The 122,220-nt window shown below is 46.2% G+C and overlaps 24 non-coding genes across 24 annotated transcripts; all 24 read left to right on the top strand.

Moving 5' to 3' along the window:
* Positions 1-34,091: 34,091 nt before the first annotated feature.
* trnag-ucc (transfer RNA glycine (anticodon UCC)) lies at positions 34,092-34,163 on the top strand. The gene has a single exon. It is a non-coding gene; the product is annotated as a tRNA-Gly (tRNA).
* Positions 34,164-37,774: 3,611 nt separating this feature from the next.
* Positions 37,775-37,846, top strand: trnag-ucc (transfer RNA glycine (anticodon UCC)). The gene has a single exon. It is a non-coding gene; the product is annotated as a tRNA-Gly (tRNA).
* Positions 37,847-41,467: 3,621 nt separating this feature from the next.
* On the top strand, positions 41,468-41,539 carry trnag-ucc (transfer RNA glycine (anticodon UCC)). Its single transcript has one exon. It is a non-coding gene; the product is annotated as a tRNA-Gly (tRNA).
* A 3,607-nt stretch (positions 41,540-45,146) lies between these two features.
* trnag-ucc (transfer RNA glycine (anticodon UCC)) lies at positions 45,147-45,218 on the top strand. Its single transcript has one exon. It is a non-coding gene; the product is annotated as a tRNA-Gly (tRNA).
* Positions 45,219-48,825: 3,607 nt separating this feature from the next.
* On the top strand, positions 48,826-48,897 carry trnag-ucc (transfer RNA glycine (anticodon UCC)). Its single transcript has one exon. It is a non-coding gene; the product is annotated as a tRNA-Gly (tRNA).
* Positions 48,898-52,508: 3,611 nt separating this feature from the next.
* Positions 52,509-52,580, top strand: trnag-ucc (transfer RNA glycine (anticodon UCC)). The gene has a single exon. It is a non-coding gene; the product is annotated as a tRNA-Gly (tRNA).
* A 3,613-nt stretch (positions 52,581-56,193) lies between these two features.
* trnag-ucc (transfer RNA glycine (anticodon UCC)) lies at positions 56,194-56,265 on the top strand. The gene has a single exon. It is a non-coding gene; the product is annotated as a tRNA-Gly (tRNA).
* A 3,608-nt stretch (positions 56,266-59,873) lies between these two features.
* Positions 59,874-59,945, top strand: trnag-ucc (transfer RNA glycine (anticodon UCC)). Its single transcript has one exon. It is a non-coding gene; the product is annotated as a tRNA-Gly (tRNA).
* Positions 59,946-63,548: 3,603 nt separating this feature from the next.
* Positions 63,549-63,620, top strand: trnag-ucc (transfer RNA glycine (anticodon UCC)). Its single transcript has one exon. It is a non-coding gene; the product is annotated as a tRNA-Gly (tRNA).
* Positions 63,621-67,244: 3,624 nt separating this feature from the next.
* trnag-ucc (transfer RNA glycine (anticodon UCC)) lies at positions 67,245-67,316 on the top strand. Its single transcript has one exon. It is a non-coding gene; the product is annotated as a tRNA-Gly (tRNA).
* A 3,600-nt stretch (positions 67,317-70,916) lies between these two features.
* trnag-ucc (transfer RNA glycine (anticodon UCC)) lies at positions 70,917-70,988 on the top strand. Its single transcript has one exon. It is a non-coding gene; the product is annotated as a tRNA-Gly (tRNA).
* A 3,604-nt stretch (positions 70,989-74,592) lies between these two features.
* On the top strand, positions 74,593-74,664 carry trnag-ucc (transfer RNA glycine (anticodon UCC)). Its single transcript has one exon. It is a non-coding gene; the product is annotated as a tRNA-Gly (tRNA).
* Positions 74,665-78,291: 3,627 nt separating this feature from the next.
* On the top strand, positions 78,292-78,364 carry trnag-ucc (transfer RNA glycine (anticodon UCC)). Its single transcript has one exon. It is a non-coding gene; the product is annotated as a tRNA-Gly (tRNA).
* A 3,601-nt stretch (positions 78,365-81,965) lies between these two features.
* Positions 81,966-82,037, top strand: trnag-ucc (transfer RNA glycine (anticodon UCC)). Its single transcript has one exon. It is a non-coding gene; the product is annotated as a tRNA-Gly (tRNA).
* A 3,622-nt stretch (positions 82,038-85,659) lies between these two features.
* trnag-ucc (transfer RNA glycine (anticodon UCC)) lies at positions 85,660-85,731 on the top strand. Its single transcript has one exon. It is a non-coding gene; the product is annotated as a tRNA-Gly (tRNA).
* A 3,622-nt stretch (positions 85,732-89,353) lies between these two features.
* trnag-ucc (transfer RNA glycine (anticodon UCC)) lies at positions 89,354-89,425 on the top strand. Its single transcript has one exon. It is a non-coding gene; the product is annotated as a tRNA-Gly (tRNA).
* A 3,622-nt stretch (positions 89,426-93,047) lies between these two features.
* On the top strand, positions 93,048-93,119 carry trnag-ucc (transfer RNA glycine (anticodon UCC)). The gene has a single exon. It is a non-coding gene; the product is annotated as a tRNA-Gly (tRNA).
* Positions 93,120-96,741: 3,622 nt separating this feature from the next.
* On the top strand, positions 96,742-96,813 carry trnag-ucc (transfer RNA glycine (anticodon UCC)). The gene has a single exon. It is a non-coding gene; the product is annotated as a tRNA-Gly (tRNA).
* A 3,622-nt stretch (positions 96,814-100,435) lies between these two features.
* On the top strand, positions 100,436-100,507 carry trnag-ucc (transfer RNA glycine (anticodon UCC)). Its single transcript has one exon. It is a non-coding gene; the product is annotated as a tRNA-Gly (tRNA).
* Positions 100,508-104,123: 3,616 nt separating this feature from the next.
* trnag-ucc (transfer RNA glycine (anticodon UCC)) lies at positions 104,124-104,195 on the top strand. Its single transcript has one exon. It is a non-coding gene; the product is annotated as a tRNA-Gly (tRNA).
* A 3,616-nt stretch (positions 104,196-107,811) lies between these two features.
* On the top strand, positions 107,812-107,883 carry trnag-ucc (transfer RNA glycine (anticodon UCC)). Its single transcript has one exon. It is a non-coding gene; the product is annotated as a tRNA-Gly (tRNA).
* Positions 107,884-111,500: 3,617 nt separating this feature from the next.
* On the top strand, positions 111,501-111,572 carry trnag-ucc (transfer RNA glycine (anticodon UCC)). Its single transcript has one exon. It is a non-coding gene; the product is annotated as a tRNA-Gly (tRNA).
* A 3,620-nt stretch (positions 111,573-115,192) lies between these two features.
* Positions 115,193-115,264, top strand: trnag-ucc (transfer RNA glycine (anticodon UCC)). Its single transcript has one exon. It is a non-coding gene; the product is annotated as a tRNA-Gly (tRNA).
* Positions 115,265-118,885: 3,621 nt separating this feature from the next.
* On the top strand, positions 118,886-118,957 carry trnag-ucc (transfer RNA glycine (anticodon UCC)). The gene has a single exon. It is a non-coding gene; the product is annotated as a tRNA-Gly (tRNA).
* The last annotated feature ends 3,263 nt before the right edge of the window (positions 118,958-122,220 follow it).

Consider the following 122,220-nt stretch of genomic DNA (forward strand, 5'->3'; position numbering starts at 1 on the left):
CCTCAAGCCATAAGACCATATGACATAGGAGCAAACATTAGGCCATTTGGCCCATTGAGTCTGCTTCCGCCATTCAATCGTGGCTCATAAGTTTCTTAATTCCATTTTCCCACCTGTCTCTCTGTAACCATTGATCCTCATTGCAATCTATCTCTGTCTTAAATATATTCAGTGACCTGGCCTCCACAGCCTTCTGTGGCAATGTATTCTATATATTCACCATTCTCCGACTGAAGAAGTGTTTCATCATCTCCATTCTAAAGGGTCTTCTTTCACTCTAAAACTGTGCCCACGAGTTATAGTCACTCCTGCCAATGGAAACATTTTCCCAACATTAATTCTGTCCAGGCTGTTTAGTATTCTGTAAAATCCAATTACATTCCTCCTCATCCTTCTTAAATCATAGAGTATAGATCCAGAGACGTCAAACATTCCGTATATGTTAAAATTTGTATTCCTGGGATCATCCAGCTGTGGGGCCCAAAATTGCTCACAATATTCTAAATGTGGCCTGACCAGAATCTTATAATACCTCAGAAGTGCATTCCTGCTTTTATATTAGGGTCCCCCCGAAATAAATGGCAACATAGATGGCAAGGTGGCTCAGTGGTTAGCACTGCTGCCTCACAGCGCCAGGGACGTGGGATAGATTCCAGCTTTAGACAAGTGTCTGTGTGGAGTTTGCACATTCTCCCCGTGTCTGCGTGGGTTTCCTCCCACAGGTTAGGTAAGTTGGCCATGCTAAATTGCCCACAGTGTTTAGGGGTGTGTAGGTTAGGTGCATTAGTCAGGGGAAACATAAAGTAATTAGGATAGGGGAATGGGTTTGGGTGGGATAGTCTTTAGTTGGTGTGGAATTGTTGGGCCGAATGGCCTGTTTCCACACTGTAGGGATTTGATGATTCTATAAACATTGTGTTTGCCTTCCTAACTACTGACTCAATTGCAAGTTTACCTAATGTGAATCCTGAACTAGTACTCTCAAGTCCCTTTGCACTTCAGACTTTTAAACTTTCTCCCATTTAAAAAATAGTTTATGCCTCTATTCTTCCAATCTAAATATGTGGAGTGAGAAACAAAATGAATCAAACTTCCGCCCTGATGATACCAGTTTTGCTATCCCAGATATTAGAAGAACTGAAAATAAAAGTCAGGCAATCAGTAGAATAAATTTTTCTATCACTGACAATGAATGTCACTCTGTTGAACTCTTCATATGTTTAATATGTAGTAGCTTGGAGATCATGAGGACTGCCAATGCTGGAAAGTCACAGTCAAAAAAGTGGGAGCTGGGAAAAGCACAGCAGGTTAAGTAGCATTAGAGAAGCAGGTGAGTCGACGTTTCAGGAGTCACCTAACGAAAAGGGTAAATAGGACGGTCAACAGGATATTAAACTAGAAAGTGAGTGGGGGGCGGGAGGAGGGGGAGGTTAAACTCCAAGAAGTATAATGGCTAATTGGAAACAAAACAGCAGGTTAATATCTGTGGTGTTGGATTCAACTGGATGGAAAAGTATGAAAAAAATGAAAGAGTGTGGTGGCTTGGTGCTGGCTCACAGTGCCAGGCATCCGGGATCGATTCCAGCCTCGGGTGACTATCTGTGTGGAGTTTGCACATTCTCCGCATATCTGCGTGGGTTTCCTCCAGGTGCTCCGGTTTCCTACCAAAAATATGCAGGTCAGGTGAATTGGCCATGCTAAGTTGCCCATACTGTTCAGGGATTTGTAGGTGAGGTGCGTTAGTCAGGGGTAAACATAGGATAATAGGGTAGGGGAATGTTTCTGGGTGGGTTATTCTTTGGAGGATTGGTATAGACTTGTTGGGCTGAAGGGCCTTTTTCCCCATTGTATGGATTTATGATTCTATGAAAGGAGAACTCTGTAGAGTTTATTCAAGCCTCCAGAAGATAAAATAGGACAGAGTGTTTGGAAAGAATTGAGAATCTAATCTCAAGCTCATCGGATAAAGGAATGACATTGAGACTAGTCATGGAAAATACAGGGCTGAAGTTGTTGTATTTGAATGCACGCAGTATATGAAATAAGGTAAATGAAATTGTGGAGCAGATCAGAATTGGCAGGTATGATATGGTGGGCACTACAGACACATGACTATAAGGGGATCAGGACTGGGAGCTTAAATTCCAAGGATATACATCCTATGAAAAGAGAGGCAGGTCGGCAGAAGGGATGGGGTTGCCTTATGAGTGAGAAATGAATTTAAATCAATAGCGTTATGGACCAGACCAAAGCCCCTCAAAACATATCAGGAAAGTAGCCTAGACCATAACTTTGCTTGTTTTAAGCAGGTGTAAGATGGATATTCCAGAAGTGATACAGCTGGTCAAACCACATAGTTTAAAAAAAAGAATTTATTTTCAGACTACCAAATGAAACATGAGCAAGAGAACAGAATAGAGAATAACTTAATCTATCTGAAAACCAAAGCGACTCTATTGCAACTTAATGCTGTTCCAATTCGTTGCAACATCGCCATAAACATCCCTTTGGCAAAAATGGTAAAATCAAACACAGGTTCTTACAGAAGAGATGTCAGAGAGAGAGAGAGAGACAGTCCGCCAAGAAAGCTCTGTTGAATCCGGAAATCTTTATCCCCAGCAGCTTTCTTTAACTAGCAGCTTCAAAGTAAACCAAACAAAAAAAAACTGAGCTGGGAGAATTGGCCACTCCCCTTTCATTATACAACTGTTTTTAAAAAAACCTGAAGGCCTTCTCTGATTGTTGACTTCAGCAGTATCTGTTAGCCATTATTAAAATAGCCAATTCAGACATATTGGCATCTCTGCCTTTATGACCCCTCTCAAAAAAAAGGGGCAACACCATTACAATAGCAAGAAACAGTGGAAGGTCAGATGATGGAGAATCTGTGTGGGTAGAGTTGAGGAACCACAAAAGGTAAAAAAAAAATGGGAATTATGTACAGGCCTCCAAACAGTAGTCAGGATATGGGGCACAAGATACACCAGGAGACAGAAAAGGCGTGTAAGAAAGGCAAGGTTACAATGATCATGGGGGAGTTTCAACATGCAGTTGGACTGGGAAAATCAGGATGGTAATGGATTGCAAGAAAAGGAATTTGTGGAATGTCTACGAGATGGCTTTTTGGAGCAGTTTGTGATGGATCCCAATAGGGAACAGGCAATTCTAGATTTAGTGTTGTGCAATGAGGCAGATTTGATAAGGAAGCTTCAGATGAAGAAATCCTTAGAAGGTTGTGATCACAATATGATAAAATTTACTCCGCTATTTGAGAGGGAGAAGCTGGAATCAGATGTAATGGTGTTATGGTTGAATAAAGGTAACTACGGAGGCATGAGGGAGGAGCTGGCCAGAATTGGAGAGGATCCTTGCAGGAAGCATTGGAACAGAAATGGCAGGAGTTTCTGGAGTAATTCAGGAGACACAGCAAAAATTAATCCCTCGGAAAAAGAAGCATTCTAAAGGGAGGATGGGGTAACTATGGCTGACAAGAGAAGTTAGGGACAGCATAAAAGCAAAACAAAAGCATATAATGTGGCGAAGGGCAGTGGGAAGCCACGGAATTGGAAAGCTTACATAGATCAACAGAGGACAACTAAAAATGAAGGAGGGAGAAGATTATATGTGAGAGTGAGCTAATATAAAAAGAAGATTGCAAGAATTACTTTAGAGAAATTTAAAGAGCAAAAGAGGCACAAGTGGATATTGGGCCACTGGAAAGTAATGCTGAAATAATAGTAATGGGGAACAAAGAAATGGTGGAGGAATTGAACTAGTACTTTGCATAAGTCTTCACGGTGGAAGACTCTGAGAAAGTGAGGACGGCAGACGCTGGAGATCAAAGTCGAGAGTGTGGAGCTGTAAAAGCACAGGTCAGGCAGCATCCAAGGAACAGGAGAATTGACATTTCGGGTTTAAGTCCTTCATCAGGAATGAGGATTGTGGGCTGGGGGTGATGAGAGATAAATGGGCAGGGAGGCATTGGGGCTGGGGGAAAGGTAGCTGAGAATGTGCTAGGTAGATGAAGGTGGATTTTAGGTGATAGGTCGGAGAGAGGAATGGAGCAGACAGATGGGAAAGGCAATGGACAGGTCAAGAGGGCGGTGCCAAGTTGGAGGCTTGGGACTGGGATAAAGTGGGGGGAGGGGGAATGTGGAAACTGGTGAAATCCACATTAATTCCATGTGGTTGCAGGATCCCAAGGCAGAAGATAAGGCATTCTTCCTCCAGGCAATGGGAGATTAGGATTTGGTGATGGAGGCAGCCCAGGACCTGCATGTCCTTGATGGAGTGGGAGGGGGAGTTAAAATGTTCAGCCATGGGGTGGTGGGGTTGGTTGGTGCAGGTATCCCAGAGGTGTCCTCTGAAGCGATCTGCAAGTTGGTGTCCTGTCTCCCTGATGTAGAGGACACCACATCAGGTGCAACAGATACAGTATGTGACATTTATGGAAGTACAGGTAAATTTCTTTTAGATGTGGAAGGATCCTTTGGGGCCGAAGATGGAGGTGAGGTGGGAGGTGTGGGCGCAGGTTTTGCACTTCTTGTGGTGGCGGGGGAAGGTGCTGGTGGGAAGGGTGTGTGCTGCTGGGGGAGGTGTGGATCTGACAAGGGAGTCGGTTAAAGACACGAGTAACATCCCAAAGATTCAAGGGAGTTGGGGAGCAGAGCTGAATATCATGGCTATCACCAAGGAGAAAGTGCTAGAAAAACTTAAATGTCTGATGGTGGAAAAATCACATGGACCAGATGGACTCCACCCCAGGATTTTCAAGGAGAGAGCTTTTTTTTATTCATTTGTTGGACTTGGGCATCGATGCTGGCCAGCATTGATAGCCCATCCCTATTTGCCCTTGAGAAGGTGGTGGTGAGCTGCCTTCTTGAACCGCTGCAGTCCATTTGCAGTGGGTTAACCCACAATGCCAGTAGGGAGGGAATTCCAGGATTTTGATGTAACAACTGTAAAGCAACTGCAGTATATTTCCAAATCCAGGTGGTGAGTGGCTTGGAGGGGAACTTGTGGTGGTGTTCCCAAGTATCTGCTGCCCTTGTCCTTTTAGGTGGAAGTTGTCATAGGTTTGGAAAATGCTAAGGATCTTTGATGAATTTCTGCAGTGCATCTTGTAGATAGTACACACTGCTGCTACTGAGCATCGGTCGTGGAGGGATCAAATGTTTGTAATGCGGTGACAATGAAGTGGGTTGCTTTGTCATGGGTGGTGTTAAACTTCTTGAGTGTTGTTGGAGCTGCATCCATCCAGGCAAGTGGGGAATATTTGATCACACTCCTGACTTGTGTCTTGTAGATGATGGTCAGACTTTGGGGTGTCAGGAGGTGAGTCACCCGCCACATTACCTCTAGTCTCTGACATGCTTTTGTCGCCACTGTGTTTATGTGGTGAGTCCAATTGAGTTTCTGGTCAATGGTAACCCAAGGTGGCGATTCAGTGATGCTAATACCGTTGAATGTCGAGGGGTGATGGTCATTGTCTGGCATTTGTGTGGCGCGAATGCTACTTGCCACTTTTTGGATCAAGCCTGGAAATTGTCCAGATCTTGTTGCTTTTGAGCACGGACTGCTTCGGTGTCTGAGAAGTCACAAATGGTGCTGAACACTGTTCAATCATTGGTGAACATCCCCACTTCTGACCTTCTGACAGAGGGAATGTCATTCATGAAGCAGCTGAAGATTGTTGGACCTAGGACATTACCCCGAGGCACTCCTGCAGAGATGCCCTGGAGCTGAGATGACTGACCCTCCACAACCACAACCTTCTTCCTTTGTGCCAAGTATGACTCTAACCACTGGAGTGTTGCCCCCGATACCCATTGATTACAGTTTTGCCAGGGCTCCTTGATGTCATACTCGGTCAAATGTGGCCTTGATGTCAAGGGCTGTCACTCTCACATTCTCTCTGGAATTCAGCTCTTTTGTCCATGTTCGAACCAAGGATGTAATGAGATTAGGAGCTGAGTGACCCTGGTGGAACCCAAACTGGGAATCACTGAGCAGATGCTGCTTGATAGCACTGTTGATGACCCCTTCCATCACTTTACTGATGATGGAGAGTAGACTGACTGGGCAGTAATTGGCCGTGTTGGATTTGTCCTGCGTTTTGTGTACAGACATACCTAAGCAATTTTCCACATTGTAGGGTAGATGCCAGTGTTGTAACTGTACTGGAAGAGCTTGGCTAAGGGAGTGGCAAGTTCTGGAGCACAGGTCCTCAGCACTGTTGCTGGAATGTTATCAGGGCCCATTGCCTTTGCAGTATCCAGTGCCTCCACCTGTTTCTTGATATCACATGGAGTGAATCAACTTCGCTGGAGACTGGTATCTGTGATGCTGGGGACCACTGGAAGGTTGTTGCGAATCATCAGCCTTATCTTTTGCCCTGATGTGCTAGGCTCCTCCATCATTGAGGATGGGCATATTTGTTGAGTCTCCTCCTCCAGTGAGTTGTTTAATTGTTCACCACCATTCACAACTGGATGTGGAAGAACTGCAGAGCTTAGATCTAATTCGTTGGTCGTGGGATCACTTAGCTCTATCACTTGCTGTTTATGCCGTTTGGCACACAAGTAGTCCTGTTGGTATTTTCACTAGGTCGACACGTCATTTTTAGGTATGGCTGATGCTGCTGCTGGCATGCCCTCCTGCACTCTCTGTTGAACCATGGTTGATCCCCTGGCTTGATGGTAATAGTTGAGTGGAGGATATACCAGGCCATGAGGTTATAGATTGAGCTGGTGTACAATTCTGCTGCTGTTGATGGCCCATAGCACCTCATGGATGCCCAGTCTTGAGCTGCTGAATTGGTTCGAAGTTTGTCCCATTTAGCATGGTGATCGTGCCAAGCAACACGGTCGAGGTTATTCTCAATGTGAAGGCGGGATTTAGTCTCCACAAGGACAGTGGGCACTTGTACCTATACTGTCATGGACAGATGCTTCTGCAGCTGGCAGATTAGTAAGGATTTTTTTCCCTCTTGTTGGTTCTTTCACCACCTGCTGCAGACCCAATCTAGCAGTCATATCCTTTAGGACCCAACCAGTTTGATCGGTAATGCTGCTGCCAAGCCCCTCTTGGTGGTGGACATTGAAATCCCCCACCCAGAGTACATTTTGCATCCTTGCCACCCTCAGTGCTTCCTCCATTTGTTGTTCATCATGGAGCAGTACTGGTTTATCTGCTGAAGGAGGGCGGGACGTGGTAACCAGTAAGAGGTTTGCTTGCCCATGTTTAACCTGAAGCCAAGAGACATCATGGGGTTTGGAGTCGATGTCAAGGACTCCCAGGGCAACTCCTCCCGATTGTATCCTCCTGTGTCGCCACTGCTGCTGGGTCTGTCCTGCTGGTGGTGTCTGGGGTATTATCTGTAATGTATGATTCTGTAAGAATGACTATGTTAAGCTTTGAGACAGCTCTTCCAATTTTGGCACTAGCCCCCAGATGTTGGTAAGGAGGACTTTGCGTCGTCAACAGGACTGCTTGTGTTTTTGCCATTTCTTTTCCTGTTCCAAGGTTGATGCTAGGTGGTCCATCCAGTTTCATTTCTTTGTTGTGACTTTCTAGTGATTGATACAACTAAGTGGATTGCTAGACTCTCAACTGCACTCTGAAAGCATCAGTCTGTGACATTTCAGGGGGCAGTTGAGAGTCAACCACATGGCTGTGGGTCTGGAGTCACATGTAGGCCAGACCAGACAAGGATGGTGAATTTCCTTCCCTGAAGGACATTACTGAACCAGATGGGTTTTTCCAACAATTGACAATGGTTTCATGGTCATCATTTTTAAAAAAATTGAATTCAAATTCCCCATGTGTTGATGCAGTATTCAAACCCAGGTGCCCAGAACATTATTCTGGGTTTCTGGGATTAATAGTCAATAGTCAAATGGCCACTAGGCCATTGCTTACCCTTGATCATAGTGCTATCAAAGATCCTTATGTTGAGGATCACACCTCTGCTCACTGTTAAAGTGAGTCACCAAAGGATTTGAACCTAGGTAAGAATAAACTGGGAGATTCAGGATTGAAGCAATTGTTTGTAGTTATGAAGAATCAGGATTGTAAAATACAGACACTTGAATATCAGACTTTCTGAAAATGTTTATAATAATTGTTGTTCGAAATGACTACATTAATCATAAGTGGAATTGGTAGGTGTTTTTAATAAACATTACAGTTTTAGTGTCAGTAATAAGGTTATGATTACAACTGCACATTATTTGTGTCATCAGTAGCGTTAATATTAAGCACTGTGCATTTTTAATAGTTCCTGCAATCACTTTTTTGACAAACACCAGGGGTTTCCTCTGATTCCTGTTACTTCTCGCTCTGATTCCCAGGCTGAATGCTGTCAGGCTCTCAGTTTTCTGTGTCAAGGACTTCACCTCTGCCCTCGGAACTAACCAATCGCTGATGAATCTGAACCCGATGAATAATGTACTGGCGGATTCAGGAATGAAACTGGGGTCTGCAGTTCTGAGGAACATGGCTTGTAAAATACAGAAACTGGGGTCATCTGTGAAGTGGTGTTTTAAAAATGCTGTATATCATTATTATTATGCATAATACTGTCATCAATAAACACTTTTTTAAAAAACTCTGACTCCTGATATTTTTCTCTCTGAACCCCAGACGATGGGGTGTCAGTCTCTCAGATTCTAGTATTGATAATCTTGCCTCCAATTTCAGCACATACTGGTCACTAATAGTTCTGAACCTGGCATCATATACTGTCACAGACAAATCTGTCCCCACAAGCTGTCAGCTGATAATGGTCTGAGGAGTATGCAACAGATCTGAAAAGTTTTGGGTTAGTTTACGTAATAAATAAAATTGGATTAAGTCAAGGTTATGGTCAATGCTATGAAGTATTAGCATAATAACTCCAGTTTTCCTGTATTTTACTCTTGTTCACTCAGTTTATTATTTTAATCTGTTTCAGACTGCAGGAGAATCTGTTCAGTCCATCTAGAAAGAGAGGCTCAGTGTTGCAACAGGAACCAGACCTAGGTTGTGTGTGACAGTATGAGCATTTCACTTTATAAGCTGCTCTCACCATGTGAATGTTGTTGCCTTATTTCCTGCCCCTTCCCTTTAAGCAGCTGCACTCCAGATTGAAATCCTGCTGGTTATTTCTGGGAAGGAGCCAGGGTGATGCTGAGTCTGGCTGCAGTGGCATGCTGATAGTTGCAGTCGATATTCCGGGGTTCATGCTCATGCTTGATGTTCCTTCCAGGAAGGGAACCGGATTGGAGACAGGATCTGTAGGTGGACCCACCATCAGAAAGGGCCCACCAGCAAATACCCGGAGTTACTCAGAGATCGAGAGAGAGCAGCCTTGTTGGCAGGTTTCTGAGATTTATGTAGCCAGGATGGATCAGCAGACCGAAAGAAGAAATGGGGCATGTGCCGAATGGGCGTGCTGCTCCTTGGTATGAAGGAGCATTGGCACTGTTTAATGACTTGGTTTTATGCAAGGGAAATCATGTCTCATAAACTTGATTGAGATTTTTCAGAAAATAATCAAGAAGATTAATGAGAGACAGTGTGGTAGACATTGTTTACTTTGACTTTAATAAAGCTTTTGACAAGGATCCGCATGGTAGACTAATTAGTAAAGTTGGATCATATGGGATTCAGGGTGAATTTGCCAAACGGATACAAAATTGGCTTCACAACAGGAGACCGAGGGTGATAGTGGAGAGTTGTTTTTTCGGACTGGAGGCCAGTTACCAGCAGTGTTTCACAGGAATCGGTACTGGGTCCACTTTTGTTTGTCATTTAAATAAATGATTGTGATGAGAATATAGAAGGCATGATTAGTACGTTTGCACGTGACAGTGGACACTGAGAAAGGTTATCCAAGGCTACAAAGAAATCTTAATCAAATGGGTCAATGCACTGTGGACTGGCAGACAGTTTAATTTGGATAAATGCATTTTGGTAAAACAAACATGGTCAGGAATTACACAATTAAAAGTAGGGTCTTAGGTAATCTTGTAGAACAGAGAGACCTAGGGATTCAAGCACATAACGTTTTGAAGTTTGCGTCCCATAGAGACAAGGTGGTTAAGCACCCTGTTTAGCACGCTTGGCTTCATTGCTCCTTTGAGTATAGGAGTTGGGATGTCATGTTAAGGTTATACAGGATGTTGGTGAGGCATCTTCTGGAGTACTGTGTCCATTTCTGGTTCCCTTGTAATAGGAAGAATATTATTAAACTTGGGACGATACAGAAAAGATGCACCAGGTTGTCGCTGGAATGGAGGGTTTGAGTTATATGGATAGGCTGCGACTTTTTCGACTGGATTGAGGGGTGACCTTACAAAGAGGTCTATAAAATCATGAGCGGTATAGATTGGGTGCCTTTTCCCTAGGGTGGGAATTTCAAAGACATGAGAGGCACGCTTTTAAGCTGAGAGGAGAAAGAGTTTTTTTAAAAAAGTTGCCTCTCATGTCTTTTTTTAGAGTGTTTCATTTGTGGAATGAACTTCCAGAGGAAGTGGTACATGCGGGACAGTTACAACATGTAAAAGACATTTGGGTAAGTACATGAATAATGAATGTTTAGAGGGATATGGGCCAAGCATATGGAATGTGGGACCAGTTTAGTTTAGAAACATGGTTAGCATGAACTAGTTGGGCTGAAGGGTCTGTTCCCTTGTTGAATGACTTTATGATTCCTCTGCCTATGGTTCTTGCATTAGCAAGGGAACCAGACTGGCATCATTGTGAAAATTAACATCTTGTACTTAGCAGACTTAATTTTGAAACAGATCGACCTGAGGATGCAAACCTGAGGAAGCAGGGACCAGTGAATAGATCTCATGTTTGCTGTACTCCTGTGGTATTGTGCAGTGACATGCACCTAGAAATGTTTCTGAACAGGATGTAATTTGTAATATAATGAATGATTTCTGATGCCATCAGAATAACTGAGCCATCGGTTTTTTCTCACTCATTTTGTTATTTTCTTCACAATTAATTGTGTTGTTTAAATCACAGTTATCCAGCAACTTTAACTTTTAAAATTAATTGTTGATATACTCAATATGTAATTTATTACAATTTCATAGAAACCCTACAGCATGGAAGCAGGCCATTCGGCCTATGGATTCCACACCAACCTTCTGAACAGAATCCCACCCATCCCTGTAATGCCTCATTTTCCATGGCTAATCCACCAAGCCGATGCATCCCTGGTCACCGTGGACAATTTAACATGGCCAATCCACCCAGCCTGCACATCTTTGGACTGTGGGAGGAAACCTACTTAGACATGGGGAGCATGTGCAAAGTCCATGCAGATAGTCACCGGAAGCAAGAATCGAATCCAGGTTCCTGGTGCTGTGAGGCAGCAGTGCTCACTACTGAGCCACTGTGCTATCCATGCTCATTATGTTCGTGTGTTAATTAAATATTGCCAGTTGACAAGATGTTGTCTGACTTGTTTAAAACATTTGACAAGAAAGATTAAACAGATTTGTATAGAAGCTTGTGGGGATTTGAATTGAGGATGGGTAAAGCTTACGTATATAATGCAGTTTTGATTTTTCACAAGATGATTCAACAGAACAATCTTAGACATTATTCACTTTTAGGTTGGGAGGAAAAGCACACAAAGTTCCATAGTGATGGTGTATCGTGAAGAGGTAAAGGTTAAATTAAGAAGGCGTCAAGTACAAGAACTGGCAAATCATGTTGCAGCAATATAAAACCCTTGTTTTATATATTCCAGATTTGGAGTATTGTGTGCATTTTTTACAGTCACTCTACCAGAAGGATGTGGAAGCTTTGGAAGGAGTGCAGAGAAGGTTCACAGGATGTTGCCTGGTCTCAAGGGCATTGGCTATGACAAAAGGTTAAAAAGACTAGGATTGTTTGCACTGGAAGGACGGTGGCGAAGAAGAGATCTGATCAAGGTCTACAAAATTATGAGAGGCATAAGTAGAGGCTTTTCCTCGGGTTGAAGTTTCAAGGTGAGAGGGGGAAATGTTTAAGGAAGATGTGCGAGGGAAGCCTTTCACGCCGAGAGTGGTAGGAGCCAGAAGAGGTGGTGGAAGCAGGGACATTGGCAACATTTAAAAAGCATCTGGATAGTCACATGAATAGGGAGGGAATAGAGGGATATAGACAGAATAAGGGTAGAAGGTTTGTTTGTTAGCTTAGTTAGGGCATGATGATTGGCGCAGGCTTGGAGGGCTGAAAAGCCTGGTCCTGTGCTTTCCTTCTCTTTTGTTCTTTGTTCTAAATCTTCTCCCTTGCCATGTATTTGTTGGAACCTAACAGGATTTATAATACACAGTCCTCTGTTTCAGAAAGAAGTGTCACTGGTGAACCAAAACTAACATTGATATGAAATGTAAATCCATCTGCATGACTGAGCCATGTTACAGATATCAAGGAATGATCAGGTATGTAAGGATAATGTACAAAAAGATCTACAGGATATAGTCTGGACCAAGACTCCAGTTTCAGTCCTGGGAACTGACCCAGTATCTGGTGACACATTAAGTAGGACATGGTTGAACGGCAGGTGCCCAGCTACAAATCTAGGGCTCAGGCTCTCCAGCGAGGAGAAGAATACAGAAATAGAGAACATTTACAGCACAGAAGGAAGCCATTTGGCCCAAAGCATCAGTGCAGATTGGAAAAGGGGTGGAGCCCCTGTCTCACTTTCCAGCTCTTGGTCTGTAGGTTGTGATCTCTCAGGTGTGTATCTGAGGTGTTATATAACTGTGATAAGAATTACCACACTTTCAAATAGTGTTCCTAACACCCACTGCCCTCTGAGTATAACACACCCTGGTAGCATGGTGGCTCAATGGCTCGCACTGCTTCCTCACAGCACCAGGGACCCAGGTTCAATCCTAGGCTCAGGCGACTGTCTGTGTGGAGTTTGCATGTCCTCCCTGTGTCTGTGTGGGTTTCTGCCCACAACCCAAAGATATGCAGACCAGGTGAATTGGCCATGCTAAATTGCCCGTAGTGTTCAGTGAAGTGTAGGTTAGGTGCATTAGAGTGATGGGGAATGGGTTTGAGTGGGATACTATTCAGAGGGTCAGTGGTAGACTTATTGGGACAAAGGGCCTGTTTCCATACTGTCAGGATTCTAATTCTAATTCGTAAAGAATCATCTGTGCCTGTCCTCTAATTTTGTACATTATTGTCCCTGATTATCAACCTCTCTGATAACAGAATAGGTCTTTCCTATAGACTGCAGCCAGACCTGAATAATTATTTACACTTCAGTGTCCTCTATTCACAAGAACACAACTTCAGCCTGTCAACCAAGACAAGGCAAGTAGAGGAGGAGATCTCCAAGCACATCTCATTTACAACTTGTGATGGTACTGTGACTTTAAGATGAATTTATATAGTGAATGGCAGAACCCTTAGGAGTATTGATATGCAGACGGATTTCCGTGTGCAGGTCCATAGATCACTAAAGATGACAATGCAGCTGGATAAGATAGTAATAAAGGCCTATGGCATGCTTGCCTTCATTGGAAGGGGCACTGAATATAAGGACAGGAAAGTTATGCTGCAGCTTTATAGAACTTTAGTTAGGTTGCATTGGAAATTTTGCGTACAGTTCTGGGCACCATACTACCAGAAGGATGTGGATGCTTTGGAAAGAGTACAGAAAAGTTTTACAGGATATTGCTTGGTATGGGGCATTTTAACTATGAAGAAAGGTTGGATAGACTAGAATGCAGGAGGTTGAGAGGCAACCTGACTGAAGTTTATAAGATTGTGAATGGCATGAATAGAGTGCAAAGTACGAGGCTTTTTCACAGGGTGAAGGAGTCAATTTCTAGCGGACACAGGTTCAAGGTATGGGATGAGGGAGGAATTTAAAACAGATATGCGAGGCAAATTGTTCACACAAAGGGTAGTGAGTGCCCGGAACACACTGCCAGAGGAGGTGGTGGAAACAGACACATTAGCAGCATTCAAGAAGCACCTGGATGAAGACATGAATAAGAAGGGAATTGTAGGATACTGATCCTTAAATGAAGACAGTTTTAGTATGGAAGGGCAAAATGTGTTGGTAGGCCGAAGGGCCTGTTCCTGTGCAGACTTGTTCAGTTGGCATTTAGAGTTGCCTAGTGAAGCTGGTGTAGATACAGCTCCCTCTACGCTACAGCAAAAAGCCCAAGGTCTGTCTCTGCTGCTCGATTGTTCTGGTGTTCCTTTCTCCTGGTCTGGAAGAGAAAAATCTGTTGCATTGAATTTGCCCTCGCCTAGGGTGTGTTTATGAGATGCTGCTATATTGGAATAGTCGATGATTAGTAATTAAACATATTATTTTATCAGGTTTTACAATAGAGTTATGCCAATTCTTCTTTTGTATCATTTTATTTAACTGTATTATAACAATAAACATGTTTTGCTTAAAGCCCTATGTGGACCAATTGAATCACATCTGGAATGCAGTACCTTATACTTGCCTTCAAATAAGGTAGAAATTCGGGTCTAGGCTATCTCTTTGATATATTTTGAGGGGGTTTGGTCTGGTTCATAACAAATCGATATTCAGTCCTGAATACTAGGGAGAATGATGGTGCAACAGGGGGTGCAGCCGGAGATGATGCCTCAGTTGAGTTATCACTAGACTATTATCCCAGCTCAGTCTGGCCTGCCGACGGACACAGACATTTATGCTCAGTGTTCCTGGGTTTGGGTGTAAAGTATCCCAGATTCCCACTCAGTATCAGTGCAATGACTATACCTTGAATCCATTTATGGCAAAGATAAATAATACAGGACTTATTCAACTGGAGCAGGTCCCACCATCTGATCGAGCCAAGTACCCACTATCTGTGTCTCAGAGAATTCTCCGCTCAGACTAGTGGGGTCATTACACAAGTGAAGATGCACAAACTGATAGTGAGAATGCTACTGTTCTACATTGGTGATTGGTTCATCAACAAGTCACAAACATTCTGCGTTTCTGGTATCAACAGGAGAATATATAATGGAAATTAAAGTCTATGTACTTGTTACAGATTTGAGCATTAAATAAAATCACTTCTGTGACCTCTAAATAGGAGTTAAAAATCACACAACACTAGGTTATAGTCCAACAGGTTTATTTAGAAGCACTAGGTTGCGGAGAATAAGGTTGTAAGACACAGTTTATAGCAAAAGTTTACAGTGTGATGTAACTGAAATTATATATTGAAAAAGACCCAGACGTTTGTTAAGTCTGTCATCTGTTAGATTGACCATGTTAGTTTCACTTATTTCATATGTAAATTGCAAAACCTTTTTTAAAAAGTTACATTCTCAAGTGCACTTTAACAACTGGTGTCATGTCGGCCCAGATAAGGTCTTGAAGGTGTTAACTCCCTGTCAGGCTGTCTGTGCCACAATGGTCAAACTGATTCTAATCTAAAAAACATATTTACAGAATCTTACATGGATTCACGCAGTGTTTGAGAAAAGTAAAATGTAATTCTACAAGTACAACTTCACCCCACAAACTTATATGTGTATGTGTGCATGTGGTGGGTGGGGTGGGGGGCGGGTTATGAGTGTCTCTGGGAGGGTGTGCGTATCCAAATCACTCTAAACATGAGATTATGAAAGCACTAAACATGCTGAAGAATATAGAGACTGATGAATGCATTTGTTGTTAGCTGTAGTCATGTGCGTTTGTTCCTGTGATTTATGCTTGGGAATGTCTCCGAATTGTTAACACTTTGAACCATCACATACCATTGTTGCCTGCATTTCCCTTTGCTGGGCACTTGCACAAAACACACACACACACAGTCTCATGTGTATTTCCCTTTGTGTGAATATCACCATGACCATAGTGTATTTCTGTCCCACGTCTCTTCAAATACAACAGAGCTCCTAACACTAATGAGAGCCTGATATTTCATTTCTTGAACAAATTTGTGCTGATTTGTCTTATAAACTTGCTTTCTGCTGCTTTAAGTTTGAAGCTGCAGCTTTTTGCCTGGTATGACATCCAGCTTTCTGATTCTTGTTGGAGGAGGATTCATCTGAAGTAAGTGAAGTATTCCATCACTGTGTTGACTTACACCTTGTAGATGTGGGAAAGAGTTTGTGGATTTAAGAGGCAAATACTTACTCACACACAAATATCTGAAGGATTCTATCAAAAATAAGAAATCTACATACTAAAAATTAAAATAAAAAGCCTTATAATAAGATATTGAATCACAGATTAAAAGTAATGTCCCAGAATCCAGCATTTCTATTCTTGAGCATGTTGTTTCACAACAGCAGTGAGGGCAGTATTGTTCAATATGGAGATGTGAGGAAATGATGGTATATTGATATTCTCACCACATCAATACTCTCGAACCCTACATTAATGCTTTGGGGACATGGGTTCAAATCCCACCATGGTAGATGGCATAATATAAATTCAGTAAAAATCTGGAATAAAAAGCAAGTCCAAAATCAACCATGTAAATCATGCTGATTGTCATATAAATCAAACACGTCTGGTTCACTTATTTAGTAATGATTTGGAAATGCCAGTGTTGGACTGGGGTGTATAAAATTAAAAATCACACAACACCAGGTTATAGTCCAACAGGTTTAACTGGAAGCACTAGCTTTCGGAGCACTGCTCCTTCATCAGGTTTATTTCATAGTCATCCTTATCTAGCCTGGCCTACAAGTCACTAAAGACCCACTGCAATGTAGCTGACTCATAACTACCCTATGGGCCTAGTCAGTAACATTTACACTCCCTGTAAAGGAATATAAATCTTATACCTCCTAGCTTCTGGAGTAGAGTCAATGAGGGGCCACTTGTGGTGCAGTGTGAGTGTCCTCCCTCAAAGGCAGAAAACCCAAGTTTAAGTCCTCACTACTCCAAAGCTATGTCATAACATTACATTACCTACAGGGTGGAAACAAGCTATTTGGCCCAACAAGTCCACACCGACCCACCGAAGCACAACCCACCCAGACCCATTCCCCTACATTTACCCCTTCACCTAACACTACGGGCAATTTAGCATGGCCAATTCACCTAACCTGCACATTTTTGGATTGCGGGAGGAAACTGGAGCATCCGGAAGAAACCCACGCAGACACGGGGAGAATGTGCAAACTCCACACAGAGAGTCATCTGAGACGGGTATCGAACCCAGGTCTGCTGGCGCTGTGAGGCAGCAGTGCTAACCACTGTGCCACCCATTTTCTGTGTTCCACCCACTTGATATTTGTGTGTTTGCTGAGGTAGGTGGTAACATTTCTGGTAATGTTTCTTCGTGGTTGGAATATGGGATCTGACTCGAAATGTTTGTTAATGGAATGCCAGGTTGAGTGCCAGACCTTCAGGAATTTCTGTGCATTTCTTTGCCATACGTCAAGGACATTTCTGAAACAAACACCAGACTACTCTGACCCCTAGGTATTATGGTAGCCCACAAATCAGCAATTACGCTACAACAGCTACTGATGAGCATAAAGGATCCCATACCTGCAACTAACAGAATCAACATTATATACAAAATACCATGGAAAGATTGCCACAAAAGGCACACTGGAAAAAAACTAGCCATCAGGATACATGAACACCAACTAGCCACCAAGATATATGATCAACTATCACTTGTGTCCATACACATGGACAAAGAAGGAGACCAATTTGACTGGGACACACGTACCTATCCACGGACAAGCTAAAGACATGCATGGGAATCCCTGGAGGCCTGGCACCAAACCTAGAACTCCATGAACAAACATGTAGAATTATACCCCATACACCAACAACTAAGAAACAAAACCAGATATGAAACAACCCACCTCAGCAAACCGGAAGACATAAATAACAACCAGGACAGAACACCAACGCTTCACGGGAGATGGACTGATTATGTTACCTAATGCGGTGTTGAAAAGTCTGCAAACAAACTTTCCAACAAGCAAGTCAACAACCTCTGATCCAAATCGTTTTGATGAACAGCAGTGGACCCAGCACCGAAACTTGCTGAACACCACTGGTTACCGGCCTCCAGTCTAAAAACAACTCTACAATCTTCCTCTGTTTTCTATTGTCAAGCTAATTTTGTATCCAATTGTATCCCATGTGATCTAACTATACTAATTAGTCTACCATGTAGAACATTATCAAAGGTTTTACTAAAGTCTATGTCAACAACATCTAATGCTCTACCTTTATTAATCCTTTTAATTACGTCCTCAAAAACCTCAATCAAATTGATGGGACACAATTTCCCAATCACAAAACCATACTGACTATCCTTAATCTGTCTTTACCTCTCCAAATGCAATGTATTTTATAATTTTATTTTTATAAATATGATATTTTATAATCTCTTCAACAACTGGCTCGAAGGTAGAAGATAGTGTGCTGACGCATGATTGCCTTCAGATTGGGGGCCTGTGACCAGCAGTGTGCCACAAGGATCGGTGCTGGGTTCATTGCTTTGTGTCATTTATATAAATAATATGGATGTGAAGTGTTGTTAGTCAGTTTGCAGATGACCACAGAATTGGAGGTGTAGTGGACAGCGAAGAAGGTTACCTCAGATTACAACAGGATCTTGACCAGATGGGCCAATGGGCTTAGGAGTGGCAGATGGAGTTTAATTTAGATAAATGTGAGGTGCAGCATTTAGGAAAGGCAAATCAGGGCAGGACTTGTATACTTAACACTAAGGTCCTGGGGAGTGCTGCTGAACAAACAGACCTTGGAGTGAAGGTTCATAGTTCTTTGAAAGTGGAGTCGCAGGTAGATAGGATAGTGAAGGTGGTGTTTGGTCAGAGCATTGAGTAAAGGAGTTGGGAGATCATGTTGTGGCTGTACAGGACCTTGGTTAGGCCACTTTTGGGATACGGTGTGCAATTTTGCTCTTCCTGCTATAAGATGGATGTTGTGAAACTTGAAAGGGTTCTGAAAAGACTTACAAGGATTTTGCTAGGGTTAGAGAGTTTGAGCTATAGGGAAAGGCTGAATGGGTGGGGCAATTTTCATTGGAGTATCTGAGGCTGAGGGGTGACCTTATAGAGGTTTATAAAATCATGCAGGGGCATGGATAGGACAAATAGACAAGGTCTTTTCCCTGAGATGGGGGAGCTCCAGAATTAGAGGGCATAGGTTGAGGGTGAGAGGGGAGATATTTAAAAGGGACCTAAGAGGCAACTTTTCCACATAGAGGGTGGTGCATGTATGGAATATGCTGCCAGAGGAAGTGGTGGAAGCTGGTACGATTACAACATTAAAAGGCACAGGATGAGCACAGGAATAGGAGGCATCTAGATGGATCTGGGCCAAGTGCTGGCAAATAGAACTAGATTAGTTTAGGATATCTGGTCAGCATGGATGAGTTGGACCGAAGGGTCGGTTTCTGTGCTGTACATCTCTATGACTCTAACTCCATGTGGCACCGATGACAGATTCACTGGTCTATAGTTCCCTGGCTTCTCCTTAGAGCCTTTCTTTAAATAAAGGCACATTAATCGACCTGCAGTCCTCTAGTGCCCCATAGATATCTATGGTAGGGGGTCCACAATTTCTTCTCTGTCTATCCACAACGTCCTGGGATACAGTTGATCAGGTCCCAGAGATTTATCCACCTTTATGTGTTTTTAAGATCTCCAGCACCTCCTCTTCTGTAATGTGGATTGTTTTCAAAACATCAATATTTATTCTCAGTTCTCTCGCCTTCATGTTTCTCCACAGTAAAAACTGGCACAAAATTTAGTATGCCTGCCATCATCTGTGGTTCCACACAAAGATAACCTCATCCATCTTTAAGGTGCCTTATTTTTTCCTTAGCTGCTCTTAACATATGTGTTGAATCTCTGGATTATTGTTAACCTTATCTGCCATGGCTATCTCATCTCCTTTTGTCCCCTGATTTCCCTCTTAATAATGGACCTATCTATCTCTCTTGAAATACTCTTCAAAGGATTCACTTGATCCCAGTTGTCTATACCTAACATATGCCTCCTTATACTTGTTCAAACAGAGCCTCAATGAAGGCAGCATTTGGTATACATGCCGTTATTGCATAGTGCATTGAGTATAGACTTTGGGAGGTCATGTTGCAGCTGTACAGGACATTTGTTAGGCCATTATTAAAATACTGTGCGCAATTCTGGCCTCCCTGCTATGAGAAGGATGTTGTGAAATTTGTAAGGGTTTAGGAAAGTTTTACAAGGATGTTGCCAGGATTGGAAGATTTGAGCTATAAGGAGAGGTGGAATACACTGGGGCTATTTTCCCTGGAGGCTGAGGGGTGACCTTACAGAGGTTTATAAAATCATGAGGGGCATGAATAGGGTAAATACACAAGGTACTTTCCTCTGGTTGGGCGAGTCAAAAGCTTGAGGGCACAGGTTTAGTATGAGAGGGGAAAGATTTAAAAGGGGCAGTTTTTTCACGCAGAGTGTGGTGCATGTATGGAATGAGCTGCCTGAGAAATTGTTGGAGGCTAGTACAATTACAACACTTAAAAGGCCTCTGGATGGGTATATGAATAAGAAGGGTTTAGAGGGATATGGGCCAAGTGCTGGTGAATGGGACTAGATTAATTTAGGGTATCTGGTTGGCATAGACGAGTTGGACCGAAGTCTGTGCTATATGTCTCTGCGACTTTATGTCTTCATCCACTGTACTCGCATTTACCAGCTTTACTCTAACAGGAACATAATGGTGTCCAGAAAGAAAATCACTGCCAAGGTGCTGCAGGGATTAAAATCCCAAATTTGTGATGATTTTTGCATCCCCAGGATTAAGAGGCGATTGGTGAAATCTCTCATTTTCTGGAACAGTCTCAGTGGAATGGAATTTTTTTTAGTCACTTGTGGGACATGAGCATCACTAGCTGGCCAGCATTTATCACCAGTGCCCAGTGGCTCTTGAGAAGTTGGTGATGAGCTGCCTTCCTGAATTGCTGTAGTCCATGAGATATAGGTAGACCCCTCAGGGAGGGAATTCCATGATTTTGAACCAGCGACGGTGTAGGAATGGCAATATATTTCCAAGTCAGGATGGCGAGTGTCTTGGAGTGGAACTTGAGGGGTTGGGGTTCCATGTATCTGCTGCCCTTGTCCTTCTAAATGGAAATGGTCATGGATGCTTAGCTATCTACTAATCTGTCTCTTCACCTTCAGGGATCTGTGGGCAAGACCCCTGTTCCTCTGAGTTTCCTAGTGTCCTATCATTCACTGAGTACTCCCCTTGTCTTGTAACACAGGAACAGGAGATCATTCCGTTCCTCAATCCTGTTACACAGGAATAGGAAGGATACCAGTCAGTCCCCCAGCAGATAAGATCAGTGATCTCAGAATAAACCTTGGCTGATGGGAGGGAGATGGAGCAATCTGGGATCATCTTGCTGTGTGTGAAGCCTGCACCCTCACCCCGCATCGCTTATGACAACCCGTGAAAAGAATGAGTTCTGAAGTCAGACAGAATCTTTTGCTTTATTTAGGAATCGAAAGGAACTTGTTGCGATGCCTTTGCCCCATCTCACCTTCGGTCCCAAATTCCCATGCATCGACTGGTACACTCTCCGTGGTTCGCTGAGGATCAGCCCACTGTCTTTTAGCGCAGAGCGGAATCGCTGGACCTACAGAGCACAGAGAGATGGAGATGAGATCAGTTTGTTCGCTGATAGCCCCTTGCTGCCCTCCCTCTCTCTACCCCACAGGGTAGCTGTCCCTTCTCTGCCCAATCCTGAGGCAGTGATTCTTCTCCTACTGTCAAGTCTACCCTCTTCTTCTGTAATACCTCTCCCAGACAACTATCCCTATGGGATTGTGATTCCTACCTCAATCGATGAGCCTAAAAAAATTCTGATTGTTTCCTCCTCCCCCACAAACTTTCTTTCATTATTCCAGGGTTTTGTGATTGCTATTTGGACTGACAAACTCCCATTTTTATCCCAGGTTAAAACTCAGTTTAGAAGATTGCGATACTGCAGACTTGAACTGTTTCCTGAGATGTAAGGGACAAGGAGAAGTTGTTATGAAGGAATTAAAGGCAACATTCCAATTAACCATACCTGGGAGAAAAAGGAGTCAAAGCAACATAAATAACCCGTTTCCAGGGTTAGCAAAGTTAATTGTTTGACAACCAGCTGTCTTGTGACTAATAGGTAATTAATATTCCCTGCATGAGGGATGTACTGAAGTGAAGGGGTTACTGGCACAACATGCAATGTTTTGAATAGAAAGTTGGCATCAAGTGTAACAAGGAACAGAAAAGCTACTCCCAATAAGAAGGCAATCCAAAGACTTGAATACTCCAGAATCAATATTGTGGATGAACAAATCTAAAGGAGCATCAATCATGTCACATCACAAGGCAGAAAATTCTAGAAGATTTCAGATTCAGGATTCCTCAGCAGCAGAACTCTGAAGAACTCTGGCACCAGGAATGCAACACAGCATTCTGATTTTATGACGCTGGCCACAGGACCATCTGTCCTCAAATTCTAGACAGTCCTCAAATTCAATCGATCTCTTGGAACCTGATGTACCTGTCATTGCATTAGAACTGGTCTCAGTACCAGAATCTTGGCTGTTTGCTACGTTTCCCTGAGAATCATCAACCCCACATGTTCCAAAACAGCATACTTATTTGAAATGGGGATAGCCACAGAAGACTCCTGCACCAACTGTCTACCTCTCTTACCTTTCCTGGAGTTAACCAATCTATGTGACTGGATCTGCATCTTTTCCCTCTTCCTATAACTGCCATCCTTCATGTCTCCCTGCTCTTGTAAATTCCTCATTACCTCGAACTGTCTCTCCAACTGTTCCATTCAATTTGAAAGGATTCTTAATCAACGGCATATATTGCAGATATAGTCCTCAGTAACCCTTAAACTCTCCCTGAACTCCTACATCCGACAAGAAGAGCATATCATTCTACTAAAGGCCATTTTTGCTTTTAGTCTACAGACACAGAAAATAGCACTGTCTTATTCCTCTACAAAACACTGCTCCAGGTTAAATTAATACTTGTGGCGTATATTTTAAGTTTAATCAAGAGGCATATCTCAAAAAAACATAATAAAACACCAACTCGACTCACAACTGCAGATTTACTGTAAGGCCATGCTTAAAATATCCACTTACCTGTTTCTGTGCTGTCCCCTCTCCCAAACAGGTTCCTCCAAGATTAGTTGTGAATTTCACTTGTTTGTTTTCCCAGATGTATTCCAATGTCCAGTGATTCACGAATTCAAACAGCAAAGGCATTAACTGTGCAGGTTCACTGCTGTGTCAGTTTCTGCCAATTTCCCGTTTCCATTGCCAGTGGCTGTCAGCTCTTTGTCCCTGAGTTCTGCCTCTGGCCGAGTGAATGTGAAAATTCTTCAGTGAATAGTCCTCTTGTCTCAGACTTCCGAGATTCTGGGTTAGATGGGAGAGCAGAAATCTAACCACTGGTATCTGGGCTGATGTGAGAACTGTTGTACTGGAGTAGCACACTGTTGGAGGGTCAGTGCTGAGGGAGTGCCAGACTGTGTCCCTCTGTGACATCTAACTGGCTGACTGCTGTCTGAAGTCCATATTAAAGATTTCGTGACCTCCTTGGAAGAAGCACTGTGAATGCCAATCTGAATCTTTAAAACTTGTGTCCAGTTGGTGAAAACAGGCAATCAGCCCGATATCACAGTGCTGTTAGTCAGTTCTTGCTGTCTGCACGTTAGTTGCTGTGTTCCCTGAGTAACCGCAGTATCTACCTGACAGTCCATATGATGTTGGAACAGAGGTCAGCCAATTGAATGTACTCTTTTGTCCGATGGGGTCATGGCTGATTTGGCAATTATCAACTCCACTCTCCTGTCTTTCTTTATAATCTTTGATCCCTTCCAGATTAAAAATCTCATCGCAGCCTTCAATATAATTAATGACTCAGCCTCGACCGCCCTCTGTGGTCAAGAGTTCCGCAGATTCACTCCCCTCTGAGAGAAGAAATTCCTCCTCATGCTTCCCTTTTATTCTGAGACTGTGCCTCAAAACTAGAGTCGAAAAGTGTGGCGCTGGAAAAACATGGCAGGTCATGCAGCATCCGAGGAGCAGGAGAGTCGACGTTCCGGGGGTAAGCCCTTTATCAGGAATGTCAAAACTAGATGGAATATTCCATCTCACCAAAATTGCGTGGAAGAAAATGGAAGACAGTTTAACGGCTGGACTCACTACTACTCATAAAAAGGCCAAAGGACTACTTGTTTTCCAAATTGCTAGCTGTAGCGCCATGTTCGCATTCATTGACTTAGAAATAAGGTCACACAGGGCTCATAGAAGCATACAGTATAAGCAAAGGAGGAGGCTGTTTACCCCTTTTAACAATCCATGTGATCATGGCTGATCAGCCAACTAGGTTCCCTGATCCCATTTCATTCCTGTAATCCCAAGGACTTTATCTAACGCCTCAGAAGTATGGGAAGTGATTTTTGGGTCCCTTGCTGATATATTTGTATCATCGATAGCCACGAATGAAGTGCCAGTAGATTGGAGGGTGGCTAATGTGGTGTGATTATTTAAGAAAGGTAGTAAGCAAAAGCCAGGGAACTGATGTCAGTGGTGGGTAAGTTGTTGGAGGGGATTGTGAGGGATAGGATCTATGTGCATTTGGAAAGCCAAGGACTTATTAGGGATAGTCAACATGGTTATGTGCATGAGAAATGGTATCTCACCAACTTAATTGAGTTTTTGATGAAGTGACAAAGACGATTGAAGAAGGCAGGGGAGTGCAGTTGTGGTAAGTGGTGCCTCACAGGATGATTTGCTGCTGATATCTCTCATTTCCTTTGTCATTGATTTTTCTGTCTCTCTACTGCTTGATGCCAGGTTGCGTTTCAGGAAGAGCCAGAGGCACGTCACAGCCTGTGTGGAGGCAGCAAGCAGTCAGGGCGAGGTGGTCATCTCAGCTTCGACCCAAGAGTGGTACATCAAGAAGCACCTATACAGCACCCGGCACGTCACTGCAGCCGAGACTGTGGGCCGTGTGCTAGCTCAACGCTGCCTTGAGGCCGGGATCGGCTACCTCCAATTCCGGGCTATCCCTTGGGAATACCGGGCAGAGTCGGTAAGTCCCGAGAACTTTAAGAGAATGAGGGTCCTGATTAGTTTAGGAGGAAAGATGGGTGACTCACTTAAACAGGATTGTGGCTGATTGCATCCGGCCTCAACTCCACAGTCCTGCCCACTGTCTTGAAACCATTACTGACTAAAAAATTGTCTACCACCTCAAATTTATTCAGTGACTATCACACTCTGGAGAAGCAAATCCCCTTATGAGAACATAGAACATAGAAAAATACAGCGCAGTACAGGCCCTTCGGCCCTCGATGTTGCGCCGACCGAAGCCGACCTAACCTACACTACCCCAATAACCTCCATATGCTTGTTCAATGCCCGCTAAAATGACCATAAAGAGGGAGAGTCCACCACTGCTACTGGCAGGGCATTCCATGAATTCACAACCCGCTGAGTAAAAAATCTACCCCTAACATCTGTCCTATACCTACCACCCCTTAATTTAAAGCTGTGTCCCCTAGTAACAGCTGACTCCATACGCGGAAAAAGGTTCTCACTGTCAACCCTATCTAAACCCCTAATCATCTTGTACACCTCTATCAAATCTCCCCTCAACCTTTTTTTCTCCAATGAGAAAAGTCCCAAGTGCCTCAGCCTTTCCTCATATGATCTTCCTACCATGCCAGCCAACATCCTGGTAAACCTTCTCTGCACTCGTTCCAATGCCTCCACATCCTTCCTATAGTATGGCGACCAAAACTGCACACAATACTCCAGATGAGGCCACACCAGAGTCTTATACAACTGCAACATGACCTCAGGACTCCGGAACTCAATTCCTCTACCAATAAAGCCCAGTACACCATATGCCTTCATCACAGCACTATTTACCTGGGTGGCAACTTTCAAAGATCTGTGTACATGGACACCAAGATCCCTCTGCTCATCCATACTACCAAGTAGTCTACCATTAGCCCAGTAATCCATCATCTTGTTACTCCTACCAAAGTGAATGACTTCACACTTAGCTACATTGAATTCCATTTGCCACCTTACTGCCCAGCTCTGCAACTTATCTATATCGCGCTGTAACCTGCCACATCCTTCTTCGCTGTCCCCAACTCCACAGACTTTTGTGTCATCCGCAAACTTGCTCACCCAGCCTTCAAGCCCCTCCTCCAGGTCATTTATAAAAATGACAAACAGCAATGGTGCCAAAACAGATCCTTCTGGAACACCGCTAGTAACTGCGCTCCAAGATGAACTATACCATCAACTACTACCCTCTGTCTCCTTCCAGCCAGCCAATTCCTAATCCAAGCCTCTAATGCACCCTTAATGCCATATCTCCGTAGTTTTTGCATTAGCCTGCCATGGGATACTTTATCGAACGCCTTGCTAAAATCCATATACACCACATCTACTGCTTTACCCTCGTCCACTTCCTTGGTCACCTTCTCAAAGAATTCAATAAGGTTTGTGAGGCACGACCTGCCCTTCACAAAACCATGCTGACTATCCTTGATCCCATTATTCCTATCCAGATGCTCATTAAATCCTATCCCTTACAATTCTCTCTAAGACTTTGCCCACAACAGAAGTGAGACTCACTGGCCTATAGTTACTCGGGCTATCCCTGCTCCCCTTCTTGAACAAGGGGACCACATTTGCTATCCTCCAGTCTTCTGGCACTATTCCCGTAGACAACGACGACATAAAAATCAAGGCCAATGGATCCACTATCTCCTCCCTAGCTTCCCAGAGGATCCTAGGATAAATGTCATCAGGCCCCGGGGACTTATCTATTTTCATCCTTTCCAGTATTCCCCAGACCTCTTCCCTACGTACCTCAAGGCCATCCATTCTAATCACTTGTGACTCAATATTCACATCGGCAACAATGTCCTGTTCCTGAGTGAATACTGACGAAAAGTTTTGATTCAGTGTCTCACCAATCTCCTCCACCTCCACACACACAACTTCCCACTACTATCCTTGACTGGACCGATACCTACCCTTGTCATCCTTTTATTCCTGACATACGTGTAGAAAGCCTTTGGGTTTTCCCTAATCCTACCAACTAAGGACTTTTCATTACCCCTTCTCGCTGCTCTTAGCTCTGTCTTTAGATCCTTCCTGGCTACCTTATAACTCTCAATCGCCCCAACTGAACCTTCACGCCTCATCTTTATATAGGCCGCCCTCTTCCCTTTCACAAGGGATTCCAATTCCTTATTAAACCACGGCTCCCTCACAAGACCCTTTACTCCCTGCCTGACTGGTACATACTTATCAAGGACACCCATTAGCTGTTCCTTGAACAATCTCCACATATCATTTGTGTTCTTCCCTTGAAGCCTATTTTTCCAATCCACGCATCCTAAGTCATGCCTCACCGCATCATAATTTCCCTGCCCCCAGCTATAACTGTTGGCCTGCAGTGCACACTTATCCCTCTCCATCACTAGAGTAAAAGTCACCGAGTTGTGGTCACTGCCCCCGAAGTGCTCACCTACCTCCAAGTCTAACACCTGGCCTGGTTCATCACCTAGAACCAAATCCAGTATAGCCTCACCTCTTGTTGGCCTGTCTACATATTGTGTCAGGAAACCCTCCTGCACACATTGGACAAACACCGACCCATCTAACGAACTCGAGCTATAGCTTTCCCAGTCAATATCTGGGAAGTTAAAGTCCCCCATAACAACCACCCTGCTACTTTCACTCTTCTCCTGAATCATCCTGGCAATACTTTCCTCTACTTCTCTCGGACTATTAGGAGGCCTGTAGAAAACTCCGAACAGGGTGACCTCACCTTTCCTATTTCTAACCTCCGCCCACACTACCTCAGATGGCAAGTCTTCCTCCATCACCCTTTCTACTGCTGTAATATTATCCTTGACAAGCAATGCCACACCTCCCCCTCTTTTACCCCCATCTCTGACCCTACTAAAACATTTAAACCCTGGAACCTGCAACAGCCATTCCTGTCCCTGTTCTACCCACGTCTCTGTAATGGCCACAACATCGAAGTCCCAGGTACCAACCCTCGTCATGTCTGTTATTAAACGTGCCACATGTTAAGCCTAAAACGATGACCTCTCATATGAACGAGGACCGTAAGGAAGCCACTCAGCTCCTCCAGCTTACTCTGCCGTTCAATAAGGTCATGGCCGATCTGATTTTAACTTTGACTCAATGTTCAAGTGCATCCTCCCAAATCTTTCAGCCTCTTAACCTACATTGCCCCACAAGGGGAAACATCTTCTCTGCGTCTACTTTGTTAATCTCCTTTAGCATCTTACAAACTTCAATTAGATCTTGTGGGTGAATTACCACAAGCTACCTTTAATTTGGCTACTTACTCAGGAATCTCCAAGACAATCCAGTCTTAAAACAGAGGAACCTCTATTATCTGAATGAGTTGGGCGAGCACCTTTTCGTCCGGATCGCAGTGCTCTACCAGACAGTTTGTTTCAATCAATAATTTTGATGAGTCTGCTATTTGAACAAACTAATCTTTGCATTCTGCAAATTGCAGGTTAAACTGAGAAGGACTTAACCCTTAACATCACATAAATATATGAAATCCCTGCATTAAGCAAGGTCCTGAACAGCTTCTACAATCACAAGAGCATTTATCAAGTTTCTGTGAACTCAGTGTCACAGTAGGAAATCAGAAGCACTGCCTTGCGCATGTTTACTTTCTCGGCAATTTATTTCAAGAACTGCCCAGTAAAGTGACGGAAATAAAGCACACGTTTGAAAAGGACTGTGTAACTCATCCTTACGTGAAACCAAAAACTCCACTCATTGTTGCTTGAGGTGATTGTGTTTCTTTGATTTTGCCAGTGTTTTCACTTGTTCTTCAGTACAGGCAATCCAAATTCACCTACCTCTTTGATGTAATATTTTTATTAGACCTTGAGACCTTGTTCGGATAATCCAAAATACGGATAATTGAGGTTAGTCTGTACTTAATCTTTATTGCACGTGGCAGCCAAAATAAGGACCTCCGGTCAGCGAGTTAGGCCTCACAACCCAGCTTGGGTATTACCTGATTCTTGGTGGAATTTAGCTACGATTACGACCTACAATGTCTGTGGAAGCGACCTTCACTAAACAGCTGCCCATGACTAGCCCTTGCTGTGAAGTTAAACATCTCACAACACCAGGTTATAGTCCAACAGATTTAATTGGAAGCTCTAGATTTCAGACAACCTCCTGATGAAGGAGCAGCGCTCAGAAAACTAGTGCTTCCAATTAAACCTGTTGGTCTATAACCTGGTGTTGTGTGATTTTTAACTTTCTCTACCCCAGTCCAACACTGGCATCTCCAAATCATGCCCTCCTGTGAAAACGCCTTACTGCTGACTGACACCTCCCCCTCTTCTACAAAGTAAAAGAGAAACCTGCAAATCTATCAACGGGATCGAACTTCAAATTAATACATATTCCTCGAGAGGGTTCTGCTTCCCGAACTGTTACCCGGAATTCCCTCCTCTCCACAATTACTGCAGCGTGGCCTCAGTCTAATGGTTCCTCTGTTTTTGCCGTTTTTGTTTTCTAAGAAAACTCTTGAGAAGTTTTAGAAACTGAAAGAACTGCAGAATTATGTGGGGCATGGATAGGATAAATAGACAAAGTCTTTTCCCTGGGGTCGGGGAGTCCAGAACTAGAGGGCATAGGTTTAGTGTGAGAGGCGAAAGATATAAAAGCGACCAAAGGGTCAACGCTTTCATCCAGAGGGTGGTACGTGTGTGGAATGAGCTGCCAGAGGAAGTGGCGGAGGCTGGTACAATTGCAACATTTTCCAGGCATTTGGATGGGTATATGAATAGGAAGGGTTTGGAAGGATATGGGCCGGGTGCTGGCAGGTGGGACTAGATTGGGTTGGGATATCTGGTCGGCATGGGCAGGTTGGACCGAAGGGTCTGTTTCCGAGCTGTACATCTCTATCTCGATGACTATGTCTACGCTGTAAATCAGAAACCAAACCCGAAGTCGGTGGTAAAGCTGTATGAAGAGAAATCAGAGTTCACGTTTCGGTCCGGTGAACCTTTCTGAGAACTTGACAAGTTTTAATTGTGTGATCGTTCCAGGGTTGCCCTGGGATTTTCGTGCTATTTCTGTTATTGATTGATTTCAGATGATGAGAAATCCGAAATGCTGCTTTGTGTGTATTAAAAAGTGAGGCGGGGCATCAGGAGACCGATCCACTCAGTAAAACTCGGTCTTTGATGACTTCTCAATTCTAATATTTCACTGCAAAATTTCCAACAAAACAACAACGAAATTTCGAGTCAAGAACTATTATGGCACATCAGCTGATTTCTAGAGCGCTTCTGGCTGTAGCGATGGTGGTATAGTGGTGAGCATAGCTGCCTTCCAAGCAGTTGACCCCGGTTCGATTCCCGACCATCGCCAGCAGTGCGTTTTAACACCACTCCACAACCAAAAGAGCCGATCGATTCAGTGGGAATGAAACACCTCCGTCTGCACATCACATTGAGTCTGCCAGACCTCTGGCGTGCAGACACAACTTTGAAGTTGAGGATGTCCCCAGGAGGATGAAAGAGTCAAGTCGATCACGGTTCAAAGAAAGTAGAGTCATGGCAGAATTCCTTGGTTTTCCATCTTATTTCGAAAGAAATGTTTCCGGATTTCACTCATTTCAACATTACTCTCATTTTGTTTTTTGTGAACTACAGCCTAATATCAAGTGAAATGTGGGTGGACAGTTCACAAATATCCAAACAACGTTATTTCTCATATCGAATCGGTAATGTTATTGTTTTAGGTGCAGGTCAGAAATAGGAGGAGTGGACACCAGCTGCTTTTATATTTCCAGTATGAGAAAATGATTCGATAAAACTCTGAGAGATGATAGAAATGACCACAGAGTGAGTGAAAGTTTAATCCAGGATAAAGTTAAAAATCACACAACACCAGATTACAGTCCAACAGCTTTATTTGGAAGCACTAGTTTTAGGAGTGCTCCGAAAGCTACTTGGACGATAACCTGGTATTGTGTGATTTTGAACTTTGTCCTCCCCAGTCCACCACAGGCTCCTCCACGTCATCATCCGAGATAGTCATCATGGATTTGTTAAGGGAAGGTCGTGACTGATGAAGGTGACTGATTTTCTTTGAAGGATGAAGAATGGATGGAGTGTTTCCGATGTAGATCAACCTGATGATAAGAAGGACCATAAGACGCAGTATTTATAGCAAAAGGATTACAGTTTAATGCAGCTGAAATGATATATTAAACACATTTCGGTTAAGCCTTTCATCTTTTATAATGGGTTTACTAGTTTCCGTTCTTTAATATAAGAACCTCAGAACCTTTTCAAAGTTACGTTGTCGAGATAACTTCAGGTTGTCTAACAAGAGATGCCATCTCAGCTCAGACAATGCATTAAAGGTGTGAGGTTAAAGTCTGTCTGTGTCCCAATCTTGAGTCAGACTGGTTCTAGCCTCCCAGTCGGAGAGCACTTCAGCGCTCTGTGTCTTTCGGTCTCGGACCCCTGGGAGACAATCCTCCAAGGCAGACTATGGGACAGCCAACAATGCAAAGTGGCCAAGCAGAGGCTGATAGTCAAGTTCGGTACCCACGCGGATGACTTTAACTGGGCACTTTGGTCCATGTCACACGACACGTGACAACACTACACTGCATACTATTTCACGGACACTCACAAGTACACGCACACACACAAAAGCACACGCCTACCGACCCACACACACATGCATACCCTCTCTCAAACACAAGCTCTCTCTCATAAACTCACTCAAACACTTCCTCATTCACAGCCACTCACGCAATTTCTCACAAACTGATACCCCAGTACACTCACACACATGCACCTACACACACTCTCACAGACCCGCATATCCCTACATGCACACACACACAGACACACACACACAGCCAGACACACCCACACATGCAACCACACACACACACGCATGCACCCACACACGCAGACACACACCCACACATGCACCCACACACACACACATGCAGCCACACACACACGCATGCACCCACACACGCAGACACACACACACACACACACACACAGTTCCCCCCCCACACACACACTGTTTCCGGTTTCTCCCGACTCTCAGCTGGAGACTATCATTGCCTGCAGACCCGACCTTCATCCCCCCACGACACCATGAAGGGTAACACTTGTTCATGCCCTTACACAGCCGTCTGTGCCCTCCCTTGACCCCGTCCTTTCCATCTTGCCCACCGCCCCTCCATGACGCTCTACCTCCTTCCTGCGCAGGGTTTCTCTGACAATGTCAATTTCACGTCCTTTGTCAATTTCACTTCCTATGTCAATTTCACCACACTACGTTTTCTTTTTCCCCTCACGAACCGGGATCACCCTACGCTGTGCTTGCTGACCCCACCCGCTACGTTTGCCTTGCCAGATAGCGCTTTGTGTTTCGTTGGACCCGCAGGAGTAGCTGCGGACGTTCTGCTTAAACCTGAGCGGATAACACTGTTCTGCTCGGAGACAGGGAGGTCTGCAGATGCTGGAGCCCGAAACATCGATTTCCCTGCTGTGCCTTTCCAGCAACAAACTCTCGACACTGTTCTGCCACGACCCTGTCTCGATTCCACACAATCCCATTCATCATTAAGGCGCCACGGCATCCCAAGGACTTGGGACCCATGGGAACTAAATGATGACAGCGTCCTCAGCACTCTGCACCCCCTGACCTTGGAAAGCCCATCTTGGTTCAGGTTACCTATCTAGGGCAGGGAGGGTTTTGCGTGCACTGCCTTCCCACATCAGTGGACGCGACCTTCACTCAACAGCTGCCCATGACTACCCCTTGCTGTGAAGTTAAACATCACACAATACCAGGTTATAGTCCAACAGATTTAATTGGAAGCTCTAGATTTCGGACAACCACCTGATGAAGGAGCAGCGCTCAGAAAGCTAGTGCTTCCAATTAAACCTGTTGGTCTATAACCTGGTGTTGTGTGATTTTTAACTTTCTATACCCCAGTCCAACACTGGCATCTCCAAATCATGCCCTCCTGTGAAAACCCCTTACTGCTGACTGACACCTCCCCCTCTGCGACAAAGTAAAAGAGAAACCTGCAAATCTATCAACGGGATCGAACTTCAAATTAATACATATTCCTCGAGAGGGTTCTGCTTCCCGAACTGTTACCCGGAATTCCCTCCTCTGCACAATTACTGCAGCGTGGCCTCAGTCTAATGGTTCCTCTGTTTTTGCCGTTTTTGTTTTCTAAGAAAACTCTTGAGAAGTTTTAGAAACTGAAAGAACTGCAGAATTATGTGGGGCATGGATAGGATAAATAGACAAAGTCTTTTCCCTGGGGTCGGGGAGTCCAGAACTAGAGGGCATAGGTTTAGTGTGAGAGGCGAAAGATATAAAAGCGACCAAAGCATCAACGCTTTCATCCAGAGGGTGGTACGTGTGTGGAATGAGCTGCCAGAGGAAGTGGCGGAGGCTGGTACAATTGCAACATTTTCGAGGCATTTGGATGGGTATATGAATAGGAAGGGTTTGGAAGGATATGGGCCGGGTGCTGGCAGGTGGGACTAGATTGGGTTGGGATATCTGGTCGGCATGGGCAGGTTGGACCGAAGGGTCTGTTTCCGAGCTGCACATCTCTATCTCGATGACTATGTCTACGCTGTAAATCAGAAACCAAACCCGAAGTCGGTGGTAAAGCTGTATGAAGAGAAATCAGAGTTCACGTTTCGGTCCGGTGAACCTTTCTGAGAACTTGACAAGTTTTAATTGTGTGATCGTTCCAGGGTTGCCCTGGGATTTTCGTGCTATTTCTGTTATTGATTGATTTCAGATGATGAGAAATCCGAAATGCTGCTTTGTGTGTATTAAAAAGTGAGGCGGGGCATCAGGAGACCGATCCACTCAGTAAAACTCGGTCTTTGATGACTTCTCAATTCTAATATTTCACTGCAAAATTTCCAACAAAACAACAACGAAATTTCGAGTCAAGAACTATTATGGCACATCAGCTGATTTCTAGAGCGCTTCAGCCTGTGGCGATGGTGGTATAGTGGTGAGCATAGCTGCCTTCCAAGCAGTTGACCCGGGTTCGATTCCCGGCCATCGCAAGCAGTGCATTTTAACACCACTCCACAACCAAAAGAGCCGATCGATTCAGTGGGAATGAAACACCTCCGTCTGCACATCACATTGAGTCTGCCAGACCTCTGGAGTGCAGACACAACTTTGAAGTTGAGGATGTCCCCAGGAGGATTAAGGAGTCAAGTCGAACACGGTTCAAAGAAACACGAGTCATGGCAGAATTCCTTAGTTTTCCATCTTATTTCGAAAGAAATGTTTCCGGATTTCACTCATTTCAACATTACTCTCATTTTGTTTTTTGTGAACTACAGCCTAATATCAAGTGAAATGTGGGTGGACAGTTCACAAATATCCAAACAACGTTATTTCTCATATCGAATCGGTAATGTTATTGTTTTAGGTGCAGGTCAGAAATAGGAGGAGTGGACACCAGCTGCTTTTATATTTCCAGTATGAGAAAATGATTCGATAAAACTCTGAGAGATGATAGAAGTGACCACACAGTGAGTGAAAGTTTAATCCAGGATAAAGTTAAAAATCACACAACACCAGATTACAGTCCAACAGCTTTACTTGGAAGCACTAGTTTTAGGAGTGCTCCGAAAGCTACTTGGACGATAACCTGGTATTGTGTGATTTTGAACTTTGTCCTCCCCAGTCCACCACAGGCTCCTCCACGTCATCATCCGAGATCGTCATCATGGATTTGTTAAGGGAAGGTAGTGTCTGATGAAGGTGACTGATTTTCTTTGAAGGATAAAGAATGGATGGAGTGTATCCGATGTAGATCAACCTGATGATAAGAAGGACCATAAGACGCAGTATTTATAGCAAAAGGATTACAGTTTAATGCAGCTGAAATGATATATTAAACACATTTAGGTTAAGCCTTTCATCTTTTATAATGGGTTTACTAGTTTCCGTTCTTTAATATAAGAACCTCAGAACCTTTTCAAAGTTACGTTGTCGAGATAACTTCAGGTTGTCTAACAAGAGATGCCATCTCAGCTCAGACAATGCATTAAAGGTGTGAGGTTAAAGTCTGTCTGTGTCCCAATCTTGAGTCAGACTGGTTCTAGCCTCCCAGTCGGAGAGCACTTCAGCGCTCTGTGCCTTTCGGTCTCGGACCCCTGGGTGACAATCCTCCAAGGCAGACTATGGGACAGCCAACAATGCAAAGTGGCCAAGCAGAGGCTGATAGTCAAGTTCGGTACCCATGGGGATGACTTTAACTGGGCACTTTGGTTCATGTCACACGACACGTGACAACACTGCACTGTATACTATTTCACGGACACTACACAAGTACACGCACACACACAAAAGCACACTCCTACCGACCCACACACACATGCATACCCTCTCTCAAACACAAGCTCTCTCTCATAAACTCACTCAAACACTTCCACATTCACAGCCACTCACGCACATTCTCACAAATTGATACCCCAGTACACTCACACACATGCACCTACACACACTCTCACACACCCGCATATCCCTACATGCATACACACACACACAGACACACACACACACAGCCACACACACCCACACATGCACCCACACACACACACATGCAGCCACACACACACGCATGCACCCACACACGCAGACACACACCCACACACATATACACACACACACACACACAGTCCCTCCCGCCCCCCCCACACACACTGATTCCGGGTTCTCACGACTCTCAGCTGGAGACTATCATTGCCTGCAGACCCGATCTTCATCCCCCCACGACACCATGAAGGGTAACACTTGCTCATGCCCTTACACAGCCGTCTGTGCCCTCCCTTGACCCCGTCCTTTCCATCTTGCCCACCGCCCCTCCATGACGCTCTACCTCCTTCCTGCGCAGGTTTGCTCTGACAATGTCAATTTCACGTCCTTTGTCAATTTCACTTCCTATGTCAATTTCACCGCACTACGTTTTCTTTTTCCCCTCACGAACCGGGATCACCCTACGCTGTGCTTGCTGACCCCACCCCCTACGTTTGCCTTCCCGGATAGCGCTTTGTGTTTCGTTGGAACCGCAGGAGTAGCTGCGGACGTTCTGCTTAAACCTGAGCGGATAACACTGTTCTGCTCGGAGACAGGGAGGTCTGTAGATGCTGGAGCCCGAAAAATCGATTTCCCTGCTGTGCGTTTCCAGCAACACACTCTCGACACTGTTCTGCCACGACCCTGTCTCGGTTGCACACAATCCCATTCATCATTAAGGCGCCACGGCATCCCAAGGACTTGGGACCCATGGGAACTAAATGATGACAGCGGCCTCAGCACTCTGCACCCCCTGACCTTGGAAAGCCCATCTTGGTTCAGGTTACCTATCTAGGGCAGGGAGGGTTTTGCGTGCACTGCCTTCCCACATCAGTGGAAGCGACCTTCACGAAACAGCTGCCCATGACTACCCCTTGCTGTGAAGTTAAACATCACACGACACCAGGTTATAGTCCAACAGATTTAATTGGAAGCTCTAGATTTCGGACAACCACCTGATGAAGGAGCAGCGCTCCGAAAGCTAGTGCTTCCAATTAAACCTGTTGGTCTATAACCTGGTGTTGTGTGATTTTTAACTTTCTATACCCCAGTCCAACACTGGCATCTCCAAATCATGCCCTCCTGTGAAAACCCCTTACTGCTGACTGACACCTCCCCCTCTTCTACAAAGTAAAAGAGAAACCTGCAAATCTATCAACGGGATCGAACTTCAAATTAATACATATTCCTCGAGAGGGTTCTGCTTCCCGAACTGTTACCCGGAATTCCCTCCTCTCCACAATTACTGCAGCGTGGCCTCAGTCTAATGGTTCCTCTGTTTTTGCCGTTTTTGTTTTCTAAGAAAACTCTTGAGAAGTTTTAGAAACTGAAAGAACTGCAGAATTATGTGGGGCATGGATAGGATAAATAGACAAAGTCTTTTCCCTGGGGTCGGGGAGTCCAGAACTAGAGGGCATAGGTTTAGTGTGAGAGGCGAAAGATATAAAAGCGACCAAAGGGTCAACGCTTTCATCCAGAGGGTGGTACGTGTGTGGAATGAGCTGCCAGAGGAAGTGGCGGAGGCTGGTACAATTGCAACATTTTCCAGGCATTTGGATGGGTATATGAATAGGAAGGGTTTGGAAGGATATGGGCCGGGTGCTGGCAGGTGGGACTAGATTGGGTTGGGATATCTGGTCGGCATGGGCAGGTTGGACCGAAGGGTCTGTTTCCGAGCTGCACATCTCTATCTCGATGACTATGTCTACGCTGTAAATCAGAAACCAAACCCGAAGTCGGTGGTAAAGCTGTATGAAGAGAAATCAGAGTTCACGTTTCGGTCCGGTGAACCTTTCTGAGAACTTGACAAGTTTTAATTGTGTGATCGTTCCAGGGTTGCCCTGGGATTTTCGTGCTATTTCTGTTATTGATTGATTTCAGATGATGAGAAATCGGAAATGCTGCTTTGTGTGTATTAAAAAGTGAGGCGGGGCATCAGGAGACCGATCCACTCAGTAAAACTCGGTCTTTGATGACTTCTCAATTCTAATATTTCACTGCAAAATTTCCAACAAAACAACAACGAAATTTCGAGTCAAGAACTATTATGGCACATCAGCTGATTTCTAGAGCGCTTCAGCCTGTAGCGGTGGTGGTATAGTGGTGAGCATAGCTGCCTTCCAAGCAGTTGACCCGGGTTCGATTCCCGGCCATCGCAAGCAGTGCATTTTAACACCACTCCACAACCAAAAGAGCCGATCGATTCAGTGGGAATGAAACAGCTCCGTCTGCACATCACATTGAGTCTGCCAGACCTCTGGAGTGCAGACACAACTTTGAAGTTGAGGATGTCCCCAGGAGGATTAAGGAGTCAAGTCGAACACGGTTCAAAGAAACACGAGTCATGGCAGAATTCCTTGGTTTTCCATCTTATTTCGAAAGAAATGTTTCCGGATTTCACTCATTTCAACATTACTCTCATTTTGTTTTTTGTGAACTACAGCCTAATATCAAGTGAAATGTGGGTGGACAGTTCACAAATATCCAAACAACGTTATTTCTCATATCGAATCGGTGATGTTATTGTTTTAGGTGCAGGTCAGAAATAGGAGGAGTGGACACCAGCTGCTTTTATATTTCCAGTATGAGAAAATGATTCGATAAAACTCTGAGAGATGATAGAAGTGACCACACAGTGAGTGAAAGTTTAATCCAGGATAAAGTTAAAAATCACACAACACCAGATTACAGTCCAACAGCTTTACTTGGAAGCACTAGTTTTAGGAGTGCTCCGAAAGCTACTTGGACGATAACCTGGTATTGTGTGATTTTGAACTTTGTCCTCCCCAGTCCACCACAGGCTCCTCCACGTCATCATCCGATATAGTCATCATGGATTTGTTAAGGGAAGGTAGTGTCTGATGAAGGTGACTGATTTTCTTTGAAGGATAAAGAATGGATGGAGTGTATCCGATGTAGATCAACCTGATGATAAGAAGGACCATAAGACGCAGTATTTATAGCAAAAGGATTACAGTTTAATGCAGCTGAAATGATATATTAAACACATTTAGGTTAAGCCTTTCATCTTTTATAATGGGTTTACTAGTTTCCGTTCTTTAATATAAGAACCTAAGAACCTTTTCAAAGTTACGTTGTCGAGATAACTTCAGGTTGTCTAACAAGAGATGCCATCTCAGCTCAGACAATGCATTAAAGGTGTGAGGTTAAAGTCTGTCTGTGTCCCAATCTTGAGTCAGACTGGTTCTAGCCTCCCAGTCGGAGAGCACTTCAGCGCTCTGTGCCTTTCGGTCTCGGACCCCTGGGTGACAATCCTCCAAGGCAGACTATGGGACAGCCAACAATGCAAAGTGGCCAAGCAGAGGCTGATAGTCAAGTTCGGTACCCATGGGGATGACTTTAACTGGGCACTTTGGTTCATGTCACACGACACGTGACAACACTGCACTGTATACTATTACACGGACACTACACAAGTACACGCACACACACAAAAGCACACTCCTACCGACCCACACACACATGCATACCCTCTCTCAAACACAAGCTCTCTCTCATAAACTCACTCAAACACTTCCACATTCACAGCCACTCACGCACATTCTCACAAATTGATACCCCAGTACACTCACACACATGCACCTACACACACTCTCACACACCCGCATATCCCTACATGCATACACACACACACAGACACACACACACACAGCCACACACACCCACACATGCACCCACACACACACACATGCAGCCACACACACACGCATGCACCCACACACGCAGACACACACACACACACACACATATACACACACACACACACACACACACAGTCCCCCCCGCCCCCCCCACACACACTGATTCCGGGTTCTCACGACTCTCAGCTGGAGACTATCATTGCCTGCAGACCCGACCTTCATCCCCCCACGACACCATGAAGGGTAACACTTGCTCATGCCCTTACACAGCCGTCTGTGCCCTCCCTTGACCCCGTCCTTTCCATCTTGCCCACCGCCCCTCCATGACGCTCTACCTCCTTCCTGCGCAGGTTTGCTCTGACAATGTCAATTTCACGTCCTTTGTCAATTTCACTTCCTATGTCAATTTCACCGCACTACGTTTTCTTTTTCCCCTCACGAACCGGGATCACCCTACGCTGTGCTTGCTGACCCCACCCCCTACGTTTGCCTTCCCGGATAGCGCTTTGTGTTTCGTTGGAACCGCAGGAGTAGCTGCGGACGTTCTGCTTAAACCTGAGCGGATAACACTGTTCTGCTCGGAGAAAGGGAGGTCTGTAGATGCTGGAGCCCGAAACATCGATTTCCCTGCTGTGCGTTTCCAGCAACACACTCTCGACACTGTTCTGCCACGACCCTGTCTCGGTTGCACACAATCCCATTCATCATTAAGGCGCCACGGCATCCCAAGGACTTGGGACCCATGGGAACTAAATGATGACAGCGGCCTCAGCACTCTGCACCCCCTGACCTTGGAAAGCCCATCTTGGTTCAGGTTACCTATCTAGGGCAGGGAGGGTTTTGCGTGCACTGCCTTCCCACATCAGTGGAAGCGACCTTCACTAAACAGCTGCCCATGACTACCCCTTGCTGTGAAGTTAAACATCACACAACACCAGGTTATAGTCCAACAGATTTAATTGGAAGCTCTAGATTGCGGACAACCACCTGATGAAGGAGCAGCGCTCCGAAAGCTAGTGCTTCCAATTAAACCTGTTGGTCTATAACCTGGTGTTGTGTGATTTTTAACTTGCTATACCCCAGTCCAACACTGGCATCTCCAAATCATGCCCTCCTGTGAAAACCCCTTACTGCTGACTGACACCTCCCCCTCTTCTACAAAGTAAAAGAGAAACCTGCAAATCTATCAACGGGATCGAACTTCAAATTAATACATATTCCTCGAGAGGGTTCTGCTTCCCGAACTGTTACCCGGAATTCCCTCCTCTCCACAACTACTGCAGCGTGGCCTCAGTCTAATGGTTCCTCTGTTTTTGCCGTTTTTGTTTTCTAAGAAAACTCTTGAGAAGTTTTAGAAACTGAAAGAACTGCAGAATTACGTGGGGCATGGATAGGATAAATAGACAAAGTCTTTTCCCTGGGGTCGGGGAGTCCAGAACTAGAGGGCATAGGTTTAGTGTGAGAGGCGAAAGATATAAAAGCGACCAAAGGGTCAACGCTTTCATCCAGAGGGTGGTACGTGTGTGGAATGAGCTGCCAGAGGAAGTGGCGGAGGCTGGTACAATTGCAACATTTTCCAGGCATTTGGATGGGTATATGAATAGGAAGGGTTTGGAAGGATATGGGCCGGGTGCTGGCAGGTGGGACTAGATTGGGTTGGGATATCTGGTCGGCATGGGCAGGTTGGACCGAAGGGTCTGTTTCCGAGCTGCACATCTCTATCTCGATGACTATGTCTACGCTGTAAATCAGAAACCAAACCCGAAGTCGGTGGTAAAGCTGTATGAAGAGAAATCAGAGTTCACGTTTCGGTCCGGTGAACCTTTCTGAGAACTTGACAAGTTTTAATTGTGTGATCGTTCCAGGGTTGCCCTGGGATTTTCGTGCTATTTCTGTTATTGATTGATTTCAGATGATGAGAAATCCGAAATGCTGCTTTGTGTGTATTAAAAAGTGAGGCGGGGCATCAGGAGACCGATCCACTCAGTAAAACTCGGTCTTTGATGACTTCTCAATTCTAATATTTCACTGCAAAATTTCCAACAAAACAACAACGAAATTTCGAGTCAAGAACTATTATGGCACATCAGCTGATTTCTAGAGCGCTTCAGCCTGTAGCGATGGTGGTATAGTGGTGAGCATAGCTGCCTTCCAAGCAGTTGACCCGGGTTCGATTCCCGGCCATCGCAAGCAGTGCGTTTTAACACCACTCCACAACCAAAAGAGCCGATCGATTCAGTGGGAATGAAACAGCTCCGTCTGCACATCACATTGAGTCTGCCAGACCTCTGGAGTGCAGACACAACTTTGAAGTTGAGGATGTCCCCAGGAGGATTAAGGAGTCAAGTCGAACACGGTTCAAAGAAACACGAGTCATGGCAGAATTCCTTGGTTTTCCATCTTATTTCGAAAGAAATGTTTCCGGATTTCACTCATTTCAACATTACTCTCATTTTGTTTTTTGTGAACTACAGCCTAATATCAAGTGAAATGTGGGTGGACAGTTCACAAATATCCAAACAACGTTATTTCTCATATCGAATCGGTGATGTTATTGTTTTAGGTGCAGGTCAGAAATAGGAGGAGTGGACACCAGCTGCTTTTATATTTCCAGTATGAGAAAATGATTCGATAAAACTCTGAGAGATGATAGAAGTGACCACACAGTGAGTGAAAGTTTAATCCAGGATAAAGTTAAAAATCACACAACACCAGATTACAGTCCAACAGCTTTACTTGGAAGCACTAGTTTTAGGAGTGCTCCGAAAGCTACTTGGACGATAACCTGGTATTGTGTGATTTTGAACTTTGTCCTCCCCAGTCCACCACAGGCTCCTCCACGTCATCATCCGAGATCGTCATCATGGATTTGTTAAGGGAAGGTAGTGTCTGATGAAGGTGACTGATTTTCTTTGAAGGATAAAGAATGGATGGAGTGTATCCGATGTAGATCAACCTGATGATAAGAAGGACCATAAGACGCAGTATTTATAGCAAAAGGATTACAGTTTAATGCAGCTGAAATGATATATTAAACACATTTAGGTTAAGCCTTTCATCTTTTATAATGGGTTTACTAGTTTCCGTTCTTTAATATAAGAACCTCAGAACCTTTTCAAAGTTACGTTGTCGAGATAACTTCAGGTTGTCTAACAAGAGATGCCATCTCAGCTCAGACAATGCATTAAAGGTGTGAGGTTAAAGTCTGTCTGTGTCCCAATCTTGAGTCAGACTGGTTCTAGCCTCCCAGTCGGAGAGCACTTCAGCGCTCTGTGCCTTTCGGTCTCGGACCCCTGGGTGACAATCCTCCAAGGCAGACTATGGGACAGCCAACAATGCAAAGTGGCCAAGCAGAGGCTGATAGTCAAGTTCGGTACCCATGGGGATGACTTTAACTGGGCACTTTGGTTCATGTCACACGACACGTGACAACACTGCACTGTATACTATTTCACGGACACTACACAAGTACACGTACACACACAAAAGCACACTCCTACCGACCCACACACACATGCATACCCTCTCTCAAACACAAGCTCTCTCTCATAAACTCACTCAAACACTTCCACATTCACAGCCACTCACGCACATTCTCACAAATTGATACCCCAGTACACTCACACACATGCACCTACACACACACACTCACACACCCGCATATCCCTACATGCATACACACACACACAGACACACACACACACAGCCACACACACCCACACATGCACCCACACACACACACATGCAGCCACACACACACGCATGCACCCACACACGCAGACACACACACACACACACATATACACACACACAGTCCCCCCCGCCCCCCCCACACACACTGATTCCGGGTTCTCACGACTCTCAGCTGGAGACTATCATTGCCTGCAGACCCGACCTTCATCCCCCCACGACACCATGAAGGGTAACACTTGCTCATGCCCTTACACAGCCGTCTGTGCCCTCCCTTGACCCCGTCCTTTCCATCTTGCCCACCGCCCCTCCATGACGCTCTACCTCCTTCCTGCGCAGGTTTGCTCTGACAATGTCAATTTCACGTCCTTTGTCAATTTCACTTCCTATGTCAATTTCACCGCACTACGTTTTCTTTTTCCGCTCACGAACCGGGATCACCCTACGCTGTGCTTGCTGACCCCACCCCCTACGTTTGCCTTCCCGGATAGCGCTTTGTGTTTCGTTGGAACCGCAGGAGTAGCTGCGGACGTTCTGCTTAAACCTGAGCGGATAACACTGTTCTGCTCGGAGACAGGGAGGTCTGTAGATGCTGGAGCCCGAAACATCGATTTCCCTGCTGTGCGTTTCCAGCAACACACTCTCGACACTGTTCTGCCACGACCCTGTCTCGGTTGCACACAATCCCATTCATCATTAAGGCGCCACGGCATCCCAAGGACTTGGGACCCATGGGAACTAAATGATGACAGCGGCCTCAGCACTCTGCACCCCCTGACCTTGGAAAGCCCATCTTGGTTCAGGTTACCTATCTAGGGCAGGGAGGGTTTTGCGTGCACTGCCTTCCCACATCAGTGGAAGCGACCTTCACTAAACAGCTGCCCATGACTACCCCTTGCTGTGAAGTTAAACATCACACAACACCAGGTTATAGTCCAACAGATTTAATTGGAAGCTCTAGATTGCGGACAACCACCTGATGAAGGAGCAGCGCTCCGAAAGCTAGTGCTTCCAATTAAACCTGTTGGTCTATAACCTGGTGTTGTGTGATTTTTAACTTGCTATACCCCAGTCCAACACTGGCATCTCCAAATCATGCCCTCCTGTGAAAACCCCTTACTGCTGACTGACACCTCCCCCTCTTCTACAAAGTAAAAGAGAAACCTGCAAATCTATCAACGGGATCGAACTTCAAATTAATACATATTCCTCGAGAGGGTTCTGCTTCCCGAACTGTTACCCGGAATTCCCTCCTCTCCACAACTACTGCAGCGTGGCCTCAGTCTAATGGTTCCTCTGTTTTTGCCGTTTTTGTTTTCTAAGAAAACTCTTGAGAAGTTTTAGAAACTGAAAGAACTGCAGAATTACGTGGGGCATGGATAGGATAAATAGACAAAGTCTTTTCCCTGGGGTCGGGGAGTCCAGAACTAGAGGGCATAGGTTTAGTGTGAGAGGCGAAAGATATAAGAGCGACCAAAGGGTCAACGCTTTCATCCAGAGGGTGGTACGTGTGTGGAATGAGCTGCCAGAGGAAGTGGCGGAGGCTGGTACAATTGCAACATTTTCCAGGCATTTGGATGGGTATATGAATAGGAAGGGTTTGGAAGGATATGGGCCGGGTGCTGGCAGGTGGGACTAGATTGGGTTGGGATATCTGGTCGGCATGGGCAGGTTGGACCGAAGGGTCTGTTTCCGAGCTGCACATCTCTATCTCGATGACTATGTCTACGCTGTAAATCAGAAACCAAACCCGAAGTCGGTGGTAAAGCTGTATGAAGAGAAATCAGAGTTCACGTTTCGGTCCGGTGAACCTTTCTGAGAACTTGACAAGTTTTAATTGTGTGATCGTTCCAGGGTTGCCCTGGGATTTTCGTGCTATTTCTGTTATTGATTGATTTCAGATGATGAGAAATCCGAAATGCTGCTTTGTGTGTATTAAAAAGTGAGGCGGGGCATCAGGAGACCGATCCACTCAGTAAAACTCGGTCTTTGATGACTTCTCAATTCTAATATTTCACTGCAAAATTTCCAACAAAACAACAACGAAATTTCGAGTCAAGAACTATTATGGCACATCAGCTGATTTCTAGAGCGCTTCAGCCTGTAGCGATGGTGGTATAGTGGTGAGCATAGCTGCCTTCCAAGCAGTTGACCCGGGTTCGATTCCCGGCCATCGCAAGCAGTGCATTTTAACACCACTCCACAACCAAAAGAGCCGATCGATTCAGTGGGAATGAAACAGCTCCGTCTGCACATCACATTGAGTCTGCCAGACCTCTGGAGTGCAGACACAACTTTGAAGTTGAGGATGTCCCCAGGAGGATTAAGGAGTCAAGTCGAACACGGTTCAAAGAAACACGAGTCATGGCAGAATTCCTTGGTTTTCCATCTTATTTCGAAAGAAATGTTTCCGGATTTCACTCATTTCAACATTACTCTCATTTTGTTTTTTGTGAACTACAGCCTAATATCAAGTGAAATGTGGGTGGACAGTTCACAAATATCCAAACAACGTTATTTCTCATATCGAATCGGTGATGTTATTGTTTTAGGTGCAGGTCAGAAATAGGAGGAGTGGACACCAGCTGCTTTTATATTTCCAGTATGAGAAAATGATTCGATAAAACTCTGAGAGATGATAGAAGTGACCACACAGTGAGTGAAAGTTTAATCCAGGATAAAGTTAAAAATCACACAACACCAGATTACAGTCCAACAGCTTTACTTGGAAGCACTAGTTTTAGGAGTGCTCCGAAAGCTACTTGGACGATAACCTGGTATTGTGTGATTTTGAACTTTGTCCTCCCCAGTCCACCACAGGCTCCTCCACGTCATCATCCGAGATCGTCATCATGGATTTGTTAAGGGAAGGTAGTGTCTGATGAAGGTGACTGATTTTCTTTGAAGGATAAAGAATGGATGGAGTGTATCCGATGTAGATCAACCTGATGATAAGAAGGACCATAAGACGCAGTATTTATAGCAAAAGGATTACAGTTTAATGCAGCTGAAATGATATATTAAACACATTTAGGTTAAGCCTTTCATCTTTTATAATGGGTTTACTAGTTTCCGTTCTTTAATATAAGAACCTCAGAACCTTTTCAAAGTTACGTTGTCGAGATAACTTCAGGTTGTCTAACAAGAGATGCCATCTCAGCTCAGACAATGCATTAAAGGTGTGAGGTTAAAGTCTGTCTGTGTCCCAATCTTGAGTCAGACTGGTTCTAGCCTCCCAGTCGGAGAGCACTTCAGCGCTCTGTGCCTTTCGGTCTCGGACCCCTGGGTGACAATCCTCCAAGGCAGACTATGGGACAGCCAACAATGCAAAGTGGCCAAGCAGAGGCTGATAGTCAAGTTCGGTACCCATGGGGATGACTTTAACTGGGCACTTTGGTTCATGTCACACGACACGTGACAACACTGCACTGTATACTATTTCACGGACACTACACAAGTACACGTACACACACAAAAGCACACTCCTACCGACCCACACACACATGCATACCCTCTCTCAAACACAAGCTCTCTCTCATAAACTCACTCAAACACTTCCACATTCACAGCCACTCACGCACATTCTCACAAATTGATACCCCAGTACACTCACACACATGCACCTACACACACACACTCACACACCCGCATATCCCTACATGCATACACACACACACAGACACACACACACACAGCCACACACACCCACACATGCACCCACACACACACACATGCAGCCACACACACACGCATGCACCCACACACGCAGACACACACACACACACACATATACACACACACAGTCCCCCCCGCCCCCCCCACACACACTGATTCCGGGTTCTCACGACTCTCAGCTGGAGACTATCATTGCCTGCAGACCCGACCTTCATCCCCCCACGACACCATGAAGGGTAACACTTGCTCATGCCCTTACACAGCCGTCTGTGCCCTCCCTTGACCCCGTCCTTTCCATCTTGCCCACCGCCCCTCCATGACGCTCTACCTCCTTCCTGCGCAGGTTTGCTCTGACAATGTCAATTTCACGTCCTTTGTCAATTTCACTTCCTATGTCAATTTCACCGCACTACGTTTTCTTTTTCCGCTCACGAACCGGGATCACCCTACGCTGTGCTTGCTGACCCCACCCCCTACGTTTGCCTTCCCGGATAGCGCTTTGTGTTTCGTTGGAACCGCAGGAGTAGCTGCGGACGTTCTGCTTAAACCTGAGCGGATAACACTGTTCTGCTCGGAGACAGGGAGGTCTGTAGATGCTGGAGCCCGAAACATCGATTTCCCTGCTGTGCGTTTCCAGCAACACACTCTCGACACTGTTCTGCCACGACCCTGTCTCGGTTGCACACAATCCCATTCATCATTAAGGCGCCACGGCATCCCAAGGACTTGGGACCCATGGGAACTAAATGATGACAGCGGCCTCAGCACTCTGCACCCCCTGACCTTGGAAAGCCCATCTTGGTTCAGGTTACCTATCTAGGGCAGGGAGGGTTTTGCGTGCACTGCCTTCCCACATCAGTGGAAGCGACCTTCACTAAACAGCTGCCCATGACTACCCCTTGCTGTGAAGTTAAACATCACACAACACCAGGTTATAGTCCAACAGATTTAATTGGAAGCTCTAGATTGCGGACAACCACCTGATGAAGGAGCAGCGCTCCGAAAGCTAGTGCTTCCAATTAAACCTGTTGGTCTATAACCTGGTGTTGTGTGATTTTTAACTTGCTATACCCCAGTCCAACACTGGCATCTCCAAATCATGCCCTCCTGTGAAAACCCCTTACTGCTGACTGACACCTCCCCCTCTTCTACAAAGTAAAAGAGAAACCTGCAAATCTATCAACGGGATCGAACTTCAAATTAATACATATTCCTCGAGAGGGTTCTGCTTCCCGAACTGTTACCCGGAATTCCCTCCTCTCCACAATTACTGCAGCGTGGCCTCAGTCTAATGGTTCCTCTGTTTTTGCCGTTTTTGTTTTCTAAGAAAACTCTTGAGAAGTTTTAGAAACTGAAAGAACTGCAGAATTACGTGGGGCATGGATAGGATAAATAGACAAAGTCTTTTCCCTGGGGTCGGGGAGTCCAGAACTAGAGGGCATAGGTTTAGTGTGAGAGGCGAAAGATATAAAAGCGACCAAAGGGTCAACGCTTTCATCCAGAGGGTGGTACGTGTGTGGAATGAGCTGCCAGAGGAAGTGGCGGAGGCTGGTACAATTGCAACATTTTCCAGGCATTTGGATGGGTATATGAATAGGAAGGGTTTGGAAGGATATGGGCCGGGTGCTGGCAGGTGGGACTAGATTGGGTTGGGATATCTGGTCGGCATGGGCAGGTTGGACCGAAGCGTCTGTTTCCGAGCTGCACATCTCTATCTCGATGACTATGTCTACGCTGTAAATCAGAAACCAAACCCGAAGTCGGTGGTAAAGCTGTATGAAGAGAAATCAGAGTTCACGTTTCGGTCCGGTGAACCTTTCTGAGAACTTGACAAGTTTTAATTGTGTGATCGTTCCAGGGTTGCCCTGGGATTTTCGTGCTATTTCTGTTATTGATTGATTTCAGATGATGAGAAATCCGAAATGCTGCTTTGTGTGTATTAAAAAGTGAGGCGGGGCATCAGGAGACCGATCCACTCAGTAAAACTCGGTCTTTGATGACTTCTCAATTCTAATATTTCACTGCAAAATTTCCAACAAAACAACAACGAAATTTCGAGTCAAGAACTATTATGGCACATCAGCTGATTTCTAGAGCGCTTCAGCCTGTAGCGATGGTGGTATAGTGGTGAGCATAGCTGCCTTCCAAGCAGTTGACCCGGGTTCGATTCCCGACCATCGCAAGCAGTGCATTTTAACACCACTCCACAACCAAAAGAGCCGATCGATTCAGTGGGAATGAAACAGCTCCGTCTGCACATCACATTGAGTCTGCCAGACCTCTGGAGTGCAGACACAACTTTGAAGTTGAGGATGTCCCCAGGAGGATTAAGGAGTCAAGTCGAACACGGTTCAAAGAAACACGAGTCATGGCAGAATTCCTTGGTTTTCCATCTTATTTCGAAAGAAATGTTTCCGGATTTCACTCATTTCAACATTACTCTCATTTTGTTTTTTGTGAACTACAGCCTAATATCAAGTGAAATGTGGGTGGACAGTTCACAAATATCCAAACAACGTTATTTCTCATATCGAATCGGTGATGTTATTGTTTTAGGTGCAGGTCAGAAATAGGAGGAGTGGACACCAGCTGCTTTTATATTTCCAGTATGAGAAAATGATTCGATAAAACTCTGAGAGATGATAGAAGTGACCACACAGTGAGTGAAAGTTTAATCCAGGATAAAGTTAAAAATCACACAACACCAGATTACAGTCCAACAGCTTTACTTGGAAGCACTAGTTTTAGGAGTGCTCCGAAAGCTACTTGGACGATAACCTGGTATTGTGTGATTTTGAACTTTGTCCTCCCCAGTCCACCACAGGCTCCTCCACGTCATCATCCGAGATCGTCATCATGGATTTGTTAAGGGAAGGTAGTGTCTGATGAAGGTGACTGATTTTCTTTGAAGGATAAAGAATGGATGGAGTGTATCCGATGTAGATCAACCTGATGATAAGAAGGACCATAAGACGCAGTATTTATAGCAAAAGGATTACAGTTTAATGCAGCTGAAATGATATATTAAACACATTTAGGTTAAGCCTTTCATCTTTTATAATGGGTTTACTAGTTTCCGTTCTTTAATATAAGAACCTCAGAACCTTTTCAAAGTTACGTTGTCGAGATAACTTCAGGTTGTCTAACAAGAGATGCCATCTCAGCTCAGACAATGCATTAAAGGTGTGAGGTTAAAGTCTGTCTGTGTCCCAATCTTGAGTCAGACTGGTTCTAGCCTCCCAGTCGGAGAGCACTTCAGCGCTCTGTGCCTTTCGGTCTCGGACCCCTGGGTGACAATCCTCCAAGGCAGACTATGGGACAGCCAACAATGCAAAGTGGCCAAGCAGAGGCTGATAGTCAAGTTCGGTACCCATGGGGATGACTTTAACTGGGCACTTTGGTTCATGTCACACGACACGTGACAACACTGCACTGTATACTATTTCACGGACACTACACAAGTACACGTACACACACAAAAGCACACTCCTACCGACCCACACACACATGCATACCCTCTCTCAAACACAAGCTCTCTCTCATAAACTCACTCAAACACTTCCACATTCACAGCCACTCACGCACATTCTCACAAATTGATACCCCAGTACACTCACACACATGCACCTACACACACACACTCACACACCCGCATATCCCTACATGCATACACACACACACAGACACACACACACACAGCCACACACACCCACACATGCACCCACACACACACACATGCAGCCACACACACACGCATGCACCCACACACGCAGACACACACACACACACACACACATATACACACACACAGTCCCCCCCGCCCCCCCCACACACACTGATTCCGGGTTCTCACGACTCTCAGCTGGAGACTATCATTGCCTGCAGACCCGACCTTCATCCCCCCACGACACCATGAAGGGTAACACTTGCTCATGCCCTTACACAGCCGTCTGTGCCCTCCCTTGACCCCGTCCTTTCCATCTTGCCCACCGCCCCTCCATGACGCTCTACCTCCTTCCTGCGCAGGTTTGCTCTGACAATGTCAATTTCACGTCCTTTGTCAATTTCACTTCCTATGTCAATTTCACCGCACTACGTTTTCTTTTTCCGCTCACGAACCGGGATCACCCTACGCTGTGCTTGCTGACCCCACCCCCTACGTTTGCCTTCCCGGATAGCGCTTTGTGTTTCGTTGGAACCGCAGGAGTAGCTGCGGACGTTCTGCTTAAACCTGAGCGGATAACACTGTTCTGCTCGGAGACAGGGAGGTCTGTAGATGCTGGAGCCCGAAACATCGATTTCCCTGCTGTGCGTTTCCAGCAACACACTCTCGACACTGTTCTGCCACGACCCTGTCTCGGTTGCACACAATCCCATTCATCATTAAGGCGCCACGGCATCCCAAGGACTTGGGACCCATGGGAACTAAATGATGACAGCGGCCTCAGCACTCTGCACCCCCTGACCTTGGAAAGCCCACCTTGGTTCAGGTTACCTATCTAGGGCAGGGAGGGTTTTGCGTGCACTGCCTTCCCACATCAGTGGAAGCGACCTTCACTAAACAGCTGCCCATGACTACCCCTTGCTGTGAAGTTAAACATCACACAACACCAGGTTATAGTCCAACAGATTTAATTGGAAGCTCTAGATTGCGGACAACCACCTGATGAAGGAGCAGCGCTCCGAAAGCTAGTGCTTCCAATTAAACCTGTTGGTCTATAACCTGGTGTTGTGTGATTTTTAACTTGCTATACCCCAGTCCAACACTGGCATCTCCAAATCATGCCCTCCTGTGAAAACCCCTTACTGCTGACTGACACCTCCCCCTCTTCTACAAAGTAAAAGAGAAACCTGCAAATCTATCAACGGGATCGAACTTCAAATTAATACATATTCCTCGAGAGGGTTCTGCTTCCCGAACTGTTACCCGGAATTCCCTCCTCTCCACAACTACTGCAGCGTGGCCTCAGTCTAATGGTTCCTCTGTTTTTGCCGTTTTTGTTTTCTAAGAAAACTCTTGAGAAGTTTTAGAAACTGAAAGAACTGCAGAATTACGTGGGGCATGGATAGGATAAATAGACAAAGTCTTTTCCCTGGGGTCGGGGAGTCCAGAACTAGAGGGCATAGGTTTAGTGTGAGAGGCGAAAGATATAAGAGCGACCAAAGGGTCAACGCTTTCATCCAGAGGGTGGTACGTGTGTGGAATGAGCTGCCAGAGGAAGTGGCGGAGGCTGGTACAATTGCAACATTTTCCAGGCATTTGGATGGGTATATGAATAGGAAGGGTTTGGAAGGATATGGGCCGGGTGCTGGCAGGTGGGACTAGATTGGGTTGGGATATCTGGTCGGCATGGGCAGGTTGGACCGAAGGGTCTGTTTCCGAGCTGCACATCTCTATCTCGATGACTATGTCTACGCTGTAAATCAGAAACCAAACCCGAAGTCGGTGGTAAAGCTGTATGAAGAGAAATCAGAGTTCACGTTTCGGTCCGGTGAACCTTTCTGAGAACTTGACAAGTTTTAATTGTGTGATCGTTCCAGGGTTGCCCTGGGATTTTCGTGCTATTTCTGTTATTGATTGATTTCAGATGATGAGAAATCCGAAATGCTGCTTTGTGTGTATTAAAAAGTGAGGCGGGGCATCAGGAGACCGATCCACTCAGTAAAACTCGGTCTTTGATGACTTCTCAATTCTAATATTTCACTGCAAAATTTCCAACAAAACAACAACGAAATTTCGAGTCAAGAACTATTATGGCACATCAGCTGATTTCTAGAGCGCTTCAGCCTGTAGCGATGGTGGTATAGTGGTGAGCATAGCTGCCTTCCAAGCAGTTGACCCGGGTTCGATTCCCGGCCATCGCAAGCAGTGCATTTTAACACCACTCCACAACCAAAAGAGCCGATCGATTCAGTGGGAATGAAACAGCTCCGTCTGCACATCACATTGAGTCTGCCAGACCTCTGGAGTGCAGACACAACTTTGAAGTTGAGGATGTCCCCAGGAGGATTAAGGAGTCAAGTCGAACACGGTTCAAAGAAACACGAGTCATGGCAGAATTCCTTGGTTTTCCATCTTATTTCGAAAGAAATGTTTCCGGATTTCACTCATTTCAACATTACTCTCATTTTGTTTTTTGTGAACTACAGCCTAATATCAAGTGAAATGTGGGTGGACAGTTCACAAATATCCAAACAACGTTATTTCTCATATCGAATCGGTGATGTTATTGTTTTAGGTGCAGGTCAGAAATAGGAGGAGTGGACACCAGCTGCTTTTATATTTCCAGTATGAGAAAATGATTCGATAAAACTCTGAGAGATGATAGAAGTGACCACACAGTGAGTGAAAGTTTAATCCAGGATAAAGTTAAAAATCACACAACACCAGATTACAGTCCAACAGCTTTACTTGGAAGCACTAGTTTTAGGAGTGCTCCGAAAGCTACTTGGACGATAACCTGGTATTGTGTGATTTTGAACTTTGTCCTCCCCAGTCCACCACAGGCTCCTCCACGTCATCATCCGAGATCGTCATCATGGATTTGTTAAGGGAAGGTAGTGTCTGATGAAGGTGACTGATTTTCTTTGAAGGATAAAGAATGGATGGAGTGTATCCGATGTAGATCAACCTGATGATAAGAAGGACCATAAGACGCAGTATTTATAGCAAAAGGATTACAGTTTAATGCAGCTGAAATGATATATTAAACACATTTAGGTTAAGCCTTTCATCTTTTATAATGGGTTTACTAGTTTCCGTTCTTTAATATAAGAACCTCAGAACCTTTTCAAAGTTACGTTGTCGAGATAACTTCAGGTTGTCTAACAAGAGATGCCATCTCAGCTCAGACAATGCATTAAAGGTGTGAGGTTAAAGTCTGTCTGTGTCCCAATCTTGAGTCAGACTGGTTCTAGCCTCCCAGTCGGAGAGCACTTCAGCGCTCTGTGCCTTTCGGTCTCGGACCCCTGGGTGACAATCCTCCAAGGCAGACTATGGGACAGCCAACAATGCAAAGTGGCCAAGCAGAGGCTGATAGTCAAGTTCGGTACCCATGGGGATGACTTTAACTGGGCACTTTGGTTCATGTCACACGACACGTGACAACACTGCACTGTATACTATTTCACGGACACTACACAAGTACACGTACACACACAAAAGCACACTCCTACCGACCCACACACACATGCATACCCTCTCTCAAACACAAGCTCTCTCTCATAAACTCACTCAAACACTTCCACATTCACAGCCACTCACGCACATTCTCACAAATTGATACCCCAGTACACTCACACACATGCACCTACACACACACACTCACACACCCGCATATCCCTACATGCATACACACACACACAGACACACACACACACAGCCACACACACCCACACATGCACCCACACACACACACATGCAGCCACACACACACGCATGCACCCACACACGCAGACACACACACACACACACACACACATATACACACACACAGTCCCCCCCGCCCCCCCCACACACACTGATTCCGGGTTCTCACGACTCTCAGCTGGAGACTATCATTGCCTGCAGACCCGACCTTCATCCCCCCACGACACCATGAAGGGTAACACTTGCTCATGCCCTTACACAGCCGTCTGTGCCCTCCCTTGACCCCGTCCTTTCCATCTTGCCCACCGCCCCTCCATGACGCTCTACCTCCTTCCTGCGCAGGTTTGCTCTGACAATGTCAATTTCACGTCCTTTGTCAATTTCACTTCCTATGTCAATTTCACCGCACTACGTTTTCTTTTTCCCCTCACGAACCGGGATCACCCTACGCTGTGCTTGCTGACCCCACCCCCTACGTTTGCCTTCCCGGATAGCGCTTTGTGTTTCGTTGGAACCGCAGGAGTAGCTGCGGACGTTCTGCTTAAACCTGAGCGGATAACACTGTTCTGCTCGGAGACAGGGAGGTCTGTAGATGCTGGAGCCCGAAACATCGATTTCCCTGCTGTGCGTTTCCAGCAACACACTCTCGACACTGTTCTGCCACGACCCTGTCTCGGTTGCACACAATCCCATTCATCATTAAGGCGCCACGGCATCCCAAGGACTTGGGACCCATGGGAACTAAATGATGACAGCGGCCTCAGCACTCTGCACCCCCTGACCTTGGAAAGCCCATCTTGGTTCAGGTTACCTATCTAGGGCAGGGAGGGTTTTGCGTGCACTGCCTTCCCACATCAGTGGAAGCGACCTTCACTAAACAGCTGCCCATGACTACCCCTTGCTGTGAAGTTAAACATCACACAACACCAGGTTATAGTCCAACAGATTTAATTGGAAGCTCTAGATTTCGGACAACCACCTGATGAAGGAGCAGCGCTCCGAAAGCTAGTGCTTCCAATTAAACCTGTTGGTCTATAACCTGGTGTTGTGTGATTTTTAACTTTCTATACCCCAGTCCAACACTGGCATCTCCAAATCATGCCCTCCTGTGAAAACCCCTTACTGCTGACTGACACCTCCCCCTCTTCTACAAAGTAAAAGAGAAACCTGCAAATCTATCAACGGGATCGAACTTCAAATTAATACATATTCCTCGAGAGGGTTCTGCTTCCCGAACTGTTACCCGGAATTCCCTCCTCTCCACAATTACTGCAGCGTGGCCTCAGTCTAATGGTTCCTCTGTTTTTGCCGTTTTTGTTTTCTAAGAAAACTCTTGAGAAGTTTTAGAAACTGAAAGAACTGCAGAATTACGTGGGGCATGGATAGGATAAATAGACAAAGTCTTTTCCCTGGGGTCGGGGAGTCCAGAACTAGAGGGCATAGGTTTAGTGTGAGAGGCGAAAGATATAAAAGCGACCAAAGGGTCAACGCTTTCATCCAGAGGGTGGTACGTGTGTGGAATGAGCTGCCAGAGGAAGTGGCGGAGGCTGGTACAATTGCAACATTTTCCAGGCATTTGGATGGGTATATGAATAGGAAGGGTTTGGAAGGATATGGGCCGGGTGCTGGCAGGTGGGACTAGATTGGGTTGGGATATCTGGTCGGCATGGGCAGGTTGGACCGAAGGGTCTGTTTCCGAGCTGCACATCTCTATCTCGATGACTATGTCTACGCTGTAAATCAGAAACCAAACCCGAAGTCGGTGGTAAAGCTGTATGAAGAGAAATCAGAGTTCACGTTTCGGTCCGGTGAACCTTTCTGAGAACTTGACAAGTTTTAATTGTGTGATCGTTCCAGGGTTGCCCTGGGATTTTCGTGCTATTTCTGTTATTGATTGATTTCAGATGATGAGAAATCCGAAATGCTGCTTTGTGTGTATTAAAAAGTGAGGCGGGGCATCAGGAGACCGATCCACTCAGTAAAACTCGGTCTTTGATGACTTCTCAATTCTAATATTTCACTGCAAAATTTCCAACAAAACAACAACGAAATTTCGAGTCAAGAACTATTATGGCACATCAGCTGATTTCTAGAGCGCTTCAGCCTGTAGCGATGGTGGTATAGTGGTGAGCATAGCTGCCTTCCAAGCAGTTGACCCGGGTTCGATTCCCGGCCATCGCAAGCAGTGCATTTTAACACCACTCCACAACCAAAAGAGCCGATCGATTCAGTGGGAATGAAACACCTCCGTCTGCACATCACATTGAGTCTGCCAGACCTCTGGAGTGCAGACACAACTTTGAAGTTGAGGATGTCCCCAGGAGGATTAAGGAGTCAAGTCGAACACGGTTCAAAGAAACACGAGTCATGGCAGAATTCTTTGGTTTTCCATCTTATTTCGAAAGAAATGTTTCCGGATTTCACTCATTTCAACATTACTCTCATTTTGTTTTTTGTGAACTACAGCCTAATATCAAGTGAAATGTGGGTGGACAGTTCACAAATATCCAAACAACGTTATTTCTCATATCGAATCGGTGATGTTATTGTTTTAGGTGCAGGTCAGAAATAGGAGGAGTGGACACCAGCTGCTTTTATATTTCTAGTATGAGAAAATGATTCGATAAAACTCTGAGAGATGATAGAAGTGACCACACAGTGAGTGAAAGTTTAATCCAGGATAAAGTTAAAAATCACACAACACCAGATTACAGTCCAACAGCTTTACTTGGAAGCACTAGTTTTAGGAGTGCTCCGAAAGCTACTTGGACGATAACCTGGTATTGTGTGATTTTGAACTTTGTCCTCCCCAGTCCACCACAGGCTCCTCCACGTCATCATCCGATATCGTCATCATGGATTTGTTAAGGGAAGGTAGTGTCTGATGAAGGTGACTGATTTTCTTTGAAGGATAAAGAATGGATGGAGTGTATCCGATGTAGATCAACCTGATGATAAGAAGGACCATAAGACGCAGTATTTATAGCAAAAGGATTACAGTTTAATGCAGCTGAAATGATATATTAAACACATTTAGGTTAAGCCTTTCATCTTTTATAATGGGTTTACTAGTTTCCGTTCTTTAATATAAGAACCTCAGAACCTTTTCAAAGTTACGTTGTCGAGATAACTTCAGGTTGTCTAACAAGAGATGCCATCTCAGCTCAGACAATGCATTAAAGGTGTGAGGTTAAAGTCTGTCTGTGTCCCAATCTTGAGTCAGACTGGTTCTAGCCTCCCAGTCGGAGAGCACTTCAGCGCTCTGTGCCTTTCGGTCTCGGACCCCTGGGTGACAATCCTCCAAGGCAGACTATGGGACAGCCAACAATGCAAAGTGGCCAAGCAGAGGCTGATAGTCAAGTTCGGTACCCATGGGGATGACTTTAACTGGGCACTTTGGTTCATGTCACACGACACGTGACAACACTGCACTGTATACTATTTCACGGACACTACACAAGTACACGTACACACACAAAAGCACACTCCTACCGACCCACACACACATGCATACCCTCTCTCAAACACAAGCTCTCTCTCATAAACTCACTCAAACACTTCCACATTCACAGCCACTCACGCACATTCTCACAAATTGATACCCCAGTACACTCACACACATGCACCTACACACACTCTCACACACCCGCATATCCCTACATGCATACACACACACACAGACACACACACACACAGCCACACACACCCACACATGCACCCACACACACACACATGCAGCCACACACACACGCATGCACCCACACACGCAGACACACACACACACACACACACACACACACACAGTCCCCCCCGCCCCCCCCCCCACACACACTGATTCCGGGTTCTCACGACTCTCAGCTGGAGACTATCATTGCCTGCAGACCCGACCTTCATCCCCCCACGACACCATGAAGGGTAACACTTGCTCATGCCCTTACACAGCCGTCTGTGCCCTCCCTTGACCCCGTCCTTTCCATCTTGCCCACCGCCCCTCCATGACGCTCTACCTCCTTCCTGCGCAGGTTTGCTCTGACAATGTCAATTTCACGTCCTTTGTCAATTTCACTTCCTATGTCAATTTCACCGCACTACGTTTTCTTTTTCCGCTCACGAACCGGGATCACCCTACGCTGTGCTTGCTGACCCCACCCCCTACGTTTGCCTTCCCGGATAGCGCTTTGTGTTTCGTTGGAACCGCAGGAGTAGCTGCGGACGTTCTGCTTAAACCTGAGCGGATAACACTGTTCTGCTCGGAGACAGGGAGGTCTGTAGATGCTGGAGCCCGAAACATCGATTTCCCTGCTGTGCGTTTCCAGCAACACACTCTCGACACTGTTCTGCCACGACCCTGTCTCGGTTGCACACAATCCCATTCATCATTAAGGCGCCACGGCATCCCAAGGACTTGGGACCCATGGGAACTAAATGATGACAGCGGCCTCAGCACTCTGCACCCCCTGACCTTGGAAAGCCCATCTTGGTTCAGGTTACCTATCTAGGGCAGGGAGGGTTTTGCGTGCACTGCCTTCCCACATCAGTGGAAGCGACCTTCACTAAACAGCTGCCCATGACTACCCCTTGCTGTGAAGTTAAACATCACACAACACCAGGTTATAGTCCAACAGATTTAATTGGAAGCTCTAGATTTCGGACAACCACCTGATGAAGGAGCAGCGCTCCGAAAGCTAGTGCTTCCAATTAAACCTGTTGGTCTATAACCTGGTGTTGTGTGATTTTTAACTTTCTATACCCCAGTCCAACACTGGCATCTCCAAATCATGCCCTCCTGTGAAAACCCCTTACTGCTGACTGACACCTCCCCCTCTTCTACAAAGTAAAAGAGAAACCTGCAAATCTATCAACGGGATCGAACTTCAAATTAATACATATTCCTCGAGAGGGTTCTGCTTCCCGAACTGTTACTCGGAATTCCCTCCTCTCCACAATTACTGCAGCGTGGCCTCAGTCTAATGGTTCCTCTGTTTTTGCCGTTTTTGTTTTCTAAGAAAACTCTTGAGAAGTTTTAGAAACTGAAAGAACTGCAGAATTACGTGGGGCATGGATAGGATAAATAGACAAAGTCTTTTCCCTGGGGTCGGGGAGTCCAGAACTAGAGGGCATAGGTTTAGTGTGAGAGGCGAAAGATATAAAAGCGACCAAAGGGTCAACGCTTTCATCCAGAGGGTGGTACGTGTGTGGAATGAGCTGCCAGAGGAAGTGGCGGAGGCTGGTACAATTGCAACATTTTCCAGGCATTTGGATGGGTATATGAATAGGAAGGGTTTGGAAGGATATGGGCCGGGTGCTGGCAGGTGGGACTAGATTGGGTTGGGATATCTGGTCGGCATGGGCAGGTTGGACCGAAGGGTCTGTTTCCGAGCTGCACATCTCTATCTCGATGACTATGTCTACGCTGTAAATCAGAAACCAAACCCGAAGTCGGTGGTAAAGCTGTATGAAGAGAAATCAGAGTTCACGTTTCGGTCCGGTGAACCTTTCTGAGAACTTGACAAGTTTTAATTGTGTGATCGTTCCAGGGTTGCCCTGGGATTTTCGTGCTATTTCTGTTATTGATTGATTTCAGATGATGAGAAATCCGAAATGCTGCTTTGTGTGTATTAAAAAGTGAGGCGGGGCATCAGGAGACCGATCCACTCAGTAAAACTCGGTCTTTGATGACTTCTCAATTCTAATATTTCACTGCAAAATTTCCAACAAAACAACAACGAAATTTCGAGTCAAGAACTATTATGGCACATCAGCTGATTTCTAGAGCGCTTCAGCCTGTAGCGGTGGTGGTATAGTGGTGAGCATAGCTGCTTTCCAAGCAGTTGACCCGGGTTCGATTCCCGGCCATCGCAAGCAGTGCATTTTAACACCACTCCACAACCAAAAGAGCCGATCGATTCAGTGGGAATGAAACACCTCCGTCTGCACATCACATTGAGTCTGCCAGACCTCTGGAGTGCAGACACAACTTTGAAGTTGAGGATGTCCCCAGGAGGATTAAGGAGTCAAGTCGAACACGGTTCAAAGAAACACGAGTCATGGCAGAATTCCTTGGTTTTCCATCTTATTTCGAAAGAAATGTTTCCGGATTTCACTCATTTCAACATTACTCTCATTTTGTTTTTTGTGAACTACAGCCAAATATCAAGTGAAATGTGGGTGGACAGTTCACAAATATCCAAACAACGTTATTTCTCATATCGAATCGGTGATGTTATTGTTTTAGGTGCAGGTCAGAAATAGGAGGAGTGGACACCAGCTGCTTTTATATTTCCAGTATGAGAAAATGATTCGATAAAACTCTGAGAGATGATAGAAGTGACCACACAGTGAGTGAAAGTTTAATCCAGGATAAAGTTAAAAATCACACAACACCAGATTACAGTCCAACAGCTTTACTTGGAAGCACTAGTTTTAGGAGTGCTCCGAAAGCTACTTGGACGATAACCTGGTATTGTGTGATTTTGAACTTTGTCCTCCCCAGTCCACCACAGGCTCCTCCACGTCATCATCCGAGATCGTCATCATGGATTTGTTAAGGGAAGGTAGTGTCTGATGAAGGTGACTGATTTTCTTTGAAGGATAAAGAATGGATGGAGTGTATCCGATGTAGATCAACCTGATGATAAGAAGGACCATAAGACGCAGTATTTATAGCAAAAGGATTACAGTTTAATGCAGCTGAAATGATATATTAAACACATTTAGGTTAAGCCTTTCATCTTTTATAATGGGTTTACTAGTTTCCGTTCTTTAATATAAGAACCTCAGAACCTTTTCAAAGTTACGTTGTCGAGATAACTTCAGGTTGTCTAACAAGAGATGCCATCTCAGCTCAGACAATGCATTAAAGGTGTGAGGTTAAAGTCTGTCTGTGTCCCAATCTTGAGTCAGACTGGTTCTAGCCTCCCAGTCGGAGAGCACTTCAGCGCTCTGTGCCTTTCGGTCTCGGACCCCTGGGTGACAATCCTCCAAGGCAGACTATGGGACAGCCAACAATGCAAAGTGGCCAAGCAGAGGCTGATAGTCAAGTTCGGTACCCATGGGGATGACTTTAACTGGGCACTTTGGTTCATGTCACACAACACGTGACAACACTGCACTGTATACTATTTCACGGACACTACACAAGTACACGCACACACACAAAAGCACACTCCTACCGACCCACACACACATGCATACCCTCTCTCAAACACAAGCTCTCTCTCATAAACTCACTCAAACACTTCCACATTCACAGCCACTCACGCACATTCTCACAAATTGATACCCCAGTACACTCACACACATGCACCTACACACACTCTCACACACCCGCATATCCCTACATGCATACACACACACACAGACACACACACACACAGCCACACACACCCACACATGCACCCACACACACACACATGCAGCCACACACACACGCATGCACCCACACACGCAGACACATACACACACACACACACACACACACAGTCCCCCCCGCCCCCCCCACACACACTGATTCCGGGTTCTCACGACTCTCAGCTGGAGACTATCATTGCCTGCAGACCCGACCTTCATCCCCCCACGACACCATGAAGGGTAACACTTGCTCATGCCCTTACACAGCCGTCTGTGCCCTCCCTTGACCCCGTCCTTTCCATCTTGCCCACCGCCCCTCCATGACGCTCTACCTCCTTCCTGCGCAGGTTTGCTCTGACAATGTCAATTTCACGTCCTTTGTCAATTTCACTTCCTATGTCAATTTCACCGCACTACGTTTTCTTTTTCCGCTCACGAACCGGGATCACCCTACGCTGTGCTTGCTGACCCCACCCCCTACGTTTGCCTTCCCGGATAGCGCTTTGTGTTTCGTTGGAACCGCAGGAGTAGCTGCGGACGTTCTGCTTAAACCTGAGCGGATAACACTGTTCTGCTCGGAGACAGGGAGGTCTGTAGATGCTGGAGCCCGAAACATCGATTTCCCTGCTGTGCGTTTCCAGCAACACACTCTCGACACTGTTCTGCCACGACCCTGTCTCGGTTGCACACAATCCCATTCATCATTAAGGCGCCACGGCATCCCAAGGACTTGGGACCCATGGGAACTAAATGATGACAGCGGCCTCAGCACTCTGCACCCCCTGACCTTGGAAAGCCCATCTTGGTTCAGGTTACCTATCTAGGGCAGGGAGGGTTTTGCGTGCACTGCCTTCCCACATCAGTGGAAGCGACCTTCACTAAACAGCTGCCCATGACTACCCCTTGCTGTGAAGTTAAACATCACACAACACCAGGTTATAGTCCAACAGATTTAATTGGAAGCTCTAGATTTCGGACAACCACCTGATGAAGGAGCAGCGCTCCGAAAGCTAGTGCTTCCAATTAAACCTGTTGGTCTATAACCTGGTGTTGTGTGATTTTTAACTTTCTATACCCCAGTCCAACACTGGCATCTCCAAATCATGCCCTCCTGTGAAAACCCCTTACTGCTGACTGACACCTCCCCCTCTTCTACAAAGTAAAAGAGAAACCTGCAAATCTATCAACGGGATCGAACTTCAAATTAATACATATTCCTCGAGAGGGTTCTGCTTCCCGAACTGTTACCCGGAATTCCCTCCTCTCCACAATTACTGCAGCGTGGCCTCAGTCTAATGGTTCCTCTGTTTTTGCCGTTTTTGTTTTCTAAGAAAACTCTTGAGAAGTTTTAGAAACTGAAAGAACTGCAGAATTACGTGGGGCATGGATAGGATAAATAGACAAAGTCTTTTCCCTGGGGTCGGGGAGTCCAGAACTAGAGGGCATAGGTTTAGTGTGAGAGGCGAAAGATATAAAAGCGACCAAAGGGTCAACGCTTTCATCCAGAGGGTGGTACGTGTGTGGAATGAGCTGCCAGAGGAAGTGGCGGAGGCTGGTACAATTGCAACATTTTCCAGGCATTTGGATGGGTATATGAATAGGAAGTGTTTGGAAGGATATGGGCCGGGTGCTGGCAGGTGGGACTAGATTGGGTTGGGATATCTGGTCGGCATGGGCAGGTTGGACCGAAGGGTCTGTTTCCGAGCTGCACATCTCTATCTCGATGACTATGTCTACGCTGTAAATCAGAAACCAAACCCGAAGTCGGTGGTAAAGCTGTATGAAGAGAAATCAGAGTTCACGTTTCGGTCCGGTGAACCTTTCTGAGAACTTGACAAGTTTTAATTGTGTGATCGTTCCAGGGTTGCCCTGGGATTTTCGTGCTATTTCTGTTATTGATTGATTTCAGATGATGAGAAATCCGAAATGCTGCTTTGTGTGTATTAAAAAGTGAGGCGGGGCATCAGGAGACCGATCCACTCAGTAAAACTCGGTCTTTGATGACTTCTCAATTCTAATATTTCACTGCAAAATTTCCAACAAAACAACAACGAAATTTCGAGTCAAGAACTATTATGGCACATCAGCTGATTTCTAGAGCGCTTCAGCCTGTGGCGATGGTGGTATAGTGGTGAGCATAGCTGCCTTCCAAGCAGTTGACCCGGGTTCGATTCCCGGCCATCGCAAGCAGTGCATTTTAACACCACTCCACAACCAAAAGAGCCGATCGATTCAGTGGGAATGAAACACCTCCGTCTGCACATCACATTGAGTCTGCCAGACCTCTGGAGTGCAGACACAACTTTGAAGTTGAGAATGTCCCCAGGAGGATTAAGGAGTCAAGTCGAACACGGTTCAAAGAAACACGAGTCATGGCAGAATTCCTAGGTTTTCCATCTTATTTCGAAAGAAATGTTTCCGGATTTCACTCATTTCAACATTACTCTCATTTTGTTTTTTGTGAACTACAGCCAAATATCAAGTGAAATGTGGGTGGACAGTTCACAAATATCCAAACAACGTTATTTCTCATATCGAATCGGTAATGTTATTGTTTTAGGTGCAGGTCAGAAATAGGAGGAGTGGACACCAGCTGCTTTTATATTTCCAGTATGAGAAAATGATTCGATAAAACTCTGAGAGATGATAGAAGTGACCACACAGTGAGTGAAAGTTTAATCCAGGATAAAGTTAAAAATCACACAACACCAGATTACAGTCCAACAGCTTTACTTGGAAGCACTAGTTTTAGGAGTGCTCCGAAAGCTACTTGGACGATAACCTGGTATTGTGTGATTTTGAACTTTGTCCTCCCCAGTCCACCACAGGCTCCTCCACGTCATCATCCGAGATCGTCATCATGGATTTGTTAAGGGAAGGTAGTGTCTGATGAAGGTGACTGATTTTCTTTGAAGGATAAAGAATGGATGGAGTGTATCCGATGTAGATCAACCTGATGATAAGAAGGACCATAAGACGCAGTATTTATAGCAAAAGGATTACAGTTTAATGCAGCTGAAATGATATATTAAACACATTTAGGTTAAGCCTTTCATCTTTTATAATGGGTTTACTAGTTTCCGTTCTTTAATATAAGAACCTCAGAACCTTTTCAAAGTTACGTTGTCGAGATAACTTCAGGTTGTCTAACAAGAGATGTCATCTCAGCTCAGACAATGCATTAAAGGTGTGAGGTTAAAGTCTGTCTGTGTCCCAATCTTGAGTCAGACTGGTTCTAGCCTCCCAGTCGGAGAGCACTTCAGCGCTCTGTGCCTTTCGGTCTCGGACCCCTGGGTGACAATCCTCCAAGGCAGACTATGGGACAGCCAACAATGCAAAGTGGCCAAGCAGAGGCTGATAGTCAAGTTCGGTACCCATGGGGATGACTTTAACTGGGCACTTTGGTTCATGTCACACGACACGTGACAACACTGCACTGTATACTATTTCACGGACACTACACAAGTACACGCACACACACAAAAGCACACTCCTACCGACCCACACACACATGCATACCCTCTCTCAAACACAAGCTCTCTCTCATAAACTCACTCAAACACTTCCACATTCACAGCCACTCACGCACATTCTCACAAATTGATACCCCAGTACACTCACACACATGCACCTACACACACTCTCACACACCCGCATATCCCTACATGCATACACACACACACAGACACACACACACACAGCCACACACACCCACACATGCACCCACACACACACACATGCAGCCACACACACACGCATGCACCCACACACGCAGACACACACACACACACACATATACACACACACACACACACAGTCCCCCCCGCCCCCCCCCCCCCCCCCCCACACACACTGATTCCGGGTTCTCACGACTCTCAGCTGGAGACTATCATTGCCTGCAGACCCGACCTTCATCCCCCCACGACACCATGAAGGGTAACACTTGCTCATGCCCTTACACAGCCGTCTGTGCCCTCCCTTGACCCCGTCCTTTCCATCTTGCCCACCGCCCCTCCATGACGCTCTACCTCCTTCCTGCGCAGGTTTGCTCTGACAATGTCAATTTCACGTCCTTTGTCAATTTCACTTCCTATGTCAATTTCACCGCACTACGTTTTCTTTTTCCGCTCACGAACCGGGATCACCCTACGCTGTGCTTGCTGACCCCACCCCCTACGTTTGCCTTCCCGGATAGCGCTTTGTGTTTCGTTGGAACCGCAGGAGTAGCTGCGGACGTTCTGCTTAAACCTGAGCGGATAACACTGTTCTGCTCGGAGACAGGGAGGTCTGTAGATGCTGGAGCCCGAAACATCGATTTCCCTGCTGTGCGTTTCCAGCAACACACTCTCGACACTGTTCTGCCACGACCCTGTCTCGGTTGCACACAATCCCATTCATCATTAAGGCGCCACGGCATCCCAAGGACTTGGGACCCATGGGAACTAAATGATGACAGCGGCCTCAGCACTCTGCACCCCCTGACCTTGGAAAGCCCATCTTGGTTCAGGTTACCTATCTAGGGCAGGGAGGGTTTTGCGTGCACTGCCTTCCCACATCAGTGGAAGCGACCTTCACTAAACAGCTGCCCATGACTACCCCTTGCTGTGAAGTTAAACATCACACAACACCAGGTTATAGTCCAACAGATTTAATTGGAAGCTCTAGATTTCGGACAACCACCTGATGAAGGAGCAGCGCTCCGAAAGCTAGTGCTTCCAATTAAACCTGTTGGTCTATAACCTGGTGTTGTGTGATTTTTAACTTTCTATACCCCAGTCCAACACTGGCATCTCCAAATCATGCCCTCCTGTGAAAACCCCTTACTGCTGACTGACACCTCCCCCTCTTCTACAAAGTAAAAGAGAAACCTGCAAATCTATCAACGGGATCGAACTTCAAATTAATACATATTCCTCGAGAGGGTTCTGCTTCCCGAACTGTTACTCGGAATTCCCTCCTCTCCACAATTACTGCAGCGTGGCCTCAGTCTAATGGTTCCTCTGTTTTTGCCGTTTTTGTTTTCTAAGAAAACTCTTGAGAAGTTTTAGAAACTGAAAGAACTGCAGAATTACGTGGGGCATGGATAGGATAAATAGACAAAGTCTTTTCCCTGGGGTCGGGGAGTCCAGAACTAGAGGGCATAGGTTTAGTGTGAGAGGCGAAAGATATAAAAGCGACCAAAGGGTCAACGCTTTCATCCAGAGGGTGGTACGTGTGTGGAATGAGCTGCCAGAGGAAGTGGCGGAGGCTGGTACAATTGCAACATTTTCCAGGCATTTGGATGGGTATATGAATAGGAAGGGTTTGGAAGGATATGGGCCGGGTGCTGGCAGGTGGGACTAGATTGGGTTGGGATATCTGGTCGGCATGGGCAGGTTGGACCGAAGGGTCTGTTTCCGAGCTGCACATCTCTATCTCGATGACTATGTCTACGCTGTAAATCAGAAACCAAACCCGAAGTCGGTGGTAAAGCTGTATGAAGAGAAATCAGAGTTCACGTTTCGGTCCGGTGAACCTTTCTGAGAACTTGACAAGTTTTAATTGTGTGATCGTTCCAGGGTTGCCCTGGGATTTTCGTGCTATTTCTGTTATTGATTGATTTCAGATGATGAGAAATCCGAAATGCTGCTTTGTGTGTATTAAAAAGTGAGGCGGGGCATCAGGAGACCGATCCACTCAGTAAAACTCGGTCTTTGATGACTTCTCAATTCTAATATTTCACTGCAAAATTTCCAACAAAACAACAACGAAATTTCTAGTCAAGAACTATTATGGCACATCAGCTGATTTCTAGAGCGCTTCAGCCTGTAGCGATGGTGGTATAGTGGTGAGCATAGCTGCCTTCCAAGCAGTCGACCCGGGTTCGATTCCCGGCCATCGCAAGCAGTGCATTTTAACACCACTCCACAACCAAAAGAGCCGATCGATTCAGTGGGAATGAAACACCTCCGTCTGCACATCACATTGAGTCTGCCAGACCTCTGGAGTGCAGACACAACTTTGAAGTTGAGGATGTCCCCAGGAGGATTAAGGAGTCAAGTCGAACACGGTTCAAAGAAACACGAGTCATGGCAGAATTCCCTGGTTTTCCATCTTATTTCGAAAGAAATGTTTCCGGATTTCACTCATTTCAACATTACTCTCATTTTGTTTTTTGTGAACTACAGCCTAATATCAAGTGAAATGTGGGTGGACAGTTCACAAATATCCAAACAACGTTATTTCTCATATCAAATCGGTGATGTTATTGTTTTAGGTGCAGGTCAGAAATAGGAGGAGTGGACACCAGCTGCTTTTATATTTCCAGTATGAGAAAATGATTCGATAAAACTCTGAGAGATGATAGAAGTGACCACAGAGTGAGTGAAAGTTTAATCCAGGATAAAGTTAAAAATCACACAACACCAGATTACAGTCCAACAGCTTTACTTGGAAGCACTAGTTTTAGGAGTGCTCCGAAAGCTACTTGGACGATAACCTGGTATTGTGTGATTTTGAACTTTGTCCTCCCCAGTCCACCACAGGCTCCTCCACGTCATCATCCGAGATCGTCATCATGGATTTGTTAAGGGAAGGTAGTGTCTGATGAAGGTGACTGATTTTCTTTGAAGGATAAAGAATTGATGGAGTGTATCCGATGTAGATCAACCTGATGATAAGAAGGACCATAAGACGCAGTATTTATAGCAAAAGGATTACAGTTTAATGCAGCTGAAATGATATATTAAACACATTTAGGTTAAGCCTTTCATCTTTTATAATGGGTTTACTAGTTTCCGTTCTTTAATATAAGAACCTCAGAACCTTTTCAAAGTTACGTTGTCGAGATAACTTCAGGTTGTCTAACAAGAGATGCCATCTCAGCTCAGACAATGCATTAAAGGTGTGAGGTTAAAGTCTGTCTGTGTCCCAATCTTGAGTCAGACTGGTTCTAGCCTCCCAGTCGGAGAGCACTTCAGCGCTCTGTGCCTTTCGGTCTCGGACCCCTGGGTGACAATCCTCCAAGGCAGACTATGGGACAGCCAACAATGCAAAGTGGCCAAGCAGAGGCTGATAGTCAAGTTCGGTACCCATGGGGGTGACTTTAACTGGGCACTTTGGTTCATGTCACACGACACGTGACAACACTGCACTGTATACTATTTCACGGACACTACACAAGTACACGCACACACACAAAAGCACACTCCTACCGACCCACACACACATGCATACCCTCTCTCAAACACAAGCTCTCTCTCATAAACTCACTCAAACACTTCCACATTCACAGCCACTCACGCACATTCTCACAAATTGATACCCCAGTACACTCACACACATGCACCTACACACACTCTCACACACCCGCATATCCCTACATGCATACACACACACACAGACACACACACACACAGCCACACACACCCACACATGCACCCACACACACACACATGCAGCCACACACACACGCATGCACCCACACACGCAGACACACACACACACACACACACACACAGTCCCCCCCCGCCCCCCCCACACACACTGATTCCGGGTTCTCACGACTCTCAGCTGGAGACTATCATTGCCTGCAGACCCGACCTTCATCCCCCCACGACACCATGAAGGGTAACACTTGCTCATGCCCTTACACAGCCGTCTGTGCCCTCCCTTGACCCCGTCCTTTCCATCTTGCCCACCGCCCCTCCATGACGCTCTACCTCCTTCCTGCGCAGGTTTGCTCTGACAATGTCAATTTCACGTCCTTTGTCAATTTCACTTCCTATGTCAATTTCACCGCACTACGTTTTCTTTTTCCGCTCACGAACCGGGATCACTCTACGCTGTGCTTGCTGACCCCACCCCCTACGTTTGCCTTCCCGGATAGCGCTTTGTGTTTCGTTGGAACCGCAGGAGTAGCTGCGGACGTTCTGCTTAAACCTGAGCGGATAACACTGTTCTGCTCGGAGACAGGGAGGTCTGTAGATGCTGGAGCCCGAAATATCGATTTCCCTGCTGTGCGTTTCCAGCAACACACTCTCGACACTGTTCTGCCACGACCCTGTCTCGGTTGCACACAATCCCATTCATCATTAAGGCCCCACGGCATCCCAAGGACTTGGGACCCATGGGAACTAAATGATGACAGCGGCCTCAGCACTCTGCACCCCCTGACCTTGGAAAGCCCATCTTGGTTCAGGTTACCTATCTAGGGCAGGGAGGGTTTTGCGTGCACTGCCTTCCCACATCAGTGGAAGCGACCTTCACTAAACAGCTGCCCATGACTACCCCTTGCTGTGAAGTTAAACATCACACGACACCAGGTTATAGTCCAACAGATTTAATTGGAAGCTCTAGATTTCGGACAACCACCTGATGAAGGAGCAGCGCTCCGAAAGCTAGTGCTTCCAATTAAAACTGTTGGTCTATAACCTGGTGTTGTGTGATTTTTAACTTTCTATACCCCAGTCCAACACTGGCATCTCCAAATCATGCCCTCCTGTGAAAACCCCTTACTGCTGACTGACACCTCCCCCTCTTCTACAAAGTAAAAGAGAAACCTGCAAATCTATCAACGGGATCGAACTTCAAATTAATACATATTCCTCGAGAGGGTTCTGCTTCCCGAACTGTTACCCGGAATTCCCTCCTCTCCACAATTACTGCAGCGTGGCCTCAGTCTAATGGTTCCTCTGTTTTTGCCGTTTTTGTTTTCTAAGAAAACTCTTGAGAAGTTTTAGAAACTGAAAGAACTGCAGAATTACGTGGGGCATGGATAGGATAAATAGACAAAGTCTTTTCCCTGGGGTCGGGGAGTCCAGAACTAGAGGGCATAGGTTTAGTGTGAGAGGCGAAAGATATAAAAGCGACCAAAGGGTCAACGCTTTCATCCAGAGGGTGGTACGTGTGTGGAATGAGCTGCCAGAGGAAGTGGCGGAGGCTGGTACAATTGCAACATTTTCCAGGCATTTGGATGGGTATATGAATAGGAAGGGTTTGGAAGGATATGGGCCGGGTGCTGGCAGGTGGGACTAGATTGGGTTGGGATATCTGGTCGGCATGGGCAGGTTGGACCGAAGGGTCTGTTTCCGAGCTGCACATCTCTATCTCGATGACTATGTCTACGCTGTAAATCAGAAACCAAACCCGAAGTCGGTGGTAAAGCTGTATGAAGAGAAATCAGAGTTCACGTTTCGGTCCGGTGAACCTTTCTGAGAACTTGACAAGTTTTAATTGTGTGATCGTTCCAGGGTTGCCCTGGGATTTTCGTGCTATTTCTGTTATTGATTGATTTCAGATGATGAGAAATCCGAAATGCTGCTTTGTGTGTATTAAAAAGTGAGGCGGGGCATCAGGAGACCGATCCACTAAGTAAAACTCGGTCTTTGATGACTTCTCAATTCTAATATTTCACTGCAAAATTTCCAACAAAACAACAACGAAATTTCGAGTCAAGAACTATTATGGCACATCAGCTGATTTCTAGAGCGCTTCAGCCTGTAGCGATGGTGGTATAGTGGTGAGCATAGCTGCCTTCCAAGCAGTTGACCCGGGTTCGATTCCCGGCCATCGCAAGCAGTGCATTTTAACACCACTCCACAACCAAAAGAGCCGATCGATTCAGTGGGAATGAAACACCTCCGTCTGCACATCACATTGAGTCTGCCAGACCTCTGGAGTGCAGACACAACTTTGAAGTTGAGGATGTGCCCAGGAGGATTAAGGAGTCAAGTCGAACACGGTTCAAAGAAACACGAGTCATGGCAGAATTCCTTGGTTTTCCATCTTATTTCGAAAGAAATGTTTCCGGATTTCACTCATTTCAACATTACTCTCATTTTGTTTTTTGTGAACTACAGCCTAATATCAAGTGAAATGTGGGTGGACAGTTCACAAATATCCAAACAACGTTATTTCTCATATCGAATCGGTAATGTTATTGTTTTAGGTGCAGGTCAGAAATAGGAGGAGTGGACACCAGCTGCTTTTATATTTCCAGTATGAGAAAATGATTCGATAAAACTCTGAGAGATGATAGAAGTGACCACACAGTGAGTGAAAGTTTAATCCAGGATAAAGTTAAAAATCACACAACACCAGATTTCAGTCCAACAGCTTTACTTGGAAGCACTAGTTTTAGGAGTGCTCCGAAAGCTACTTGGACGATAACCTGGTATTGTGTGATTTTGAACTTTGTCCTCCCCAGTCCACCACAGGCTCCTCCACGTCATCATCCGATATAGTCATCATGGATTTGTTAAGGGAAGGTAGTGTCTGATGAAGGTGACTGATTTTCTTTGAAGGATAAAGAATGGATGGAGTGTATCCGATGTAGATCAACCTGATGATAAGAAGGACCATAAGACGCAGTATTTATAGCAAAAGGATTACAGTTTAATGCAGCTGAAATGATATATTAAACACATTTAGGTTAAGCCTTTCATCTTTTATAATGGGTTTACTAGTTTCCGTTCTTTAATATAAGAACCTCAGAACCTTTTCAAAGTTACGTTGTCGAGATAACTTCAGGTTGTCTAACAAGAGATGCCATCTCAGCTCAGACAATGCATTAAAGGTGTGAGGTTAAAGTCTGTCTGTGTCCCAATCTTGAGTCAGACTGGTTCTAGCCTCCCAGTCGGAGAGCACTTCAGCGCTCTGTGCCTTTCGGTCTCGGACCCCTGGGTGACAATCCTCCAAGGCAGACTATGGGACAGCCAACAATGCAAAGTGGCCAAGCAGAGGCTGATAGTCAAGTTCGGTACCCATGGGGATGACTTTAACTGGGCACTTTGGTTCATGTCACACGACACGTGACAACACTGCACTGTATACTATTTCACGGACACTACACAAGTACACGCACACACACAAAAGCACACTCCTACCGACCCACACACACATGCATACCCTCTCTCAAACACAAGCTCTCTCTCATAAACTCACTCAAACACTTCCACATTCACAGCCACTCACGCACATTCTCACAAATTGATACCCCAGTACACTCACACACATGCACCTACACACACTCTCACACACCCGCATATCCCTACATGCATACACACACACACAGACACACACACACAGCCACACACACCCACACATGCACCCACACACACACACATGCAGCCACACACACACGCATGCACCCACACACGCAGACACACACACACACACACACACACACACACACACAGTCCCCCCCGCCCCCCCCACACACACTGATTCCGGGTTCTCACGACTCTCAGCTGGAGACTATCATTGCCTGCAGACCCGACCTTCATCCCCCCACAACATCATGAAGGGTAACACTTGCTCATGCCCTTACACAGCCGTCTGTGCCCTCCCTTGACCCCGTCCTTTCCATCTTGCCCACCGCCCCTCCATGACGCTCTACCTCCTTCCTGCGCAGGTTTGCTCTGACAATGTCAATTTCACGTCCTTTGTCAATTTCACTTCCTATGTCAATTTCACCGCACTACGTTTTCTTTTTCCCCTCACGAACCGGGATCACCCTACGCTGTGCTTGCTGACCCCACCCCCTACGTTTGCCTTCCCGGATAGCGCTTTGTGTTTCGTTGGAACCGCAGGAGTAGCTGCGGACGTTCTGCTTAAACCTGAGCGGATAACACTGTTCTGCTCGGAGACAGGGAGGTCTGTAGATGCTGGAGCCCGAAACATCGATTTCCCTGCTGTGCGTTTCCAGCAACACACTCTCGACACTGTTCTGCCACGACCCTGTCTCGGTTGCACACAATCCCATTCATCATGAAGGCGCCACGGCATCCCAAGGACTTGGGACCCATGGGAACTAAATGATGACAGCGGCCTCAGCACTCTGCACTCCCTGACCTTGGAAAGCCCATCTTGGTTCAGGTTACCTATCTAGGGCAGGGAGGGTTTTGCGTTCACTGCCTTCCCACATCAGTGGAAGCGACCTTCACGAAACAGCTGCCCATGACTACCCCTTGCTGTGAAGTTAAACATCACACGACACCAGGTTATAGTCCAACAGATTTAATTGGAAGCTCTAGATTTCGGACAACCACCTGATGAAGGAGCAGCGCTCCGAAAGCTAGTGCTTCCAATTAAAACTGTTGGTCTATAACCTGGTGTTGTGTGATTTTTAACTTTCTATACCCCAGTCCAACACTGGCATCTCCAAATCATGCCCTCCTGTGAAAACCCCTTACTGCTGACTGACACCTCCCCCTCTTCTACAAAGTAAAAGAGAAACCTGCAAATCTATCAACGGGATCGAACTTCAAATTAATACATATTCCTCGAGAGGGTTCTGCTTCCCGAACTGTTACCCGGAATTCCCTCCTCTCCACAATTACTGCAGCGTGGCCTCAGTCTAATGGTTCCTCTGTTTTTGCCGTTTTTGTTTTCTAAGAAAACTCTTGAGAAGTTTTAGAAACTGAAAGAACTGCAGAATTATGTGGGGCATGGATAGGATAAATAGACAAAGTCTTTTCCCTGGGGTCGGGGAGTCCAGAACTAGAGGGCATAGGTTTAGTGTGAGAGGCGAAAGATATAAAAGCGACCAAAGGGTCAACGCTTTCATCCAGAGGGTTGTACGTGTGTGGAATAAGCTGCCAGAGGAAGTGGCGGAGGCTGGTACAATTGCAACATTTTCCAGGCATTTGGATGGGTATATGAATAGGAAGGGTTTGGAAGGATATGGGCCGGGTGCTGGCAGGTGGGACGAGATTGGGTTGGGATATCTGGTCGGCATGGGCAGGTTGGACCGAAAGGTCTGTTTCCGAGCTGCACATCTCTATCTCGATGACTATGTCTACGCTGTAAATCAGAAACCAAACCCGAAGTCGGTGGTAAAGCTGTATGAAGAGAAATCAGAGTTCACGTTTCGGTCCGGTGAACCTTTCTGAGAACTTGACAAGTTTTAATTGTGTGATCGTTCCAGGGTTGCCCTGGGATTTTCGTGCTATTTCTGTTATTGATTGATTTCAGATGATGAGAAATCCGAAATGCTGCTTTGTGTGTATTAAAAAGTGAGGCGGGGCATCAGGAGACCGATCCACTCAGTAAAACTCGGTCTTTGATGACTTCTCAATTCTAATATTTCACTGCAAAATTTCCAACAAAACAACAACGAAATTTCGAGTCAAGAACTATTATGGCACATCAGCTGATTTCTAGAGCGCTTCAGCTGTAGCGATGGTGGTATAGTGGTGAGCATAGCTGCCTTCCAAGCAGTTGACCCGGGTTCGATTCCCGGCCATCGCAAGCAGTGCATTTTAACACCACTCCACAACCAAAAGAGCCGATCGATTCAGTGGGAATGAAACACCTCCGTCTGCACATCACATTGAGTCTGCCAGACCTCTGGAGTGCAGACACAACTTTGAAGTTGAGGATGTCCCCAGGAGGATTAAGGAGTCAAGTCGAACACGGGTCAAAGAAACACGAGTCATGGCAGAATTCCTTGGTTTTCCATCTTATTTCGAAAGAAATGTTTCCGGATTTCACTCATTTCAACATTACTCTCATTTTGTTTTTTGTGAACTACAGCCAAATATCAAGTGAAATGTGGGTGGACAGTTCACAAATATCCAAACAACGTTATTTCTCATATCGAATCGGTAATGTTATTGTTTTAGGTGCAGGTCAGAAATAGGAGGAGTGGACACCAGCTGCTTTTATATAACCAGTATGAGAAAATGATTCGATAAAACTCTGAGAGATGATAGAAGTGACCACAGAGTGAGTGAAAGTTTAATCCAGGATAAAGTTAAAAATCACACAACACCAGATTACAGTCCAACAGCTTTACTTGGAAGCACTAGTTTTAGGAGTGCTCCGAAAGCTACTTGGACGATAACCTGGTATTGTGTGATTTTGAACTTTGTCCTCCCCAGTCCACCACAGGCTCCTCCACGTCATCATCCGATATCGTCATCATGGATTTGTTAAGGGAAGGTAGTGTCTGATGAAGGTGACTGATTTTCTTTGAAGGATAAAGAATGGATGGAGTGTATCCGATGTAGATCAACCTGATGATAAGAAGGACCATAAGACGCAGTATTTATAGCAAAAGGATTACAGTTTAATGCAGCTGAAATGATATATTAAACACATTTAGGTTAAGCCTTTCATCTTTTATAATGGGTTTACTAGTTTCCGTTCTTTAATATAAGAACCTCAGAACCTTTTCAAAGTTACGTTGTCGAGATAACTTCAGGTTGTCTAACAAGAGATGCCATCTCAGCTCAGACAATGCATTAAAGGTGTGAGGTTAAAGTCTGTCTGTGTCCCAATCTTGAGTCAGACTGGTTCTAGCCTCCCAGTCGGAGAGCACTTCAGCGCTCTGTGCCTTTCGGTCTCGGACCCCTGGGTGACAATCCTCCAAGGCAGACTATGGGACAGCCAACAATGCAAAGTGGCCAAGCAGAGGCTGATAGTCAAGTTCGGTACCCATGGGGGTGACTTTAACTGGGCACTTTGGTTCATGTCACACGACACGTGACAACACTGCACTGTATACTATTTCACGGACACTACACAAGTACACGCACACACACAAAAGCACACTCCTACCGACCCACACACACATGCATACCCTCTCTCAAACACAAGCTCTCTCTCATAAACTCACTCAAACACTTCCACATTCACAGCCACTCACGCACATTCTCACAAATTGATACCCCAGTACACTCACACACATGCACCTACACACACTCTCACACACCCGCATATCCCTACATGCATATACACACACACAGACACACACACACACAGCCACACACACCCACACACGCACCCACACACACACACATGCAGCCACACACACACGCATGCACCCACACACGCAGACACACACACACACACACACACACACACACACATATACACACACACACACACACAGTCCCCCCCGCCCCCCCCACACACACTGATTCCGGGTTCTCACGACTCTCAGCTGGAGACTATCATTGCCTGCAGACCCGACCTTCATCCCCCCACGACACCATGAAGGGTAACACTTGCTCATGCCCTTACACAGCCGTCTGTGCCCTCCCTTGACCCCGTCCTTTCCATCTTGCCCACCGCCCCTCCATGACGCTCTACCTCCTTCCTGCGCAGGTTTGCTCTGACAATGTCAATTTCACGTCCTTTGTCAATTTCACTTCCTATGTCAATTTCACCGCACTACGTTTTCTTTTTCCCCTCACGAACCGGGATCACCCTACGCTGTGCTTGCTGACCCCACCCCCTACGTTTGCCTTCCCGGATAGCGCTTTGTGTTTCGTTGGAACCGCAGGAGTAGCTGCGGACGTTCTGCTTAAACCTGAGCGGATAACACTGTTCTGCTCGGAGACAGGGAGGTCTGTAGCTGCTGGAGCCCGAAACATCGATTTCCCTGCTGTGCGTTTCCAGCAACACACTCTCGACACTGTTCTGCCACGACCCTGTCTCGGTTGCACACAATCCCATTCATCATTAAGGCGCCACGGCATCCCAAGGACTTGGGACCCATGGGAACTAAATGATGACAGCGGCCTCAGCACTCTGCACCCCCTGACCTTGGAAAGCCCATCTTGGTTCAGGTTACCTATCTAGGGCAGGGAGGGTTTTGCGTGCACTGCCTTCCCACATCAGTGGAAGCGACCTTCACGAAACAGCTGCCCATGACTACCCCTTGCTGTGAAGTTAAACATCACACAACACCAGGTTATAGTCCAACAGATTTAATTGGAAGCTCTAGATTTCGGACAACCACCTGATGAAGGAGCAGCGCTCCGAAAGCTAGTGCTTCCAATTAAACCTGTTGGTCTATAACCTGGTGTTGTGTGATTTTTAACTTTCTATACCCCAGTCCAACACTGGCATCTCCAAATCATGCCCTCCTGTGAAAACCCCTTACTGCTGACTGACACCTCCCCCTCTTCTACAAAGTAAAAGAGAAACCTGCAAATCTATCAACGGGATCGAACTTCAAATTAATACATATTCCTCGAGAGGGTTCTGCTTCCCGAACTGTTACCCGGAATTCCCTCCTCTCCACAATTACTGCAGCGTGGCCTCAGTCTAATGGTTCCTCTGTTTTTGCCGTTTTTGTTTTCTAAGAAAACTCTTGAGAAGTTTTAGAAACTGAAAGAACTGCAGAATTACGTGGGGCATGGATAGGATAAATAGACAAAGTCTTTTCCCTGGGGTCGGGGAGTCCAGAACTAGAGGGCATAGGTTTAGTGTGAGAGGCGAAAGATATAAAAGCGACCAAAGGGTCAACGCTTTCATCCAGAGGGTGGTACGTGTGTGGAATGAGCTGCCAGAGGAAGTGGCGGAGGCTGGTACAATTGCAACATTTTCCAGGCATTTGGATGGGTATATGAATAGGAAGGGTTTGGAAGGATATGGGCCGGGTGCTGGCAGGTGGGACTAGATTGGGTTGGGATATCTGGTCGGCATGGGCAGGTTGGACCGAAGGGTCTGTTTCCGAGCTGCACATCTCTATCTCGATGACTATGTCTACGCTGTAAATCAGAAACCAAACCCGAAGTCGGTGGTAAAGCTGTATGAAGAGAAATCAGAGTTCACGTTTCGGTCCGGTGAACCTTTCTGAGAACTTGACAAGTTTTAATTGTGTGATCGTTCCAGGGTTGCCCTGGGATTTTCGTGCTATTTCTGTTATTGATTGATTTCAGATGATGAGAAATCCGAAATGCTGCTTTGTGTGTATTAAAAAGTGAGGCGGGGCATCAGGAGACCGATCCACTCAGTAAAACTCGGTCTTTGATGACTTCTCAATTCTAATATTTCACTGCAAAATTTCCAACAAAACAACAACGAAATTTCGAGTCAAGAACTATTATGGCACATCAGCTGATTTCTAGAGCGCTTCAGCCTGTAGCGATGGTGGTATAGTGGTGAGCATAGCTGCCTTCCAAGCAGTTGACCCGGGTTCGTGTTCCCGGTCATCGCAAGCAGTGCATTTTAACACCACTCCACAACCAGAAGAGCCGCTCGATTCAGTGGGAATGAAAGACCTCCGTCTGCACATCACTTGAGTCTGCCAGACCTCTGGAGTGCTGACACAACTTTGAAGTTGAGGATGTCCCCAGGAGGATTAAGGAGTCAAGTCGAACACGGTTCAAAGAAACACGAGTCATGGCAGAATTCCTTGGTTTTCCATCTTATTTCGAAAGAAATGTTTCCGGATTTCACTCATTTCAACATTACTCTCATTTTGTTTTTTGTGAACGACAGCCTAATATCAAGTGAAATGTGGGTGGACAGTTCACAAATATCCAAACAACGTTATTTCTCATATCGAATCGGTAATGTTATTGTTTTAGGTGCAGGTCAGAAATAGGAGGAGTGGACACCAGCTGCTTTTATATTTCCAGTATGAGAAAATGATTCGATAAAACTCTGAGAGATGATAGAAGTGACCACACAGTGAGTGAAAGTTTAATCCAGGATAAAGTTAAAAATCACACAACACCAGATTACAGTCCAACAGCTTTACTTGGAAGCACTAGTTTTAGGAGTGCTCCGAAAGCTACTTGGACGATAACCTGGTATTGTGTGATTTTGAACTTTGTCCTCCCCAGTCCACCACAGGCTCCTCCACGTCATCATCCGATATAGTCATCATGGATTTGTTAAGGGAAGGTAGTGTCTGATGAAGGTGACTGATTTTCTTTGAAGGATAAAGAATGGATGGAGTGTATCCGATGTAGATCCACCTGATGATAAGAAGGACCATAAGACGCAGTATTTATAGCAAAAGGATTACAGTTTAATGCAGCTGAAATGATATATAAACACATTTAGGTTAAGCCTTTCATCTTTTATAATGGGTTTACTAGTTTCTGTTCTTTAATATAAGAACCTCAGAACCTTTTCAAAGTTACGTTGTCGAGATAACTTCAGGTTGTCTAACAAGAGATGCCATCTCAGCTCAGACAATGCATGAAAGGTGTGAGGTTAAAGTCTGTCTGTGTCCCAATCTTGAGTCAGACTGGTTCTAGCCTCCCAGTCGGAGAGCACTTCAGCGCTCTGTGCCTTTCGGTCTCGGACCCCTGGGTGACAATCCTCCAAGGCAGACTATGGGACAGCCAACAATGCAAAGTGGCCAAGCAGAGGCTGATAGTCAAGTTCGGTACCCATGGGGATGACTTTAACTGGGCACTTTGGTTCATGTCACACGACACGTGACAACACTGCACTGTATACTATTTCACGGACACTACACAAGTACACGCACACACACAAAAGCACACTCCTACCGACCCACACACACATGCATACCCTCTCTCAAACACAAGCTCTCTCTCATAAACTCACTCAAACACTTCCACATTCACAGCCACTCACGCACATTCTCACAAATTGATACCCCAGTACACTCACACACATGCACCTACACACACTCTCACACACCCGCATATCCCTACATCCATACACACACACACAGACACACACACACACAGCCACACACACCCACACATGCAGCCACACACACACGCATGCACCCACACACGCAGACACACACACACACACACACACACATATACACACACACACACACACAGTCCCCCCCGCCCCCCCCCCCCACACACACTGATTCCGGGTTCTCACGACTCTCAGCTGGAGACTATCATTGCCTGCAGACCCGACCTTCATCCCCCCACGACACCATGAAGGGTAACACTTGCTCATGCCCTTACACAGCCGTCTGTGCCCTCCCTTGACCCCGTCCTTTCCATCTTGCCCACCGCCCCTCCATGACGCTCTACCTCCTTCCTGCGCAGGTTTGCTCTGACAATGTCAATTTCACGTCCTTTGTCAATTTCACTTCCTATGTCAATTTCACCGCACTACGTTTTCTTTTTCCCCTCACGAACCGGGATCACCCTACGCTGTGCTTGCTGACCCCACCCCCTACGTTTGCCTTCCCGGATAGCGCTTTGTGTTTCGTTGGAACCGCAGGAGTAGCTGCGGACGTTCTGCTTAAACCTGAGCGGATAACACTGTTCTGCTCGGAGACAGGGAGGTCTGTAGATGCTGGAGCCCGAAACATCGATTTCCCTGCTGTGCGTTTCCAGCAACACACTCTCGACACTGTTCTGCCACGACCCTGTCTCGGTTGCACACAATCCCATTCATCATTAAGGCGCCACGGCATCCCAAGGACTTGGGACCCATGGGAACTAAATGATGACAGCGGCCTCAGCACTCTGCACCCCCTGACCTTGGAAAGCCCATCTTGGTTCAGGTTACCTATCTAGGGCAGGGAGGGTTTTGCGTGCACTGCCTTCCCACATCAGTGGAAGCGACCTTCACTAAACAGCTGCCCATGACTACCCCTTGCTGTGAAGTTAAACATCACACAACACCAGGTTATAGTCCAACAGATTTAATTGGAAGCTCTAGATTTCGGACAACCACCTGATGAAGGAGCAGCGCTCGGAAAGCTAGTGCTTCCAATTAAACCTGTTGGTCTATAACCTGGTGTTGTGTGATTTTTAACTTTCTATACCCCAGTCCAACACTGGCATCTCCAAATCATGCCCTCCTGTGAAAACCCCTTACTGCTGACTGACACCTCCCCCTCTTCTACAAAGTAAAAGAGAAACCTGCAAATCTATCAACGGGATCGAACTTCAAATTAATACATATTCCTCGAGAGGGTTCTGCTTCCCGAACTGTTACCCGGAATTCCCTCCTCTCCACAATTACTGCAGCGTGGCCTCAGTCTAATGGTTCCTCTGTTTTTGCCGTTTTTGTTTTCTCAGAAAACTCTTGAGAAGTTTTAGAAACTGAAAGAACTGCAGAATTACGTGGGGCATGGATAGGATAAATAGACAAAGTCTTTTCCCTGGGGTCGGGGAGTCCAGAACTAGAGGGCATAGGTTTAGTGTGAGAGGCGAAAGATATAAAAGCGACCAAAGGGTCAACGCTTTCATCCAGAGGGTGGTACGTGTGTGGAATGAGCTGCCAGAGGAAGTGGCGGAGGCTGGTACAATTGCAACATTTTCCAGGCATTTGGATGGGTATATGAATAGGAAGGGTTTGGAAGGATATGGGCCGGGTGCTGGCAGGTGGGACTAGATTGGGTTGGGATATCTGGTCGGCATGGGCAGGTTGGACCGAAGGGTCTGTTTCCGAGCTGCACATCTCTATCTCGATGACTATGTCTACGCTGTAAATCAGAAACCAAACCCGAAGTCGGTGGTAAAGCTGTATGAAGAGAAATCAGAGTTCACGTTTCGGTACGGTGAACCTTTCTGAGAACTTGACAAGTTTTAATTGTGTGATCGTTCCAGGGTTGCCCTGGGATTTTCGTGCTATTTCTGTTATTGATTGATTTCAGATGATGAGAAATCCGAAATGCTGCTTTGTGTGTATTAAAAAGTGAGGCGGGGCATCAGGAGACCGATCCACTCAGTAAAACTCGGTCTTTGATGACTTCTCAATTCTAATATTTCACTGCAAAATTTCCAACAAAACAACAACGAAATTTCGAGTCAAGAACTATTATGGCACATCAGCTGATTTCTAGAGCGCTTCAGCCTGTAGCGATGGTGGTATAGTGGTGAGCATAGCTGCCTTCCAAGCAGTTGACCCGGGTTCGATTCCCGGCCATCGCAAGCAGTGCATTTTAACACCACTCCACAACCAAAAGAGCCGATCGATTCAGTGGGAATGAAACACCTCCGTCTGCACATCACATTGAGTCTGCCAGACCTCTGGAGTGCAGACACAACTTTGAAGTTGAGGATGTCCCCAGGAGGATTAAGGAGTCAAGTCGAACACGGTTCAAAGAAACACGAGTCATGGCAGAATTCTTTGGTTTTCCATCTTATTTCGAAAGAAATGTTTCCGGATTTCACTCATTTCAACATTACTCTCATTTTGTTTTTTGTGAACTACAGCCTAATATCAAGTGAAATGTGGGTGGACAGTTCACAAATATCCAAACAACGTTATTTCTCATATCGAATCGGTAATGTTATTGTTTTAGGTGCAGGTCAGAAATAGGAGGAGTGGACACCAGCTGCTTTTATATTTCCAGTATGAGAAAATGATTCGATAAAACTCTGAGAGATGATAGAAGTGACCACACAGTGAGTGAAAGTTTAATCCAGGATAAAGTTAAAAATCACACAACACCAGATTACAGTCCAACAGCTTTACTTGGAAGCACTAGTTTTAGGAGTGCTCCGAAAGCTACTTGGACGATAACCTGGTATTGTGTGATTTTGAACTTTGTCCTCCCAGTCCACCACAGGCTCCTCCACGTCATCATCCGATATAGTCATCATGGATTTGTTAAGGGAAGGTAGTGTCTGATGAAGGTGACTGATTTTCTTTGAAGGATAAAGAATGGATGGAGTGTATCCGATGTAGATCAACCTGATGATAAGAAGGACCATAAGACGCAGTATTTATAGCAAAAGGATTACAGTTTAATGCAGCTGAAATGATATATTAAACACATTTAGGTTAAGCCTTTCATCTTTTATAATGGGTTTACTAGTTTCCGTTCTTTAATATAAGAACCTCAGAACCTTTTCAAAGTTACGTTGTCGAGATAACTTCAGGTTGTCTAACAAGAGATGCCATCTCAGCTCAGACAATGCATTAAAGGTGTGAGGTTAAAGTCTGTCTGTGTCCCAATCTTGAGTCAGACTGGTTCTAGCCTCCCAGTCGGAGAGCACTTCAGCGCTCTGTGCCTTTCGGTCTCGGACCCCTGGGTGACAATCCTCCAAGGCAGACTATGGGACAGCCAACAATGCAAAGTGGCCAAGCAGAGGCTGATAGTCAAGTTCGGTACCCATGGGGATGACTTTAACTGGGCACTTTGGTTCATGTCACACGACACGTGAAAACACTGCACTGTATACTATTTCACGGACACTACACAAGTACACGCACACACACAAAAGCACACTCCTACCGACCCACACACACATGCATACCCTCTCTCAAACACAAGCTCTCTCTCATAAACTCACTCAAACACTTCCACATTCACAGCCACTCACGCACATTCTCACAAATTGATACCCCAGTACACTCACACACATGCACCTACACACACTCTCACACACCCGCATATCCCTACATGCATACACACACACACAGACACACACACACACAGCCACACACACCCACACATGCACCCACACACACACACATGCAGCCACACACACACACGCATGCACCCACACACGCAGACACACACACACACACACACACATATACACACACACACACACACACACAGTCCCCCCCGCCCCCCCCACACACACTGATTCCGGGTTCTCACGACTCTCAGCTGGAGACTATCATTGCCTGCAGACCCGACCTTCATCCCCCCACGACACCATGAAGGGTAACACTTGCTCATGCCCTTACACAGCCGTCTGTGCCCTCCCTTGACCCCGTCCTTTCCATCTTGCCCACCGCCCCTCCATGACGCTCTACCTCCTTCCTGCGCAGGTTTGCTCTGACAATGTCAATTTCACGTCCTTTGTCAATTTCACTTCCTATGTCAATTTCACCGCACTACGTTTTCTTTTTCCCCTCACGAACCGGGATCACCCTACGCTGTGCTTGCTGACCCCACCCCCTACGTTTGCCTTCCCGGATAGCGCTTTGTGTTTCGTTGGAACCGCAGGAGTAGCTGCGGACGTTCTGCTTAAACCTGAGCGGATAACACTGTTCTGCTCGGAGACAGGGAGGTCTGTAGATGCTGGAGCCCGAAACATCGATTTCCCTGCTGTGCGTTTCCAGCAACACACTCTCGACACTGTTCTGCCACGACCCTGTCTCGGTTGCACACAATCCCATTCATCATTAAGGCGCCACGGCATCCCAAGGACTTGGGACCCATGGGAACTAAATGATGACAGCGGCCTCAGCACTCTGCACCCCCTGACCTTGGAAAGCCCATCTTGGTTCAGGTTACCTATCTAGGGCAGGGAGGGTTTTGCGTGCACTGCCTTCCCACATCAGTGGAAGCGACCTTCACTAAACAGCTGCCCATGACTACCCCTTGCTGTGAAGTTAAACATCACACAACACCAGGTTATAGTCCAACAGATTTAATTGGAAGCTCTAGATTTCGGACAACCACCTGATGAAGGAGCAGCGCTCCGAAAGCTAGTGCTTCCAATTAAACCTGTTGGTCTATAACCTGGTGTTGTGTGATTTTTAACTTTCTATACCCCAGTCCAACACTGGCATCTCCAAATCATGCCCTCCTGTGAAAACCCCTTACTGCTGACTGACACCTCCCCCTCTTCTACAAAGTAAAAGAGAAACCTGCAAATCTATCAACGGGATCGAACTTCAAATTAATACATATTCCTCGAGAGGGTTCTGCTTCCCGAACTGTTACCCGGAATTCCCTCCTCTCCACAATTACTGCAGCGTGGCCTCAGTCTAATGGTTCCTCTGTTTTTGCCGTTTTTGTTTTCTCAGAAAACTCTTGAGAAGTTTTAGAAACTGAAAGAACTGCAGAATTACGTGGGGCATGGATAGGATAAATAGACAAAGTCTTTTCCCTGGGGTCGGGGAGTCCAGAACTAGAGGGCATAGGTTTAGTGTGAGAGGCGAAAGATATAAAAGCGACCAAAGGGTCAACGCTTTCATCCAGAGGGTGGTACGTGTGTGGAATGAGCTGCCAGAGGAAGTGGCGGAGGCTGGTACAATTGCAACATTTTCCAGGCATTTGGATGGGTATATGAATAGGAAGGGTTTGGAAGGATATGGGCCGGGTGCTGGCAGGTGGGACTAGATTGGGTTGGGATATCTGGTCGGCATGGGCAGGTTGGACCGAAGGGTCTGTTTCCGAGCTGCACATCTCTATCTCGATGACTATGTCTACGCTGTAAATCAGAAACCAAACCCGAAGTCGGTGGTAAAGCTGTATGAAGAGAAATCAGAGTTCACGTTTCGGTACGGTGAACCTTTCTGAGAACTTGACAAGTTTTAATTGTGTGATCGTTCCAGGGTTGCCCTGGGATTTTCGTGCTATTTCTGTTATTGATTGATTTCAGATGATGAGAAATCCGAAATGCTGCTTTGTGTGTATTAAAAAGTGAGGCGGGGCATCAGGAGACCGATCCACTCAGTAAAACTCGGTCTTTGATGACTTCTCAATTCTAATATTTCACTGCAAAATTTCCAACAAAACAACAACGAAATTTCGAGTCAAGAACTATTATGGCACATCAGCTGATTTCTAGAGCGCTTCAGCCTGTAGCGATGGTGGTATAGTGGTGAGCATAGCTGCCTTCCAAGCAGTTGACCCGGGTTCGATTCCCGGCCATCGCAAGCAGTGCATTTTAACACCACTCCACAACCAAAAGAGCCGATCGATTCAGTGGGAATGAAACACCTCCGTCTGCACATCACATTGAGTCTGCCAGACCTCTGGAGTGCAGACACAACTTTGAAGTTGAGGATGTCCCCAGGAGGATTAAGGAGTCAAGTCGAACACGGTTCAAAGAAACACGAGTCATGGCAGAATTCTTTGGTTTTCCATCTTATTTCGAAAGAAATGTTTCCGGATTTCACTCATTTCAACATTACTCTCATTTTGTTTTTTGTGAACTACAGCCTAATATCAAGTGAAATGTGGGTGGACAGTTCACAAATATCCAAACAACGTTATTTCTCATATCGAATCGGTAATGTTATTGTTTTAGGTGCAGGTCAGAAATAGGAGGAGTGGACACCAGCTGCTTTTATATTTCCAGTATGAGAAAATGATTCGATAAAACTCTGAGAGATGATAGAAGTGACCACACAGTGAGTGAAAGTTTAATCCAGGATAAAGTTAAAAATCACACAACACCAGATTACAGTCCAACAGCTTTACTTGGAAGCACTAGTTTTAGGAGTGCTCCGAAAGCTACTTGGACGATAACCTGGTATTGTGTGATTTTGAACTTTGTCCTCCCAGTCCACCACAGGCTCCTCCACGTCATCATCCGATATAGTCATCATGGATTTGTTAAGGGAAGGTAGTGTCTGATGAAGGTGACTGATTTTCTTTGAAGGATAAAGAATGGATGGAGTGTATCCGATGTAGATCAACCTGATGATAAGAAGGACCATAAGACGCAGTATTTATAGCAAAAGGATTACAGTTTAATGCAGCTGAAATGATATATTAAACACATTTAGGTTAAGCCTTTCATCTTTTATAATGGGTTTACTAGTTTCCGTTCTTTAATATAAGAACCTCAGAACCTTTTCAAAGTTACGTTGTCGAGATAACTTCAGGTTGTCTAACAAGAGATGCCATCTCAGCTCAGACAATGCATTAAAGGTGTGAGGTTAAAGTCTGTCTGTGTCCCAATCTTGAGTCAGACTGGTTCTAGCCTCCCAGTCGGAGAGCACTTCAGCGCTCTGTGCCTTTCGGTCTCGGACCCCTGGGTGACAATCCTCCAAGGCAGACTATGGGACAGCCAACAATGCAAAGTGGCCAAGCAGAGGCTGATAGTCAAGTTCGGTACCCATGGGGATGACTTTAACTGGGCACTTTGGTTCATGTCACACGACACGTGAAAACACTGCACTGTATACTATTTCACGGACACTACACAAGTACACGCACACACACAAAAGCACACTCCTACCGACCCACACACACATGCATACCCTCTCTCAAACACAAGCTCTCTCTCATAAACTCACTCAAACACTTCCACATTCACAGCCACTCACGCACATTCTCACAAATTGATACCCCAGTACACTCACACACATGCACCTACACACACTCTCACACACCCGCATATCCCTACATGCATACACACACACACAGACACACACACACACAGCCACACACACCCACACATGCACCCACACACACACACATGCAGCCACACACACACACGCATGCACCCACACACGCAGACACACACACACACACACACACATATACACACACACACACACACACACAGTCCCCCCCGCCCCCCCCACACACACTGATTCCGGGTTCTCACGACTCTCAGCTGGAGACTATCATTGCCTGCAGACCCGACCTTCATCCCCCCACGACACCATGAAGGGTAACACTTGCTCATGCCCTTACACAGCCGTCTGTGCCCTCCCTTGACCCCGTCCTTTCCATCTTGCCCACCGCCCCTCCATGACGCTCTACCTCCTTCCTGCGCAGGTTTGCTCTGACAATGTCAATTTCACGTCCTTTGTCAATTTCACTTCCTATGTCAATTTCACCGCACTACGTTTTCTTTTTCCCCTCACGAACCGGGATCACCCTACGCTGTGCTTGCTGACCCCACCCCCTACGTTTGCCTTCCCGGATAGCGCTTTGTGTTTCGTTGGAACCGCAGGAGTAGCTGCGGACGTTCTGCTTAAACCTGAGCGGATAACACTGTTCTGCTCGGAGACAGGGAGGTCTGTAGATGCTGGAGCCCGAAACATCGATTTCCCTGCTGTGCGTTTCCAGCAACACACTCTCGACACTGTTCTGCCACGACCCTGTCTCGGTTGCACACAATCCCATTCATCATTAAGGCGCCACGGCATCCCAAGGACTTGGGACCCATGGGAACTAAATGATGACAGCGGCCTCAGCACTCTGCACCCCCTGACCTTGGAAAGCCCATCTTGGTTCAGGTTACCTATCTAGGGCAGGGAGGGTTTTGCGTGCACTGCCTTCCCACATCAGTGGAAGCGACCTTCACGAAACAGCTGCCCATGACTACCCCTTGCTGTGAAGTTAAACATCACACGACACCAGGTTATAGTCCAACAGATTTAATTGGAAGCTCTAGATTTCGGACAACCACCTGATGAAGGAGCAGCGCTCCGAAAGCTAGTGCTTCCAATTAAACCTGTTGGTCTATAACCTGGTGTTGTGTGATTTTTAACTTTCTATACCCCAGTCCAACACTGGCATCTCCAAATCATGCCCTCCTGTGAAAACCCCTTACTGCTGACTGACACCTCCCCCTCTTCTACAAAGTAAAAGAGAAACCTGCAAATCTATCAACGGGATCGAACTTCAAATTAATACATATTCCTCGAGAGGGTTCTGCTTCCCGAACTGTTACCCGGAATTCCCTCCTCTCCACAATTACTGCAGCGTGGCCTCAGTCTAATGGTTCCTCTGTTTTTGCCGTTTTTGTTTTCTAAGAAAACTCTTGAGAAGTTTTAGAAACTGAAAGAACTGCAGAATTATGTGGGGCATGGATAGGATAAATAGACAAAGTCTTTTCCCTGGGGTCGGGGAGTCCAGAACTAGAGGGCATAGGTTTAGTGTGAGAGGCGAAAGATATAAAAGCGACCAAAGGGTCAACGCTTTCATCCAGAGGGTGGTACGTGTGTGGAATGAGCTGCCAGAGGAAGTGGCGGAGGCTGGTACAATTGCAACATTTTCCAGGCATTTGGATGGGTATATGAATAGGAAGGGTTTGGAAGGATATGGGCCGGGTGCTGGCAGGTGGGACTAGATTGGGTTGGGATATCTGGTCGGCATGGGCAGGTTGGACCGAAGGGTCTGTTTCCGAGCTGCACATCTCTATCTCGATGACTATGTCTACGCTGTAAATCAGAAACCAAACCCGAGGTCGGTGGTAAAGCTGTATGAAGAGAAATCAGAGTTCACGTTTCGGTCCGGTGAACCTTTCTGAGAACTTGACAAGTTTTAATTGTGTGATCGTTCCAGGGTTGCCCTGGGATTTTCGTGCTATTTCTGTTATTGATTGATTTCAGATGATGAGAAATCCGAAATGCTGCTTTGTGTGTATTAAAAAGTGAGGCGGGGCATCAGGAGACCGATCCACTCAGTAAAACTCGGTCTTTGATGACTTCTCAATTCTAATATTTCACTGCAAAATTTCCAACAAAACAACAACGAAATTTCGAGTCAAGAACTATTATGGCACATCAGCTGATTTCTAGAGCGCTTTAGCCTGTAGCGATGGTGGTATAGTGGTGAGCATAGCTGCCTTCCCAGCAGTTGACCCGGGTTCGATTCCCGGCCATCGCAAGCAGTGCATTTTAACACCACTCCACAACCAAAAGAGCCGATCGATTCAGTGGGAATGAAACACCTCCGTCTGCACATCACATTGAGTCTGCCAGACCTCTGGAGTGCAGACACAACTTTGAAGTTGAGGATGTCCCCAGGAGGATTAAGGAGTCAAGTCGAACACGGTTCAAAGAAACACGAGTCATGGCAGAATTCCTTGGTTTTCCATCTTATTTCGAAAGAAATGTTTCCGGATTTCACTCATTTCAACATTACTCTCATTTTGTTTTTTGTGAACTACAGCCTAATATCAAGTGAAATGTGGGTGGACAGTTCACAAATATCCAAACAACGTTATTTCTCATATCGAATCGGTAATGTTATTGTTTTAGGTGCAGGTCAGAAATAGGAGGAGTGGACACCAGCTGCTTTTATATTTCCAGTATGAGAAAATGATTCGATAAAACTCTGAGAGATGATAGAAGTGACCACACAGTGAGTGAAAGTTTAATCCAGGATAAAGTTAAAAATCACACAACACCAGATTACAGTCCAACAGCTTTACTTGGAAGCACTAGTTTTAGGAGTGCTCCGAAAGCTACTTGGACGATAACCTGGTATTGTGTGATTTTGAACTTTGTCCTCCCAGTCCACCACAGGCTCCTCCACGTCATCATCCGATATAGTCATCATGGATTTGTTAAGGGAAGGTAGTGTCTGATGAAGGTGACTGATTTTCTTTGAAGGATAAAGAATGGATGGAGTGTATCCGATGTAGATCAACCTGATGATAAGAAGGACCATAAGACGCAGTATTTATAGCAAAAGGATTACAGTTTAATGCAGCTGAAATGATATATTAAACACATTTAGGTTAAGCCTTTCATCTTTTATAATGGGTTTACTAGTTTCCGTTCTTTAATATAAGAACCTCAGAACCTTTTCAAAGTTACGTTGTCGAGATAACTTCAGGTTGTCTAACAAGAGATGCCATCTCAGCTCAGACAATGTATTAAAGGTGTGAGGTTAAAGTCTGTCTGTGTCCCAATCTTGAGTCAGACTGGTTCTAGCCTCCCAGTCGGAGAGCACTTCAGCGCTCTGTGCCTTTCGGTCTCGGACCCCTGGGTGACAATCCTCCAAGGCAGACTATGGGACAGCCAACAATGCAAAGTGGCCAAGCAGAGGCTGATAGTCAAGTTCGGTACCCATGGGGATGACTTTAACTGGGCACTTTGGTTCATGTCACACGACACGTGAAAACACTGCACTGTATACTATTTCACGGACACTACACAAGTACACGCACACACACAAAAGCACACTCCTACCGACCCACACACACATGCATACCCTCTCTCAAACACAAGCTCTCTCTCATAAACTCACTCAAACACTTCCACATTCACAGCCACTCACGCACATTCTCACAAATTGATACCCCAGTACACTCACACACATGCACCTACACACACTCTCACACACCCGCATATCCCTACATGCATACACACACACACAGACACACACACACACAGCCACACACACCCACACATGCACCCACACACACACACATGCAGCCACACACACACACGCATGCACCCACACACGCAGACACACACACACACACACACACATATACACACACACACACACACACACAGTCCCCCCCGCCCCCCCCACACACACTGATTCCGGGTTCTCACGATTCTCAGCTGGAGACTATCATTGCCTGCAGACCCGACCTTCATCCCCCCACGACACCATGAAGGGTAACACTTGCTCATGCCCTTACACAGCCGTCTGTGCCCTCCCTTGACCCCGTCCTTTCCATCTTGCCCACCGCCCCTCCATGACGCTCTACCTCCTTCCTGCGCAGGTTTGCTCTGACAATGTCAATTTCACGTCCTTTGTCAATTTCACTTCCTATGTCAATTTCACCGCACTACGTTTTCTTTTTCCCCTCACGAACCGGGATCACCCTACGCTGTGCTTGCTGACCCCACCCCCTACGTTTGCCTTCCCGGATAGCGCTTTGTGTTTCGTTGGAACCGCAGGAGTAGCTGCGGACGTTCTGCTTAAACCTGAGCGGATAACACTGTTCTGCTCGGAGACAGGGAGGTCTGTAGATGCTGGAGCCCGAAACATCGATTTCCCTGCTGTGCGTTTCCAGCAACACACTCTCGACACTGTTCTGCCACGACCCTGTCTCGGTTGCACACAATCCCATTCATCATTAAGGCGCCACGGCATCCCAAGGACTTGGGACCCATGGGAACTAAATGATGACAGCGGCCTCAGCACTCTGCACCCCCTGACCTTGGAAAGCCCATCTTGGTTCAGGTTACCTATCTAGGGCAGGGAGGGTTTTGCGTGCACTGCCTTCCCACATCAGTGGAAGCGACCTTCACGAAACAGCTGCCCATGACTACCCCTTGCTGTGAAGTTAAACATCACACGACACCAGGTTATAGTCCAACAGATTTAATTGGAAGCTCTAGATTTCGGACAACCACCTGATGAAGGAGCAGCGCTCCGAAAGCTAGTGCTTCCAATTAAACCTGTTGGTCTATAACCTGGTGTTGTGTGATTTTTAACTTTCTATACCCCAGTCCAACACTGGCATCTCCAAATCATGCCCTCCTGTGAAAACCCCTTACTGCTGACTGACACCTCCCCCTCTTCTACAAAGTAAAAGAGAAACCTGCAAATCTATCAACGGGATCGAACTTCAAATTAATACATATTCCTCGAGAGGGTTCTGCTTCCCGAACTGTTACCCGGAATTCCCTCCTCTCCACAATTACTGCAGCGTGGCCTCAGTCTAATGGTTCCTCTGTTTTTGCCGTTTTTGTTTTCTAAGAAAACTCTTGAGAAGTTTTAGAAACTGAAAGAACTGCAGAATTATGTGGGGCATGGATAGGATAAATAGACAAAGTCTTTTCCCTGGGGTCGGGGAGTCCAGAACTAGAGGGCATAGGTTTAGTGTGAGAGGCGAAAGATATAAAAGCGACCAAAGGGTCAACGCTTTCATCCAGAGGGTGGTACGTGTGTGGAATGAGCTGCCAGAGGAAGTGGCGGAGGCTGGTACAATTGCAACATTTTCCAGGCATTTGGATGGGTATATGAATAGGAAGGGTTTGGAAGGATATGGGCCGGGTGCTGGCAGGTGGGACTAGATTGGGTTGGGATATCTGGTCGGCATGGGCAGGTTGGACCGAAGGGTCTGTTTCCGAGCTGCACATCTCTATCTCGATGACTATGTCTACGCTGTAAATCAGAAACCAAACCCGAGGTCGGTGGTAAAGCTGTATGAAGAGAAATCAGAGTTCACGTTTCGGTCCGGTGAACCTTTCTGAGAACTTGACAAGTTTTAATTGTGTGATCGTTCCAGGGTTGCCCTGGGATTTTCGTGCTATTTCTGTTATTGATTGATTTCAGATGATGAGAAATCCGAAATGCTGCTTTGTGTGTATTAAAAAGTGAGGCGGGGCATCAGGAGACCGATCCACTCAGTAAAACTCGGTCTTTGATGACTTCTCAATTCTAATATTTCACTGCAAAATTTCCAACAAAACAACAACGAAATTTCGAGTCAAGAACTATTATGGCACATCAGCTGATTTCTAGAGCGCTTTAGCCTGTAGCGATGGTGGTATAGTGGTGAGCATAGCTGCCTTCCCAGCAGTTGACCCGGGTTCGATTCCCGGCCATCGCAAGCAGTGCATTTTAACACCACTCCACAACCAAAAGAGCCGATCGATTCAGTGGGAATGAAACACCTCCGTCTGCACATCACATTGAGTCTGCCAGACCTCTGGAGTGCAGACACAACTTTGAAGTTGAGGATGTCCCCAGGAGGATTAAGGAGTCAAGTCGAACACGGTTCAAAGAAACACGAGTCATGGCAGAATTCCTTGGTTTTCCATCTTATTTCGAAAGAAATGTTTCCGGATTTCACTCATTTCAACATTACTCTCATTTTGTTTTTTGTGAACTACAGCCTAATATCAAGTGAAATGTGGGTGGACAGTTCACAAATATCCAAACAACGTTATTTCTCATATCGAATCGGTAATGTTATTGTTTTAGGTGCAGGTCAGAAATAGGAGGAGTGGACACCAGCTGCTTTTATATTTCCAGTATGAGAAAATGATTCGATAAAACTCTGAGAGATGATAGAAGTGACCACACAGTGAGTGAAAGTTTAATCCAGGATAAAGTTAAAAATCACACAACACCAGATTACAGTCCAACAGCTTTACTTGGAAGCACTAGTTTTAGGAGTGCTCCGAAAGCTACTTGGACGATAACCTGGTATTGTGTGATTTTGAACTTTGTCCTCCCAGTCCACCACAGGCTCCTCCACGTCATCATCCGATATAGTCATCATGGATTTGTTAAGGGAAGGTAGTGTCTGATGAAGGTGACTGATTTTCTTTGAAGGATAAAGAATGGATGGAGTGTATCCGATGTAGATCAACCTGATGATAAGAAGGACCATAAGACGCAGTATTTATAGCAAAAGGATTACAGTTTAATGCAGCTGAAATGATATATTAAACACATTTAGGTTAAGCCTTTCATCTTTTATAATGGGTTTACTAGTTTCCGTTCTTTAATATAAGAACCTCAGAACCTTTTCAAAGTTACGTTGTCGAGATAACTTCAGGTTGTCTAACAAGAGATGCCATCTCAGCTCAGACAATGCATTAAAGGTGTGAGGTTAAAGTCTGTCTGTGTCCCAATCTTGAGTCAGACTGGTTCTAGCCTCCCAGTCGGAGAGCACTTCAGCGCTCTGTGCCTTTCGGTCTCGGACCCCTGGGTGACAATCCTCCAAGGCAGACTATGGGACAGCCAACAATGCAAAGTGGCCAAGCAGAGGCTGATAGTCAAGTTCGGTACCCATGGGGATGACTTTAACTGGGCACTTTGGTTCATGTCACACGACACGTGAAAACACTGCACTGTATACTATTTCACGGACACTACACAAGTACACGCACACACACAAAAGCACACTCCTACCGACCCACACACACATGCATACCCTCTCTCAAACACAAGCTCTCTCTCATAAACTCACTCAAACACTTCCACATTCACAGCCACTCACGCACATTCTCACAAATTGATACCCCAGTACACTCACACACATGCACCTACACACACTCTCACACACCCGCATATCCCTACATGCATACACACACACACAGACACACACACACACAGCCACACACACCCACACATGCACCCACACACACACACATGCAGCCACACACACACACGCATGCACCCACACACGCAGACACACACACACACACACACACATATACACACACACACACACACACACAGTCCCCCCCGCCCCCCCCACACACACTGATTCCGGGTTCTCACGATTCTCAGCTGGAGACTATCATTGCCTGCAGACCCGACCTTCATCCCCCCACGACACCATGAAGGGTAACACTTGCTCATGCCCTTACACAGCCGTCTGTGCCCTCCCTTGACCCCGTCCTTTCCATCTTGCCCACCGCCCCTCCATGACGCTCTACCTCCTTCCTGCGCAGGTTTGCTCTGACAATGTCAATTTCACGTCCTTTGTCAATTTCACTTCCTATGTCAATTTCACCGCACTACGTTTTCTTTTTCCCCTCACGAACCGGGATCACCCTACGCTGTGCTTGCTGACCCCACCCCCTACGTTTGCCTTCCCGGATAGCGCTTTGTGTTTCGTTGGAACCGCAGGAGTAGCTGCGGACGTTCTGCTTAAACCTGAGCGGATAACACTGTTCTGCTCGGAGACAGGGAGGTCTGTAGATGCTGGAGCCCGAAACATCGATTTCCCTGCTGTGCGTTTCCAGCAACACACTCTCGACACTGTTCTGCCACGACCCTGTCTCGGTTGCACACAATCCCATTCATCATTAAGGCGCCACGGCATCCCAAGGACTTGGGACCCATGGGAACTAAATGATGACAGCGGCCTCAGCACTCTGCACCCCCTGACCTTGGAAAGCCCATCTTGGTTCAGGTTACCTATCTAGGGCAGGGAGGGTTTTGCGTGCACTGCCTTCCCACATCAGTGGAAGCGACCTTCACGAAACAGCTGCCCATGACTACCCCTTGCTGTGAAGTTAAACATCACACGACACCAGGTTATAGTCCAACAGATTTAATTGGAAGCTCTAGATTTCGGACAACCACCTGATGAAGGAGCAGCGCTCCGAAAGCTAGTGCTTCCAATTAAACCTGTTGGTCTATAACCTGGTGTTGTGTGATTTTTAACTTTCTATACCCCAGTCCAACACTGGCATCTCCAAATCATGCCCTCCTGTGAAAACCCCTTACTGCTGACTGACACCTCCCCCTCTTCTACAAAGTAAAAGAGAAACCTGCAAATCTATCAACGGGATCGAACTTCAAATTAATACATATTCCTCGAGAGGGTTCTGCTTCCCGAACTGTTACCCGGAATTCCCTCCTCTCCACAATTACTGCAGCGTGGCCTCAGTCTAATGGTTCCTCTGTTTTTGCCGTTTTTGTTTTCTAAGAAAACTCTTGAGAAGTTTTAGAAACTGAAAGAACTGCAGAATTATGTGGGGCATGGATAGGATAAATAGACAAAGTCTTTTCCCTGGGGTCGGGGAGTCCAGAACTAGAGGGCATAGGTTTAGTGTGAGAGGCGAAAGATATAAAAGCGACCAAAGGGTCAACGCTTTCATCCAGAGGGTGGTACGTGTGTGGAATGAGCTGCCAGAGGAAGTGGCGGAGGCTGGTACAATTGCAACATTTTCCAGGCATTTGGATGGGTATATGAATAGGAAGGGTTTGGAAGGATATGGGCCGGGTGCTGGCAGGTGGGACTAGATTGGGTTGGGATATCTGGTCGGCATGGGCAGGTTGGACCGAAGGGTCTGTTTCCGAGCTGCACATCTCTATCTCGATGACTATGTCTACGCTGTAAATCAGAAACCAAACCCGAGGTCGGTGGTAAAGCTGTATGAAGAGAAATCAGAGTTCACGTTTCGGTCCGGTGAACCTTTCTGAGAACTTGACAAGTTTTAATTGTGTGATCGTTCCAGGGTTGCCCTGGGATTTTCGTGCTATTTCTGTTATTGATTGATTTCAGATGATGAGAAATCCGAAATGCTGCTTTGTGTGTATTAAAAAGTGAGGCGGGGCATCAGGAGACCGATCCACTCAGTAAAACTCGGTCTTTGATGACTTCTCAATTCTAATATTTCACTGCAAAATTTCCAACAAAACAACAACGAAATTTCGAGTCAAGAACTATTATGGCACATCAGCTGATTTCTAGAGCGCTTTAGCCTGTAGCGATGGTGGTATAGTGGTGAGCATAGCTGCCTTCCCAGCAGTTGACCCGGGTTCGATTCCCGGCCATCGCAAGCAGTGCATTTTAACACCACTCCACAACCAAAAGAGCCGATCGATTCAGTGGGAATGAAACACCTCCGTCTGCACATCACATTGAGTCTGCCAGACCTCTGGAGTGCAGACACAACTTTGAAGTTGAGGATGTCCCCAGGAGGATTAAGGAGTCAAGTCGAACATGGTTCAAAGAAACACGAGTCATGGCAGAATTCCTAGGTTTTCCATCTTATTTCGAAAGAACTGTTTCCGGATTTCACTCATTTCAACATTACTCTCATTTTGTTTTTTGTGAACTACAGCCAAATATCAAGTGAAATGTGGGTGGACAGTTCACAAATATCCAAACAACGTTATTTCTCATATCGAATCGGTAATGTTATTGTTTTAGGTGCAGGTCAGAAATAGGAGGAGTGGACACCAGCTGCTTTTATATTTCCAGTATGAGAAAATGATTCGATAAAACTCTGAGAGATGATAGAAGTGACCACACAGTGAGTGAAAGTTTAATCCAGGATAAAGTTAAAAATCACACAACACCAGATTACAGTCCAACAGCTTTACTTGGAAGCACTAGTTTTAGGAGTGCTCCGAAAGCTACTTGGACGATAACCTGGTATTGTGTGATTTTGAACTTTGTCCTCCCAGTCCACCACAGGCTCCTCCACGTCATCATCCGATATAGTCATCATGGATTTGTTAAGGGAAGGTAGTGTCTGATGAAGGTGACTGATTTTCTTTGAAGGATAAAGAATGGATGGAGTGTATCCGATGTAGATCAACCTGATGATAAGAAGGACCATAAGACGCAGTATTTATAGCAAAAGGATTACAGTTTAATGCAGCTGAAATGATATATTAAACACATTTAGGTTAAGCCTTTCATCTTTTATAATGGGTTTACTAGTTTCCGTTCTTTAATATAAGAACCTCAGAACCTTTTCAAAGTTACGTTGTCGAGATAACTTCAGGTTGTCTAACAAGAGATGCCATCTCAGCTCAGACAATGCATTAAAGGTGTGAGGTTAAAGTCTGTCTGTGTCCCAATCTTGAGTCAGACTGGTTCTAGCCTCCCAGTCGGAGAGCACTTCAGCGCTCTGTGCCTTTCGGTCTCGGACCCCTGGGTGACAATCCTCCAAGGCAGACTATGGGACAGCCAACAATGCAAAGTGGCCAAGCAGAGGCTGATAGTCAAGTTCGGTACCCATGGGGATGACTTTAACTGGGCACTTTGGTTCATGTCACACGACACGTGAAAACACTGCACTGTATACTATTTCACGGACACTACACAAGTACACGCACACACACAAAAGCACACTCCTACCGACCCACACACACATGCATACCCTCTCTCAAACACAAGCTCTCTCTCATAAACTCACTCAAACACTTCCACATTCACAGCCACTCACGCACATTCTCACAAATTGATACCCCAGTACATTCACACACATGCACCTACACACACTCTCACACACCCGCATATCCCTACATGCATACACACACACACAGACACACACACACACAGCCACACACACCCACACATGCACCCACACACACACACATGCAGCCACACACACACACGCATGCACCCACACACGCAGACACACACACACACACACACACATATACACACACACACACACACACACAGTCCCCCCCGCCCCCCCCACACACACTGATTCCGGGTTCTCACGACTCTCAGCTGGAGACTATCATTGCCTGCAGACCCGACCTTCATCCCCCCACGACACCATGAAGGGTAACACTTGCTCATGCCCTTACACAGCCGTCTGTGCCCTCCCTTGACCCCGTCCTTTCCATCTTGCCCACCGCCCCTCCATGACGCTCTACCTCCTTCCTGCGCAGGTTTGCTCTGACAATGTCAATTTCACGTCCTTTGTCAATTTCACTTCCTATGTCAATTTCACCGCACTACGTTTTCTTTTTCCCCTCACGAACCGGGATCACCCTACGCTGTGCTTGCTGACCCCACCCCCTACGTTTGCCTTCCCGGATAGCGCTTTGTGTTTCGTTGGAACCGCAGGAGTAGCTGCGGACGTTCTGCTTAAACCTGAGCGGATAACACTGTTCTGCTCGGAGACAGGGAGGTCTGTAGATGCTGGAGCCCGAAACATCGATTTCCCTGCTGTGCGTTTCCAGCAACACACTCTCGACACTGTTCTGCCACGACCCTGTCTCGGTTGCACACAATCCCATTCATCATTAAGGCGCCACGGCATCCCAAGGACTTGGGACCCATGGGAACTAAATGATGACAGCGGCCTCAGCACTCTGCACCCCCTGACCTTGGAAAGCCCATCTTGGTTCAGGTTACCTATCTAGGGCAGGGAGGGTTTTGCGTGCACTGCCTTCCCACATCAGTGGAAGCGACCTTCACGAAACAGCTGCCCATGACTACCCCTTGCTGTGAAGTTAAACATCACACGACACCAGGTTATAGTCCAACAGATTTAATTGGAAGCTCTAGATTTCGGACAACCACCTGATGAAGGAGCAGCGCTCCGAAAGCTAGTGCTTCCAATTAAACCTGTTGGTCTATAACCTGGTGTTGTGTGATTTTTAACTTTCTATACCCCAGTCCAACACTGGCATCTCCAAATCATGCCCTCCTGTGAAAACCCCTTACTGCTGACTGACACCTCCCCCTCTTCTACAAAGTAAAAGAGAAACCTGCAAATCTATCAACGGGATCGAACTTCAAATTAATACATATTCCTCGAGAGGGTTCTGCTTCCCGAACTGTTACCCGGAATTCCCTCCTCTCCACAATTACTGCAGCGTGGCCTCAGTCTAATGGTTCCTCTGTTTTTGCCGTTTTTGTTTTCTAAGAAAACTCTTGAGAAGTTTTAGAAACTGAAAGAACTGCAGAATTACGTGGGGCATGGATAGGATAAATAGACAAAGTCTTTTCCCTGGGGTCGGGGAGTCCAGAACTAGAGGGCATAGGTTTAGTGTGAGAGGCGAAAGATATAAAAGCGACCAAAGGGTCAACGCTTTCATCCAGAGGGTGGTACGTGTGTGGAATGAGCTGCCAGAGGAAGTGGCGGAGGCTGGTACAATTGCAACATTTTCCAGGCATTTGGATGGGTATATGAATAGGAAGGGTTTGGAAGGATATGGGCCGGGTGCTGGCAGGTGGGACTAGATTGGGTTGGGATATCTGGTCGGCATGGGCAGGTTGGACCGAAGGGTCTGTTTCCGAGCTGCACATCTCTATCTCGATGACTATGTCTACGCTGTAAATCAGAAACCAAACCCGAAGTCGGTGGTAAAGCTGTATGAAGAGAAATCAGAGTTCACGTTTCGGTCCGGTGAACCTTTCTGAGAACTTGACAAGTTTTAATTGTGTGATCGTTCCAGGGTTGCCCTGGGATTTTCGTGCTATTTCTGTTATTGATTGATTTCAGATGATGAGAAATCCGAAATGCTGCTTTGTGTGTATTAAAAAGTGAGGCGGGGCATCAGGAGACCGATCCACTCAGTAAAACTCGGTCTTTGATGACTTCTCAATTCTAATATTTCACTGCAAAATTTCCAACAAAACAACAACGAAATTTCGAGTCAAGAACTATTATGGCACATCAGCTGATTTCTAGAGCGCTTCAGCCTGTAGCGATGGTGGTATAGTGGTGAGCATAGCTGCCTTCCAAGCAGTCGACCCGGGTTCGATTCCCGGCCATCGCAAGCAGTGCATTTTAACACCACTCCACAACCAAAAGAGCCGATCGATTCAGTGGGAATGAAACACCTCCGTCTGCACATCACATTGAGTCTGCCAGACCTCTGGAGTGCAGACACAACTTTGAAGTTGAGGATGTCCCCAGGAGGATTAAGGAGTCAAGTCGAACACGGTTCAAAGAAACACGAGTCATGGCAGAATTCCTTGGTTTTCCATCTTATTTCGAAAGAAATGTTTCCGGATTTCACTCATTTCAACATTACTCTCATTTTGTTTTTTGTGAACTACAGCCTAATATCAAGTGAAATGTGGGTGGACAGTTCACAAATATCCAAACAACGTTATTTCTCATATCGAATCGGTAATGTTATTGTTTTAGGTGCAGGTCAGAAATAGGAGGAGTGGACACCAGCTGCTTTTATATTTCCAGTATGAGAAAATGATTCGATAAAACTCTGAGAGATGATAGAAGTGACCACACAGTGAGTGAAGGTTTAATCCAGGATAAAGTTAAAAATCACACAACACCAGATTACAGTCCAACAGCTTTACTTGGAAGCACTAGTTTTAGGAGTGCTCCGAAAGCTACTTGGACGATAACCTGGTATTGTGTGATTTTGAACTTTGTCCTCCCAGTCCACCACAGGCTCCTCCACGTCATCATCCGATATAGTCATCATGGATTTGTTAAGGGAAGGTAGTGTCTGATGAAGGTGACTGATTTTCTTTGAAGGATAAAGAATGGATGGAGTGTATCCGATGTAGATCAACCTGATGATAAGAAGGACCATAAGACGCAGTATTTATAGCAAAAGGATTACAGTTTAATGCAGCTGAAATGATATATTAAACACATTTAGGTTAAGCCTTTAATCTTTTATAATGGGTTTACTAGTTTCCGTTCTTTAATATAAGAACCTCAGAACCTTTTCAAAGTTACGTTGTCGAGATAACTTCAGGTTGTCTAACAAGAGATGCCATCTCAGCTCAGACAATGCATTAAAGGTGTGAGATTAAAGTCTGTCTGTGTCCCAATCTTGAGTCAGACTGGTACTAGCCTCCCAGTCGGAGAGCACTTCAGCGCTCTGTGCCTTTCGGTCTCGGACCCCTGGGTGACAATCCTCCAAGGCAGACTATGGGACAGCCAACAATGCAAAGTGGCCAAGCAGAGGCTGATAGTCAAGTTCGGTACCCATGGGGATGACTTTAACTGGGCACTTTGGTTCATGTCACACGACACGTGACAACACTGCACTGTATACTATTTCACGGACACTACACAAGTACACGCACACACACAAAAGCACACTCCTACCGACCCACACACACATGCATACCCTCTCTCAAACACAAGCTCTCTCTCATAAACTCACTCAAACACTTCCACATTCACAGCCACTCACGCACATTCTCACAAATTGATACCCCAGTACACTCACACACATGCACCTACACACGCTCTCACACACCCGCATATCCCTACATGCATACACACACACACAGACACACACACACACAGCCACACACACCCACACATGCACCCACACACACACACATGCAGCCACACACACACGCATGCACCCACACACGCAGACACACACACACACACACACACATATACACACACACACACACACAGTCCCCCCCGCCCCCCCCACACACACTGATTCCGGGTTCTCACGACTCTCAGCTGGAGACTATCATTGCCTGCAGACCCGACCTTCATCCCCCCACGACACCATGAAGGGTAACACTTGCTCATGCCCTTACACAGCCGTCTGTGCCCTCCCTTGACCCCGTCCTTTCCATCTTGCCCACCGCCCCTCCATGACGCTCTACCTCCTTCCTGCGCAGGTTTGCTCTGACAATGTCAATTTCACGTCCTTTGTCAATTTCACTTCCTATGTCAATTTCACCGCACTACGTTTTCTTTTTCCCCTCACGAACCGGGATCACCCTACGCTGTGCTTGCTGACCCCACCCCCTACGTTTGCCTTCCCGGATAGCGCTTTGTGTTTCGTTGGAACCGCAGGAGTAGCTGCGGACGTTCTGCTTAAACCTGAGCGGATAACACTGTTCTGCTCGGAGACAGGGAGGTCTGTAGATGCTGGAGCCCGAAACATCGATTTCCCTGCTGTGCGTTTCCAGCAACACACTCTCGACACTGTTCTGCCACGACCCTGTCTCGGTTGCACACAATCCCATTCATCATTAAGGCGCCACGGCATCCCAAGGACTTGGGACCCATGGGAACTAAATGATGACAGCGGCCTCAGCACTCTGCACCCCCTGACCTTGGAAAGCCCATCTTGGTTCAGGTTACCTATCTAGGGCAGGGAGGGTTTTGCGTGCACTGCCTTCCCACATCAGTGGAAGCGACCTTCACGAAACAGCTGCCCATGACTACCCCTTGCTGTGAAGTTAAACATCACACGACACCAGGTTATAGTCCAACAGATTTAATTGGAAGCTCTAGATTTCGGACAACCACCTGATGAAGGAGCAGCGCTCCGAAAGCTAGTGCTTCCAATTAAACCTGTTGGTCTATAACCTGGTGTTGTGTGATTTTTAACTTTCTATACCCCAGTCCAACACTGGCATCTCCAAATCATGCCCTCCTGTGAAAACCCCTTACTGCTGACTGACACCTCCCCCTCTTCTACAAAGTAAAAGAGAAACCTGCAAATCTATCAACGGGATCGAACTTCAAATTAATACATATTCCTCGAGAGGGTTCTGCTTCCCGAACTGTTACCCGGAATTCCCTCCTCTCCACAATTACTGCAGCGTGGCCTCAGTCTAATGGTTCCTCTGTTTTTGCCGTTTTTGTTTTCTAAGAAAACTCTTGAGAAGTTTTAGAAACTGAAAGAACTGCAGAATTACGTGGGGCATGGATAGGATAAATAGACAAAGTCTTTTCCCTGGGGTCGGGGAGTCCAGAACTAGAGGGCATAGGTTTAGTGTGAGAGGCGAAAGATATAAAAGCGACCAAAGGGTCAACGCTTTCATCCAGAGGGTGGTACGTGTGTGGAATGAGCTGCCAGAGGAAGTGGCGGAGGCTGGTACAATTGCAACATTTTCCAGGCATTTGGATGGGTATATGAATAGGAAGGGTTTGGAAGGATATGGGCCGGGTGCTGGCAGGTGGGACTAGATTGGGTTGGGATATCTGGTCGGCATGGGCAGGTTGGACCGAAGGGTCTGTTTCCGAGCTGCACATCTCTATCTCGATGACTATGTCTACGCTGTAAATCAGAAACCAAACCCGAAGTCGGTGGTAAAGCTGTATGAAGAGAAATCAGAGTTCACGTTTCGGTCCGGTGAACCTTTCTGAGAACTTGACAAGTTTTAATTGTGTGATCGTTCCAGGGTTGCCCTGGGATTTTCGTGCTATTTCTGTTATTGATTGATTTCAGATGATGAGAAATCCGAAATGCTGCTTTGTGTGTATTAAAAAGTGAGGCGGGGCATCAGGAGACCGATCCACTCAGTAAAACTCGGTCTTTGATGACTTCTCAATTCTAATATTTCACTGCAAAATTTCCAACAAAACAACAACGAAATTTCGAGTCAAGAACTATTATGGCACATCAGCTGATTTCTAGAGCGCTTCAGCCTGTAGCGATGGTGGTATAGTGGTGAGCATAGCTGCCTTCCAAGCAGTCGACCCGGGTTCGATTCCCGGCCATCGCAAGCAGTGCATTTTAACACCACTCCACAACCAAAAGAGCCGATCGATTCAGTGGGAATGAAACACCTCCGTCTGCACATCACATTGAGTCTGCCAGACCTCTGGAGTGCAGACACAACTTTGAAGTTGAGGATGTCCCCAGGAGGATTAAGGAGTCAAGTCGAACACGGTTCAAAGAAACACGAGTCATGGCAGAATTCCTTGGTTTTCCATCTTATTTCGAAAGAAATGTTTCCGGATTTCACTCATTTCAACATTACTCTCATTTTGTTTTTTGTGAACTACAGCCTAATATCAAGTGAAATGTGGGTGGACAGTTCACAAATATCCAAACAACGTTATTTCTCATATCGAATCGGTAATGTTATTGTTTTAGGTGCAGGTCAGAAATAGGAGGAGTGGACACCAGCTGCTTTTATATTTCCAGTATGAGAAAATGATTCGATAAAACTCTGAGAGATGATAGAAGTGACCACACAGTGAGTGAAAGTTTAATCCAGGATAAAGTTAAAAATCACACAACACCAGATTACAGTCCAACAGCTTTACTTGGAAGCACTAGTTTTAGGAGTGCTCCGAAAGCTACTTGGACGATAACCTGGTATTGTGTGATTTTGAACTTTGTCCTCCCAGTCCACCACAGGCTCCTCCACGTCATCATCCGATATAGTCATCATGGATTTGTTAAGGGAAGGTAGTGTCTGATGAAGGTGACTGATTTTCTTTGAAGGATAAAGAATGGATGGAGTGTATCCGATGTAGATCGACCTGATGATAAGAAGGACCATAAGACGCAGTATTTATAGCAAAAGGATTACAGTTTAATGCAGCTGAAATGATATATTAAACACATTTAGGTTAAGCCTTTAATCTTTTATAATGGGTTTACTAGTTTCCGTTCTTTAATATAAGAACCTCAGAACCTTTTCAAAGTTACGTTGTCGAGATAACTTCAGGTTGTCTAACAAGAGATGCCATCTCAGCTCAGACAATGCATTAAAGGTGTGAGATTAAAGTCTGTCTGTGTCCCAATCTTGAGTCAGACTGGTACTAGCCTCCCAGTCGGAGAGCACTTCAGCGCTCTGTGCCTTTCGGTCTCGGACCCCTGGGTGACAATCCTCCAAGGCAGACTATGGGACAGCCAACAATGCAAAGTGGCCAAGCAGAGGCTGATAGTCAAGTTCGGTACCCATGGGGATGACTTTAACTGGGCACTTTGGTTCATGTCACACGACACGTGACAACACTGCACTGTATACTATTTCACGGACACTACACAAGTACACGCACACACACAAAAGCACACTCCTACCGACCCACACACACATGCATACCCTCTCTCAAACACAAGCTCTCTCTCATAAACTCACTCAAACACTTCCACATTCACAGCCACTCACGCACATTCTCACAAATTGATACCCCAGTACACTCACACACATGCACCTACACACACTCTCACACACCCGCATATCCCTACATGCATACACACACACACAGACACACACACACACAGCCACACACACCCACACATGCACCCACACACACACACATGCAGCCACACACACACGCATGCACCCACACACGCAGACACACACACACACACACACACATATACACACACACACACACACAGTCCCCCCCGCCCCCCCCACACACACTGATTCCGGGTTCTCACGACTCTCAGCTGGAGACTATCATTGCCTGCAGACCCGACCTTCATCCCCCCACGACACCATGAAGGGTAACACTTGCTCATGCCCTTACACAGCCGTCTGTGCCCTCCCTTGACCCCGTCCTTTCCATCTTGCCCACCGCCCCTCCATGACGCTCTACCTCCTTCCTGCGCAGGTTTGCTCTGACAATGTCAATTTCACGTCCTTTGTCAATTTCACTTCCTATGTCAATTTCACCGCACTACGTTTTCTTTTTCCCCTCACGAACCGGGATCACCCTACGCTGTGCTTGCTGACCCCACCCCCTACGTTTGCCTTCCCGGATAGCGCTTTGTGTTTCGTTGGAACCGCAGGAGTAGCTGCGGACGTTCTGCTTAAACCTGAGCGGATAACACTGTTCTGCTCGGAGACAGGGAGGTCTGTAGATGCTGGAGCCCGAAACATCGATTTCCCTGCTGTGCGTTTCCAGCAACACACTCTCGACACTGTTCTGCCACGACCCTGTCTCGGTTGCACACAATTCCATTCATCATTAAGGCGCCACGGCATCCCAAGGACTTGGGACCCATGGGAACTAAATGATGACAGCGGCCTCAGCACTCTGCACCCCCTGACCTTGGAAAGCCCATCTTGGTTCAGGTTACCTATCTAGGGCAGGGAGGGTTTTGCGTGCACTGCCTTCCCACATCAGTGGAAGCGACCTTCACGAAACAGCTGCCCATGACTACCCCTTGCTGTGAAGTTAAACATCACACGACACCAGGTTATAGTCCAACAGATTTAATTGGAAGCTCTAGATTTCGGACAACCACCTGATGAAGGAGCAGCGCTCCGAAAGCTAGTGCTTCCAATTAAACCTGTTGGTCTATAACCTGGTGTTGTGTGATTTTTAACTTTCTATACCCCAGTCCAACACTGGCATCTCCAAATCATGCCCTCCTGTGAAAACCCCTTACTGCTGACTGACACCTCCCCCTCTTCTACAAAGTAAAAGAGAAACCTGCAAATCTATCAACGGGATCGAACTTCAAATTAATACATATTCCTCGAGAGGGTTCTGCTTCCCGAACTGTTACCCGGAATTCCCTCCTCTCCACAATTACTGCAGCGTGGCCTCAGTCTAATGGTTCCTCTGTTTTTGCCGTTTTTGTTTTCTAAGAAAACTCTTGAGAAGTTTTAGAAACTGAAAGAACTGCAGAATTACGTGGGGCATGGATAGGATAAATAGACAAAGTCTTTTCCCTGGGGTCGGGGAGTCCAGAACTAGAGGGCATAGGTTTAGTGTGAGAGGCGAAAGATATAAAAGCGACCAAAGGGTCAACGCTTTCATCCAGAGGGTGGTACGTGTGTGGAATGAGCTGCCAGAGGAAGTGGCGGAGGCTGGTACAATTGCAACATTTTCCAGGCATTTGGATGGGTATATGAATAGGAAGGGTTTGGAAGGATATGGGCCGGGTGCTGGCAGGTGGGACTAGATTGGGTTGGGATATCTGGTCGGCATGGGCAGGTTGGACCGAAGGGTCTGTTTCCGAGCTGCACATCTCTATCTCGATGACTATGTCTACGCTGTAAATCAGAAACCAAACCCGAAGTCGGTGGTAAAGCTGTATGAAGAGAAATCAGAGTTCACGTTTCGGTCCGGTGAACCTTTCTGAGAACTTGACAAGTTTTAATTGTGTGATCGTTCCAGGGTTGCCCTGGGATTTTCGTGCTATTTCTGTTATTGATTGATTTCAGATGATGAGAAATCCGAAATGCTGCTTTGTGTGTATTAAAAAGTGAGGCGGGGCATCAGGAGACCGATCCACTCAGTAAAACTCGGTCTTTGATGACTTCTCAATTCTAATATTTCACTGCAAAATTTCCAACAAAACAACAACGAAATTTCGAGTCAAGAACTATTATGGCACATCAGCTGGTTTCTAGAGGGCTTCAGCCTGTAGCGATGGTGGTATAGTGGTGAGCATAGCTGCCTTCCAAGCAGTTGACCCGGGTTCGATTCCCGGCCATCGCAAGCAGTGCATTTTAACACCACTCCACAACCAAAAGAGCCGATCGATTCAGTGGGAATGAAACACCTCCGTCTGCACATCACATTGAGTCTGCCAGACCTCTGGAGTGCAGACACAACTTTGAAGTTGAGGATGTCCCCAGGAGGATTAAGGAGTCAAGTCGAACACGGTTCAAAGAAACACGAGTCATGGCAGAATTCCTTGGTTTTCCATCTTATTTCGAAAGAAATGTTTCCGGATTTCACTCATTTCAACATTACTCTCATTTTGTTTTTTGTGAACTACAGCCTAATATCAAGTGAAATGTGGGTGGACAGTTCACAAATATCCAAACAACGTTATTTCTCATATCGAATCGGTAATGTTATTGTTTTAGGTGCAGGTCAGAAATAGGAGGAGTGGACACCAGCTGCTTTTATATTTCCAGTATGAGAAAATGATTCGATAAAACTCTGAGAGATGATAGAAGTGACCACACAGTGAGTGAAAGTTTAATCCAGGATAAAGTTAAAAATCACACAACACCAGATTACAGTCCAACAGCTTTACTTGGAAGCACTAGTTTTAGGAGTGCTCCGAAAGCTACTTGGACGATAACCTGGTATTGTGTGATTTTGAACTTTGTCCTCCCAGTCCACCACAGGCTCCTCCACGTCATCATCCGATATCGTCATCATGGATTTGTTAAGGGAAGGTAGTGTCTGATGAAGGTGACTGATTTTCTTTGAAGGATAAAGAATGGATGGAGTGTATACGATGTAGATCAACCTGATGATAAGAAGGACCATAAGACGCAGTATTTATAGCAAAAGGATTACAGTTTAATGCAGCTGAAATGATATATTAAACACATTTAGGTTAAGCCTTTCATCTTTTATAATGGGTTTACTAGTTTCCGTTCTTTAATATAAGAACCTCAGAACCTTTTCAAAGTTACGTTGTCGAGATAACTTCAGGTTGTCTAACAAGAGATGCCATCTCAGCTCAGACAATGCATTAAAGGTGTGAGATTAAAGTCTGTCTGTGTCCCAATCTTGAGTCAGACTGGTTCTAGCCTCCCAGTCGGAGAGCACTTCAGCGCTCTGTGCCTTTCGGTCTCGGACCCCTGGGTGACAATCCTGCAAGGCAGACTATGGGACAGCCAACAATGCAAAGTGGCCAAGCAGAGGCTGATAGTCAAGTTCGGTACCCATGGGGATGACTTTAACTGGGCACTTTGGTTCATGTCACACGACACGTGACAACACTGCACTGTATACTATTTCACGGACACTACACAAGTACACGCACACACACAAAAGCACACTCCTACCGACCCACACACACATGCATACCCTCTCTCAAACACAAGCTCTCTCTCATAAACTCACTCAAACACTTCCACATTCACAGCCACTCACGCACATTCTCACAAATTGATACCCCAGTACACTCACACACATGCACCTACACACACTCTCACACACCCGCATATCCCTACATGCATACACACACACACAGACACACACACACACAGCCACACACACCCACACATGCACCCACACACACACACATGCAGCCACACACACACGCATGCACCCACACACGCAGACACACACACACACACACACACATATACACACACACACACACACAGTCCCCCCCGCCCCCCCCCACACACACTGATTCCGGGTTCTCACGACTCTCAGCTGGAGACTATCATTGCCTGCAGACCCGACCTTCATCCCCCCACGACACCATGAAGGGTAACACTTGCTCATGCCCTTACACAGCCGTCTGTGCCCTCCCTTGACCCCGTCCTTTCCATCTTGCCCACCGCCCCTCCATGACGCTCTACCTCCTTCCTGCGCAGGTTTGCTCTGACAATGTCAATTTCACGTCCTTTGTCAATTTCACTTCCTATGTCAATTTCACCGCACTACGTTTTCTTTTTCCCCTCACGAACCGGGATCACCCTACGCTGTGCTTGCTGACCCCACCCCCTACGTTTGCCTTCCCGGATAGCGCTTTGTGTTTCGTTGGAACCGCAGGAGTAGCTGCGGACGTTCTGCTTAAACCTGAGCGGATAACACTGTTCTGCTCGGAGACAGGGAGGTCTGTAGATGCTGGAGCCCGAAACATCGATTTCCCTGCTGTGCGTTTCCAGCAACACACTCTCGACACTGTTCTGCCACGACCCTGTCTCGGTTGCACACAATCCCATTCATCATTAAGGCGCCACGGCATCCCAAGGACTTGGGACCCATGGGAACTAAATGATGACAGCGGCCTCAGCACTCTGCACCCCCTGACCTTGGAAAGCCCATCTTGGTTCAGGTTACCTATCTAGGGCAGGGAGGGTTTTGCGTGCACTGCCTTCCCACATCAGTGGAAGCGACCTTCACTAAACAGCTGCCCATGACTACCCCTTGCTGTGAAGTTAAACATCACACGACACCAGGTTATAGTCCAACAGATTTAATTGGAAGCTCTAGATTTCGGACAACCACCTGATGAAGGAGCAGCGCTCCGAAAGCTAGTGCTTCCAATTAAACCTGTTGGTCTATAACCTGGTGTTGTGTGATTTTTAACTTTCTATACCCCAGTCCAACACTGGCATCTCCAAATCATGCCCTCCTGTGAAAACCCCTTACTGCTGACTGACACCTCCCCCTCTTCTACAAAGTAAAAGAGAAACCTGCAAATCTATCAACGGGATCGAACTTCAAATTAATACATATTCCTCGAGAGGGTTCTGCTTCCCGAACTGTTACCCGGAATTCCCTCCTCTCCACAATTACTGCAGCGTGGCCTCAGTCTAATGGTTCCTCTGTTTTTGCCGTTTTTGTTTTCTAAGAAAACTCTTGAGAAGTTTTAGAAACTGAAAGAACTGCAGAATTACGTGGGGCATGGATAGGATAAATAGACAAAGTCTTTTCCCTGGGGTCGGGGAGTCCAGAACTAGAGGGCATAGGTTTAGTGTGAGAGGCGAAAGATATAAAAGCGACCAAAGGGTCAACGCTTTCATCCAGAGGGTGGTACGTGTGTGGAATGAGCTGCCAGAGGAAGTGGCGGAGGCTGGTACAATTGCAACATTTTCCAGGCATTTGGATGGGTATATGAATAGGAAGGGTTTGGAAGGATATGGGCCGGGTGCTGGCAGGTGGGACTAGATTGGGTTGGGATATCTGGTCGGCATGGGCAGGTTGGACCGAAGGGTCTGTTTCCGAGCTGCACATCTCTATCTCGATGACTATGTCTACGCTGTAAATCAGAAACCAAACCCGAAGTCGGTGGTAAAGCTGTATGAAGAGAAATCAGAGTTCACGTTTCGGTCCGGTGAACCTTTCTGAGAACTTGACAAGTTTTAATTGTGTGATCGTTCCAGGGTTGCCCTGGGATTTTCGTGCTATTTCTGTTATTGATTGATTTCAGATGATGAGAAATCCGAAATGCTGCTTTGTGTGTATTAAAAAGTGAGGCGGGGCATCAGGAGACCGATCCACTCAGTAAAACTCGGTCTTTGATGACTTCTCAATTCTAATATTTCACTGCAAAATTTCCAACAAAACAACAACGAAATTTCGAGTCAAGAACTATTATGGCACATCAGCTGATTTCTAGAGCGCTTCAGCCTGTAGCGATGGTGGTATAGTGGTGAGCATAGCTGCCTTCCAAGCAGTCGACCCGGGTTCGATTCCCGGCCATCGCAAGCAGTGCATTTTAACACCACTCCACAACCAAAAGAGCCGATCGATTCAGTGGGAATGAAACACCTCCGTCTGCACATCACATTGAGTCTGCCAGACCTCTGGAGTGCAGACACAACTTTGAAGTTGAGGATGTCCCCAGGAGGATTAAGGAGTCAAGTCGAACACGGTTCAAAGAAACACGAGTCATGGCAGAATTCCTTGGTTTTCCATCTTATTTCGAAAGAAATGTTTCCGGATTTCACTCATTTCAACATTACTCTCATTTTGTTTTTTGTGAACTACAGCCTAATATCAAGTGAAATGTGGGTGGACAGTTCACAAATATCCAAACAACGTTATGTCTCATATCGAATCGGTAATGTTATTGTTTTAGGTGCAGGTCAGAAATAGGAGGAGTGGACACCAGCTGCTTTTATATTTCCAGTATGAGAAAATGATTCGATAAAACTCTGAGAGATGATAGAAGTGACCACACAGTGAGTGAAAGTTTAATCCAGGATAAAGTTAAAAATCACACAACACCAGATTACAGTCCAACAGCTTTACTTGGAAGCACTAGTTTTAGGAGTGCTCCGAAAGCTACTTGGACGATAACCTGGTATTGTGTGATTTTGAACTTTGTCCTCCCAGTCCACCACAGGCTCCTCCACGTCATCATCCGATATAGTCATCATGGATTTGTTAAGGGAAGGTAGTGTCTGATGAAGGTGACTGATTTTCTTTGAAGGATAAAGAATGGATGGAGTGTATCCGATGTAGATCAACCTGATGATAAGAAGGACCATAAGACGCAGTATTTATAGCAAAAGGATTACAGTTTAATGCAGCTGAAATGATATATTAAACACATTTAGGTTAAGCCTTTCATCTTTTATAATGGGTTTACTAGTTTCCGTTCTTTAATATAAGAACCTCAGAACCTTTTCAAAGTTACGTTGTCGAGATAACTTCAGGTTGTCTAACAAGAGATGCCATCTCAGCTCAGACAATGCATTAAAGGTGTGAGGTTAAAGTCTGTCTGTGTCCCAATCTTGAGTCAGACTGGTTCTAGCCTCCCAGTCGGAGAGCACTTCAGCGCTCTGTGCCTTTCGGTCTCGGACCCCTGGGTGACAATCCTCCAAGGCAGACTATGGGACAGCCAACAATGCAAAGTGGCCAAGCAGAGGCTGATAGTCAAGTTCGGTACCCATGGGGATGACTTTAACTGGGCACTTTGGTTCATGTCACACGACACGTGACAACACTGCACTGTATACTATTTCACGGACACTACACAAGTACACGCACACACACAAAAGCACACTCCTACCGACCCACACACACATGCATACCCTCTCTCAAACACAAGCTCTCTCATAAACTCACTCAAACACTTCCACATTCACAGCCACTCACGCACATTCTCACAAATTGATACCCCAGTACACTCACACACATGCACCTACACACACTCTCACACACCCGCATATCCCTACATGCATACACACACACAAAGACACACACACACACAGCCACACACACCCACACATGCACCCACACACACACACATGCAGCCACACACACACGCATGCACCCACACACGCAGACACACACACACACACACACACACACACATATACACACACACACACACACAGTCCCCCCCGCCCCCCCCACACACACTGATTCCGGGTTCTCACGACTCTCAGCTGGAGACTATCATTGCCTGCAGACCCGACCTTCATCCCCCCATGACACCATGAAGGGTAACACTTGCTCATGCCCTTACACAGCCGTCTGTGCCCTCCCTTGACCCCGTCCTTTCCATCTTGCCCACCGCCCCTCCATGACGCTCTACCTCCTTCCTGCGCAGGTTTGCTCTGACAATGTCAATTTCACGTCCTTTGTCAATTTCACTTCCTATGTCAATTTCACCGCACTACGTTTTCTTTTTCCCCTCACGAACCGGGATCACCCTACGCTGTGCTTGCTGACCCCACCCCCTACGTTTGCCTTCCCGGATAGCGCTTTGTGTTTCGTTGGAACCGCAGGAGTAGCTGCGGACGTTCTGCTTAAACCTGAGCGGATAACACTGTTCTGCTCGGAGACAGGGAGGTCTGTAGATGCTGGAGCCCGAAACATCGATTTCCCTGCTGTGCGTTTCCAGCAACACACTCTCGACACTGTTCTGCCACGACCCTGTCTCGGTTGCACACAATCCCATTCATCATTAAGGCGCCACGGCATCCCAAGGACTTGGGACCCATGGGAACTAAATGATGACAGCGGCCTCAGCACTCTGCACCCCCTGACCTTGGAAAGCCCATCTTGGTTCAGGTTACCTATCTAGGGCAGGGAGGGTTTTGCGTGCACTGCCTTCCCACATCAGTGGAAGCGACCTTCACGAAACAGCTGCCCATGACTACCCCTTGCTGTGAAGTTAAACATCACACGACACCAGGTTATAGTCCAACAGATTTAATTGGAAGCTCTAGATTTCGGACAACCACCTGATGAAGGAGCAGCGCTCCGAAAGCTAGTGCTTCCAATTAAACCTGTTGGTCTATAACCTGGTGTTGTGTGATTTTTAACTTTCTATACCCCAGTCCAACACTGGCATCTCCAAATCATGCCCTCCTGTGAAAACCCCTTACTGCTGACTGACACCTCCCCCTCTTCCACAAAGTAAAAGAGAAACCTGCAAATCTATCAACGGGATCGAACTTCAAATTAATACATATTCCTCGAGAGGGTTCTGCTTCCCGAACTGTTACCCGGAATTCCCTCCTCTCCACAATTACTGCAGCGTGGCCTCAGTCTAATGGTTCCTCTGTTTTTGCCGTTTTTGTTTTCTAAGAAAACTCTTGAGAAGTTTTAGAAACTGAAAGAACTGCAGAATTACGTGGGGCATGGATAGGATAAATAGACAAAGTCTTTTCCCTGGGGTCGGGGAGTCCAGAACTAGAGGGCATAGGTTTAGTGTGAGAGGCGAAAGATATAAAAGCGACCAAAGGGTCAACGCTTTCATCCAGAGGGTGGTACGTGTGTGGAATGAGCTGCCAGAGGAAGTGGCGGAGGCTGGTACAATTGCAACATTTTCCAGGCATTTGGATGGGTATATGAATAGGAAGGGTTTGGAAGGATATGGGCCGGGTGCTGGCAGGTGGGACTAGATTGGGTTGGGATATCTGGTCGGCATGGGCAGGTTGGACCGAAGGGTCTGTTTCCGAGCTGCACATCTCTATCTCGATGACTATGTCTACGCTGTAAATCAGAAACCAAACCTGAAGTCGGTGGTAAAGCTGTATGAAGAGAAATCAGAGTTCACGTTTCGGTCCGGTGAACCTTTCTGAGAACTTGACAAGTTTTAATTGTGTGATCGTTCCAGGGTTGCCCTGGGATTTTCGTGCTATTTCTGTTATTGATTGATTTCAGATGATGAGAAATCCGAAATGCTGCTTTGTGTGTATTAAAAAGTGAGGCGGGGCATCAGGAGACCGATCCACTCAGTAAAACTCGGTCTTTGATGACTTCTCAATTCTAATATTTCACTGCAAAATTTCCAACAAAACAACAACGAAATTTCGAGTCAAGAACTATTATGGCACATCAGCTGATTTCTAGAGCGCTTCAGCCTGTAGCGATGGTGGTATAGTGGTGAGCATAGCTGCCTTCCAAGCAGTCGACCCGGGTTCGATTCCCGGCCATCGCAAGCAGTGCATTTGAACACCACTCCACAACCAAAAGAGCCGATCGATTCAGTGGGAATGAAACACCTCCGTCTGCACATCACATTGAGTCTGCCAGACCTCTGGAGTGCAGACACAACTTTGAAGTTGAGGATGTCCCCAGGAGGATTAAGGAGTCAAGTCGAACACGGTTCAAAGAAACACGAGTCATGGCAGAATTCCTTGGTTTTCCATCTTATTTCAAAAGAAATGTTTCCGGATTTCACTCATTTCAACATTACTCTCATTTTGTTTTTTGTGAACTACAGCCTAATATCAAGTGAAATGTGGGTGGACAGTTCACAAATATCCAAACAACGTTATGTCTCATATCGAATCGGTAATGTTATTGTTTTAGGTGCAGGTCAGAAATAGGAGGAGTGGACACCAGCTGCTTTTATATTTCCAGTATGAGAAAATGATTCGATAAAACTCTGAGAGATGATAGAAGTGACCACACAGTGAGTGAAAGTTTAATCCAGGATAAAGTTAAAAATCACACAACACCAGATTACAGTCCAACAGCTTTACTTGGAAGCACTAGTTTTAGGAGTGCTCCGAAAGCTACTTGGACGATAACCTGGTATTGTGTGATTTTGAACTTTGTCCTCCCAGTCCACCACAGGCTCCTCCACGTCATCATCCGATATAGTCATCATGGATTTGTTAAGGGAAGGTAGTGTCTGATGAAGGTGACTGATTTTCTTTGAAGGATAAAGAATGGATGGAGTGTATCCGATGTAGATCAACCTGATGATAAGAAGGACCATAAGACGCAGTATTTATAGCAAAAGGATTACAGTTTAATGCAGCTGAAATGATATATTAAACACATTTAGGTTAAGCCTTTCATCTTTTATAATGGGTTTACTAGTTTCCGTTCTTTAATATAAGAACCTCAGAACCTTTTCAAAGTTACGTTGTCGAGATAACTTCAGGTTGTCTAACAAGAGATGCCATCTCAGCTCAGACAATGCATTAAAGGTGTGAGGTTAAAGTCTGTCTGTGTCCCAATCTTGAGTCAGACTGGTTCTAGCCTCCCAGTCGGAGAGCACTTCAGCGCTCTGTGCCTTTCGGTCTCGGACCCCTGGGTGACAATCCTGCAAGGCAGACTATGGGACAGCCAACAATGCAAAGTGGCCAAGCAGAGGCTGATAGTCAAGTTCGGTACCCATGGGGATGACTTTAACTGGGCACTTTGGTTCATGTCACATGACACGTGACAACACTGCACTGTATACTATTTCACGGACACTACACAAGTACACGCACACACACAAAAGCACACTCCTACCGACCCACACACACATGCATACCCTCTCTCAAACACAAGCTCTCTCATAAACTCACTCAAACACTTCCACATTCACAGCCACTCACGCACATTCTCACAAATTGATACCCCAGTACACTCACACACATGCACCTACACACACTCTCACACACCCGCATATCCCTACATGCATACACACACACAAAGACACACACACACACAGCCACACACACCCACACATGCACCCACACACACACACATGCAGCCACACACACACGCATGCACCCACACACGCAGACACACACACACACACACACACACACACATATACACACACACACACACACAGTCCCCCCCGCCCCCCCCCACACACACTGATTCCGGGTTCTCACGACTCTCAGCTGGAGACTATCATTGCCTGCAGACCCGACCTTCATCCCCCCACGACACCATGAAGGGTAACACTTGCTCATGCCCTTACACAGCCGTCTGTGCCCTCCCTTGACCCCGTCCTTTCCATCTTGCCCACCGCCCCTCCATGACGCTCTACCTCCTTCCTGCGCAGGTTTGCTCTGACAATGTCAATTTCACGTCCTTTGTCAATTTCACTTCCTATGTCAATTTCACCGCACTACGTTTTCTTTTTCCCCTCACGAACCGGGATCACCCTACGCTGTGCTTGCTGACCCCACCCCCTACGTTTGCCTTCCCGGATAGCGCTTTGTGTTTCGTTGGAACCGCAGGAGTAGCTGCGGACGTTCTGCTTAAACCTGAGCGGATAACACTGTTCTGCTCGGAGACAGGGAGGTCTGTAGATGCTGGAGCCCGAAACATCGATTTCCCTGCTGTGCGTTTCCAGCAACACACTCTCGACACTGTTCTGCCACGACCCTGTCTCGGTTGCACACAATCCCATTCATCATTAAGGCGCCACGGCATCCCAAGGACTTGGGACCCATGGGAACTAAATGATGACAGCGGCCTCAGCACTCTGCACCCCCTGACCTTGGAAAGCCCATCTTGGTTCAGGTTACCTATCTAGGGCAGGGAGGGTTTTGCGTGCACTGCCTTCCCACATCAGTGGAAGCGACCTTCACGAAACAGCTGCCCATGACTACCCCTTGCTGTGAAGTTAAACATCACACGACACCAGGTTATAGTCCAACAGATTTAATTGGAAGCTCTAGATTTCGGACAACCACCTGATGAAGGAGCAGCGCTCCGAAAGCTAGTGCTTCCAATTAAACCTGTTGGTCTATAACCTGGTGTTGTGTGATTTTTAACTTTCTATACCCCAGTCCAACACTGGCATCTCCAAATCATGCCCTCCTGTGAAAACCCCTTACTGCTGACTGACACCTCCCCCTCTTCCACAAAGTAAAAGAGAAACCTGCAAATCTATCAACGGGATCGAACTTCAAATTAATACATATTCCTCGAGAGGGTTCTGCTTCCCGAACTGTTACCCGGAATTCCCTCCTCTCCACAATTACTGCAGCGTGGCCTCAGTCTAATGGTTCCTCTGTTTTTGCCGTTTTTGTTTTCTAAGAAAACTCTTGAGAAGTTTTAGAAACTGAAAGAACTGCAGAATTACGTGGGGCATGGATAGGATAAATAGACAAAGTCTTTTCCCTGGGGTCGGGGAGTCCAGAACTAGAGGGCATAGGTTTAGTGTGAGAGGCGAAAGATATAAAAGCGACCAAAGGGTCAACGCTTTCATCCAGAGGGTGGTACGTGTGTGGAATGAGCTGCCAGAGGAAGTGGCGGAGGCTGGTACAATTGCAACATTTTCCAGGCATTTGGATGGGTATATGAATAGGAAGGGTTTGGAAGGATATGGGCCGGGTGCTGGCAGGTGGGACTAGATTGGGTTGGGATATCTGGTCGGCATGGGCAGGTTGGACCGAAGGGTCTGTTTCCGAGCTGCACATCTCTATCTCGATGACTATGTCTACGCTGTAAATCAGAAACCAAACCCGAAGTCGGTGGTAAAGCTGTATGAAGAGAAATCAGAGTTCACGTTTCGGTCCGGTGAACCTTTCTGAGAACTTGACAAGTTTTAATTGTGTGATCGTTCCAGGGTTGCCCTGGGATTTTCGTGCTATTTCTGTTATTGATTGATTTCAGATGATGAGAAATCCGAAATGCTGCTTTGTGTGTATTAAAAAGTGAGGCGGGGCATCAGGAGACCGATCCACTCAGTAAAACTCGGTCTTTGATGACTTCTCAATTCTAATATTTCACTGCAAAATTTCCAACAAAACAACAACGAAATTTCGAGTCAAGAACTATTATGGCACATCAGCTGATTTCTAGAGCGCTTCAGCCTGTAGCGATGGTGGTATAGTGGTGAGCATAGCTGCCTTCCAAGCAGTTGACCCGGGTTCGATTCCCGGCCATCGCAAGCAGTGCATTTTAACACCACTCCACAACCAAAAGAGCCGATCGATTCAGTGGGAATGAAACACCTCCGTCTGCACATCACATTGAGTCTGCCAGACCTCTGGAGTGCAGACACAACTTTGAAGTTGAGGATGTCCCCAGGAGGATTAAGGAGTCAAGTCGAACACGGTTCAAAGAAACACGAGTCATGGCAGAATTCCTTGGTTTTCCATCTTATTTCGAAAGAAATGTTTCCGGATTTCACTCATTTCAACATTACTCTCATTTTGTTTTTTGTGAACTACAGCCTAATATCAAGTGAAATGTGGGTGGACAGTTCACAAATATCCAAACAACGTTATTTCTCATATCGAATCGGTAATGTTATTGTTTTAGGTGCAGGTCAGAAATAGGAGGAGTGGACACCAGCTGCTTTTATATTTCCAGTATGAGAAAATGATTCGATAAAACTCTGAGAGATGATAGAAGTGACCACACAGTGAGTGAAAGTTTAATCCAGGATAAAGTTAAAAATCACACAACACCAGATTACAGTCCAACAGCTTTACTTGGAAGCACTAGTTTTAGGAGTGCTCCGAAAGCTACTTGGACGATAACCTGGTATTGTGTGATTTTGAACTTTGTCCTCCCAGTCCACCACAGGCTCCTCCACGTCATCATCCGATATAGTCATCATGGATTTGTTAAGGGAAGGTAGTGTCTGATGAAGGTGACTGATTTTCTTTGAAGGATAAAGAATGGATGGAGTGTATCCGATGTAGATCAACCTGATGATAAGAAGGACCATAAGACGCAGTATTTATAGCAAAAGGATTACAGTTTAATGCAGCTGAAATGATATATTAAACACATTTAGGTTAAGCCTTTCATCTTTTATAATGGGTTTACTAGTTTCCGTTCTTTAATATAAGAACCTCAGAACCTTTTCAAAGTTACGTTGTCGAGATAACTTCAGGTTGTCTAACAAGAGATGCCATCTCAGCTCAGACAATGCATTAAAGGTGTGAGGTTAAAGTCTGTCTGTGTCCCAATCTTGAGTCAGACTGGTTCTAGCCTCCCAGTCGGAGAGCACTTCAGCGCTCTGTGCCTTTCGGTCTCGGACCCCTGGGTGACAATCCTGCAAGGCAGACTATGGGACAGCCAACAATGCAAAGTGGCCAAGCAGAGGCTGATAGTCAAGTTCGGTACCCATGGGGATGACTTTAACTGGGCACTTTGGTTCATGTCACACGACACGTGACAACACTGCACTGTATACTATTTCACGGACACTACACAAGTATACGCACACACACAAAAGCACACTCCTACCGACCCACACACACATGCATACCCTCTCTCAAACACAAGCTCTCTCTCATAAACTCACTCAAACACTTCCACATTCACAGCCACTCACGCACATTCTCACAAATTGATACCCCAGTACACTCACACACATGCACCTACACACACTCTCACACACCCGCATATCCCTACATGCATACACACACACACAGACACACACACACACAGCCACACACACCCACACATGCACCCACACACACACACATGCAGCCACACACACACGCATGCACCCACACACGCAGACACACACACACACACACACACATATACACACACACACACACACAGTCCCCCCCGCCCCCCCCACACACACTGATTCCGGGTTCTCACGACTCTCAGCTGGAGACTATCATTGCCTGCAGACCCGACCTTCATCCCCCCACGACACCATGAAGGGTAACACTTGCTCATGCCCTTACACAGCCGTCTGTGCCCTCCCTTGACCCCGTCCTTTCCATCTTGCCCACCGCCCCTCCATGACGCTCTACCTCCTTCCTGCGCAGGTTTGCTCTGACAATGTCAATTTCACGTCCTTTGTCAATTTCACTTCCTATGTCAATTTCACCGCACTACGTTTTCTTTTTCCCCTCACGAACCGGGATCACCCTACGCTGTGCTTGCTGACCCCACCCCCTACGTTTGCCTTCCCGGATAGCGCTTTGTGTTTCGTTGGAACCGCAGGAGTAGCTGCGGACGTTCTGCTTAAACCTGAGCGGATAACACTGTTCTGCTCGGAGACAGGGAGGTCTGTAGATGCTGGAGCCCGAAACATCGATTTCCCTGCTGTGCGTTTCCAGCAACACACTCTCGACACTGTTCTGCCACGACCCTGTCTCGGTTGCACACAATCCCATTCATCATTAAGGCCCCACGGCATCCCAAGGACTTGGGACCCATGGGAACTAAATGATGACAGCGGCCTCAGCACTCTGCACCCCCTGACCTTGGAAAGCCCATCTTGGTTCAGGTTACCTATCTAGGGCAGGGAGGGTTTTGCGTGCACTGCCTTCCCACATCAGTGGAAGCGACCTTCACGAAACAGCTGCCCATGACTACCCCTTGCTGTGAAGTTAAACATCACACGACACCAGGTTATAGTCCAACATATTTAATTGGAAGCTCTAGATTTCGGACAACCACCTGATGAAGGAGCAGCGCTCCGAAAGCTAGTGCTTCCAATTAAACCTGTTGGTCTATAACCTGGTGTTGTGTGATTTTTAACTTTCTATACCCCAGTCCAACACTGGCATCTCCAAATCATGCCCTCCTGTGAAAACCCCTTACTGCTGACTGACACCTCCCCCTCTTCTACAAAGTAAAAGAGAAACCTGCAAATCTATCAACGGGATCGAACTTCAAATTAATACATATTCCTCGAGAGGGTTCTGCTTCCCGAACTGTTACCCGGAATTCCCTCCTCTCCACAATTACTGCAGCGTGGCCTCAGTCTAATGGTTCCTCTGTTTTTGCCGTTTTTGTTTTCTAAGAAAACTCTTGAGAAGTTTTAGAAACTGAAAGAACTGCAGAATTACGTGGGGCATGGATAGGATAAATAGACAAAGTCTTTTCCCTGGGGTCGGGGAGTCCAGAACTAGAGGGCATAGGTTTAGTGTGAGAGGCGAAAGATATAAAAGCGACCAAAGGGTCAACGCTTTCATCCAGAGGGTGGTACGTGTGTGGAATGAGCTGCCAGAGGAAGTGGCGGAGGCTGGTACAATTGCAACATTTTCCAGGCATTTGGATGGGTATATGAATAGGAAGGGTTTGGAAGGATATGGGCCGGGTGCTGGCAGGTGGGACTAGATTGGGTTGGGATATCTGGTCGGCATGGGCAGGTTGGACCGAAGGGTCTGTTTCCGAGCTGCACATCTCTATCTCGATGACTATGTCTACGCTGTAAATCAGAAACCAAACCCG

The sequence above is a fragment of the Chiloscyllium punctatum genome, chromosome 15, assembly GCF_047496795.1.
Source record: "Chiloscyllium punctatum isolate Juve2018m chromosome 15, sChiPun1.3, whole genome shotgun sequence".
NCBI lineage: Eukaryota > Metazoa > Chordata > Chondrichthyes > Orectolobiformes > Hemiscylliidae > Chiloscyllium > Chiloscyllium punctatum.